We start from the raw sequence: 144,179 nt of genomic DNA on the forward strand, positions 1-144,179 counted from the left end.
ACATTTGGTATTTTCTGTTTGATGCAACTACATTTCTTTGTGACATAGTCCTCAACTTCTTGTTGCATAAATGGCCAATATAATCGCTCTCTCACCAAGTGAGTGACCTTATCTGCACCCACATCCCCCATGTCATTATGTAGGTGTTTCAACCCAGTGAATGTTTCAGGGATGACTAACTGCTTCCTGTCACCAACCTTTCTGTAAAGGATTCCATCCTCAGTCTGTAGTTTTGTCCACTCATGCATCAAGTGCTTGGCTCTCACACACAGTTGCCTTCTCTCTGTGTCTGTTTGTTGTTGCCCCTTTAACTTGAAGGTCATCACTTCCTTGATGCCCTGATCATCCTCTAGGGCAGCTTGGATGTCCTCAACGGTTAACTATGAACTATGCCTATGTAACATGTCTCTAACCAGTATATAAGCGATCTAACGGGACGGCCCCGGAAGAGCTCCCAACAGACGTGTACTATGGTGCATCAAGTTTGTTGGAAACTCTCCAGTTAACTGTTAATAAACAATGATTCATTTAAGATTGACTTCGAGTGTTCCTGTGTAGAATTTGGCGTCAACGAACAGGGTGATTGATTCTGCCAGCGGTCCAGTGGGGGTCTGTGAGGAAAACCGGTTGCGCATTTTATGAAGCGTGAGGGAAATTCCCGTCTGACCAAAAGAGGACGAGACCCGCCCACACCAGACCCTGACTGTGAGCTGCCCAGGAGGAGACCCATCATCTGCAAACAATTGAGGGACGACAACTGATTTCAGTAAGTCAATTTAAATGAATTTTAAAACCAATAAAATTAAGGTGAGTAACGCATAAAAAGGTACCCATAGTCTTATAGAGAAGACTATTCACTAGTCTTATGAGAAGACTAGAGTGAGGGTGTAATGGTACCATGGAAAGCCCCGCTGACAACTGTCTGTAGGCATTTATAAGAGAAATGTCTACGTGGTCTGCAGCCACTACTAATAGCACGTGGTTTTATTATATATGTATGTGAAAGATACATATGGTGCATAGATGCACATGGGTAATAAGTGAGATTACCGAGTGTGTTTGGGAATAGTACAAAGTGAATGTGGATGTGAAAGTTGTGTGAGTGTGGAAAGGACGTGTTAAGCTGATTGAAATATGGATTGTACGCTGATTGATTGAAATTTGGATATTAAGCTGATTGAAATTTGGATAACAAGAGGATTGAAATTTGGATGACATGCTGATTTGAAATTTGGATAATAAGATTGAAATGTAGCTATTAAGTACAGAGTGAATGAGAGCTGTCAGGGGACTAGCTCACGTGTGAAAGAGGTGAATGAATACCCCAACCAGGTCTGTGTGAGCTGAGTTTTCCAGTTCTGTGTGAGCTGAGTTTTTCAATCTATAATGTTATCTAGGGGTTCCGTCGACCACCTCCCATTGTAGTCTGGGACTACTAGCACAAGTGTTATTGAGCACGGGGTGTTTTATATGTATAGGAAGTAGCGGCAAGAGAACCATTGAAGATACATATGGTGCATAGGATGTAACGATAGAAAAGTCTACGTGGTCTGAACCACTGATAATAGCACAAGTGTTATTGTTATTGTAGGCCTTTAGAATCGTTGAAGATGCACATGGGGTGTGTGGATGTAAATACATAAATCCACCACCGCCCGTTGGATCTACAGGTAGAATATAACATGTCTCAGGATCTCAATCGTGGATAACATGTCTCATTAGTAACGAAGATAACATGTCTAATTAGAGGATAACATAACACGTCTCTTTAGTAACGAGGATAACATGTATCAGAGGGTAACATGACTCATTAGAGATAACGAGGATAAGATGTTTCATCAGTGGAGTTTGATGGTATGAAGTTATTATGTATGTGGAGATATGAAAGGAGGAAGTGCTATTCCTGAATATGCTGTTACTAGAGAACACTAGTGTAAAGGAAGTATAATACAGTGAGGGAAAAAAGTATTTGAACCCCTGCTGATTTTGTACGTTTGCCCACTGACAAAGAAATGATCAGTCTATAATTTTTATGGTAGGTTTATTTGAACAGTGAGAGACAGAATAACAACAAAAAAATCCAGAAAAACGCATGTCAAAAATGTTATAAATTGATTTGCATTTTAATGAGGGAAATAAGTATTTGACCCCTCTGCAAAACATGACTTAGTACTTGGTGGCAAAACCCTTGTTGGCAATCACAGAGTTCAGATGTTTCTTGTAGTTGGCCACCAGGTTTGCACACATCTCAGGAGGGATTTTGTCCCACTCCTCTTTGCAGATCTTCTCCAATTCATTAAGGTTTTGAGGTTGACGTTTGGCAACTCGAACCTTCAGCTCCCTCCACAGATTGTCTATGGGATTAAGGTCTGGAGACTGGCTAGGCCACTCCAGGACCTTAATGTGCTTCTTCTTGAGCCACTCTTTTGTTGCCTTGGCCGTGTGTTTTGGGTCATTGTCATGCTGGAATACCCATCCACGCAAGATTTGATGGTACATGGCCCCGTCCATCGTCCCTTTGATGCGGTGAAGTTGTCCTGTCCCCTTAGCAGAAAAACACCCCCAAAGCATAATGTTTCCACCGCCATGTTTGACGGTGGGGATGGTGTTCTTGGGGTCATAGGCAGCATTCCTCCTCCTCCAAACACGGCGAGTTGAGTTGATGCCAAAGAGCTCGATTTTGGTCTTATCTGACCACAACACTTTCACCCAGTTCTCCTCTGAATCATTCAGATGTTCATTGGCAAACTTCAGACTGGCATGTATATGTGCTTTCTTGAGCATGGGGACCTTGCGGGCGCTGCAGGATTTCAGTCCTTCACGGCGTAATGTGTTACCAATTGTTTTCTTGGTGACTATGGTCCCAGCTGCCTTGAGATCATTGACAAGATCCTCCCGTTTAGTTCTGGGCTGATTCCTCACCGTTCTCATGATCATTGCAACTCCACGAGGTGAGATCTTTCATGGAGCCCTAGGCCGAGGGAGATTGACAGTTCTTTTGTGTTTCTTCCATTTGCGAATAATCGCACCAACTGTTGTCACCTTCTCACCAAGCTGCTTGGCGATGGTCTTGTAGCCCATTCCAGCCTTGTGTAGGTCTACAATCTTGTCCCTGACATCCTTGGACAGCTCTTTGGTCTTGGCCATGGTGGAGAGTTTGGAATCTGATTGATTGATTGCTTCTGTGGACAGGTGTCTTTTATACAGGTAACAAGCTGAGATTAGGAGCACTCCCTTTAAGAGTGTGCTCCTAATCTCAGCTCGGTACCTGTATAAAAGACACCTGGGAGCCAGAAATCTTTCTGATTGAGAGGGGGTCAAATACTTATTTTCCTCATTAAAATGCAAATCAATTTAAAACATTTTTGACATGCGTTTTTCTGGATTTTTTTGTTGTTATTCTGTCTCTCACGGTTCAAATAAACCTACCATTAAAATTATAGACTGATCATTTCTTTGTCAGTGGGCAAACGTACAAAATCAGCAGGGGATCAAATACTTCATTCCCTCACTGTAGGTTACTAGGGATAAAGTAACATACAGTACAAAAAAGTATTTAGTCAGCCACCAATTGTGCAAGTTCTCCCACTTAAAAATATGAGAGAGGCCTGTAATTTCCATCATAGGTACACGTCACCTATGACAGACAAAATGAGAGGGAAAAAATCCAGAAAATCACATTGTAGGATTTTTTATGAATTTATTTGCAAATTATGGTGGAAAGTAAGTATTTGGTGAATAACAAAAGTTTCTCAATACGTTGTTATATACCCTTTGTTGGCAATGACACAGGTCAAACGTTTTCTGTAAGTCTTCACAAGGTTTTCACACACTGTTGCTGGTATTTTGGCCTATTCCTCCATGCAGAGTTCCTCTAGAGCAGTGATGTTTTGGGGCTGTCGCTGGGCAACACAGACTTTCAACTCCCTCCAAAGATTTTCTATGGGGTTGAGATCTGGAGACTGGCTAGGCCACTCCAGGACCTTGAAATGCTTCTTACGAAGCCACTCCTTTGTTGCCCGGGCGGTGTGTTTGGGATCGTTGTCATGCTGAAAGACCCAGCCACGTTTCATCTTCAATGCCCTTGCTGATGGAAGGAGGTTTTCACTCAAAATCTCACGATACATGGCCCCATTCATTCTTTCCTTTACACGGATCAGTCGTCCTGGTCCCTTTGCAGAAAAACAGCCCCAAAGCATGATGTTTCCACCCCCATGCGTCACAGTAGGTATGGTGTTCTTTGGATGCAACTCAGCATTCTTTGTCCTCCAAACACGACGAGTTGAGTTTTTACCAAAAAGTTCTATTTTGGTTTCATCTGACCATATGACATTCTCCCAATCCTCTTCTGGATCATCCAAATGCACTCTAGCAAACTTCAGACGGGCCTGGACATCTACTGGCTTAAGCAGGGGGACACGTCTGGCACTGCAGGATTTGAGTCCCTGGCGGCGTAGTGTGTTACTGATGGTAGGCTTTGTTACTTTGGTCCCAGCTCTCTGCAGGTCATTCACTAGGTCCCCCCGTGTGGTTCTGGGATTTCTGCTCACCGTTCTTGTGATCATTTTGACCCCACGGGGTGAGATCTTATCTCGAGGGAGATTATCAGTGGTCTTGTATGTCTTCCATTTCCTAATAATTGCTCCCACAGTTGATTTCTTCAAACCAAGCTGCTTACCTATTGCAGATTCAGTCTTCCCAGCCTGGTGCAGGTCTACAATTTTGTTTCTGGTGTCCTTTGACAGCTCTTTGGTCTTGGCCATAGTGGAGTTTGGAGTGTGACTGTTTGAGGTTGTGGACAGGTGTCTTTTATACTGATAACAAGTTCAAACAGGTGCCATTAATACAGGTAACGAGTGGAGGACAGAGGAGCCTCTTAAAGAAGTTACAGGTCTGTGAGAGCCAGAAATCTTGCTTGTTTGTAGGTGACCAAATACTTATTTTCCACCATAATTTGCAAATAAATTCATTACAAATCCTACAATGTGATTTTCTGGATTTTTTTTCCTCAATTTGTCTGTCATAGTTGACATGTACCTATGATGAAAATTACAGGCCTCTCTCATCTTTTTAAGTGGGAGAACTTGCACAATTGGTGGCTGACTAAATACTTTTTTTCCCCACTGTATCTGGGGAAGGGTAAAGAAAACATTTTCTAGAGTGTTGAAAGTTTCCAAGAGCACAGTGGTCTTCATCATTGGGAAATTGAAAAAATATGGAACTACCCAGACTGCCTAGAGCTGGCTGACCGACCAAACTGAGCAAACGGGCAAGAAGGCCTTGGTCAGGGAGGTGACCAAGTGTCACGATCGTTGAGAGAGGGGTCAGTCCAAGGTGCAGCGTGGTATGCGAACATGTTTATTAAACTGGATAAACACTTGACAAAACAACAAAAGGCAACGTAACTTGACACTCACTATGGCTAAAACACATACAAGCCAAACAAGAGCATGAACAAGATCCCACATCCCAGGCAGGAAAACTGGCTGCCTAAGTATGATCCCCAATCAGAGACAACGAGCGACAGCTGCCTCTGATTGGGAATCATACCCGGCCAAACATAGACGTATAACAACCTAGAACTAAACATGCACACCCTGACCAAACTAACTAGGGTTCTAGAGGTCAGGGTGTGACACCAAGAACCCATTGACCACTCTGACAGAACTACAGAGTTCCTTGGCTGAGATGGGAGAACCTGCCAGATGGACAACAGTCTCTACAGCACTTCACCAATATGGGCTTTATGGGAGAATGGCCAGACTGAAGCGATTCCTGAGAAATAGACACATGACCGCACACCTGGAGTTTGCCAAAAGGCACATGAAAGACTGAGCATAAGGCAAAAGATTCTGTGGTCTGACGATAAACTTACATGTAAGGACCTCTTATCTTTTTCCAATAAAAGCACATGGATGTGTGTGAAACTGATCAATAAAATGGGAACATGGGATTTTGTCATATGTGAAAACGTGAAAATGTTGTCTAATGTAAGTAGTAGCCTAGTCAAGGATGCATCAGTGCAATATTGGCACACTACATTTTGTTACAAACCAACAGAAGAAGTAAACCTTGAATTTGTACGTTTACAATATCCCTCTAGTGACTCATTTTAAGAAATGCCATTGGTTGGTGGATATAAAGTCTAAGATCTTTCATAGGCTGATAAAGAAGTTGTGCCAGGATATAATTATTATTATTATTATTGGTCATTTAGCAGACGCTCTTATCCAGAGCGACTTACAGGAGCAATTAGGGTTAAGTGCCTTGCTCAAGGGCACATCGACAGATTTTTCACCTAGTCGGCTCGGGGATTAGAACCAGCAACCTTTCGGTTACTGGCACAACGCTCTTAACCACTAAGCTACCTGCCGCCCATAATCAGTACCACCTGTTGAGGTTAGTATAGGGCTAATGTGTGCCATGTGGCCACCCAGAGTATTTACATTGACACCCCCCCCCTTTGTTTTTACACTGCTGCTTTATTATCAATGCATAGTCACTTTACCCCTACCTACATGTACAAATTACCTTGACTAACCTGTACCCCCGCACATTGACTCGGTACCGGTACCCCCTGTATATAGCCTCGGTATTGTTATTTTATTGTGTTACGTTTAATTTTTTCTTTTTTCTTTCAGTTTATTTAGGAAATATTTTCTTAACTCTATTTCTTGAACTGCATTGTTGGTTAAGGGCTTGTATGTAAGCATTTCACGGTAAGGTCTACTACACCTGTTGTATTCGGCACGTGACAAATAACATTTGATTTGATTTGATGTGATAGGACCGGCTACAATTTGGCATTCTGTCACATGCAAGTAAATTGACGCTTTTCATTGGCTGATATGCATTTTGTGCTGGAGAACCCATTTAGATTTAAATGGTTGCTTATGTTCACAGGTATGGCCCCATGGTAGCTAACTAGCTTGTTAATTGTATACAAACAAATTAGTGAATGTGCTACAAAGCTAAACAACTACACATAGCTAGCTTGTTAGGACTCGTTTTGAAAGTTGGATCATCTTATCCTTTGAGGCTTTAAAAGTTCTTACACTATAATTTTAAACATTCAAAGCAACTGGGAAACGTCCATGGCAGGCATTTTTGTCACCTTAGCTTGCTACAGGTCTTCTGAGTGATAGGAGCACGAGTACCATCACCAATCAGCCTAGAACACTGTGCACACACCTGTCGTTACTACGACAACTAGCGTAGTTATGTCTGCAAATGACTGCTGTCTGAACACACACAAATCCGATTTGGTCACTTGTAACTTGCTGTTTTGACAGTCAGTATTCCAAAACAGATTTGAAAAACAAAACAGATTTTAGCATTAAGGCCTGCAGTGTGAACAAGGCTTTAGACCTCAGCAACGATGGTGTTGAAAGCAGAGCTGTAATCGATGAACAGCATTCTAACATAGGTATTATTTTTGTCCAGGTGGGATAGGGCAGTGTGCTGTGCAACGTTGATTGCATCTTCTGTGGATCTGTTGGAGCGGTATACAAATTGAGTGGGTCTAGGGTGTCGGGCAAGATGGAGGTGATATGGTCCTTGACTAGCCTCTCAAAGCACTTCATGATGACAGAGGTGTGCTACGGGGCAATCATTTAGTTCAGTTACCTTAGCTTGGACATCTTGAAGCAAGTGGGGACAACAGACTGGAATAGGGAGAGGTTGAATATGTCTGTAAACACTCCAGCTGGTCTGCAAATGCACTGCAGACGCGATTTGGGATGACGTCCGGGCTGGCACCCTTGTGAGGGTTAGCACGCTTGAAAGTTTTACTAACATCAACTACAGAGATTGGGAGCCCGCAGTCCTCGTGAGCAGCGGGGGCCCCGATGGCGGTTCTGTGTTGTTTTCCTCGAAGTGGGCGAAGAAGGTGTAAAGTTTGTCTGAGAGTGAGGCATCAGTGTCCTTGACGTGGCTGGTTTCCCCTTTATAATCCGTGATTTTCTGAAGTCCCTTTGTTCAGATGGTGACGAAAATAAGCATACAAAACAGAAAACTACAAACAGGCATGCCCAAATGAAAGACTCAAAACCAAGCGAAAGGCCTCATGGCCCTTAATGGTTGGTGCTGCCACCTGGTGATGAGGTGTGGAAGTGCATGGTAGTGTGCTTGTTTATGTCCTAACACTAACTTAACCCCCCACCCATATCATACCAGTTAGCTGATGTGTTGAATACCTATCCAGGCTTTGTAAGATCTGGCATACGTCTGTAATGTAGTGGGGGAGGAATTCGACCATTGTCTATAGTAAAACTTCAAAACTTTAAAGTCCTTTAATAAGGTTAGAGGTCACCCAGGTGGGGGTCTTGCTGGTGTGAAGTCATTGTGACAGAACAGCAGAAGATATTTCACAGGTGCTTCCTGTACATCAACTTACTGCACTTCCTGAAACCATCTGCACTTTAATGGCTATTTGTGGTTGAATACGAAAAGTTATTGAATCAGCACATTAAAAGAAAACGGATGTGTATAAGAACGTTTCTAGGTCAGTCTAATGTAGTCATTCATAAAGCCTTTAAAAATAACATATTACATACCAGTATTTAAAATAATGTAACAATAACGCTAAAATGATACAATTACAAGCTTGTAATCAACGTATGAACATTGTTATAGAACACGATGAAAGATCATAACATTGCTCTATTCAAATATCAGCGTAAGTAAACCTTTCCTGACTGTATTCCATAGGCCTGCCTCTACCCCAGACTATTGACAGGTGAGGGGGTTGGTGTAGAGGTCAGGGTAGCTCTAGTGACAGGTGGGTTTCTCAGGGTACGGGGGTTGGGGGGTGTATGGAGGGGGCAGGGGGTTCTGGTTCAGATATCAGCTGAACTTCTGCCAAAGTCAACTGTTCTCAGAGACAGATGCACATCGCCAGAGAGCCTACCTCGGTGACAGTGTGTGTGAATCAGAATCGCAGGCACAGCTAAAAATGAGAATGAGTAATGTGAACGAGTGGATTCATCCTAATCCTTTAATGAGAAACGGACTCTTGCGTAATAATTTGTATTCTATATTGAACTTCAATTCAAATGCTGTCTCCACTGTGGATGTAGTCAATGTTATGTGGTTGAATACGATCCCTGTTCACCATCTGATTGGGGCTTTCCCTGGCATGCCAGACAGCTTTGGGTTCGGGCTTGGGCATGCAGTGTTACCCAAATGTTACATCAGGATGACTGGTAGGTTGTGGCTGGACTGTACTGGTCAGGCTGTATGCGTGCTGTGGCTATAGAAATATACATTTGATTTATTTTGTGTTACATCAACATTCTGCACCCATACATAGTCTACCTCTTGACCAAAAAGCTTCCAATCCAGAGTAAATAATTGCATTTTTGGTCTTGGAGAAGATGCTACTGCCTCTGTTACATTATGGGATTGGTGGTCTGAGGCTGGACATGGACCATACCAGACCCACCACAGGAACACAGGCCAGGCCAGTCAGACTGAGGAGTGGATTGGCCGCTTGGCTGGTACATTGTTGAGGACAGAGTAATTGTCCATCAAAGGAATTGGTTTAATGGGTGGCACGTGCCATCTCTTAGCATTTGACATTACAAAGGATAGCTGCACCCTCTGTGGAGTACAAGGGACTTCTGGTTGCTTTTATTATGGGCTGTGTTACAGTTTCACACTGTGGTTACAGCCCTGAAGAGCCACTGCCTGGGTAGCATAATTCTAGAAAACTCTTATCCATTCATGAACATGGACCATAATTCAGCCCACTAAATAGAGATTTAACCTGCTGCATTCCGATAGCCTAATGCTGATATTTTCATCAACTGAGTGAGCCAAAGGCATATTTACCCTGTGCATAACATTAGTGATTACTCACGAAACTCAGACAAAAAAAGTATATAATTTTGGGGATTTCCATTAAATGTCATCCATAGAATAGTGCTTTGGAGGAAGGATTGTTGACATATATTTCACATTTGTATCTAAAAGCTGAATTGAGAAATAATGATTAAAAGTTGGCATATTTATGACATTTTGGTCTTGCCCAGGCCTCCTTTAAGACTCCATAATGTTTCATCTGTAGGGAGTAGTCTGTAGGACCGGTAGTGTGTATATATATACACTACAGGTCAAAGGTTTTAGAACAACTACTCATTCAAGGGTTTTTCTTTATTTTCACTATTTTCTACATTCAAAACTGTTGGAAAAGTATTCCAGGTGAAGCTGGTTGAGAGAATGCCAAGAGTGTGCAAAGCTGTCATCAAGGCAAAGGGTGGCTACTTTGAAGAATCTCAAATATAAAATATATTTTGATTTGTTTAACACTTTTTTTGGTTACTACATGATTCCATATGTGTTATTTCATAGTTTTGATGTCTTCATTCTATAATGTAGAAAATAGTAAAAAATTAAGAAAAACCCTGGAATGAGTAGGTGTGTCCAAACCTTTGACTGGTAGTGTATATGTGTGCATTCGGAAAGTATTCAGACCCCTTGACTTTTTCCACATTATGTTACGTTACAGCCTTATTCTAAAATTGATTAAATAAAAATAAAAATGTCATCAATCTGCACACAATATCCCATAATGACAAAGCGAAAACAGGTTTTTAGAAATTGTATTTACATAAATATTCAGATCCTTTGCTATGAGACAAAATTGGGGGAGAAGGACCTTGGTCAGGGAGGTGACCAAGAACCTGACAGAGCTCCAGAGTTCCTCTGTGGAGATGTGAGAACCTTCCAATAGGACAACCATCTCTGCAGCACGCCACCAATCAGGCCTTTATGGTAGAGTGGCCAGATGGAAGCCACTCCACAGTAAAAGGCACATGACAGCCCGCTTGGAGTTTGCCAAAAGGCACCTAAAGGACTCTGACCATGAGAAACAAGATTCTCTGGTCTGATGAAACCAAGATTGAACTCTTTGGCCTGAATGCCAAGCGTCACGTCTGGAGGAAACCTGGCCCCATCCCTACGGTGAAGCATGGTGGTGGCAGCATCATGCTGTGGGGATGTTTTTCAGTGGCAGGGACTGGGAGACCAGTCAGGATCGAGGGAAAGAGGAATGGAGCAAATTACAGAGAGATCCTTGATGAAAACCTGCTCCAGAGTGCTCAGGACCTCAGACTGGGTCCAAGGTTCGCCTTCCAAAAAGACAAATACCCTAAACACACAGCCAAGACAATGCAGGAGTGGCTTCTGAACAAGTCTCTGAACCTACTTGAGTGGCCCAGCCAGAGCCCAAACTTGAACCCGATCGAACATCTCTGGAGAGACCTGAAAATAGCTGTGCAGCGACGCTCCCCATCCAACCTGACAGAGCTTGAGAGGATCTGAAGAGAAGAATGGGAGAAACTCCCCTAATACAGGTGTACGAAGCTTGTAGTGTCATACCCAAGAAGTCTCAAGGTTGTACTCGCTGCCAAAGGTGCTTCAACAAAGTACTGAGTAAAGGCTCTGAATACATATGTAAATGTCATATTTCAGTTTTTGTTCTTAATACATTTGCTAAACAATTTGAAAACCTGTTTTTGCTTTGTCATTATGGGGTATTGTGTCTAGATTGATGAGGGGAAGAAACAATTGAATCCATTTTAGAATAAGGCTATAAAGTAACAAAATGTGGAAAAAGTCAAGGGGTCTGAATACTTTTCGAATGCACTGTATATAGTTGAACATAACATCCTGCAAATCACCAGCAGAGGGCGACGATTTTGAATCCATTTTCACATTCACTGTTGGTAATTCTTACAAATTGGATCATAACTTTAAAAGTAGCAGAGATCCCACTCTGGAACTTTGATATGCTCATAGAGTATATTATGTTAAACAATATATTTAAAAATGTGCCTATTTTTTCCCCCTAAATGTTTATTTTCTATATTCATAAATGAATGTAAAACTGTTTTGTTTTTTAATCAAAATACTACTCGCAGTACAGAGCAAGCGGTAAAGCTTCATATGACACCAATGTTTGCTTTGTAGCACCTATAGTTGAAGCACTATGGAGTCTTAAAGGAGGCCTGGGTAAGGACAAAATGTAATATTATTAAATTATTAAATTAAATTATTTCTCATATATGTTTTTAGATACAAATGTCAAATATATGTCAACAATCCTTCCGCCAAAAGACTATTCTATGGTTTAAATTGAGTGAAATTCCCCAAAATCATGGTCTTTTTTTTTGTCTGGGTTTCGTGAGGAATCACTCATTAGCTGATATTTTAGAATAGAAAAAAACATTGGATAAAATCCACCATGAGTAGTCTACCATATGTTGACATAGTAAAGAAATGATAGCAAGCACAGTGTTTTTGTCATTTTATCTGATGTAGGTCACTGGACACACTATACACAATTGGCCTCTGTGTTGATTAAGTGGGATTGAAAATGCACTATGGAGGAAAAAGTAGGGTAGCCTACATCTGACAGGCATGGGCGCAGCCTATCTTTCATGATGGAATATATGGGCAAATTAATGAGAAACCTACTTCGAACAGAACACTGCATAGTTTGTTTACTTGGGCCAAATTGCAAAGAAAAATGTATTTCAATCAAAACATCTAAGAAGGAGCACCAACCTCACAAGTTTCAAGTTATTATTCAACAGATGGGTAATTTTCCCGGGTGTTGTGTGACAAAATGAGTTACATTCAAAAGGATTTCACTTGTCCAATGGACAGATAGGCTCTGTGGACAGTTTTACACTAATTTGAACTATTCTGAACATTGTTATAGTTCATAGTCTCTAGGCCTATAGAGCAGAACGCAGGACCATCCCCAAATGATCTCCAAATGTAACGGAATGAAGCAGCCGTGATTTATTACAAAAACAAACTCTCAACAACTCTATTCCGCAACTTTGTGGCGTTGAGTTGTAACTATTTCAACATTTGCATAATTGTTACACCCGCCATCAATAGTTTCAGTCATTTGAGAGATTGTTTTGTAATCACGAAACTGTACTAAACCCCTCAAGCGCCGGGGCATATGAATAATTCATGAGCGACTGCTGACACAGGCGTCGTAAAAAAGTTGAGTTTACAAACTTTGGGACGGGAGTGAAGTTCGGACAGCAGCAACAAGATCTATCGAACTGGCCGAGGCAAAGAGAAAGTACATTTCTTATTACTTCTCTAATGTAGGGACAGATTTGTGTTTTTAATCTAACTCTTCCAGAATTGTTTTAAGGCGAGTTTGACGGCAGCAAGGTGATAACTATTTTTGTCCACACAGAGGAGGGTTCATGAAAGTTTCCAGAGAGCTCAACGTTTGATTTCTCTCTTCGCCTCGTAACTTTTTCGTTTTTATATTTGCTGTATTGCGTTGTAATTTTTCCACTAAGCCAAAATGAGCAACCCACTGCAGCCAATGCCAGGACAACAAGTTATCCATGTCGCGCAGGACTCTGATACGGATCTCGAGGCGCTTTTTAATTCGGTTATGAACCCGAAACCCAGTTCATGGAGGAAAAAAATGTTACCCGAGTCTTTTTTCAAGGAGCCAGATTCTGGATCTCACTCCCGACAGTCGAGTACTGATTCGGGCAGCCACCCGCCCAGGCTCACCGTACAACATGTACGGTCACATTCCTCGCCCGCGTCCTTACAGCTTGGATTGGGAGCCAATCCAACTCCAAGCCCAGTACATCACTCGCACATCCGGCACCAGTCTTTCGATGTTGCCGAAGAGTTGCCCCTGCCCCCTGGATGGGAGATGGCCTACACGTCAACTGGACAGAAGTACTTTCTCAAGTAAGGTTTTTTATTCTACAGAAAACACACAAATGTAAATGTCCCCAGTCCTTTCAAAAAAACAAAACACCAGGTTCAGTCAGTGCAAGCCTCACTTCAGATAACATTGGTTCATCTCAAATGATGGGTTTAAATGGGTTGTGGAAAGTCTGTAATTTGAGTGTAAATCCCAACAACAATAGCTTTGGATAACTGTGCTGAACGAGTGGCCCCTTTGAGCGCTGTGCTGCCAGTTTGACTGAGTACACTGTTTTTGTGTCTTTGTTTGGCGCTGACCGCTAGAACCCAATAATGGCACCCCTTATGCCGCGTTCAAAACAACTGGGAACTCGGAAATCTCCCACTTACGATTTCAGTGCGTTCAAAACAACTGGGAACTCCGTCATCCAACTCGGAATTCCAACTCGGGAACTCGGGCTTCTTTCTAGAGGTTCGACTTTCCGATCTGAAAATCACCGACGTCATGATTTGATGTCGTATTTTTCCGAGTTCCCAATTGTTTTGAACGCGGCATTGTTCACACAAGTCGAACCCAATACGTAACGGCGTGTAGCCTCAAGTCATTTGCGTGAGCCCTAGCCTACCTGTATGTGCTTGCAGTGAACACTGTCAACATTTTCACGCAGGCTGCATGCTTTTGTTTTAAGTACATTAATCTCATTCCCAGAATGATTCAGTGTTTTGTGCTAGGCCTATATAATAACATAAAAGAGCACTTGGCTCTAGTACACTCACTGGAAAGTGTATCCATTCATTATTGAAGTATCTCCTTGTGCAATGTGATCACAGACCACCTCTAGTGTGTTGTGCAACAGCAGTGAAGTTGTCTTTGGTTTCGTTCTCTGAGCCTCAGCCGGTTAAACCACAATGGCTCTATCTTGTGTTTCTAATCCTCACCGACGCCCAGGGATAAATCCAATTTTATTTGTCACATGCGCCAAATACAACAAGTGTAGACTTGACCGTAAAATGCTTACTTATCATCTCTTTCCCAACAATGCAAAGTTAAAAAGTAAGAAATTAGCGTAGAAATAAAGGAAATGGTAACACAATAAAATAACAAGAATATATACAGTGGCTTGCGAAAGTATTCACCCCCATTGGCATTTTTCCTATTTTGTTGCCTTACAACCTGGAATTAAAATGGATTTTTTGGGGGGGTTTGTATCGTTTGATTTACACAACATGCCTACCACTTTGAAGATGCAAAATATTTTTTTTTGTGAAACAAACAAGAAATAAGACAAAAAAACAGAACTTGAGCGTGCATAACTATTCACCCCCCCCCCAAAGTCAATACTTTGTAGAGCCACCTTTTGCAGCAATTACAGCTGCAAGTCTCTTGGGGTATGTCTCTATAAGCTTAGCACATCTAGCCACTGGGATTTTTGCCCATTCTTCAAGGCAAAACTGCTCCAGCTCCTTCAAGTTGGATGGGTTCCGCTGGTGTACAGCAATCTTTAAGTCATACCACAGATTCTCAATTGGATTGAGGTCTGGGCTTTGACTAGGCCATTAGAAGACATTTAAATGTTTCCCCTTAAACCACTCGAGTGTTGCTTTAGCAGTATACTTAGGGTCATTGTCCTGCTGGAAGGTGAACCTCCGTCCCAGTCTCAAATCTCTGGAAGACGTAAACAGGTTTCCCTCAAGAATTTCCCTGTATTTAGCACCATCAATCATTCCTTCAATTCTGACCAGTTTCCCAGTACCTGCCGATGGAAAAACATCCCCACAGCATGATGCTGCCACCACCATGCTTCACTGTGGGGATGGTGTTCTCGGGGTGATGAGAGGTATTGGGTTTGCGCCAGACATAGCGTTTTCCTTGATGGCCAAAAAGCTCAATTTTAGTCTCATCTGAAAAGAGCACCCTCTTCCATATGTTTGTGAAGTTTCCCATATGCCTTTTGGCAAACATCAAACGTGTTTGCTTATTTTTTTTCTTTAAGCAATGGCTTTTTTCTGGCCACTCTTCCGTAAAGCCCAGCTCTGTGGCATGTACGGCTTAAAGTGGTCCTATAGACAGATGCTCCAATCTCCGCAGTGGAGCTTTGCAGCTCCTTCAGGGTTATCTTTGGTCTCTTTGTTGTCTCTCGGATTAATGCCCTCCTTTCCTGGGCCTTGAGTTTTGGTGGGTGGCCCTCTCTTGGCAGGTTTGTTGTGGTGCCATATTCTTTCCATTTTTTAAATAATGGATTTAATGGTGCTCCGTGGGATGTTAAAAGTTTTATTTTATTTTTATAACCCAACCTTGATCTGTACTTCTCCACAACTTTGTCCCTGTCCTGTTTGGAGAGCTCCTTGGTCTTCATGGTGCCTCTTGCTTGGTGGTGGCCCTTGCTTAGTGGTGTTGCAGACTCTGGGGCCTTTCAGAACAGGTGTATATATATATATATATATATATATATATATACATACTGAGATCATGTGACACTTAGATTGCACACAGGTGGACTTTATTTAACAAATTATGTGACTTCTGAAGGTAATTGGTTAAACCAGATCTTATTTAGGGGCTTCATAGCAAAGGGGGTGAATACATATGCATGCACCATTTTTCTGTTATTTATTTTGTATACTTTTTTTAAACAAGTTATTTTTTTCATTTCACTTCACCAATTTGAACTATTTTGTTTATATCGATTACATGAAATCCAAATAAAAATCCATTTTAAATTACAGGTTGTAATGCAACAAAATAGGAAAAACGCCAAGGGGGATGAATACTTTTGCAAGGCACTGTACAAGGAGTACCGGTACCGAGTCAATGTGCAGGAGTACGAGTTAGATGATGTAATTGAGGAAATATGTCCATGTAGGTAGGGGTAAAAGTGACTTGGCAATCAGGATAGATAATAAACACAGTAGCAGCACCGTGTGTGAAAGTATGTATGTGTGTGTGTGTGTTTGTGTGTGGCATCAATATGCGTGTGTGTGTGTGTGTGTGTGTGTGTGTGTGTGTGAGCAAGCGTATGTAGCCTATGTGTGTGTTGGAGTGTCAGTGTATATATGTGAGTTTGTGGGTATAGTCCAGTGAGTGTGCTTAGAGCTGGGTTAAGGGGGTCAATGCAAATGGTCAGGGTAGCCATTTGATTAACTGTTCAGTCTCATGGCTTGGGGATAAATGCTGTTCAGGAGCATTTTGGTCCCAGACTTGGCGCTCCGATACCACTTGCCATGCGGTAGCAGAGAGAACAGTCTATGACTTGGGTGTCTGGAGTCTTTGACAATTTTTAGGGCCTTCCTCTGACACCGCCTGGTATAGAGATCCTGGATGGCAGGGAGCTCGGCCATAGTGATGTACTGGGCCCTTTGTAGCACCTTACGTTCCGATGCCAAGAAGTTGCCATACCAAGAGGTGATGCAGCCAGTCAAGATGCTCTCAATGGTGCAGCTGTATAACTTTTTGAGGATCTGAGGGCCCATACCAAATATTTTCAGCCTCCTGAGGGGGAAGAGGCATTTTCGTGCCCTCTTCTCAACTGTGTTGATGTGTTTGGACCATGACTGGTACTTAGTGATGTGGACACAAAGGAACTTGAAGCTCTCGACCCGCCCCGCTACAGCTGTCGATGTGAATGGGGGCGTGCGCGATCCTCCGTTTCCTGTAGTCCATGATCACCTCCTTTGTCTTGCTGACGTTGAGGTTGTTGTCCTGGCACCACACTGCCAGGTCTATGACCTCCTCCCTATAGACTGTCTCATCGTCGTCAGTGATCAGGCCTACCGCCGTCATGTTGTCTGCAAACTTAATGGTGGTGTTGGAGTCGTGCACTTCCACGCAGACGTGGGTGAACAGGGAGTACAGGAAGGGACTAGGCACGCACCACTGAGGGGCCCCCGTGTGTAGTTGCCTACCCTCACCATCTGGGGGCGGCCCATAAGTGTCTGGGATGATGATGTTGATGTGAGCCATGACAAGCATTTCATGGCTACAGTTGTGTTCCTAGCTCCAACAGTGCAGTAGTATCTAACAATTCACAACAATACACACATCTCAAAGTAAAATAATGGAATTAAGAAATATGTAAATATTAGGACAGGTTGGCGTTCTTGGGCACAGGGATTATGGTGGTCTGCTTGAAACATGAAGGCATTACAGACTGGGTCAGGGTGAGGTTGAAAATGTCAGTGAAGACACTTGCCAGCTGGTCAGCGCATGCTCTGAGTATGTGTCCTGGTAATCCGTCTGTGCCTGCGGCCTTGTGAATGTTAACCTGTTTAAAGGTCTTACTCAAATCCGCTATGGAGAGTGTGATCACGCAGTCGTCCGGAACAGCTGGTGCTCTCATCATGGTTCAGTTTAGCTAGCCTCGAAATGAGTATAGAAGGCATTTAGCTCATCTGGTAGGCTCGCGTCACTGGGCAACTTGCGGCTGGGTTTCCCTTTGTAATCCGTGATAGTATGCAAGGCCTATCACATCCTACGAGCATCAGAGCCGGTGTAGTAGGATTCAATCTTAGTCCTGTATTGACACTTTGCCTGTTTGATGGTTCGTCTGAGGGCGTAGCCGGATTTCTTATAAATGTCCGGATTAGTGTCCCGCTCCTTGAAAGCAGCAGCTATAGCCTTTAGCTCAGTGTGGATGTTGCCTGTAATTCATGGCTTCTGGTTGGGATATGTACATACGGTCACTGTGGGGATGACATCGTAGATGCACCAATTAATGACTGATGTGGTAAATTCCTCAATGCCATCAGATGAATCCCGGAACATATTCCAGTCTGTGCTAACGAACCAGTCCTGTAGCTTAGCATATGCTTCATCGGACCACTTCAGTATTGAGCACGCAACTGCTACTTCCTGTTTGAGTTTATGCTTGTAAGCAGGAATCAGAAGGATATAGTTATGGTCAGATTTGCCAAATGGAGGGCGAGGGAGAGCTTTGTTTGCGTCTCTGTGTGTGGAATAAAGGTGATGTAGATTTTTTTCGCCTCTAGTTGTACAGGTGACATGCTGGTAGAAATGAGGTAAGACTGATTTGGGCCTGGTCTGGGATGAGCAGTATGTCATTCGCTTCCAACTCATTGAAGTAGAAATCCTCATCCAAATTGAGGTTAGTGATAGCTGTTCTGATGTCCAGAAGCTCTTTTCGGTCATAGGAAATGATGGCAGAAACATTATGTACAAAAAGAGATCAGCTAAAAAAAACATCACAATTGGTCAGGGGCCCGTAAAACAGCTGCTATTCCCTCCAGCGCCATCTTTTCAGAATAAGTGACCTTTCACCTCTCACTTTAGCACATGCCCAAGGTGTACTGAAAGGAAATGTGTGTGTGTGTGTTTGACAATATCAATGTGTCAATCAATGAAGAGGCTCCATTTTGTCACCTGTTTCAAACACACACACACACCTGTGATCCCAGTTCACTTTGATAAGAAAGGGATTACCTCTGAAAAAGAAAAATGACAAACTAAATAAAAAGTGATTACCTTATCAGTGCAGTGCCTTCCTCTGCTGGCTCATATCTCTCCTGCTGGAGACAGTCAGTCTCAATGCAAATGAGTGTTGTGACTCTTGACTCTGTGGAACAAGACGACCAGGCAGACCCATTCTTCCCTGCCCCAGGGGTCACCGTGGCTAACTGAATCTAGGCAGAGGTTAGGGCTTGTGTGTGTGGTAGGGGTCAGCTCAGCAGGGTGTCCTCTATAGGGGCAGTAATTTATAGAAGGTGTGAGAACACACCCTGGTCTCCACAAAGCCTCAGGGCAGCAGAGGCCTCTCTGCTAAAACATACACTCAATTCATACACCTCTTTTTTTTACACACTTACCTAGATCTGTTCCCTGATTACTCCATTTAACACAGTACCAACAGCCCATCAAGACATTAGCCCGATGCTCATTGTCTCCAAGAGTAATCCGTATCAGTTTAACATTAGCTTAAATGCCAGTTGACCAGGTGAAACAATGAATAACAATGCAGAGGGGGTGTTTTTCCCCAGGAAACAGGCAGGCTGAAATGTAAACACATAGTGTGAGATAATGAGAGAAGCAGAGGGACATGGCTGGTCTGTACTGCCTGGCTCTATGGCTGGCTGGCTGCATGCTGACCCTCAGGAGAACTAGCCACGTCAGGAGAACAACCACAGAACAGAAAGAACACTGATCAGTAGGTCTGGCTGTTCATTAGCTAGATAACTTTCCACAGAAAAAGGAGAGGAGATGGGAGGGGGTTTGCTGTACTTGCATGTGACGATTTTGTAATGGGAGAAAAACAGAGAGGGGAGGAGAGATTGAGAGAGATGGGAAAGAGCGAGAGGGGGTGGACAAGTAGGAAGGAGAGAACAAGAGAGAAATAGAAGGGTGTGAGAATGGAGAGAGGAAGGAGAACAAGTGGGAGTGAGAGGCAGGGAAAGAGTTTGAGGGGAGGGATGGAAAGACGGAGCGGCTGAGGCTGTTTTTTGGGAGCTCTCTTGTTGGCCCCTGTAGAGAGGAGGAAAGGAGAGGGAGGGAACGACTGCACTCTAACCCCAGGCTCCAGGAGGTGTCTCCTCTCCCTCTCCTCTCTCTGGTTCCCGGCCAGGGGTGAGAACATGCCTGCTCTTGCAGAGGTTTTCACAGTTGGTTCTGTCACCACCAACAAAGCTGGGAGCCCCGGCCTCACCGCACCATGCAATTAACCAGGCAGGAAAACAAAGTCTGCCTGCCCGGCCCGGAGCTGCTGGATCTTTTAGTTTCACTCTGAGCTCTTTGTTAAGGATTCCACTGCTGCTCCATCATGTCTCCTATCCTGTCTGCCTTTAAAACCCTTTGAGGCATGAGTTTTTTTCAAGACTTTTTTCTTTGTTCTATTGTAGAATTTTACTGTACATTTGAATGTCCCCAAAAAGGAGTCCTGACATTTTTTGGAGTCCTGTTGTAGCACCCGGTCATAGGTCAGACATGTAGAGCTGGGACGAAATTACTGACATCAACATTGCCTTCCTCTCACCGAAGCATTTTGCGTACGTCTGTAATTTTCTGTGATTATGCGACACAACGTTCCTGTAGATTTGACTAAAACCATTACAGTAATAGCTGATGCGTTATGTTGATTCCTGCTAAAAAAAGTATCTGCCTGTCCCTGTTTTGCTGCCAGCTGTTGTGTGAGCGAGCCACTCTCAATCCCTCTCCCCACTGTGCACATGGAGGAGGGAGAGATGCATTCAGAGAAGCACAAGCATATGTGACCCACAGTCTCTTTTTTAGTCTTATGTTCCAAAAAATTGTGTTTTTTTAATTGGATAGAAGTACAGACTTAGAGCTTCAAATTGGCACATCATACAATGTAGTTGGAGAAACACGGGGAAGTAATGCTGCTTTAAAAGTTGATAAATGTATAATCCCATTTACGAGAAAAAGGCATTTAAACATTTTGCTGTGATTTTCTCACTTTCTCATTAATCCTTGGGAAACATATTTAGAAAAGGGCTACTTTCACCAAATTTCCTAAATGGATTCTCTGAACAGTTACCCCATTAGGCAAACCATTTACAATATTACATTGCCTATTGTTGTATAATAAAGAGAACCTTTCACATTGAACAGCTACAGTGCTGTTCTTTGTCTACGGCCATTTAGCTATTTAGCTTCGTTCACACCTTCTAAAGCCTTAGACCCACCCATCTCTTAAATAATCCAAATTGGAACACATGCGAATGTGGCCATGTGCTAAAGCAGTGAGGTAGTGCTTAAAAAAAACAATAAAATACTTTATTGATTTCAAGTGCTAAAGGTAGTAGCCTATAATTAGGAAAAACTTAACACACAAACACAAAGGTTTTAGATAAAAACAATATCTAGGCCTATCTCATAAGATCCTTTACGTAACTTTGCTGCTGGTCATGTTATGATATGAACAAGGGAATCTAGCCTGAGAGCATATTTCTGTCCTACCCTTTAGGCATGTAATGTCCATGGCCTATTCATTGCAAAACTCCTTATCTTCTCAAAAATATATGTTTGCCGTGTCCAGTCTGGGAAACGCTTTCACATCTCTGGGAGGAAGGACGTCAACATTGCACAACAGCTGAAACCTGGTTACATCTGAGTGAAAGGCCACAACAACACCAGGGTCCAGACAATTAAAGCTGTAAAGGAGGAAAGCAGACAAAAATAGACAGGACATTAAAACCTTGCATACCAGCAATAACATTAATTGACCCCCAAGTCCATGCAATAAGCTCAAAGTACAAAGAAAAAATAGCAGAAGTGTTGCTTGTTCACTCTTGCTCATCTCCTTGTACTGGTGGCAGAGAGCAGGTTTATGCTGAAAGACAAATTCCAGAAAAAGTAATTAATGTCCTATAGCTTGCTATTGCCTATTGATTGCTACAGCTGACTGCTACAGCTGTACTAAAATGCCCTGTACACACCTGCTTCCAGCCCAACAATGGCAATGCAAACACAAGATAACGTTAACTAGCTAGATCTAGCAAACATTTAGCTTCATAATTACCAGCTGGCTAGATGTAAATGGTATTAATCTAGCTAGCCATCTAGTAGAGCATGCAAAAAAAAAGACCTTGAAATCTATAATCCAATAGCTAGTTAGCTATTTAGCTATCATTTCATTGTGGATAGCTAGCTAGCCAACTTAGCATGTGTCCCTATAACGTAACATGGGGTTTGTTTAGTTTGCCAATCGATTAGCATTCGCACCACAGTGGCCATCTGTAAACAATGGCTCGTTGCGGGATGAAGCAAGCTATAATGGTACCTGTATGCCACTTTCTAGCTAGCTAGCAATATAGCTAACAATGAAAACTACTTTTTGATACATTTGAGACAATAACGTAAGTCCATGTAGCTATCTTGGCATTTTAACTGTAGACTCTTACCGGTCTATGGATTATAATGATTCATGGCAGACTGAAACACTTTCAAAATAATCCTTCCCACTCGGCTTCAACCAGTCCAGACTGCTTTAGCCACAGAAGACAGAGCTGTGTCGATACCAGCAGCTGTATTCAGGACAACACTGGTATTGAAAGCTGTAGCTACACTTTGCATGTAGTCCATGATTAAAATATTAGTAAATCCAATGGATCTTTCAAATATCCGCGGTAGCAGAGAGCAGAATGTGCCATTTGACAGAGAAGCCTTGAGTGACAGAATGGACTCTCTTTCTCGTGAATGTCCCAACCCCCTCATTATCTCAACCAATCATGGCTGGGCAAGATTCTGTATTTTCTCAGTGTCTGAACAGCTTTGTGTTTTCACATTTTATTTATATTTACAGATTACAGACAAGTTTGTTATTAAAGCACATGAAAGTTCACATGTTCATTCAAGAAGGCATTTCTAAAAAGGAAAATGCGTTTTGTAGAAAAACCCATTTTTTGTTCAAATTCCTCTCCTGTAAAGTAGTGATGTGTGTCATACGCTCAGCTTTCTGTAACGGGTCACATATGACCTCAGCTTTCTGTAACGGGTCACATATGACCGTTGCTCAAAATGCAATTGTGGGAAAAATACAGTTTTCAAAGCATCTACTGTTCTAGTTACAAAGAGGAGAGTGTTTCCACCAAACGGACTTGCTGCGGATAAAAGTAAGTGCATAATGACAGTGCACACACAATGTACTATTTTCGCTCATGTACCGAACATCTAAAGTTCAATGTGTTTCTATTGCATTTTCAATAAAATAGCAAATGCTTCTACTCTGGTCTTTGCACGTGCGCTCTAGCCAACAGCTCGCAGATACAGTGGGCGTAAGCTGTGCGGGTAGGCTAGTCTACATGGATAAGAGCGAGAATATCTTTATTTGTCAAATGGCAGTCAAGCATCAATCATCCTGTCACCAGAATAAGACCCTCAATATTTATTGGAAAGGAGCATCAAGATCACTGTGCACTTTCACCACCCTGTGAAGTTCATCTGTAGCTTAATAAACTGCATTGCTTCCCGAGTCAGAGGACCACACAGCATATCATCGCGTGACTCCAAGTGTACTTTGATATGATGGTTATTAGATCAAGATTTGCGCATAGACGTTTCCACCACCATTTCTCGCTTAATTAATTTTACAGACACAAAAAGATCTCACCATGTCAAACAAACAAATTATCGGTCTATAGGCTATGCATCAAAGTACCCTATTTTGCATTGGTAAATATAATCTCAGCGACTGTTCAAACAACAAACCAAACAACATTGTAGCCTTATTAGAATTTAGAAGTAATAACAACGTGATTCTGGGCTATTTTGTAAGGGTAAACTGCTGCTAGCCGTGTTCTTTTTTTTCCCTCTTCTTTTTCTACTTGACAAAGAATGATGACATTCTATTTGATAGCAATATAATAACTCACTGTAAAGTGTTACTGGTCTATGTGATAGGGAATGAAGGTGAGAGGGATAGAAAGAGTGATAGAGAGAGTGATAATAGAGAGGGGGAGATCTGCGTGTGTGGCTTTGACTTCCCTGGACTGGAGGAGGTAGGTGATTGATGCTGAGGCAGAGGAGCAGAGAGGTCAATTTAGTGTTTAGCTAACCAATGTCTTGCTCTCTGCTGGGTTGAGTTAGTGTTGGGGTTGGGACTGAGATCTGGACAGTCTGCCCTGATACATTGAGGCAGAGGTGAAAGTCATGACACCGGAGAGAGTGGAGGAGACAAGCAAAACGTCATCTTGAATTCTACTGCTTGGAGCCCTTTATGGATCCCAACATGTCTGCTATCTAGTTTACGCCATGGCTCTATGCCTAGTGTAGTGCTTTCATCTGCGCTGCAGACTCAAAGCTGTGTGTGTGTCTCATACACAATGCTGTCTCTCAGACTGCATGCCAGGGTGTCTGCTTTACTTGGAAAGCCCAAGATTCCTCAACGTATGGATGTTCTTTTGTAACAAAAATCTGTCAATAAAGGTAGTCTGTAATTAAGCATGAGTTTGATGTTAGATGGCGGTCACATTGTCTTCAAAGTGCTTCAAACAGACGCACATGAATCAGCCATAAATCTGTAAGTTGAATTCTGTGTAGCTGAAATTCGATGGCAGTTTTTATATGTAATGCATAACGAACGTCAGCCATCTTGGTTGTGATTGTTTTCATTTGTAGAATCTGACCTATCACAGACCAGCCGTATCTATGTCCTGGTCTTCTCAAGGTTCCGACTGAAGTTCTTACCAGACGTGTGGCCCACACAGGCCCAATCGAGCCAACGCTTGAGTTAGACTAACCGTGGCCCGGTTTCCCGATAGCAATGGAACTTAGGCTTACGGGTGTTTTAACGATGCATCTTTTCTATATCGGCCGAAGATATAACATGCGTTTCCCAAAACACCACGCAGAGAGAACGGTCGCGAAGTGCGTCATGGTGGCATGTGTCGATACTGATGGGATCGAAAGAAAGGCAACGCTGCTCTCGGGTCAGCTTTCTCCATTCAAACCTTTCCTTAACATTATAATTATTTCACAATACTGACGACAGATCAGCTCGTAAAGAGATACTACCACCTACGGCTGCAAATATTGAGGCTGCTTATTATAATGCTTACCCAATAAAAATACACTAAATCACAGATTTGGCACATCACTGCACATGTTAGGCTACACATCATTAAATATATTGAGCAAAATACAGACCGTAGCCTACGAGTAGCAAAATGGAACTAAATTGATTGAACATTAAATGTATTTCAATAGGATTGAAATAGGCCTATAGCCTACTATTTATATTTTCATGCAGTCATCTTGGTTTTCATTTGAAGCATCTTTTTAAACATCGCTTGTTTGTATCAATTGCAAAGACATTGGCAACTTTGTAATTTTAGTAAAAATTGTCCTGAAGTTATCGGCGGTCACATATATATGTGATTTTATGTGTAGTGGAGATCTTCTGTTTACAAAGTGATGCGGGAGGGCAAAAAATAATCTAACGACGCACTTAGCTGTTGTACAAGTGGTCTGAGGCGGGCGTTAGATTATGAGCGTTTTCAAGTGCGAAAAATTATAACGATGGTTTTGGGAAACAGCTCAGAGATTTAACGATGCTCCTATGAAGGTTCTAACGATGAACTTAGCCTTAAGATGCTTTTTGGGAAAGCGGGACCAGCACATTGAAAGTTTTACTTTTATCATCTGATCAGTATTTGATAAATGTTATAGTAGCTACTTTAAGATTAAGATGTTTGGGAAATGTTTTTGAACAGCTTGTTTGATCCACGGGGTCTTTGAAAAGGCCAGCTATTTGCCCATTGAGTACCAGGTGCAAACCACAAACATGCCTGGATGGCCCTTGAACAGTGTATTGCCAACTTGAAAGCATCCAGTGCTTTAATCATTTCATGTTAGTGGCTCAGTTGGGACAAAAGGCTGATTTAATCTCTGGGTCCTCACAGCACAGAGGGATGTGATTACCACTTACTACAGTGCTACCATGGCAGGCTTGGATAAAACAATCTGTTTGAAGCCCTCTTTGATATCAAACCAGTAGGGGAATGTGGGGGGAGGGGGGTGATCTGATAGCGTCACTTGAGCCTGAACCTTGCTTTCTGTTATAGCGGCCCTAGATCCCAGGGGGTGGGGGTGTAATCATGGCCGGCCTGTCCCCTGGGTGTTTATGCTGAGAGTAGGGTAGGCCTAACGGTCGGTCTGCTGAGAGCAGAGTTTGTATGCTTGCACACCACTCCGGCTCTCCAAGTCCTTTCCAATTGCTCCGCTGAAAATACGCTCCTTGCGGCCTCCCGAGTGGATCGCATCGCAGTGCTAGAGGCGTCACTACAGACCCGGGTTCGTTCCCGGGCTGTGTCGCAGCCGGCCGCGACCGGGAGACCCATGAGGCGGTGCACAATTGGCCCAGCATCGTCCAGGTTAGGGGAGGGTTTGGCTGGCCAGGATGTCCTTGTCCCATCGTGCTCTAGCGACTCCTTGTGGGGGCCGGGCACATGCACGCTGACTTCGGTCGCCAGTTGTATGGCGTTTCCTCCGAGACATTGGTGCGGCTGGCTTCCGGGTTAAGTGAGCAATGTGTCAAGAAGCAGTGCGGCTTGGCTTGTTTCGGAGGATGCATGGCTCTCGACCTTCGCCTCTCCCGAGTCCATACGGGAGTTGCAGCAAAGGGACAAGACTGTAACTACCAATTGGGGAGAAAAAGGGGTAAAAAGTACAAAAAACGTAATAATACGTATACATTTTTTCTGCTCCTCGCTCACAGGAAAAAAAACTCCAGCTCAAAATTCACTCCATTAAAATCACCATTTAACCAACACCCATCTATTTTTGTGTGTACCTGGACATACCATTTGGCTTTGAAGTATTGAAACCAAACCATATGATTTGATGAAAAGTATTTTAATAAACAACATGAAAAGGTGACTGTAAGAATCGCTCATCATCTCAAATAGGCTACATGTCGTATTACACAGCATATAAACACTCTAAATAGGTCAGGAGACAGACAGGTGGCCTAAGAAGGAAGGAACGAAAATGAATTTTTTAGGCTATTTATTATTCTTAATATTCTTTTTTATTTTTTTCAATTATTTCAAGGTTATAGCCTACAAATAAATAAATTGTGAAGCATTTGCGAGTGCGACACTAGGCAGGTAGGAACATTAAGCGCCCAGCATTTAAACTACATTTCGTTGTATTAAATCATTATAGTCTATAAATTGCGCTTATAGGCTGTGACTTACTTAGAATTAAATAAAAATGAAATGAAAAATGCCTTCTTAAGCTCTGTCTACAGTGCCTTTTGAATTCACTTTTAGAAACACTGGTTTGGCCAGAGTCTGTGGCCTCAGGCTCATGCGATGGTGTCTGGAGAGCAGGCCAGCAGCAGAGAATATCCTCTCCGTGCTTGAAGAGCCACTAGGGACGCCTTTTGGGCCACTTTTTGCCAGGCTGGGCAGGGATGCAGAGTTTTTTGTTGTTGTTTTTCTATAGGTAGGCCTAAAGGTTTTTAGGCAAAATAACCCTATCAAAAAGGGAAAGCTCCTTGAACGAGGTGTATATAATATAACGAAAATGAACAAAACTTTGAAGAGATCAGATAGTTTGTTTTATAAATACTTTACCACAATGTGAGTCGTTTATTTTCGTTCTATTATCTATGGGCCGGGCAGTGAGCGCTACTGGAGCGAAATTGGAGCGGGCGAGAAGGCCGACGCTCCAGCCTTTGGGGAAACTCGCTCCGCGCTCCAGTCAAATTGGGCACACTCCGCTCCAGCTCCGCTCCGGTCCGCTCACATACTCTGGCTAAGAGTAGGGTAGGCCTAACAGTCGGTCGGTCAAGCTGGGTTAGGGCTCTCCCAGGACTGTCCTGGGAGGATTTATAGGTCTATATGGGAAGGTGGTATTTCTGTTCTATTCTGCACCTGTAAGATGGACTGGTGGCTAAGCGCCAGGTGGATTGTGGTGGTGGTGGGGCTCTACCAGGAAGGTAGGGTGGGGGAGTGGAAGTGGCTGAAAATAGCACCATACCACCAATCAAATGTTGGTAAAAAGTCTGTGACTGGTTATTGTTTTGATCAAGGGCACAGCTACATCTTAAGGGCACGACCGAGGTCAGAGCAGAGTCACAGATATTCTCAGAAAACTGTCCTCCATGTTGGCACAACGTGTTCCATGACAATAACATTCTAATTTGGATTCTTCCTAGAGAGTGTCATTATTCTGGAACGTTTGGTGCCAGCCGTTCTATGGCTTAGGCCAAAGCACTCTTGACCAATGGCAGAAGAAGAATGACCAATAGTGTGGCAACAGTTGACACTAGTAGGACCCAAACTTAGGCAGCCAGGTAGAGTTCAGTTGATTTGAGTGTCTTTGATTTTCTGCCGCCTGTTCCATCCCAACCACCAGTGTTTTTGTTTACCACCCTGGAGGTCAGAGTTTCACTGGGTCACCTAGCTGTTACATGTGCCGGGCACAGGCAGCCAATCGGTTGTCTCTCTGGTCACTGCTTGAACAGTTGTAGGGCCCTATAGAATTACGGAATCCAGACATTGAAATGGAATTCAACAACATATATTTTTTAATTGAATTTATTAGAAAATGCATTAATTTGCTCAATTTAATCATAAGACATGAACAAAATGCACCAGTGATTTGTATTTTCCAGCAACTTTCTGAAAAGGCACAGGAATGCCCCTGCGTGCGTGCGTGCCCTTTGTGTAGCCGTTAATGATGATGGCTTTTCCAAAAACCTTCTCAATTAAATGTTAACTACAAAGTAGGCAGAAAATCATGAGTGGTCTCTTGATGTGGTTTAAGCATTTTTCATTTTTTTATTTTTTATTAAAGTGTGATTTTGTTTTTTAGAGCGAACCTGACAGAACGGGGAAAAACTAAACAGAATTTCGGGAAAAACAAAATGGAATCAGGCAAAAAATAAAACAGATTTTATTGGGCCATACTGTTTTTGGGGGAAAATGGAAAAGCCTCCATCCTCCTCCTCCTTCCTCTTGGTCCGCCTCTTCCTCTCATAGACTCGGCTAGAAGTAAAGGCCCAAAATCAGGGGACACGAGTCTCCCTCTCCCACCCATTCTTTCTCTATCTGCTGCCTCAGACACTGCTCTAGGCCAAAGGAAAGAGGGGGAATGGTTAGGGAGTCATACACAGGGAAAGTGAGGGAGTAGAAATTCTAAACCCACAAGGGGCATGATAAAAAAAACTGTACTGCTGCAAAGAAACAGCCCTGTCTGCAACACAGACCCAGAGGCTTCAGATGTGTCTATCTGGAACAGCTAATCAGTCAGTCAGCCAATCAGTCCGCCAGGCAGTGAAGCAGCTAGCCAATCAAGCAGGCAGACAGGCTGAATACCTCTGCCTCTCCTTTCTAGACAGGCAGACTCTGAGATCAGCTCTGTATGGGCCTGGGCAGTGCGGCCATGCTGGATCCACTTTCTGTCCTAATATGTTAGTTGGAAGAGCATGAAGACATGCTTGTTTGGCCGGCTGGGCATCCGGGCCACTCTCCTCTCCTGCTGATGGGGGCTAAAACAGGACAAGAGGGGCTTTGTAGAGCAAGAGAGCTGCACAGCTCCAGGGCCTTGCGTGCCTCGCAGATTTAAATGGTATGAAAGCAATTAAAGTTGAAGGAAATGTCATGTGGGCTGAATTTAAAACCAATGGAGTTTGTGGCCCGAGTCTGTTTCTCTCTCTGGCCTTGAATAGGAGCAGGGCTGGCAGAGGTTAGTGAGTTGGAGTGGTCTGAGCTTGGGGCTAGATGAAAATCCTCCACAGCTCCATGGCTCTCGGTTTTAAAGGGACAGGAGCGGCTTGGGTTAGCTCAGCTGGATAACAAAATGGCCGCTTTGAAGTAGCCCAATAACACAGAGCAGAGCGGAGAGTAAGGCAGTTGTTTAGCTTGTCCTCGATATTGAGTCCTAACAAGAGGAGGCATACAGACTAAGTGAACATATGTTTCGTTGCTGCAGTTTAACTGGTGGTTTGAAGTGTTAGCCAAGAGTAAGGCGCTCAAGATGTTAGCTAAAACTATTCACGAGAAGATTACTTTCACATGTACTTTTTTTACCCACTGGATTGTAATACTTCTATTAGAATGTGTGCGTTTGTGTGTCAGTGGAGAGGAGGAGCGCCACAGAGACAAAGTGGTCTTTGGACGATAGTAATGAAGTTAGCCACAACAGAGAGAAAGAAGGAGAAATTAGAAAGCGAGGTGTTGAGGCGAATGGGGTCTGCCAGCACTCAGTTGTGTGTCTGTGTATATATGAATGTACTATAATCTATAGTCTACTGTCTCGTTGTAGCTCCATTTCGGTCTCCTCCACACAACAGCTGAGGGCACAGCTCTCTCTCCTGTGCCGCCCCCGTCCAGCCCTCACCCGGCCCCCAGCCCCGTTCCCCAACACACAGTATGAAAAATGAATGAAAATGTATGCACTCGCTACTTTAAGTCGCTACTTTAGCGTCTGCTAAATGACTAAAATGTAATATTCAATCCATAGAAACAGCCCTGTTGTTTATGGGCCAAGAGCCGGAGACCGAGCCTGCCAGGACGTGTGCGTGTGTGCGAGATACCTGACCTTCCCTGGCCTCCCTAAAGGACACATCCTCTGGAGGCCAGGCGTCATGCTGTATGTGGGGCGACGGAGGGGCAGACTCCCTCCTTGTTTACCCTGGTTGTGTTGCCACTTTCTTTAGTCACATCAGTTTACTGCCCTAAACAATGCTCCTTTTGAGTTGTGGCGTTGAGTTGATCATAACTTAAAATAGATCTATTTTTGCACATCACAAGATGTATTTATATGTACTGAGATTCAGCGGTGATTAAATTACTGTACACTGAGAAAATAAAAACACATCTGTGTTTGTTGGCAAACTAAAATACACAAATAATATTTGTGATGCTGAGAGAGTTCCGGAAAGTTCTACACTAGTGTTCTGTGTGTGATATGTATGTTGTGCTGTCCTGGCAGTGAGTTCTGAGCACAGCAGCAGTGTATGTGTTTTTTATGGTGTTTAAATAAAGAAGCAGGTCCCTGTCACTGTCAGGGCATACGCGCGTGTGTGTGACCTTGACCAGGAGGCCTCTTATGGGAAGTCAGCTGTAACCCTCACCAGACACACACTCCTGCTCTGCATCCACCGTGTGGTCTTCAAAGACACCATGTCCTCTGCATTTCATCCATGTAGTTGTTCATTGTTTTTTAAAACTTTTTCCCCTCTCTCGTTCGCTCTCGTTCTGTCTCTCTCGCTCCCTTTCCATTCCAACACGTACAGTATGTTGTCTTTGGCCTGTCTTTGTTGCATAACAAGCCTTTATTTGTTCTTGTTGGTGTATTTCTCCCTTTTACAGTGATGGAAGGAAATCAAGAGCTAGTGCCAGGGTTTTCCACATGACGATGGAGATGGGCTGTTTTTGATGGCAAAGTGGTATTTTCCATAGACTACCTCACACCCCTTCCAATAAGCAGTTGAAAGAGATGGTGCGGTCCACAGGATATGGAGCTGGTCATTTCCTATTGTTTTGGAGGGAGAGAGAATGGCTGCAGGGGACTCATAAGGCTCTCTCTCTGGGCTCTGACAGATGAAGTAAAAACAATAAACATGACTCACTCACTTCAAAGGCACGCACAGCAGGAGAAGAAATGGACAAAAACTCCCTGACACACTTACTTCACAAAAACAACGAAATGATTGCCTCTTTCCACGTGACTTCCTGTCTGACTGGACAGATGGCTGTCGAGGCCGAATGGCAGCCGTAGTGTCTTACAACTGAACAACCATTTTCCTAGCCTGACTATCCATCCACATCGCTCTGGTCTAACGCCACGCCCACTAGCATTTCTTCTCCGCGATGAAGGTATAGAGCAATCAATACAGCAGCGGAATTAAATTCACGATGAGACGTCAGGCAACCATTTTCTCCCAAAATGATGACAATGTTTTAGTTAAGATAGGTGGTTAAATGGGTTAAATTGATTCAACTTCATTTGTCTGTTTATAACTTGTTTAACTTGGTATACACGGTTTGTGAGCCGACGATTTACATTGTATACTCTGTGCCTGTCTTCTTTTGCAATCCAAAGAGAGAGAGGGCGGTAGATCGAGTGAGAGGAGTAGTTAGAGAGAAAGAAAGAGTATACCTCTGAGTGCGAAGAGCCAGAGAATAGCTAGTTATGGGAAGGAGCCTTGACGGCTCTGAGATGTATATTAAATCAGCCTAATTATCCTGAAAAAAAAATATGCATTCCTCAGGACTTCAAAATGGCTGACTATGACATTGACAAAAACAACCCGATAGCACAGTGTTTGTTGTCAAAATGTCTGCCGTAGAAATGTCCCCCTCTAAGGCTACTTAAGGATAGTGATGTATGTTCTTTCACTAAAGAAACAAACTGTGTTTTCTGTGTAAGACAGAGTGAGAGAGCTGTAGGGTCACTGACCGCAGTCTCTCAGAACGAGAGTGTCTGTATCTGGGTTGAGCTTGGACAAGTTATTCTACACATGCACTCACTTTCTCACTCTCTCACTAACTTCTCTCTCTCTCACTCCTCTCGCTCTCTCTCGCTCCCTCTCTCGCTCTTTCTCTCACTCCTCTCTCTCTCTCTCTCTCCTCTCTCTCTCTCCTCTCTCTCTCTCTCACTTCTCTCTCACTCCTCTCTCTCTCTCTCACTCCTCTCTCACTACTCTCTCTCTCTCACTCCTTTCTCACTCCTCTCACTCTCTCTCTTCTCTCACTCCTCTCTCTCTTCTCTCTCTCGCTCCCTCTCCCTCTTCTCTCTCTCGCTCCCTCTCACTCTCTCTCACTCCTCTCACTCTCTCTCTCACTCCCCTCCCTCTCTCTCTCTCTCTCTCACTCTCTCTCTTACTCCACTCTCTCTCTCTCTCTCTCTCTCTCTCACTCCTCTCTCTCTCTCACTCCTCTCTCTCTCTCACTTTCTCCTCACTCACTCTCTCTCTCTCTCTCTCTCTCTCTCTCTCTCACTCTCTCTCTTACTCCCTCTCTCTCTCTCTCTCTCTCTTCTCCTCTCTCTCTCTCTCTCTCTCTCTCTCTCTCTCTGTCTCTCTCTGTCTCTCTCTCTCTGTCTCTCTCTCTCTGTGTCTCTCTCTCTCTCTCTGTCTCTGTCTCTCTCTCTCTCTCTCTCTCTCTCTCTCTCTCTCTCTCTCTCTCTCTCTCTCTCTCTCTCTCTCTCTCTCTCTCTCTCTCTCTCTCTCTCTCTCTCTCTCTAACCCAACTCACTCAGTCCCCTAGGACCCCCTCCCCCCTCTCTAGCCAATTTTTCCCCACTTTCTCTCACTCCCTCTCTCTCGCCCTCTCTCCACTGCAGCCTGTTTATGGCCCCAGGAATGTGAGCAGTAGCTATGCTGGTGTATTGTTCCCCAGGCAGAGCATAGGCTTTAACAGCCCTCTCTGCGCCTCTATTCCATACCACTGGCATTTCATTCACCAGTTACCAGGCCCAGACTACTACACTGCTACTACATACCACAGCATTGTACTGGCAGCTCATTGGACTGGTGCGGTGGTGAGGATGGGGAGTTTGTATTGGCACGAGGTAGTCGCCCTAATTCACTGGGGTGTCATGTGTTTCAAGTTTTATTTGCCACGTGCGCATGATACAACAGGTGTAAAACAGTACAGTTACATTCTTACCTTGATAGCTCATTCCCAACAATGCAGTGATGATGATGATAGAAATTAAAAATAGAAACCGCATTAGAACTACGATGTGAATTAGAAACACAAGTATATACAGGTCATAGTTCATGCAAGTATATACAGGTCAGTGCCAGTACATTATTCAATGTGCAGGGGTACTGGAGTGGTTGAGGTGGGTTTATACATAAAAAATGACTGGTAGTAGGATATACATGTAAATAGGGCTGGAAAGTGACTGGTAGCAGGAATATATAAATACTTATGGTAATATACTAATGATAATATGTGACCGACCGGCTCGATTCGGTCTTATGTAGAAACATTTGAAATTGTGTTTTTTACATTGGATAAAAGTAGAGACTCAGAGCTAGAAAATGGTATATCATACACTACACTACAGTTGAGGAACAATGGGAAAGTAATTCTGCTTTGAAAGTTGATAAACTTGTAACCTCACTTTTGAGATAAAGGCTAGTTTATACTACGGTTGTGTTCGTACATTTAATTTGGAGTGCCAGAGTGTGCTCTGGGCAGTCGTAAACTCAGAGCGTTGTCAGATTGTCCGTTTGTAAATTCAGAGCATTTTGCTCTTGGAGCGTTCAGTCATATGGACACCGAGGAACTTGAGGCGTCGGGGGCAACCGTGAGAGTTATTGAAAATACTTTTAAAAGAGGGTCGTTTTCAGAAGATTGTCAGGGACTTCGCTGTCTTGACTTTAGGGGGAAGTTTGTTCCACCGTTGGGGTGCCAGCACAGAGAAGAGCTTTGACTGGGCTGAGCGGGAGCTGCCCTCCCGTAGGGGTGGGAAGGCCAAGAGACCAGAGGTGGCGGAACGGAGTGCTTGGGTTGGGATGTACAGTTTGAGCATAGCCTGAAGGTAAGCAGGGGCAGTTCCCCTTGCTGCTCCGTAGGCAATCACCAGGGTGTTGAATATGATGCGAGCTTCGACTGGAAGCCAGTGGAGTGTGCGGAGGGGCGGGGTGACATGGGAGAACTTAGGAAGGTTGAACACCAGGCGCACTGTGGCATTCTGGATAAGTTGCAGGGATTTGATGGCAGAAGCGGGGAGCCCAGCCAACAGAGTTGCAGTAGTCTAGACGGGAGATGACAAATGCCTGGATTAGGACCTGCGCCGCTTCCTGTGTAAGGAAAGGTCATACTCTATGGATGTTGTAGAGCATGAATCTGCAGGAGCGAGTCACTGCTTTGATGTTTGCAGAGAACGACAGTGTTGTCTAGGGTCATGCCATGGTTCTTTGCACTCTGGCAGGGGTGCAAATAACCTCCTGGGATGGCGGGGGGCCTCGTGCAAGGCTCTGTGTTGTTTTTGTCGAAACATGCATAAAATGCATTGAGTTAATCTGGTAGAGAGGCATCGTTGGAGACATCATGGCTATACCTTTGTAATCTGTAATGGACTATAGCCCCTGCCACATGCGTCAAGTGGCGGAGCCGGTGCAATAGGATTCCACATTGTTCCTATATTTTCATTTTTACCTGTTTGATGGCTCTGCGGAGGTCGTAGCGGGACTTCTTATATGCGTTTGTGTCCTCAGATCCTCGGGGTTGGCTGCGATTAGCTCTGTCCTTTAGTTTAGTGCATACCTCTGTGTTAATCCGGGGCTTTTGGTTGGGAAAGCAGCGAACCTTCACTGTGGGGACAATGTCGGCGATGCATTTCCTGATGAAGCCAGAGACTGAGGTGATTAGCTCATCGACGCTATCGACGGAGTTCCGAAACAACATATTCCAGTCAGTGCTCGCAAAGCAGTCCTGCAACATGGCCTCCGATTCGGAGGACCATTTCTCTATGGAGCACATCACGGGTACTTCTTGTTTGAGCAGGAAGCAGGAGTATAGAGACATTATCTGATTTGCAGAGGGGGGGATGAGGGAGGGCCTTGTATGCTTGCTTGTGGGTTGATTAACAGTGGTCTAGGACTTTATTGCCCCTAGTGGTGAAGGAGATGTGTTAATAGAAGTTGGGCATCATGTGTCTTAGTGACGCGGAATTGAAATTGCAGGCAACAAGAAAAGCAGGTTCATGGTGCATGGTTTCCTGCTTGTTTATAACCTCGTACAGTTCATTAAGTGCCAGCTTGTTGTTGTCCTGAGGTGAAATATATACAGCAGTCACGATAACAGATGAAAACTCTCTTGGGAGCTAGAAGGGTCATAATTTGACCATCGGGTATTCCAAGAAGGGTGAACAATAGGTTGAGACTTCCACTGCACTAGAGTCTGCACACTAGAGTCTGTTGTTGATGAAGAGACATCCCCCTCCCCCTCTGGATTTCCCTGAATCCAATCAACGTGTCTGCTTGGAGAATGGAGTATCCACCGAGTTGGATAGTCATGGATTTCAGATACCCACCATGTTTCAGAAAAACAGATAATATTGCAGTTACGAGAGTCCCGTTGATAGCAAATCGGAGGTCATCAATCTTATTATCAAGTGACTGTACATTGGCCAATAGAATGGAGGGGAGTGGTGGCCGGTTTTCCCTTCGCCTTAGTCTCAACAGGACGCCCGGTCTCTTGCCTCTTTTTTGCCAGTGTTTCCTCTTGGATAGCCCGAAGATTGGATTAGAGGTAAATAAAGAGCCCAGGGCGGATGAGTCAGTCGAAGTTAAAGCCGTAATTGAGGTTAGTCACTGCCGATCTGATGTTCAAAAGTTTTTGTTGATTATAAGAAATGAGAGCGGATACACTTTGTAAAGTTAAACGCCAAAATAATCACAAAATAGCAAAGTTGGGTAGGACCTTTCAAAACAGCAGCCATACAGTACGGCATCATCTTGATGCGTTGTGCAATCATTGGCCCGTTTGGGCCACTTGATGGGGGCCAAGCAAAGCATGAGCTAATGCCCATTGTCCCTTGGAACGACTTGATGGAATCACAGAGACACAGCGGCTTCTGGAGAGCAATTTGCTGCATGTCTGATCTCAGTCAAGCAGAATGAATTCCGCTGCATTCTACTCTGTGACAGACTGGAGTTGTGAATGGCGCTGCTCACTCACTCAGGGGGGCGGTGGTGGTGGCGGCCCAAATAGAGGGTGGCTGACACCCCCACCCCGCTATCTGACCACTGCCCCAGAGAGAGGGAATGAGGGAGGGAAGACTAATGGAATTTCATAAACATCTGAAATTATGCCAGCTAAGGATAAGCCTTGTGTTGGACCTTGTGGATTTTCACACCACATATAGTATTTCATATATCCGAACCAAGGCTGTCCATTCTGATGCCAATACTACCAGACAGTTGGATGTTCTATTCCGGTCCAGTGCTGCTGCTTTATCAATATTGTTTGTGAGAGGTAACCTCCCTACAGTGAATAAATGCATTAAATCAATCTATAGACATTGATGAATTATATTTGTTTTGCTGTACCTCATGATGTAATGCTGGCAGTACCAGTAGCCTTCTGATGCTATCAGTGTCCTTCACACCCATAATGACGGAGGCCTACTGTTACCTGCCTGGCTGTGAAGTAAGAACAGGTATGACCACATACCACCCACCCTTCCTTCCTACCGCACTGATCCCAGACACTGATTACACCCATAGACTTACCACTTTAACTCTTCTTTCTCATTAAACCAAATTGTATTAGTCACATGCTTTGTAAACAACTAACTGTAAAATGCTTACTTATTGTCCCTTCCCAACAATGTAGAGAGAGAAATAATAGAAAAGTAATAACACATAATAATAAAATGAATAATAAATACACAATGATATACACGGGGTACCAGTACCGAGTCGATGTGCAGGGGTACGAGGTAATTGAGGTAGATATGTACATATAACTAGGAATAAAGTGACTAGGCAACAGGATAGATAATAAACAGTAGCAGCAGCATACAGTGCCTTCGGAAAGTATTCAGACCTCTTGACTTTTTCCACATTTTGTTAGGTTATAGCCTAATTGATTAAATTGTTTTTTCCCTCTCATCAATCTACACACAATACCCCATAATGACAAAGCAAAAACAGATTTTGATTTGCTTTTTGCTAATGTATAAACAAAAAAGAAACTGATCACATTTACATAAGTATTCAGACCCTTTACTCAGTACTTTGTTGAAGCACCTTTGGCAGCCTCAAGTCTTCTTGGGTATGACACTACAAGCTTGGCACACCTGTATTTGGGGAGTTTCTCCCATTCTTCTCTGAAGATCCTCTCAAGCTCTGTCAGGTTGGATGGGGAGCGTCGCTGCACAGCTATTTTCTGGTCTATCCAGAGATGTTCGATCAGGTTTAAGTCCGGGCTCTGGCTGGGCCACTCAAGGACATTCAGAGACTTGTCCCGAAGCCACTCCTGCATTGTCTTGACTGTGTGCTTAGGGTCGTTGTCCTGTTGGAAGGTGAACTTTCGCCCCAGTCTGAGGTCCTGAGCGCTCTAGAGCAGGTTTTCATCAAGGACCTCTCTGTATTTTGCTCCATTCATCTTTCCCTCAATCCTGACTGGTCTCCCTGCCGCTGAAAAACATCCCCACAGCATGATGCTGCCACCACCATGCTTCACCGTAGGGATGGTGCCAGGTTTCCTACATTTAATTTTTTTTACATTTTAGTCATTTAGCAGACGCTCTTATCCAGAGCGACTTACAGTTAGTGAGTGCATACATTTTTCATACTGGCCCCCCGTGGGAATCGAACCCACAACCCTGGCGTTGCAAACACCATGCTCTACCAACTGAGCTACACGTTCCTACAGACGTGTCGCTTGGCATTCAGGCAAAATAGTTCAATCTTGGTTTCATCAGACAAAAGAATCTTGTTTCTCATGGTCTGAGAGTCTTTAGGTGCCTTTTGGCAAACTCCAAGCGGGCTGTCATGTGCCTTGTACTGAGGAGTAGCTTCTGTCTGGCCACTCTACCAATAAGGCCTGATTGGTGGAGTGCTGCAGAGATGGTTGTCCTTCTGGAAGGTTCTCCCATCTCCACAGAGGAACTCTAGAGCTCCGTCAGAGTGACCATCGGGTTCTTGGTCACCTCCCTGACCAAGGCCCTTCTCCCCCGATTGCTCAGTTTGGCCGGGCGGCCAGCTATAGGAAGAGTCTTGGTGGTTCCAAACTTCTTCCATTTAAAAATGATGGAGGCCACTGTGTTTTTGGGGACCTTCAATGCTGCACGTTTTTTGGTACCCTTCCCCAGATCTGTGCCTTGACACAATCATGTCTCTGTGCTTTACGGACAATTCCTTTGACCTCATGGCTTGGTTTTTGCTCTGACATGCACTGTCAATTGTGGGACCTTATATAGACAGGTGTGTGCCTTTCCAAATCATGTCCAATCAATTGAATTTATCACAGGTGGACTCCAATGAAGTTGTAGAAACATCTCAAGGATGATCAATGGAAACAGGATGCACCTGAGCTCAATTTCGAGTCTCATAGCAAAGGGTCTGAATACTTATATAAATAAGGTATTTCTATTTTTTATTTTTTATAAATGTGCAAACATTTCTAAAAACCTGTTTTCGCTTTGTCGTTATGGGGTATTGTGTGTGTGTATATTGCTGAGGATGTTTTGTTATTTAAGGCTGTAATGTAACAATGTTGAAAAAGTCAAGGAGTCTGAATACTTTCCGAAGGCACTGTATGTGATGTGTCAAAACATTTTAGTGCAAAAAGGGTCAATGCAGATAGTCCGGGTTAGCAGTCCTATGGCTTGGGAGTAGCTGTTCAGGGTCCTGTTGGTTCCAGACTTGGTGTGGTGGTTTCGCTTGCCGTGCGGTAGCAGAGAGAACAGTCTCTGACCTGGGTGTCTGGTAGGGGTGGGCCTTATCCAGATTTTCATGTCGTCATACCGTCCTTCTCTCATCCCGGGATTTATGGTATTACCGTCTTCTTACACAAGGGGGCGATAAAAACACAAAAAAAAGCCCATTGGGCGTCTATTACCAAAATTAGCACAAACTAATCAGGAATTTCAATAGAGGTTGCTAGGTAAATATTCTAACGAGCGCAAATGAAAATAAATAAACAAATTACAAAGACAGGCAATTCAGCTCATAAAGCTACCGGATGTCATTTTTGATGAGTTTGGACATCTACAAGTGAATGGGAACGAGAGACATTGTGCAAATGAACAAAGTTTTGACGTGTGCTCGTCTGAAGGAAGAACAGTACTGGGTCTGGAGCAGTATGTGTACACGCTGTGTCTGTGGAGTCGCTAGGGCAATGGGCCTTCCTGCTCTGCTTGGAGAATAGGAGGGGCCAGAGCGGAGAGGAGACAAAATGTAACGCAAGGAAATCAAGATGGCAGCTGTACAGATACTTCATCCAAAGCACTGTGACTTCTCAAACACTGCAGAAAGCTAACACTATATGATGCTCCGTCTCCTTGTTAATAATTCAGCCACTTACTGAGAACTAGCAAGTTAAACCAAATACACAGCTGGACTCACCAGCTCCCGCTTTCTCCCATTGTGATATTTACAAACAAACACGTGAATGGCTCAACTGTTCTGGGGAACTATGGTAAGCTTCAACATTTTTAATAATGTGAAATGTAGAACTATATCAGTTTTTATCTCCTAACGTATTGCACAAGTTGACTGCAGGTATTAACTTATAGAAGCTACAAATATTCAAATGTATTGAAAAACTTCTAATAAAATAGTTTTGATGGTATTGACGGTATTTAAAAACCATCCTGTGGCTTTTTCCAAATAGCCCAGCATACGGTATACCGCCAAAGCCTAGTGGCTGGAGTCTTTGACCATTTTTAGGGCCCATCTTTGGTATAGAGGTCCTGGATGGCAGGGAGCTCGGCCCCAGTGATTTACTGGGCCATCCGCACTACCCTCTATAGCACCTTGCGGTCGGATACCAAGCAGTTGCCATACCAAGCGGTGATACAGCCAGTCAAGATGCTCTCAATGGTGCATCTGTACAACTTTTTGAGGAACAGAGGGCCCAAGCCAAATGTTTTCAGTCTCCTGAGGGGGAAGAGGTGTTGTCGTGCCCCTCTTCACGATTGTGTTGGTGTGTGTGGACCATGATAGATCCTTAGTGATGTGGACACTGAGGAACCTGAAGCTCTCAACCTGCTCCACTACAGCCCTGTCGATGTGAATGAGGGCGTGCATGGTCCTCCATTTCCTGTAGTCCACGACCAGCTCCTTTGTCTTGCTGACGTTGAGGTTGTTGTCCTGGCACCACACTGCCAGGTCTCTGACCTTCTCCTTATAAGCTGTCTCATCATCGTCGGTGATCAGGCCTACCACCGTCGTGTTGTCAGCAAACTTAATGATGGTGTTGGCCACGCAGTCGTGGGTGAACAGGGAGTACAGGAGGGAACTAAGCACTCACCCCTGAGGGGCCCCCGTGTTGAGGGTCAGCGTGGCGGATGTGTTGTTGCCTACCCTAAGCACCTGAGGGCGGCCCGTCAGGAAGTCCAGGATCCAGTTGCAGAGGGAGGTGGTCAGTCCCAGGGTCCTTAGCTTGGTGATGAGCTTGGAGGGCACTATAGCGCTCACCAGCTTGTAGTCCTAAAAAAATGAAATGAGTTACCTCTGGTTCGTTCAGCCATTCCTATGGGGAAAATGAATGGGGAAAGAATAGAGTTTACCTTATCTGTACCCCACACATACAATTATCTGTAAGGTCCCTCAGTCGAGCAGTGAATGTCTTTATTTTATTGTACTTTCTACCCCTTTTTCTCCCCAATTTCGTGATATTCAATTGGTAGTTACAGTCTTGTCCCTTCGCTGCAACTTCCGTACGGACTCGGGAGAGGCGAAGGTTGAGAGCCATGCGTCTTCCGAAACACGACCCTGCCAAGCCGCACTGCTTCTTGACACACTGCTCGCTTAACCCGGAAGCCAGCCGCACCAATGTGTCAGAGGAAACAATGTACAACTGGCGACGGTGTCAGCGTGCATTCGCCCGGCCCCCCACAAGGAGTCACTAGAGCGCGATGGGACAAGGACATCCCGGCCGGCCAAACCCTCCCCTAACCCGGATGATGCTGGGACAATTGTGCACAGCCCTGTGGGACTCCCGGTCACGGACGGTTGTGACACAGCCCGGGATCGAACCCGGGTCAGTAGTGACGCCTCAAGCACTGCAATGCAGTGCCTTAGACCGCTGCACCACTCGGGATGCCCCCACTCTCCATGTTTTCAAGCATAGTGGTGGCTGCATCCTGATAACTGATATCGTTAAGGACTGGGGAGTTTTTCAGGATAAAAAAGAAACGGAATGGAGCTAAGCACAGGCAAAATTCTAGAGGAAAACCTGGTTCAGTCTGCTTTCCACCAGACACTGGGAGATGATTTCACCTTTCAGCAGGACAATAACCTAAAATATAAGGCCAAATCGACACTGGAGTTGCTTACCAAGAAGACGCTGAATGTTCCTGAGTGGCAGAGTTACAGTTTTGACTTCAATCTACTTGAAAATCTATGGCAAGACCTGAAAATGGTTGTCTAGCAATGACCAACAACCAATTTGGAAAGAATAATGGGCAAATGTTGCACAATCAGGTGTGGAAAGCTCTTAGAGACTTACCCAGAAAGACACAGCTGTAATCGCTGCCAAAGGTGCTTCTCAAACTATTCACTCAGGGGTGTGAAAACGTATGTAAATGTATTTAATTTTCAATACATTTGCTAAAACATGTTTCACTTTCATCATTATGGGGTTTTGTGTGTAAATGGGTGAAAAAACGACAATTAATCCATTTTGCATTCGGACTGTAACACCACAAAATGTGGAATAAGTCTTTCTGTAGGTGTTCCTCTTGTCATGGTGGGAGATGGCAGTGTGCCGTGCAATAGAGATTGCGTCATCTGTGGATCTGTTGGGGAGGTATACGAATTGGAGTGGGTCCAGGGTATCTGTGATGATGGTATTGATGTGAGCCATGACCAGCCTTTCAAAGCATTTCATGGCTACAGATGTGAATGCTACGGGGCGATAGTCATTTAGAGAGGTTACCTTGGGGTTCTTGGGCACAGGGACTATGGTGGTCTGCTTGAAATATGCAGGTATTGGGTCACAGAGAGATTGAAAATGTCAGTGAAGACACTTGCGCTTGCTCTGAGTATGTGTCCTGGTAATCCGTCTGGCCCTGTGGCCTTGTGAATCTTAACCTGTTTAAAGATCTTACTCACATCGGCTACGGACAGCGTGATCACACAGTGGTCCTTGCATGGTTCAGTGTTAATTACCTCGAAGCGAGCATAGAAGACATTTAGCCCGTCTGTTAGGCTAACATCACTGGGTTGTTCGCGGCTGGGTTTCACTTTGCAATCCGTAATAGTTTGCAAGCCCTGCCACATCCGACGAGCGTCAGAGCCAGCTTAGTAGGATTCGATCTTAGTCCTGTATTGACGGCAGCTCTAGCCTTTAGCTCAGAGCGGATTTTGCCTGTAATCAATGGCTTCTGGTTGGTATATGTATATATGGTCACTGTGGGGACGACGTTGTCGATGCACTTATTAATGAAGTGGTGACCGATGTGGAAAATTCCTCAATGCCATCGAATGAATTCTGGAACATATTCCAGTCTGTGCTAGCGAACCAGTCCTGTAGCTTAACATCCGCTTCATCGGACCACTTCCGTATTGAGCGCGTCACTGGTACTTCCTGTTTTGAGTTTTTCCTTGTAAGCATGAATCAGGAGGAAAGCGTTATGTTCAGATTTGCCAAATGGAGGGCGAGGAAGAGCTTTTTATGCGTTTCTGTGTGTGGAGTAAAGGTGATCTAGAGTTTTGTATCTCGCCTCTAGTTGCACAGGTGACATGTTGGTAGACATTTTGTCAAATGGATTTCAGTACCCTGCATTAAAATCAGCGGCCACTAGGAGCGCTGCCTTTGGATGAGCATTTTCTTGTTTGCTTATGCCCCTATACAGCTTGTTGAATGCGGTCTTCGTGTCAGCATTGGTTTGTGGTGGTAAATAGAAAGCTACAAAAAATATAGACAAACTCTCTTGGTAAATAGTATGGTCTACAGCTTATCATGAGGTATTCTAACTCAGGGGGCAGAACTTCGAGACTTCCTTAATATTAGAGATCGCGCACCAGCTGTTGTCAACAAAGAGACATACACCTCCCCCCTTGAGCTTACCCGAGGCTGAGGTTCTGTCCTGCCGATGACTATAAAAACCAGCGAGATGTATATTATCCATGTCCTTGTTCAGCCACGACTCCAAGAAACATAGGATATTACAGTTGTTCCAGTCCCGTTGATAGAATAGTCTTGTCCAGTTTGTTCTCCAGTGATTGTACGTTCGCCAATAGAAGGGATGGTAGAGGCGGTTTATTTACCCGCCGATGTAGTTTCATCGGGGTGCCCGCACGTCGGCCTCTTTTACACAGTCTCTTCCTTTTCCAAGTCTCGGGGATTAGGGCCTGGTCCGGAGTGAGCAGTATGTCCTGCGCTGCCGACTCGTTGAAGTAGAAATCTTCATCCAGATCTAGGTGTGCTGTTCTGATGTCTAGAAGCTATTTTTGTTCATAGGAAACAACGGCGGAAACATTGTGTTCGTTTTAGGGTCAGAAGCCTGTAAAACGGCAGCTATCCATTGCAGCGCCATTCTTTCATCCTCTGTTCTTTCCTCCTCTACTTCTTAACCACCACTTCTGCAGTTACAACTTCTCCTCTCTGTTCGTCGGTTCTCCTCACTCTCTCTCGATCCCCAGCAGAGGAATTAAACATTCTTAAACAATCTCTCCTGCCAACACAGTGTTCATTGCCACAATGTTGAAGGAACGTTTTTCCCATTCAGCTGTGACTGCCTCCACCTCTCCAGATTGTTCTTCCTGTGGTGCATTTGGACCGCTCCCTGTCACATGTTGGCTGTGGCTAAGTGCAGCAGAGGTTTGACAGCAACCATTCGTTATTTTTACTGATATTATTATAATGAGTTCCATAACCATCCGAAAGCAGGCTGTTGTCAAGGGGCTGTTGTAGCGAGCAGATGCAAGAGAGAGATGAGGGGAGAGAAAATTGATTTGTTTTCGTTCCTTGTGCGGTAAACACTGACAGGCCAAGCACAGGACAGTCTGTTCCACAGAGGGCTATAAAGATAATTTATAAAGGGATTGGAAGAATGGCGCCGGAGGAGATGGCTTATGTTTTATGGGCTCTTAACCAACCGTGCTATTTTGTTTGTTTTTTCGCATTGTTTGAAGCTTATTTTGTACAGAATGTTGCTGTTACCGTCTCTAATGACTGGAAAGAGCTTCTGGACAGCGATTACTCACCTTGAACTGGACAAATAATTTTTCTTTAATGAGTCGGACGAGAGGGATTTGCTCCAGACACCCGACAGAAGAAAGAGACAGAGATATCACGGAAGGAGATCGGGGTGCCTGTAAGGAGACCACGACGAGTGGCTAATGTGCCTTTGCCATCGGTACTATTGGCCAATGTACAATCGCTTGATAATAAAGTGGACGAACTACAAGCATGTATATCCTAAGAACGGGACATTAAAAACTGTAATATTTCACAGAGTCGTGGCTGAACGATAACATGAATAACATACAGCTGGCAGGTTATACACTGTTTCGGCAAGATAGAACAGCAGCCTCTGGTAAGACAAGGGGTGGCGGTCTATGTATATTTGTAAACAATATCTAAAGAAGTCTCAAAGTTTTGCTCACCTGAGGTAGAGTATCTCATGATAAGCTGTAGACCACGCTATCTACCAAGAGAGTTTTCATCTATATTTTTCGTAGCTGTCTATTTACCACCACAAACCGATGCTGGCACTAAGAACGCACTCAATGAGCTGTATACAGCCATAAGCAAACTGGAAAAAGCTCATCCAGAGGCGGCGCTCCTACTGGTCGGGGACTTTAATGCAGTGAAACTTAAATCCGTTTTACCTCATTTCTACCAGCATGTTAAATGTGCAACCAGAGGGGAAAAAAACTCTAGACCACCTTTACTCCACACACAGAGACGCGTACAAATCTCTCCCTCACCCTCCATTTGGCAAATCTGACCATAATTCTATCCTCCTTATTCCTGCTTACAAGCAAAAACAAAAGCGGGAAGCACCAGTGACTCGGTCAATAAAAAAGTGGTCAGATGAAGCAGATGCTAAGCTACAGGACTGTTTTGCTAGCACAGAATGGAAAATATTCCAGGATTCTTCCAATGGCATTGAGGAGTACACCACATCAGTCACTGGCTTCATCAATAAGTGCATCGATGACGTCGTCCCCACAGTGACTGTACGTACATACCCTAACCAGAAGCCAGTGCAAACATCCGCACTGAGCTAAAGGGTAGAGCTGCCGCTTTCAAGGAGTGGGACTCTAACCCGGAAACTTATAAGAAATCCCGCTATACCCTCCAACGAACCATCAAACAAGCAAAGCGTCAATACAGGACTAAGATCGAATTGTACCACACCGGCTCTGACTCTTGTCGGATGTGGCAGGACTTGCAAACTATTATAGACTACAAAGGGAAGCACAGCCGCAAGCTTCCCAGTGACATGAGCCTACCAGACGAGCTAAATTACTTCTCTGCTCGCTTCGAGGCAAGTAACACTGAAACATGGATGAGAGCATCAGCTGTTCCGGACGACTGTGTGATCACGCTCTCTGTAGCCGATGTGAGTAAGACCTTTTAAGCAGGTCAATATTCACAAGGCCGCAGGGCCAGACGGATTACCAGGATGTGTACTCCGAGAATGTGCTGACCCTGTCTGAGTCTGTAATACCAACATGTTTCAAGCAGACCACCATAGTCCCTGTCCCCAATGACACTAAGGTAACCTGCCTAAATGACTACCGACCCGTAGCACTCACGTCTGTAGCCATGAAGTGCTTTGAAAGGCTGGTCATGGCTCACATCAACATCATTATCCCAGAAACCCTAGACCCACTCCAATTTGCATACCGCCCCAACAGATCCACAGATGATGCTATTTCTATTGCGCTCCACACTGTCCTTTCACACCTGGACAAAAGGAACACCTATGTGAGAATGTTATTCATTGACTACAGCTCAGCGTTCAACACCATAGTGCCCTCAAAGCTCATCACTAAGCTAAGGACCCTGGGACTAAACACCTCCCTCTGCAACTGGATCTTGGATTTCCTTACGGGCAGCCCCCAGTTAGTAAGGGTAGGTAACAACACATCCGCCACACTAATCCTCAACATGGGGGCACCTCAGGGGTGCGTGCTCAGTCCCCTCCTGTACTCCCTGATCACTCATGACTGCATGGCCAGGCACAACTCCAACACCATCATTAAGTTTGCCGATGACACAAGTGGTAGGCCTGATCACCGACAACGACGAGACAGCCTATAGGGAGGAGGTCAGAGACCTGGCCGTGTGGTGCCAGGACAACAACCTCTCCCTCATCGTGATCAAGACAAAGTAGATGATTGTGGACTACAGGAAAAAGAAGAGGACCGAACACGCCCCCCATTCTCATCGACGGGGCTGTGGTGGAGCAGGTCGAGAGCTTCAACCTATTCAACCGAGAGCTTCAACCTAAATATTTGGAATGGGTCCTCAGATCCTCAAAAGGTTCTACAGCTGCACCATCGAGAGCATCCTGACTGGTTACATCACTGCCTGGTATGGCAACTGCTCGGGCCTCCAACCGCAAGGCACTACAGAGGGTAGTGCGTACGGCCCAGGACATCACTGGGGCCAAGCTTCCTGCCATCCAGGACCTCTATACCAGGCAGTGTCAGGGGAAGGCCCTAAAAATGGTCAAAGACTCCAGTCACCCTAGTCATAGACTGTTCTCTCTGCTACCGCACGGCAAGCGGTACCGGAGCACCAAGTCTAGGTCCAAGAGGCTTCTAAACAGCTCATGAACATCTAATCAAATGGCTACCCAGACTCTTTGTATTGCCCCACCCTGCCCCCACCCCCTCTTTTATGCTGCTGCTACTCTCTGTTTATTATCTATGCGTAGTCACTTTAATAACTCTACCTAAATGTACATATTACCTTGACTAACCGGGGCCCCCACACATTGACTCGGTACCCCCTGTATATAGCCTTACTGCTGCTCTTTAATTATTATTATTTTTATTATTTTTATTTTTTTAGGTATTCTTTCTTAAAACTGCATTGTTGGTTAAGTGCTTTTAAGTAAGCATTTCACTGTAAGGTCTACACCTGCTGTATTCTGCTCATGTGACATTTTTTTTGTTGATTTGATTTAGTTGGGTGTACCCCCCCCACATGCACATACCCTACCCTCCTTCCGCATGCCAAAATATAACTTGTAAAACTGCCTGTGGAGGGGGGGGTGGGGAGTGGAGGATAGGCTAGTATGGTGGAATGGTGGAGCCAGAGTTCATTCCGATGTCTGCTGTAGGATTAATAACAATGGCTGCTTTGTACAGTAGGGCATTAGGCTAATATCTGTCCACTAATTTTATTCGGCCTCTCACTGAACAGACACAGAGAAAGAGGTTTGTGTGTCCTACCACCAGTCTGTTGTTGGGCCAGTGTGAGGGGTGACATGTTTCTTTGTGGCACTTCAGTGTTTCTGTGATGTATAGCTTGAAGCACGGTGAGGAGGAGGTCTTAAATGAGTTGGCAACGCACGGAACTCTGTGAAGGCGTGACCATTTGACCTCCGGCTTCAGCCCGTTGGACTGCTACTGAACTGGAGGAGACTTCCTATCAACAGCAAGGTGTTGCAGCTTCACTGGATTACATAACTGTTACAGTATATCTAGCATCATACTGACCATTTTGGACAAAAAGTACTACACTTTTTAAGGTTTTGTATTAAGTCACTCCTCTGGTTTTCTGGTCCCAGTCCTTGTTCTCTGGTCCAGGGTCATCCACCAGACACTGGGCTCTTTATCCAGGCAGAGGAGAACCTGCGTGGGCCACTGTGCCAGCCGTCTCCCTCCCTGCCTGCCATCTCTCTCTCCCTCTACTGCGTCTTCTTTCATTCTCTCTCTCTCCCACTCAAGCCCTGTCTAGCCCCCTTTCTCTCTCTCTCGTTCTCCTGTTTTCCATTGCAGGCATAGTGCTTTTCCAGCCTGTGCTCTCTGTCTGTCTGGGTCTCACTGTATCTCTGTCTCTCGTTCACTAACAACCCCTAGACCTGGACATGTACCCAGCTGTCAGGGAAAGTTAAATCACTGATGTAACAGGGGCCACGTCCGCTATTGTGCTACGTACTTCAGTTAATGTACTGGTAGCAGACAATGGACCCTAACAGATATTTATGTAGTTGGTGCTGTATATTTAGTACAGTGCATTCGGAAAGTATTCAGACCCCTTCCCTTTTTCCAAAATGTGTTATGTTACAGCCTTATTCTAAAATTAATTAAATGATTGGTTTTCCTCATCAATCTACACCCGATACCCCATAATGACAAAGTGAAAACAGGTTTTTAGAAATGTTTGCAAATGTATTACAAATAAAAAACCGAAATACCTTATTTACATAAGTATTCAGACCCTTTGCTATGAGACACGAAATTGAGCTCAGGTGCATCCTGTTTCCATTCATCATCCTTGAGATGTTTCTACAACTTGATTGAAGTCCACCTCTGGTAAATTCAATTGATTGGACATAGGGCTGTGGTGGTCACAAAATTTTGTCAGCCGGTGATTGTCAAGCAAATAACTGTCGGTCTCACGGTAATTGACCGTTAATTAACATAAAGACATTAGCATCTGTGTTCCACACATAGCCTACAAGACATTTTAAAAAGTCTAATAAATCCATGTAATATAGCCTACACCTTCACAATGAATCCATTATTTATTTTCGACAGGTCTAAAGAAGCATGATATGAAGAAGATTTAGTCTTATTTCAGAAAAACATAATTGTATGCTATGAGTTGTCCTGATGTGGCTATGCCAAATGGCTGTGGGCTACACTAGTTCATTTAGCAGACAAGATTTGCTTATAATTCCGTGGCATTATTTTATAGTATTTTATAATATGAAGAATACAATTGAACAAACGATTTGAGGGAGTGCGCACATGCGGCTATTCTGTGTTGAGCGGTTAACAAAGAAATAGGTACTCCTATATGCTTAATTTAGAGTTAAGTTAACTTTAGTTGTTCTACAAACATTGGGCTATATGTTTAGATTTTTAATACATTGTAAGGCTGCATGATGAGACTCTCTAATAATGATTTGAAAAAAGTCGCTTGAAAGGCGCAATCTGAAGCGTCTCTCACTCCACACCGCTCTCCGTCATGTGATCGGGTCTTTCTCACAGGCTATAAGTTAAGACCAACACATCGGGGACACAACTGCTCGCGTCCTTATCCAATTCCGAGGTGCATATTGAAGATATTGGAAGAACTGTCCACATTTACTTTTTGTCAGCCAACAAGATCAGTAGGCCTAACGAACAGCAAAAGCACTAGCCTATGTCAATCTACTATCCCCCACAGTACAAAAGTCAACCTATTCTATTCTGTGCGAGAAATAAATATTCCAAACATAGTCTGGGACAGTTGTGGGATGCGATAGATCCCAAATTAATACAACAAGCATCAAAAAACCTTTGTTATGCAATGTAGCTGACGCAACAGATCAGAACGTTTAGCTTAATTATAAACTATTAGGCTATTTCTTCACATTAAAGCGGATTCATGTGCTTAATTTTAAGTTATTTGGCCACTTTAGTTGTGATACAAACCTTATTAAAACATATAGGCCTATGAGCTAGGCTACATGATGCTTGCGACTATGATTTGAACAAGTCGCAAAAAAAGGCATTGTTTCTTATGCTGGGCATCATTCACAAGCAATAATATATAATTCAATATATATATAAATATATATTCTTGATTTAATCTTGTCTTTACATATACTAAATAATATATGTGTGACATTTGTTTTAATTTGGAATGGACCATTTATCATGCACCTGTATCAAAACGGGCAGTTGGGAATTAATACATATATATGCACTTAAATAGTGGATGGAGGACGCTTTTCCCCGTGGTTTATTTTCATGCCAGCCAGATAGGCTATACTCCTGTTGTAAATATAAGCAATGTGCTTAATATCTGGAAATATTAGCAATACCCTATAGAAAGCTGATGGGATCCTCCTCTTTTTAATAGCGGCCATCACTCTGTTTTCTCCCACAATTGCATAGCCTATAGAAATGTTGCGCAACATGAGCTCATGGGCTCTCATGAAGTGTTTGACATCAATGCAAATGTATTCGAAAATCTAATCAGAGTGATTAGAGGGACAACAGTGTGCTGAGTACCAGGCTGTTAGCAAGTTTGGTAGGCTACTAATGACCATCAACAGCATCATAGCTTGGAGAAGCCTAATTACCGTGACTAAACGGTCATGTGGAATTTTACTGCTTTCATGACTCGTGACCGCCGGTGTGGTGGTAATACGGTCACCGCAACAGCCCTAATTGGACATGAATTGGAAAGGCACAGCTGTCTATATAAGGTCCCACCATTGACAATGCATGTCAGAGCAAAAACCAAGCCAGGAGGTCGAAGGTAATTTGACGAACTGACTTGTTGGAAAGGTAGCATCCTTTCCAACAAGGGGTGTCCACATACTTTTGACCATGTAGTGTGTAGATAGAATATTTGGTCCAATCTGGCAGTCCATGGTTTTGATCAGTGGTGGAAAAAGTACCCAATTGTAATACTTGAGTTAAAGTAAAAATACCGTAATAGAAAATGAATCAAGTAAAAGTGAAAGTCACCCAGTAAAATACTACTTGAGTAAAAGTCTAAAAGTATTTTTTGAAATGTACTTAAGTATCAAAAGTAAAAGTATAAATAATTTCAAATTCCTTATATTAAGCAAACCAGACTGCACCATTTTCTAGTTTTTTTTTATTTACGGATCGCCTGGGGCACACCAATACTCAGACATCATTTATAAATGAAGCATGTTTGTTTAGTGAGTCTGCCAGATCAGAGGCAGTCAGGATAACCAGGGATAAGTGTGTGAATTGGACCATTTTCCTGTCCTGCTAAGCATTCAAAATGTAACAAGTTATTTTAGGTGTCAGGGAAAATGTATGGAGTAATAAGTACAATATTTTCTTTAGGAATGTAGTGAAGTAAAAGTAGTACAAAATATAAAAAGTAAAGGACAGATACTCCAAAAACCTACTTAAGTAATACTTTAAAGTATTTTAACTTAAGTGCTTTACACCACTGGTTTTGATTCCTCTCTCTCTCTCTCTGTGTGTGTGCATGCAAGTAGAAAAAACATGCTGACTCACCCTACTTGTAGAGAAACGCCAATGCCATGTTGACGAAACGGTCTATGACTCTGTCATACAGTACAAGCTTTTCTTTTTTGTTGTCCTAGGCTACCTGGCTAAAATGCTTACTCGCTAGCCTAACTTCCATTCATCGGCAACTTTAGCTAGTTAACATTTAGCCTTCTACATCTAGCTACATATTAAACTTCCATCCTCTCAGGCCAGGGGCACAATGTATGAATTTATGGGTGGATCAGAATCGCCGTTATAATCATTGGCCAGTAGTCCAAATCCATATCTCCATCCATTGTTAATTTAGGAAAGGGACAATTTTAGCTAGCTAGCTAGCCACCGGAGGACAACAACACAATGAGATATAACTATTCAAGTTGTTTCTTTCAATGACATATTGCACCCAGAAAATATACCACCTCTCTGTTGATATCACATACATTATCAAGCATTTAACACATATTATCCAGATACTGACTGTTAGCACTAGGTGGTCTATAGCAGCTTCCCACAAGAATGGGCTTTAGGTGAGGCAGATTAACCTGTAGCCATATTACTTCAACAGTATTTAACATGAGATCCTCTCTAAGCTCTACAGGAAAGTGGTTCTTAATATAGACCACAACACCGCCCCCATTGGCATTTCTGTATTTTCTGTAAATGTTATAACCATGTATTGCTACCACTGTATCAAAGGTATTATCTAAGTGAGTTTCAGAGATAGTCAGAATATGAATGTCATCTGTTACTAGCAAGTTATTGACTTCATGAACCTTTTCTCTTAGGCTAAATATGTTAACGTGGGCCATTTCTAGCACTTTTCTGGGATGCTTGATTGTTTTCATTGCTTTACTGGGAAGCTTAGCAGAAGTAGCTCATGCTATTTATGTTAGTGCAGGGTGAACTGCACACAGTGGACTTCCTACTAGGGCGCACTGCCTCAGTGCTAACAGTATAACTCTGGTTCATAGGCACAATATTACTGCATACAATAGCGGTGGGATCAGCAGAGGCATTCAGGGCAGTTAGAGGGACATAAATTAGGGTACTTACATTATGTCTTCCAACGCCTCTGGGATAATGTACACTTGCTGAAGCATTATGACAACTCAGCAACACAATGGTAGGGATTAACTGAGCTGGGTTTGGGTCATTGATAAGTCATTGTCTTAACGCAGCCTTATAATGCTGTGAAAGGATCCAGGAACCCAAATTATTTGGGTGGATCCCATCCTCCTTATAAAAAAAGCGTTGTTTCCAGAAGGTATCAAAATTGTCAATATATGTTGCACCCACAGAGCTGCAATAGTCTCGTAGCCAGTTATGGAGGGCTAAAAGTCTGCTGAAACGTTCAATGCCATGATTTAGGGAGGGCAGAGGGACAGATATTATGGGGTGTTTGTTGGTGTCAAGCCATGACCCAATCAGTTCTTTAAAATCCATCTTCAGCTGTTCTGAGCTGCCATTCATAATGTCATTGAATCCCACATTAACTATGATAGACTTAATTTCCTGATGCTGGTTTAAAATGTTTGGGAGCAGCTTATTGATGTCCTGTACTCGTGCTCCTGGATAGCACAACATTTTTGCTCCAGGGACTGAGACATTTCTCACCATTGAACTGCCCAATACAACGGCTGGAGAAATCCGCCCATGCCTACCGCTCACACAATTTGTTGAACCTTTCACGGGTCCACGAGAAGCAGGATAGCGACAGGTCCAGACCTCCCACAGCATGAAGTGCTCCGTCATATCCAGAGAGAGGGAAAGGAGCCGAACCCGACGACGAAGCCGCTGCTGGAGTCAGCGTAGTTGGAGTCAGCGTAGTTGGAGTCAGCGTAGTTGGAGTCAGCACCGCTGTCGCAGACACAGGCAATCCCAGTGATGAAGGTGCAGGTATATCAGTAGAGGCTCAATTCGCCTGCTTCATTCTCACAAATTTATACCACTTTTTCCAAAGTTCTTCATTCATCGTGTGACGCTGACCGTGGGGTGTTGTGGGCTTGTTTCCGAAGATTGAGCTGATTTGAAGAAAACCCCAAACCCAACTTTTAGAACAACATTTATAAAATTATAACAATTGATTTAAGAGTTTTTGTTTTCTGGGGTAGGGCTGTTGCAGTGACCGTATTACCGCCAGACAGGCAATGATTCATGACCGCAGTAAAATTCCAAGTGACCGTTGAGTCACGGTAATCTCCTCTTATGCACTGTGGACATGGTAGGAACCAACTCACTAATGACCATCAGGTAGCTAAAGGCCTTGTACACTATTGTCCCTCTAACCACTGTGACATCAATGCAGAATGCAATCGAAAATCACATCAAACGGTATCATGCTTTAAAAACTCACCTCACTGTGATCGATCAATTTGAAGAAAGAAGTTCATCAACAGGTTGAAACTGAGTGAAAAACATGGTCATTGTGGATGTTGTTTCAAAGCCTAACGCAGTTAAATGGACAGTGATTTCTAAGGTGATAATTAATTAAAAACACCCATACTATTAGAGCTTATGCATAAAGATAGGCCTACAGTGCATTTGGAAAGTATTCAGACCCCTTGACTTTTTCCACATTTTGTTATGTTACAGGCTTATTCTAAAATTGATTTAAAAAAAAAATTTGATCATCAATCTACACACAATACCCCATAATGACAAAGCGAAAACAGGTTTTTAGAAATGTTTGCAAATGTATTACAAATTAAAAACAGATACCTTATTCATATAAGTATTCAGACCCTTTGCTATGCGACTCAGAATTCAGCTCAGGTGCATCCTGTTTCCATTGATTATCATTGATTTTTCTACAACTTGATTGGAGTCCACCTGTGGTAAATTCAATTGATTGGAAATGATTTGGAAAGGCACACACCTGTCTATATTACAGTTGACAGTGCATGTCAGAGCAAAAACCAAACCAAACCAAGCTGGGCACCCGGCCAAACTGAGTAATCGGGGGAGAAGGGCCTTGGTCAGGGAGGTGAACAAGAACCCAATGGTCACTGACGGCGAGTTTGTCTGTGGAGATGGGAGAACCTTCCAGAAGGACAACCATCTCTGCAGCACTCCACCAATCAGGCCTTTTATGGTAGAGTGTCCAGACGGAAGCCACTCCTCAGTAAAAGGCACATGACAGCCCACTTGGAGTTTGCCAAACGGCACCTAAAGACTCTGACCATGAATGAAAAACAAGATTCTTTGGTCTGATGAAACCAAGATTGAACTCTTTGGCCTGAATGCTTTCTGAATGCACTGTAAATATGAGACCATGCCCCCCCAAAACAACGGAATTAAAATAATTGCCGTTATACAATACATAGCCTACTTTTTTTTTATTTTATTTTTTTATAAGCTGACATGAACTTTAGCTACAGAATAATTCACCACCATGTGTTTCCATCTCCTCTCGCTCCTTCATTCCTTTCTCGAGCACGCAGAGAGAGGGGATGTCAACAGTTTAATAAAATGTTTTTGGGTGAAAACGTTACTATCAATGTTCCCAAACAGATTTCACTTGGTTTCCCAAATTAAGCGCTGGGTAGCTGCAGGAAGAGAGTTGGAGTGCCCATGGCATACAGAGTTCGGGCGGGATATCACCTGTTGTGCAGCGAGAGGCTGCTTGCTCTTCAAACAGTTGTTGATACGTGGAGTGAAATGTGTTCTTATAAGCCCAGACATTTCTACATGCAATCCCATGTGAAAGGAGAGTTTTGATGGTTGCCACTGAAAAGAGGAGGATCCCAGCTGCTACTATATGTATTTCTCAGCTGTTCATATTAAGCACTTGCTTCCCTATAAAACCAGAGTAGCCTACCCGGCATGATTGAAAAACTAACTGCGGGAAGCGGCCTCCATTCGCTATTCGAGTGCATACGGATGACATGTATTTTTTCCCTTGCCTGTGGTCCTGCCCATAATAGGACATTCTAAATCGAAACTAATTGTGCATATTAGTGAAGACAAGATTCTATTGAGAATAGTCTGATGGGTGAAAATATGATCACTTGAGAGAAGCCTGAGGAAAGGAAGCTTTTTTTCCTACTTTCTCGAATCATCAATAGTTTATAGTTGCATCATGCAGCCCATATTTGTTTAGATTTTTATAATAACTATAAATGTAGCATATAGGACATGTTTCAAATGATCATGTTTACGCTCCACATAACCACTTCATATGTTCACTTGCTCCGGAAAGGGAAAATATCTTTTAAATCTTATTCAGCTTAGTTCAATTAGATTCTTCGTTAAGGCATGGGAATTTATACTCATATCTTGTCTGCTAAATGAACTAGCCTACAGCCTATGGCATGGGGCATAGCCAGCTAATAACAGTAGGCCAACTCCTGTTCTGTTCTTCTGAAATAAATGTTCTTCACATGTTTCTTTACACCTGCCTAAAAGAAATAATGGAGTTATTGTGATGGTATAGGCTATATTAAATTAATTTCTTCTACTTTTTAAAATGTAGATGTTCCAAAGGTCCGCATCAGTGGCTTGTTGGCTATGCGTGGAAGCCGGAGATGCTAAACGTGTTTGTTAACTAACGGTCAATTACCGTGAGACCGGTAGTTATTTGCATGACAATGATCGGCTGACAAAATGTCATGACCGCCACAGCCCTATCTTGGGGTGCTCTAAGTTACTATTATATGCGTTTTTAAGTTACTAGAGTCAGCGTATGACTTTTAAGACATTAACCCAACTGTCTCAGACCAGAGAAGTGTCCTTGTATACAACCTCAGAGAGAGTTTACCTTTAACACCAGTTAACCATTAACTCCTTTTTAGTGTGTTGGTCATAAAAGGACTGTTATTATGTTAATGTCTGATCCACGACTAGTAATGCTATGTTGTCACAGTAACATGGAAAATGCGGCACTGCCCCCCCCCCTCTCGCTCTGTCTTGGTCAGGCTCCTGCCCAGCGTGCCACGACACACCAGCATTCCATCTCCTTGATTGACGTGGAGGTGTGGGAGAATGGGGTTTGGGAGAGACGTCTTTTCAGCACTCTATTTACCACTGACTTCTGTACCGTATCCCAGTGTCCATTGCTGTGCAAATCAAGGGCTGACGTTTAGCGTGGCCATTTTTCTGTGGACTTTTCACCCGCTCCGCTCTGTTTCCCGCTCATTGTCTTTCTCTCCCTCTTACTAATCCACTGCTCATTCATTCTATTACCCCTCTACAAGTCACATCCATCTTTCCATGCATGTTTAGTCTTGCATCACCTGCTTTGATGATCAGCTTAGTTCATTGACGTACAAACTACAATTCATAACCTAAAATAGTCAGTGCCAACATTTCATTGGTAAATAAAACTGTAAAACTGTTGTCCACTCTCCTCCTATGCCTGCATGACAGACATACACACTAGGGATGTGACAAATGGACAATTTTTCTTAACATTTCAACGGTTTTCCATTAACGATAAGAACATGTAATAAAATTCCACTTGAAAGTCCACTAGAAATCCACGACTGGGCATACACCCTTACGAGATCTTCGCTTGGAAAAAAAATGTAAATATTACTGTTTGACCCTCTTGAGATGCTCTAGCAACAACATAGCCAATTCAACTTTCCCTAGCAACTTCCTCAAAATAGCCAGAATTAATGTAAGATAAATCAAGAAATCTGTCATTAAAGGTCCAATGCAGCCATTTTTATCTCAATATCAAATCATTTCTGGGTAACAATTAAGTACCTTACTGTGATTTGTTTTCAATTAAAATGGTCAAAAAGTAACAAAAAGGGCTTCTTAGCAAAGAACAATTTCTCAAGCAAGAATTTTGCTTGTACTGTCTGGGAGTGGTCTGAGTGAGGAAGGGAAAACTGAAAACTAGCTGTTATTGGCAGAGAGGTTTTGAACTCTCTTATTGGTCTATTAACTAATTTACCACCTGGTGATCCCACCAAAACAGTCTTTTCAAACAGCTCTTGCACTAAAAGGGCATTATCATCAATTTCATAGTATTATTCCAACCTCATAGTGTGTAAATATATACACTGAGTATACAAAACATTAAGAACACCTGCTCTTTCCATGACATCAAATCAAGCTTTATTTCTACAGCACATTTCATATATGGAATGCAACGCAATGTGTTTTACAGGAAAAAACAAATGAAAATACAATATTTACTACGCAACAAACATAAAATAAAAAACAAAAGAATGACACGAACTGAACAACTAAAAAGCAAAGCTAAAAATATGTGTTTTAAGATCTCTTAAATATGTTGACAGTTTCAGCCCCCCTCAGGTTCTCTGGAAGGCTATTCCAGAGGCTGGGGGCATAATAACTAAAAGCTGCCTCTAAATGCCTCTTACAGTGCCTTGCAAATGTATTCATCCCACTTGGCATTTTTCTTATTTTGTTGCAGTACAACCTGTAATTTAAATAGATTTCTATTTGGATTTCATGTAATGGACATACACAAAATAGTCCAAATTGGTGAAGTGAAATTAAAAAAAATCGTTAAACTTCTAAAAAATAAATAACGGAAAAGTGGTGCGTGCATCTGTATTCACCCCCTTTGCTATGAAGCCCCTAAATAAGATCTGGTGCAACCAATTACCTTCAGAAGTCACATAATTAGTTAGATTGCACACATGATCTGTCACATGATCTCAGTATATATACACCTGTTCTGAAAGGCCCCAGAGTCTGCAACACCACCAAGCAAGCGGCACCGTGAAGACCAAGGAGCTCCCAAACAGGGACAAAGTTGTGGAGAAGTACAGATCAGAGTCGGGTTTAAAAAAAATATCTGAAACTTTGAACATCCCACGGAGCACCATTAAATCCATTATTAAAAAATTGAAAGAATATGGCACCACAACAAACCATCCAAGAGAGGGCTGCCCACCAAAACTCACGGCCCAGGCAAGGAGGGCATTAATCAGAGGCAACAAAGAGACCAAAGTTAACCCTGAAGGAGCTGCAAAGCTCCACAGCGGAGATTGGAGTATTTGTCCATAGGACCACTTTAAGCCGTACACTCCACAGAGCTGGGCTTTACGGAAGAGTGGCCAGAAAAAAAGCCATTGCTTAAAGAAAAAAATAAGCAAACATGTTTGTTGTTCGCCAAAAGGCATGTGAAAGACTCCCCAAACATATGGAAGAAGGTACTTTGGTCAGATGAGACTCAAATTGAGCTTTTTGGTCATTAAGGAAAACGCTATGTCTGGCGCAAACCCAACACCTCTCATCACCCTAAGAACATCATCCCCACAGTGAAGCATGGTGGTGGCAGCATTACATTTACATTCACGTCATTTAGCAGACGCTCTTATCCAGAGTGACTTACAAATTGGTGCGTTCACCTTATAGCCAGTGGGATAACCACTTTACAATATGTTTTTTTTTTTTTTTTCCCTTTCTTTGGGGTGGGGTAAGGGGGGGTAGAAGGATTACTTTATTCTATCCCAGGTATTCCTTAAAGAGGTGGGGTTTCAAGTGTCTCCGGAAGGTGGTGAGTGACTCCGCTGTCCTGGCGTCGTGAGGGAGATTGTTCCACCATTGGGGTGCCAGAGCAGCGAACAGTTTTGACTGGGCTGAGCGGGAACTGTGCATCCGCAGAGGTAGGGGGGCCAGCAGGCCAGAGGTGGATGAACGCAATGCCCTCATTTGGGTGTAGGGACTGATCATAGCCTGAAGGTACGGAGGTGCCGTTCCCCTCACAGCTCAGTAGGCAAGCACCATGGTCTTGTAGCAGATGCAAGCTTCAACTGGAAGCCAGTGGAGTGTGCAGAGGAGCGGGGTGACGTGAGAGAACTTGGGAAGGTTGAACACCAGACGGGCTGCGGCATTCTGGATGAGTTGTAGGGGTTTAATGGCACAGGCAGGGAGCCCAGCCAACAGCGAGTTGCAGTAATCCAGACGGGAGATGACAAGTGCCTGGATTATGACCTGTGCCGCTTCCTGTGTAAGGCAGGTTCGTACTCTCCGAATATTGTAGAGCATGAACCTACAGGATCGGGTCACCGCCTTGATGTTAGCGGAGAACGACAGGGTGTTGTCCAGGGTCACGCCAAGGCTCTTCGCACTCTGGGAGGAGGACACAACGGAGTTGTCAACCGTGATGGCGAGATCATGGAACGGGCAGTCCATCCCCGGGAGGAAGAGCAGCTCCGTCTTGCCGAGGTTCAGCTTGAGGTGGTGATCCGTCATCCACACTGATATGTCTGCCAGACATGCAGAGATGCGATTCGCCACCTGGTTAAGCAGCATCATGATGTGGGCATGTTTTTCATCGGCAGGGACTGGGAAACTGGTCAGAAATTGAAGCAATTATGGATGGCGCTAAATACAGGGAAATTCTTGAGGGAAACCTGTTTCATTCTTCCAGAGATTTGAGACTGGGACGGAGGTTCACCTTCCAGCTGGACAATGACCCTAAGCATACTGCTAAAGCAACACTCGAGTGGTTTAAGGGGAAACATTTAAATATCTTGGAATCGCCTAGTTAAAGCCCAGACCTCAATCCAATTGAGAATCTATGGTATGACTTAAAGATTGCTGTACAGCAGCGGAAGCCATCCAACTTGAAGGAGCTGGAGCAGTTTTGCCTTGCAGAATGGGCAAAAATCCCAGTGGCTAGATGTGCCAAGCTTATAGAGACATACCCCAAGAGACTAAGTATTGACTTTGGGGGGGGGTGAATAGTTATGCACGCTCAAGTTTTCTGTTTTTTTGTCTTATTTCTTGTTTGTTTCACAAGAACAAATATTTTGCATCTTCAAAGTGGTAGGCATGTTGTGTAAATCAAATGATACAAACCCACAAAAAATCAATTTCAATTCCAGGTTATAAGGCAACAAAATAGGAAAAATGCCAAGGGGGGTGAATACTTTCGCAAGCCACTGTAGGCTTTGGGTTAGTTAAAAGGCTAGTGCCAGAGAACCAGCCAGAGGACCTGAGGGACCTACCGGGTACATAACTTAAAAGCATGTCTGACTTGTATTGGGGTGCACAATCGTGGATTGATTTAAAAAGCAATAGAAGAATCTTAAAATTAATTCTTAAACTCATGGGCAGCCAGTGCAGAGAACTTAAAACCGGTATAATGTGTGCTATCCGTCTGGTCTTGGTCAGTACCCGTGCTGCAGCATTCTGTATGTTTTGCAGTTGACCAATGGCTTTCTTGGGTAGACCAGATGGGAGAGCATTACAGTAGTCAAGCCTGCTTGTAATAAAATCATGGATGAATCTCTGTCAGGCTGAGAGAGAGAGACAGCCGCACCTTGGCAATGTTCCTCAGGTTGTAAAAAGCTATTGTGGTCACATTCCTAATGTGTGATTCAAAATTTAGTTCAGAATCTAAAATAACACACAGGTTTCTTTAGCTAGTGTTTTATCTAACTAGGATCTTTCTCTGTGCTTTGGCTCCAACAGTAAGTACCTCGGTCTTGTCTTGATTTAGCTGGAGGAAGTTGTGAACCATCCAAGTATTTAAATCACTAATACAGTCTAATAATGTATCCGTGGAGCTAAAATCCTCTGGTGAAAATCAATGCTGTGCTTTCTGATAACGCTGCCAAGGGGTAATATATATTAACTGAACAGTACCGTACCCAAAATCGAACCTTGTGTAACACTACATGTGATATGTATTTTCTCAAAGTTGTGTTCACGAAAGGGTGACAAACTCACGACCGATTAAATAGGTCCGAAACCAATTAAAACCTGTACTGGAGAGGCCAACCCACCTCTCCAGTCTGTCCAGAATGTCATCATGTTCAACAGTGTCGAATGCAGCACTTAAATCTAAGAGTACAAGGACAGAGAGCTGTTTGGCATCTGTGTTGGCTCTAAGATAATTTACCACTTTAACTAAGGCTGTCTCTGTGCTCTGGTGGGCACAAAAAACAGATTGAATTTTTTTCAAAAATACAGTTGGCACTTCAAAAATCATTTAGCTGTTTGAACACAGAGTTCTCCAGAATTTTGCTTAAGAATGGAAGGTTGGAGATTGGCAGAACATTTCTAAGAGCTGAAGAATCTAGATTACTTTTCTTCAGAAGGGGTTTCACCATAACATTTTTAGTGCAGTGGGGAAAGTGCCTGTGAACAGGGAGTGATTAACAATAGCTTGCACTTCTTCAGATATGCAATTCAAAACTGGTTTGAAGAAGGTGGTGGGGATAGGATCAATAAGACAGGTAGAAGGCTTAAGTTGTGATATCACTTTCCTGAGCATGTCTGTGTCAATCAGGGAAAATAAATCCATAGTGCCTTTGCGTGGTAGGCTAGGGCACATATCATCAAACTTCTCATCAGGTCTTGCTTGACTGATATCCAGCCTAATGTTTGTTATCTTATCTCTGAAATATGCAGCAAACTCATCACATTTAGATGTGGAGGAAAGTTCACATAGGTTTGAGGGGGTAGGATTTATCAGGCCATCAATGGTCGAGAAGAGCACTCACTATTATTCTGATTTAATAGTGATCAAGTTTTTTTAAATGAGCCTGTCTGACATTTCTAATTGCCTTGTTATATATGCCAAGTTGCTCTCTCAGAATATCATAATGGACCTGCAACTTGGAGTTTCTCCACTTCCGCTCTGCCTTTCTGCAATTTCTCTTTAACTGATTCGTTTCCTCACTCATCCAAGGGGCTCTCCGTTTGGATGTGGCCTTTTCCAACTTCACTGGAGCTTTGGCATCAATGGTTTCCCTTAATTTGCTATTAAAGTCATCAACTAAATCATCACAAGAGGAAGGCAGAATAGGTGGTGGAGTATTGTTCATACACTCAAAATCTGTAGCAACTTCAGAGGTAAGATAGCATTTCTTAATACTGCATTCAGTATTATCTTGTACTATGGGTAACAAGGTAGTAAAAAATCCACAGTGGTGATCAGATAAAGCAACATAAATAACAGAGGAAATGTCAATAGAAAGCCCCTTGGTAATAACCAGGGCTAGAGTATGGCCATGGTTATGGGTGGGCCCAGTAACATGTTGGATAAAGTCCATAGAGCTCAAAGATTCATAAATTCAATGGCCTTGAAGTCAGTCTGTTTGTCAACATTAATATTAAAATCGCCCAACACAAGGATTTTATCATAGTTCTCGAAGACAATAGACAATAGTTCAGATAAAGGTTTTATGTTTAATAAAAGCCTGTCCACCTAGTATAAGCTCACAAATAAAAAACAGGGCTAAAGAAAAAGCGTCAAATGCGGGTATATACTGTTTTTTTGCTTTCCAATGCTGTTAAATGTATGTCTCAACTCACATAATAAAGAAATAACACCCTGTTGAAACGGGAGTAAACGGTAGCGCGAGTCATTGCTCAAATGGCGCTTTCAGTCCTCACAACTAAAGTAGGCCATTTGACAATTATTATTTTATTATTATATTATTATTATATTATTATTATTATTATTATTATTTTATATAATTATTACAATGGCTCCATACCAACTGCAATCATTTCTGTAAACAGCACCTTTTTTTTCTCTCCAACTGTTAATGACAATGATGTGCAGAGCGCTTTTTATCCGTGGCAAATAATTTGAAAGATACACAATTTTTTCCCTTTATGATGATGATCGTTAGTGGTAATTTTGATAACTGCACTGTGATTTAAATTAATGTTAACGACTCAATTTCGTTTAAACATGATAACGTTCACACTAACACGTACAGAGGTAATTGTACAATCCCAGGCCTTCTTCCGAGTGCAGTGTTCTTGATATGCATGAGTTCTCTCCTCTAATGGAGTTCTTTGAGGAAGGTGTGTGTGTGTGTGTGTGTGTGTGCGCTACAGGCGTAGGAGAGCGAGAGAGACTTACATCCAGTATTGCTGCCCTCCATCTCACAGTCTGTTGTTGGACTCCAGTGTGGGTTCTGGTTACTGGTTTAACATACTGGGATGTGGGCCAGGCCCGGCACATTAAGGCCTAATGAAGCCTGACCAAGACCAATCTGAATTATGTGTTTGTCTCCTGCTGTTCAGTACAGGATGAATCAGGATCTCATCAACCACAGCCAGGGAACATAGAGACCCACGCTGCTCTGATCTTTGTTGTGATTGGTCAAGGCAAGAGAGAGAGAGAGTGAGCGGAAGGGTTGATGTATCAGTTTGGGATGCCATGTGATGTCATATCTTTGTTTTGAGGAAATCACTCAAATAATTTTAGCTGAGCTTTATTGCTAGCATTTCTGTCAGATTTTGACCAAGGAGACCATAGCACCAGAAGAACTAGTCATGTCTGGATGTCCACTTCCCTAGTGGAAAACAAACTACTGTAATTCATATTATTAGGTTTGAAAGACCAAAGTGGCCTTCTCTGAGGGCATCCATCTGTCATCCAGCAAAGGCTCGCTCTCGCTCTCTCTCGCTTTCTTTCTCTCTCTGTTTCTCTCCGTCTGTCTGCCTGACTGTGTTGTAAAGCCCTGACTCAACAGCCTTGAAGTCACTACTGTGCCCTCTATGAGACTGAGTGTTTGTACAGGGTAGGGGTGTGTAGGTGGACAGTTAAATACAGTCATTTTCTGGTGAAGGTAGGTCTGGTCCCCACGGCCCTAAAGGCACCAGAGTGACTTCTCTTCCTCCATGGGGTGTGTTGTGTGCGAGAGAGAGAGTGTGTGTTGCGCCCATGCACCACCAAGCCTAGCCAGCTACAGGTCTATAGTTAGACGGCCCATCAACAGCTGCCGTTCTATAGCCCCCCTACCCCTCCACCATCAACCCCTCTTTCCCCTCTCACCTCTCCCAAACCACCAGTTGTCCCCACCAGTAACAAGAGGAGCCACCCATAGTGCTTTGCAACAGCTGAGGTAGATCTGAGGGGAACTGGTTAAACTTTGCACTCAACCAATTATATTTATGGATATAATTTCCAACTAATATCACCTTAATATTAACCTTGATACACAAATGACCGTTGCTGCCCAACAGAATGCTTTTCCTCCCATTAATTTGTTGTTTCAAACTTTGTTTGAGATGTAGAATTCGAATGAGCGCCATGCTGGCACCAAAGCTCCAAGAAGACAACTACCCCATACTACCATTATTTCATCACCTTTGGTGCTAACTAGAGAACGACGGTAATCGGCCGATATATCGGGCCGATATTGGCCTTTTGTAGTCTTGGCTATCGGCCCTTCTCTATCGGCTTTGCTGATAGTCCCTCTATATAGTTAAGATGCTGCTATGCCAGCCGCCTCTCACCGCCTGAGCCACGAGCACTGCACAATGCCGAGGAATGTTTAGCTGGGAAAATCAGCAGCAGTAGCAAGCTAGCTCATTCTCCAACTGAAAGGTGCAGTATTGAGAAATTGATTAATTGACACAGTGGCCAAAATCAAACTATTTTATGTGGTGTTAGCTAGCTTTATTAGCTACTATGCTAGCTAACTGTCTAGATAAACATGGTGCTAAGCTATCAGATAGGATCTAATAGCTAACGTAGCTAGCTAACATTAGCTGGTTATAATTTTGAACATGCACCGTTTTCGGCAACAAAGCCATCTGACTTGCGGTGTAATGCTAGCTATTTACTAGTGTGCTGATCTGACCAGCCGCAATCGTATCCGTAAATTGACAGTTGATAGTCAGATTAGATGATTGTCGTAATAGGGAAAGATGGAAGTGTTTTAAAATGCTTAAATAAAGATTGGCAATAGGGTTAGCTACCTAAATAATCTTCCTGCATGTTTATGGACCAATAAAGCTGTAGATCAGCGCTCAAGTGTGTGTTCTCACTTCTCAAACTATGGGCAGAGTCATTCAGACGGAATGCGCCTCGTCGTTTCATCTTTTTTCCTACCCTCGCTCTCCTTGTTTGATATTGGTAGCAAATGTCAACTAGCCATTGAGCTAGGTCTCATAGTAGCAGGTAACGGCACCAAGTGATATGAGCGATGGAGAAAGATGTGAAAGGGAGCAGAGTTACTGCATCGCTCTATCCAATCGTAGCAGTAGGATCAAGTTACAACTAGGGCTGTTGCGGTGAGCGTATTACTGCCACACCGGCGGTCACGAGTCAGGAAGGCAGTCCAATTCCATGTGATCAATGCAAATATAATCGAAAATCTGTTCAAACACTTCATGAGAGCCCATGAGCTCATGTTGCGCAACATTTCTATAGGCTATGCAATTGTGCAAGAAAACAGAGTGATGGCCTCTACTAAAAAGAGGAGGATCCCTTCAGCTTTCTATAGACTAAGCCTACTATATTTATTTCTGAACTTTCCCAATATTAAGCACATTGGTTATCTTTACAACAGGAGTATAGCCTACCTGGTTGGCATGAAAATGAACCACGGGAAAAGCGTCCTCCATTCGATATTTAAGTGCATAGATGACTTGTATCTTTTCCCATTGCCCATTTCGAGACAGGTGCATGATAATGGTCCATTCTAAATCAAAACAAATTTCACACATATATATTATTTAGTATATGTAAAGACAAGATTAAATCAAGAGTAGTTTGATGGGTGACAATATTAGCCTAGCACTTGTGAATTATATATTATCACTGGTGAATGATGCCCAGCATAAGAAACTGCCTTTTATTTGCAACTTTTTCAAATCAAATGAAATTGTATTTGCCACATGCGCCGAATACAACAGGTGTAGACCTTACAGTGAAATGCTTAATTACAGGCCCTTAACCAACAATGCAGTTTGAAGAAAAATAAGTGTTAAGTAAAAAATAGATAATTAAAGAGCAGCAATAAAATAACAGTAGAGAGGCACTGGTTAGTCGAGGTAATTGAAGTAATATGTACATGTGGGTAGAGTTAAAGTGACTATACATAGATAATAAACAGAATAGCAGCAGCATAAAAGAGGGGGCGGGGGGACAATGCAAATAGTCCGGCTAGCCATGATTAGCTGTTCAGGAGTCTTATGGCTTGGGGGTAGAAGCTGTTAAGAAGCCTTATGGACCTAGACTTGGCCCTCCTGTACCGCTTGCCATGCGGTTGCAGAGAGAACAGTCTATGACTAGGGTGGCTGGAGTCTTTGACAATTTTTAGGGCCTTCCTCTGACACCGGCTGGTATAGAGGACCTGGATGGCAGGAAGCTTGGCCCCAGTGAAGTACTGGGCCGTACGCACTACCCTCTGTAGTGCCTTGCGGTCGGAGGCCGAGCAGTTGCCATACCAGGCGGTGATGCAACCAGTCAGGATGCTCTTGATGGTGAAGCTGTATAACTTTTTGAGGATCTGAGGACCCATGCCAAATATTTTCAGTCTCCTGAGGGGGAATAGGCTTTGTCATGCCCTCTTCACAACTGTCTTGGTGTGTTTGGACCATGATAGTTTGTTGGTGATGTGGACACCAAGGAACTTGAAGCTCTCAACCTGTTCCACTATAGCCCCGTCAATGAGAATGGGGGCGTGCTCAGTCCTCTTTTTTTTCCTGTAGTCCACAATCATCTCCTTTGTCTTCATCACGTTGAGGGAGAGGTTGTTATCCTGGCACCACACGGCCAGGTTTCTGACCTCCTCCCTATAGGCTGTCTCATCGTTGTCGGTGTTCAGGCCTACCACTGTTGTGTCGTCGGCAAACTTAATGATGGTGTTGGAGTCGTGCCTGGCCATGCAGTCATGGGTGAACAGGGAGTACAGGAGGGGACTGAGCACGCACCCCTGAGGGGCCCCTGTGTTGAGGATCAGCGTGGCAGATGTGTTGCAGCCCGTCAGGAAGGTGTTTAGTCCCAGGGTCCTTAGCTTAGTGATGAGCTTTGAGGGCACTATGGTGTTGAACCCTGAGCTGTAGTCAATGAATAGCATTCTCACATAGGTGTTCCAATTGTCCAGGTGGGAAAGGGCAGTGTAGAGTGCAATAGAGATTACATCATCTGTGGATCTGTTGGGGCGGTATGCAAATTGGAGTGGGTCTAGGGTTTCTGGGATAATGGTGTTGATCATAGTCGCACACCTCATGTAGCCTAGCCCATAGGCCTATATGTTTTGATAAGGTTCATATCACAACTAAAGTGGCCAAATAACTTCTTAAAATTGAGAACATTAATCCGCTTTACAAGGGGTTTAGAGCCTAACTGGCATACATAAGCAGCACGTGAGTTTCAAGTTTGGGGAAGATCATTTTCACCATAAAAATCCACCTTTATAATAAAAGCATTACATGCACAAGATTTTTGTTATTTTTTCGATCAAGGAAAATGACTTGTTTCATAAACACCTGTGATCACAAATCATGACGTTACGTTGGACCCATTTGCATTGAATAGATGTTATTTTATATTTTCAAACTAACAGCAGTGCCTATGATCAACAACATTTGCAAAGAAGCATCACTCCAGCATGTCACACATGTATGGAAGGACATCATCATTTGATGCTTCTATTCAAATGTGTTGATCAGTAGGCTAATAATGGAAGTCCCAAATGGAAGGCAAACAGATTGTTTGTCATCTGTAGCACCATAGACTCCACTGATCAGCCAGGAAAGCTCAATAACTCAATGCATGCACACACTCCTATTGAATATGCCTTCACCTGTATTTAGAGTGGGCCTATGCTATTTTAATTTACCCATTTTGTCAAGACATTCAAATAAGATTACCATTATGTTATGTAGTTAGATTGGTACAAAACAAAGTGAAATGTATTGTTTGATTTTCAAATTGATGCATTAATGACATGGCTGTCTCTGGGAAATGTTGTCATCCAAATGTTCAAATTTAATTATATTGAATATCAGCCTAAAATAGCGATCGACCTTGACCCCCCAAAATCGGTTTTGGCATCAGCCCTAAAAAATCCATATTCGTCGTTCTCTAGTGCTTCATATAAGTTTTCGTGCTAACCTACTGTGCATCTCTGACTGTGGTCAGTCGGGGCTAGTCCCTGCTAGCCCTAACATGTCTCAGGGCATATGGCAGTCTGGTATCTTCCTGTGTCAAGCCAGCTAGTGCTATTCTCCCCTACTGGCAGCCAAGCCTGGCGAATGGGAAGGTCTATTATTAGCCAGTCACATACCACTTCCTCCCTTGCCACTCCTCTCCTCTATGTTCTAATTGAATTGAATAGTCCTGATTCCAACGATGTCCAGCTGCTGCCCAGTGCAACATTCCACAACAAACACAGAGAACTCTGAATCAGAGCCCTACTGACATTGTCATGTTTGGGTTGTTGGAATTCAAGAAACCCTCCTCCTGTCCTCCAATTGATGGATTAAGGCGCTCTCTCTGAGGATGGTTTCCTTTAGAAACCCAGAGATCAGCTTTTCCCTAACTTGGTGCTGGGGAACCCTAGCCAGAATGTGACTTTCGTTAATTTCTTCTCTCTAGTCGAAACGGTGCTATGCCAGAATGTGGACAGCTAGAGTCCGGTGCGGTATATGGCTGGGTAAATTGGAATACTGCTGGTTTCAAATTAAACTGCAGTTTTCATCGGCATGCTAGGCTAGCTAATGCTATAGCAGCCCATTGGATTCCATGAAAATGCAACGTCTAGCATTGGGGTGAGTAGCTACTGGAAGTGTTGTCGAATCCAATGGGTTGCTTTAGCATTTGCTAGCCTAGCATGCTGACAAAAAACACAGTTTATTTAAAAACTATCAGTATTTCAATCTTCTCAATGTATCATTTTGGATAATGGGATAATTAGGAGTACAGTGCCCTCTCCCATCCCTGGATTGAGGTATGTTTTCCAAGCCATATCTTACAGTGGCGCCGCAATGTCCTGATCATGGCAGCCTGCCGTTCAGACCTTAAAGGGAATTGCAGCGACCGTAAGATCTGAATCTTTAGGCTAGGGAACCCCAAGGAATGGACATTTTGTTTTTTGGCCTAGCACTACACAGCTGACTCAGATAATCAACTCATCATCAAACTTTGATTATTTGAATCTGCTACAGTGCTAGGGCGAAAACCCAAACGTGCACCTCTTGGGGTCCCCAGGACCGAGTTTGGGAAACGCTGCCATAGATATATAGCTAATACTATTCTTGTTAGAATTCTATGGATTCCTATTAATTTGGGCAAGTTTCCAGCCTCTGAAAGACAGTGTTTAGCCATAGATAGACAGACAGAGAGACTACTAGTCCTAGTACATAGAGCCCCTGTCCTCTACAGTCAGTGTTGGGTTTCCATTGTGTGGATGACATGGGGCATTACCCTTGTAACCAGAGCTCTGGAGCCTGGGCTGAATGGGAAAGCAATCCGCTCCTTTATGCCGGCCTCTGATTTAAGGTTACTGGGAGGGAATGGGAATGCTGCTCATTCCAACAAGGCCCGGTCACTCTCTAGTGTGGTCAGTGGAGAGAGAAGGGTTAGTCCTGAATCCTGATTCAGACGACCTTTAATTACATAGAGGAAATTGTTTTACCATAACGTGTGTGTTATTGTAACCATTCGCCTTCCTAAACTCCAAATCGGAAATGTTTTTAAAGCCTCATCCCGTGTCTGTTCTTGTATAGTAGAGGGAATTGGAGAGGGTGTAGGATGTAGTGCAGTCTCTATGGCAGGGCAGTTATTGCACGATTGTATGTCCATCTCTGTTCTTCTCTTATCACTGGATCTCAGAAAGTAGCACAATCTGTGCATCTGGGTTTATCAGCGTGCAACATCACAATCAGACAAAATCCAGTGTGGTTTCACACAAAACAGCCCTCAGCATTCAGCTATAGGCCTATAATGTAGGCTGCTAAACTATCTCCATATTTACTTCTACTGTAACCATTTCCCCACCATTTCACTTTGCATTTCATAATCATGGTCTTCAACAAGGCACCATAGTGGTCTCTTATCAGAACCCCTGCACTCAGAGTCTGCTATTGTGTTCATGCAGCCATAGAGAAACTTTAGTTTTTTGGCTTAATGAAAGATGAGTGTATACTGAGAGAAAAGCCAGCTTTTAGACTAAACCTGATAAACTAGTGGGCTGGTTCATGTCCATGTAGGAGGCAAAGAATGGATGAACATGTACACATAACATAACACCAGACAAGAGACCTAGATAAGGCCTACACAGGGAACCAATGGTAAACTATGTTTTGGGGTTTTTGGTGCCATGTTGACAGCAAAAGTTCCAAGACGGGTTACATTCTAGTGAGAATGTGAATTAGAATGGTATTGTGCTGATTGATGAAGCATTTGGCACCAGTGTGGAGGATAGTTTGCCTAACTGTGTACATCTAAAGGCTCTCCATATTGGCAAGTGTGTATTTTTTAAAATTTTATTTAACCTTTATTTAACCAGGCAAGCCAGTTGAGAACAAGTTCTCATTTACAACTGCGACCTGGCCAAGATAAAGCATAGCAGTGCGATAAAAACAACAACACAGAGTTACATATGGGGTAAAACAAAACATAAAGTCAAAAATACAACAGAAAATATATATATACAGTGTGTGCGAATGTAGTAAGTTATGGAGTAAGGCAATATATATGCCATAGTGCAAAATAATTACAATTAGCATTAACACTGGAATGATAGATGTGCAAGAGATGATGTGCAAATAGAGATAATGGGGTGCACATGAGCAAAATAAATAACAATATGGGGATGAGGTAGTTGGGTGGGCTAATTTCAGATGGGCTGTGTACAGTGATCGGTAAGGTGCTCTGACAACTGATGCTTAAAGTTAGTGAGGGAGATAAGAGTCTCCAGCTTCAGAGATTTCTGCAGTTCGTTCCAGTCATTGGCAACAGAGAACTGGAAGGAATGGCGGCCAAAGGAGATAGTTACGGTGCTTGTCTGGCTCTGTCTTGGAGGGAACCAAACAACGTCTGGCGTCTCTTGACGTCTCTATCGCTCCCAGTCGGACACATTCCCTGAGTTCAGGTTGAGTTGTTAAGTGTCTGAACTGTGTCTGATGTTGAGCCATGTAGCAGTTAGACCACCTACAGTGTGTACTCCCACCTCCCATAACACTACATGGTGGCAATCGAAGAGCCATCACATTAACCACATAATCACTTACATAACTTGGATCACTGGCCTTGTATGGCTTAATGTGTGTTTACCATGACTGTACAATAAGTGTGTGTGTGTGTGTAAGGGCAGCAGCTGCCTGCTTGCCAGCCTCGTAGGCAGTGTATTTATAGAGACTCTGCTGGCTCTCCAGCATGTGAGGGGCAGCTGGACAGACAGGACAACCCAGCACCTCTCTAACCCCTCATTCCCTCCTCCCTCCCATACCGTAAATATGAAACACGTAAGGACACCAGTCAGCAACAACAACAGCAATACTCCGAAGAGGAGCTAGTACCCCCCCACACCCCCACACACGCACTTTTTCCAAAGTAAATAGTGAGCTCTGCCATTTTTCTGCTGTGATTTATACCTTAAATGGGATAAACTGTCCTGGATTTCCTGGTGTGGGGAGAAGACAACCACTCGTGCTTTCCTCACATTCTCATACATTGTTATGCAGGCAGAGATTTTAATGCACTGCAGGCCTCAATCTCAAATGAATGGGAAAGATGGGTACCATAGTGTGTTGCTGTTATGTCCCAGTGTAGACATAATGTACACACAAGGCCCTGTTGGTCTGTGGAGCGCTGGCGTAAACATGGAGAGTGGGGAGGCTAGGATGGAAGAGGAGGGAGAGAGACTGTTTATGCGGAAGTCCTGTGAGTTATGAGGTGGGCTGGATACCGTGCAGTGAGATAGTTTGTGTGTGTGTGGTGGCGGGCAACAGATGGGGACTGTGTTGTTTCAGCCTGCAAGGCCGTCCCTTTCCAGTGCTCCAGCCATTGTTCCCATTTCCTCTGTAAACAATGTGCTTCTCTTTCCCAAACACTGCCACACGAAGCCCCCCAGGCCTACCCAGCACCTCAGCCCCCCGTAGGCCTATGCAGGCCCCTGCTCATGTGTTTTCCTCTGTCCATGGAAACATACTGTCTGATTCCTGGTGATGGCTTTAACGCCGGGTCTTCAGGTTCAGCTTGGCAAGAGGACAGGATCACCTGCTTTCTGCTTTGAAAGAAACGGGAAAAGAGAGCTGATCCACTGCTGTTCAGAGGTGAGGAGCAGTGGCGGTTGGTGTCGTTTAAGATGAGGGAGGACAATTCTTTTTTTGAATGAGCATGGCCTTATTTCAATTACAGCATATTTGATGACTGTCATTCATATTCGATTCACCCAGCTCAATGTAACATCGATTTAGTTTAGGCTACTACATGATACTCAAATTTTCCCTATACCCATCATGAGGTTGCTACAAACTTTGAATGAACATTTACACACATTGACACATTCAATACCGCCTTGCACCGTCTTGCCTGCATCTAGCTGATCTAGGGTGTAATCATTGGTCCAACAGTTGCAAACGAGAGTTTCTATTGGACAAATTCAGGTATGTTTATCTCCGCTTCGTTTTTTCAACAGAATTGGCAGAATGAATACGACCCTGATCACACACAAACGTAGTTAACTTTCATAGCAGCCACATACAAACATCATGATCCCTTTGATTGAGCTCTCCTCCTTTCACCTTTTCCATTCACTTGTGGACTTCAGTGCACAACACATCAGCTGTCTGTGACCAGGCAAAAAAAAAGTTGTAAACCCGATAGTAAAAAAATAAAGAAGTAGTAAACCCGATACAATCATGCAGTACAGTCAGCAAGCAGTTTAGCAGTTACACCGGCGGGCCCCGGTGGCAATAAATTAAGAAAACCAAAAGCTTACCTTGACTTGGAAGCATTCCAATGTTGGATATCCATAGCCAGCTAGCTAACATAGCATCCCTCTCTGTTTGAGCCAGGTGTTTGAGTAGGCTAAACTAGCTAGCTGCATTTGTAAGTGAAAGTGAAAAAAATATTAAATATAGCTAGCTCTCTCTCGCTTCTCCTTCATTTTTGAATAAATGAATTTGTTCAAAACTGTTCAACTATTGTCTTTCTCTCTCTTTGAGTCAACTATTGACCACATTTTATGCACTCTAGTGCTATCTAGCTGTAGTTTATGCTTTCATGTCTAGATTAATTCTTTGATCCTTTGATTGGGTGGACAATGTCAGTTCATGCTGCAAGAGCTCTGATAGGTTGGGGAGGTCCTCCGGAAGTTGTAATAATAATACTGTGTAAGTCTCTATGGAAGGGGGTGAGAACCACGAGCCTCCTAGGTTTGTATTGAAGTAAATGTACCCAGAGGAGGACGGAAACTAGCTGTCCTCTGGCTACACCATGGTGCTACCCTACAGAGTGCTGTTGAGGCTACTGTAGACCTTCATTGCAAAACAGTGTGTTTTAATCAATTATTTGGTGACCTGAATATAGAATTTAGTATAGTTTTATCTAAAAAGGATAACTAACTTTGTTTTGCTATTTTTATGAAATTCACTGAGGAGGATGGTCCTCCCCTACCTCCTCTGAGGAGCCTCCACTGGTGAGGAGATATTCCCACTAACACCTTGACGAAACCGGCCCTGCGTGTGCGCCATCGTGCGCATGTTGATTTTGTCTGTCCCCAACAGACGCGTTCATGACACGCAGGTTAAAATACCAAAACCAACTCTGAACCAACTATATTAATTTGGGGACAGGTCGAAACACATGAAACATTCATGGACATTTAGCTAGCTTGCTGTTGCTAGCTAATTTGTCTTGAGAGATAAACATTGGGTTCTTATTTGACCTGAAATGCATATGTTCCTTTTTTTTGCTTGATCTTTGTAGAATTTGGACCCATTTTGAGTCGAACAAAATCGTGTGTTCTCTACTCCGACATTTAATCCACAGATAAAATGAGAAACCTAGTTTGTTTTCTTTGATTAATCTCTCCTCGTAGATCTTTCAATCACCCACAAGGAAACCAATGAGTAGATGACGATAACTCCTCCAGAGTGAGGCCTAGTTAAAAGGCTCGGGCATGGGCCTTAATTTAGAGGTCAATCACATCCCCTCCACACAGCTGCAGGACAGCTGCCTCCAACAGCCAGTGCCCTGCGGTGCTCTGACGTCCACCAGGCAACCCCCACCCCAGGCACAGATCTAGGATAAGCTTACCCTCTCCAAGTTCTACCCTTAACTATTAAGGGGAAACACAAACTGACCTTGGATCAGTGTCTAGGGGCAACTTCATCCAACTCTCTCACAGTCCTTTCATAAATCTGCCCTGAGGAGCGACGCTCTGCCGCCCCGCGTCTTAACAACGTTAATCAGCCTTTCCTCTGACGTCTCACACACACACACACGCACTGCAGCGTGTCGTCTTACTGGAGACTTGTGGTTACTTGGAGCTTAGAGCTGCAGGCCACAATAATAACTTAGAGCCTGACCCAGATTAGGGCCTACTACCATGTTTGGTGTTTAGCCTCTGTCTCCTCTGTGTTATGATGGAGCATCTGGAGTGGCTTCAGCTGAGGTTTGATATTGCAATACAACTTCACTTTTTGGTCTGTGGGTGTTCTGTGGGTATTCTCTCTACATTAGCAAACTCTTTTGACCACTGTTTTTTCAGAGTGAACAGTCATACTGACTCAACAATTTTTCTCACTGTTGCAGTAAATCACAATAGCAATGTCCTGTAATCTATATCTCAGCTCTGTGTTGTTTTTGTCTGGGCCCCGTTGCTTCTGGTGACTAACCCAACAGTGGATTCTTCCTGACTGGGTTAGAGTAACAGGAAGTGGCTTTTTACCTTACCAGTGTGCCTCTGTGAGTCAGAACATGGTGTGGGAAGCCCTTTGTGCCCTCACACCCTGACTCACACCTCACCACTCTTGACTATTTAGTGTCCATTGTAAACAGTTTATTAACCCTTGCTTTTTAGTGTTATTCTCTTGATTGTATCTAAGTACACTCCAATTCTGTTTCACATCATGCAAAATGCCAAAGTTCATTTGTGGGGCATGAATGGGTGTATATAAACGTGAAATGAACAAGACTATGAACAAATATATTGTCCCATGCAATGATGGGACAGTGCCTGCTGTGGGATAGGAGATCTGCACCATCAGGCTTCCTCCCTAGGGAAAGGGTGAGGGTGAGAGATACAGGATATCATGTATGGATATCCTGTTTCTCCCCCCCACACACACCTCGCACCACGTCAAGACTCCTTCCTGGCACTTGTATTGTAAACAAACTAGTTTTACATCCCACGCACTGAGCTGGCAGTATAATAGATGGATACATAGATATAACTTTATTGCCCTTCAAGGGAACTGGTTGGTCTTGAACATTTTAAAGGAGACAACGTAACTAGCTACAGGTAATTAGTGTCTTAAAGGTGCAAAATGCCATTTCCTGGTTGCTAAAATTATAATAGTTAGCTTAATTTCAGTTTGTAACAAAATAAGCAATGTATAGTGTAGAGCAGTGGGCAGAACTGAAAAAGCGTGTGCGAGCAAGGAGGCCTACAAACCTGACTCAGTTACACCAGCTCTGTCAGGAGGAATGGCCCAAAATTCACCCAATTTATTGTGGGAAGCTTGTGGAAGGCTACCCGGCACGTTTGACCCAAGTTAAACAATTTAATGGCAATGCTACCAAATACTAATTGAGTGTATGTAAACTTCTGACCCACTGGGAATGTGATGAAATAAATAAAAGCTGAAATAAATCATTCTCTCTACTATTATTCTGACATTTCACATTCTTAAAATAAAGTGGTGATCCTAACTGACCTAAGACAGGGAATTTTTACTAGGATTAAATGTCAGGAATTGTGAAAAACTGAGTTTAAATGTATTTGGCTAAGGTGTATGTAAACTTCCGACTTCAACTGTGTGTGTGTGTGTGTGTGTGTGTGTGTGTGTGTGTGTGTGTATACCGTTCAAAAGTTTGGAGTCACTTAGAAATGTTATTGTTTTCCATGAAAACATAAATGAAATGAGTTTGAATAGGAAATTCAGCAAAATGAATAGGAAATGTAGTCATTGACAAGGTCATAAATAATGATTTTTAATTGAAATAATAATTGTGTCCTTCAAACTTTGCTTTTGTCAAAAAATCCTCCATTTGCAGCAATTACAGCCTTGCAGATCTTTGACATTCTAGTTGTCAATTTGTTAAGGTAATCTGAAGAGATTTCACCCCATGCTTCCTGAAGCACCTCCCACAAGTTGGATTGGCTTGATGGGCACTTCTTACGTACCATACGGTCAAGATGTTCCCACAACAGCTCAATAGGATTGAGATCCGGTGACTGTGCTGGCCACTCCATTATAGACAGAATACCAGCTGACTGCTTCTTCCATAAATAGTTATTGCATCGTTTGGAGCTGTGCTTTGGGTCATTGTCCTGTTGTAGGAGGAAATTGGCTCCAATCAAGCGGCATCCACAGGGTATGGCATGGCGTTGCAAAATGGAGTTATAGCCTTCCTTCTTCAAGATCTCTTTTACCCTGTACAAATCTCCCACTTTACCACCACCAAAGCACCCCCAGACCATCACATTGACTCCACCATGCTTGACAGATGGCATCAAGCACTCCTCCAGCATCTTTTCATTTGGTCTGCGTCTCACAAATGTTCTTCTTTGTGATCCGAACACCTCAAACTTCGATTCGTCTGTCCATAACACTTTTTTACAATCTTCCTCTGTCCAGTGTCTGTGTTCTTTTGCCCATCTTAATATTTTCTTTTTATTGGCCTGTCTGAGATATGGCTTTTTCTTTGCAACTCTGCCTAGAAGGTCAGCATACCGGAGTTGCCTCTTCACTGTTGATGTTGAGACTGGTGTTTTGCGGGTACTATTTAATGAAGCTGCCAGTTGAGGAACTGTGAGGCGTCTGTTTCTCAAACTAGACACACTAATGTATGTCCTCTTGCTCAGTTGTGCACCGGGGCCTCCCACTCCTCTTTCTATTCTGGTTAGAGCCAGTTTGCACTGTTCTGTGAAGGGAGTAGTACACAGCGTTGTACAAGATCTTCAGTTTCTTGCCAATTTCTCGCATGGAATAGCCTTCATTTCTCAGAACAAGAATAGATTTGTTTCTGGCCATTTTGAGCCTGTAATCGAACCCACAATTGCTGATGCTCCAGATACTCAACTAGTCTCAAGAAGGCCAGTTGTATTGCTTCTTTAATCAGCACAACTGTTTTCAGCTGTGCTATCATAATTGCAAAAGCGTTTTCTAATGATCAATTAGCCTTTTAAAATTATAAACTTGGATTAGCAAACACAACGTGCCATTGGAACACAGGACTGATGGTTGCTGATAATGGGCCTCTGTACGCCTATGTAGATATTCCATAAAAAATCAGCCGTTTCCAGCTACAATAGCCATTTACAACATTAACAATGTCTACACTGTATTTCTGATCAATTTGATGTTATTTTAATGGACCAAAAAATTGCTTTTCTTTCGAAAACAAGGACATTTCTAAGTGACTCCAAACTTTTGAACGGTAGTGTATATATATATATATATTATAGTGGGACTATCATTTGTTTTTCAACAGGACAATGACCCAAAACACCCCCAGGCTGTGTAAGGGCAATTTTACCAAGAAGGAGAGTGATGGAGTGCTGCATCAGATGAACTGGCCTCCACAATCCCCCGACCTCAACCCAATTGAGATGGTTTGGGATGAGTCGGACGGCAGAGTGACGGAAAAGCAGCCAACAAGTGCTAAGCATATGTGGGAACTCCTTCCAGGTGAAGCTGGTTGAGAGAATTCCAGCTTTGCACAGTGTGATGCCAGCTTTGCACACTCTTGGCATTCTCTCATCCGTTCACCCACACCGCTTATCACAAAGACAACACGGTTGAAACCAGAAATCTCAAATTTGGACTCCAGACCAAAGGACAAATTTCCACCGGTCTAATGTCCATTGCTCGTGTTTCTTGGCCCAAGCAGGTTTCTTCTTATTATTGGTGTCCTTTAGTAGTGGTTTCTTTGCAGCAATTCGACCATAAAGGCCTGATTTACATAGTCCCCTCTGAACAGTTGATGTTGAGATGTGTCTGTTACTTGAACTCTGTGAAGCATTTATTTGGGCTGCAATGGTAACTCTAATGATCTTATCCTCTGCTGCAGAGGTAACTCTGGGTCTTCCATTCCTGTGGTCCTCATGAGAGCCAGTTTCATCATAGCGCTTGATGGTTTTTGCGACTGAACTTGAAGAAACTTTAAAAGTTCTTGACATTTTCTGTATCGACTGACCTTCATGTCTTAAAGTAATGATGGACTGTCGTTTCTCTTTGCTTATTTGAGCTGTTCTTGCCATAATATGGACTTGGTATTTTACAAAATAGGGCTATCTTCTGTATACCCCACTACCTTGTCACATCACAACTGATTGGCTCAAACGCATTAAGAAGGAAATAAATTCCACAAATTAACTTTTAAGAAGGCACACCTGTTAATTGAAATGCATTCCAGGTGACTACCTCATGAAGCTGGTTGAGAGAATGCCAGGCGTGTGCAAAGCTGTCATCAAAGCAAAGGGTGGCTATTTGAAGAATCTCAAATACAAAATATATTTTGATTTGTTTAAAACTTTTTTGGTTACTTCATGATTCTATATGTGTTATTTCATAGTTTTGATGTCTTCACAATTTTTCTACAATGTAGCAAAACCCTTGAATGAGTAGGTGTGTCCAAACTATTGACTGGTACTTTAGGTGTGTGGAGACCCACATTGTAGGCTACAATATGAGGAGGAAATTATAGTGCTAAAAATGCTTTCCAGTTTCACTGATGCGCAGCTCACTCGCTAGTGATGGCCGATGCGCTCGTGCCAAAAGCCTCTCTCTCTTGTTTTACTTTGTAAAACAATATTTGGAAGTTGCAGACCGATTTAGTCTTCTCTTTTCAGCAGGAGCCATTTGCTTTCCAACCTGTGTTTTCCCGCGAATGTACGCTATTTGAAATATTGCGAAAGGCCAGTTGTGTCTGCATGCTGTTTGTTCACTGACAGATTTGCTGCACGTTCCCGACTGTAGGCTATGCCTTGTTATTGGGCTACACTCCACAGATAAGCTATTTTTTAAAAGAAGCCATTTATCCTCTGTGGCTAAATGTTTGGCTTTCTCGTGGTGTAGTAGGCAATTCTGAATGATTTCATTTTCTTTCTGTACAGACAGCAGTAACTAACTTTGGCAAATTCATTTCAATTAATCAGGAGTGTTGCAGCTCCTCCAGAACCCTTCATGATTCGATAAAAAAATATATGATGAAGCGCAACGCTGGAGAGGGAAAGTGAATCTCATTCTAGTTCTGTAAGAGATACAGGAGAATTAACAAAGAGGCAACTTGAATGAACTTTAATCGCGTTTATTAGAGTTTTAACATTGCAACAAATGGAAATTATTTTTCATGCCACGAGAGGTATCGGATCCTCAACGAAACAGTCCAAAACGGAGAGGTGCCGGATCCTGTTCCTAGAATCGATATGATATCGTCAAATGATATTGCTATATTCTACTGTATCTATTTGTTTCTCTCCAATCACTATGTGGGTATGGGACAGAGAGGAGGAGGAAAGAGAAGAGTAAGGGAATGAAGTGAAGACTGTTACCCTGGAAACAATCTCTGACATGTAGTAACTCTGTTGTTTCTTCCCTCTGTCTAACCTGATGTTCTCTTCTCTTTCTCTCTCTGTCGCTCTGTAGTCACGTGGAGAAGATCACTACGTGGCATGATCCTCGTAAGACCATGACGGCAGCCATGAATCAGATGAGCCTCCACGCCCCCCCACCCACCATCACCCCACAGCAACGCAACATGGCCCTGTCCCAGCCCAACCTCGGTTAGTGTCGCACACACACCCTAGGGTTGAATACTTTCCTGGTATTTTACAAATGTTCCATTCTGAGAATAAATCACTTTTCTCCAGGGTAACCTGGTATTTGCCGCCAAAACCGGAAGTTTCATTCTAAAGCATATAAATATGACTGGATTTGATTAGAGCTTTGATCAGCATGAAAATTCAAGCCTGATGCTACTTGAGCCAGATGAGCCCTACAGAAAATACATTTTATGAGCCCCAAGCCCAATAAAGCCCAAATGATTGTGCCGTTATCCAGTAGGCCTACTTTTGATAGGCTATAAGAACCGCACATTACACACAACGGACTAACATAAAAGCTAATTGATGTACAGTATGTATGCTCTCTTAGGTAAATAAATAAAACAACCTCCAGTAATCTTTTTGAGTGTGGACTGTATTATTGTACTGTATTGTATTAAACTGTAGTACAGTGCATTCGGAAAGTATTCAGACCCCTTTACTTTTTCCACATTTTGTTACGTAACAGCCTTATTCTAAAATGGATTAAATACATATTTTTCCTCCTCAATCTACACACAATACCCCAAAATGACAACGCAAAAACAGGTTTTTAGAAATGTTTGCACATTTATTAAAAATAAAAAACATACCTTAGTTGCGTAAGTATTCAGACCCTTTGCTATGAGACTCGAAATTGAGCTCAGGTACATCCTGTTTCCATTAGTCATCCTTGAGGTGTTTCTACAACTTGATTGGAGTCCACTTGTGGTAAATTAAATTGATTGGACATGATTTGAAAAGGCACACACCTGTCTATATAAGGTCCCACAGTTGACAGTGCATGTCAGATCAAAAACCAAGCCATGAGGTCGAAGGAATTGTCTGTAGAGCTCCGAGACAGGATTGCATCAAGGCACAGATCTGGGGAAGGACACCAAAACATTTCTGCAGCATTGAAGGTCCCCAAGAACACATTGGCCTCCATCATTCTTATATGGAAGAAATGTGGAACCACCAAGACTCTTCCTAGAGCTGGCCGCCCGGCCAAACTGAGCAATCGGGGGAGAAGGGCTTTGGTCAGGGAGGTGACCAAGTTCCTCTGTGGAGATGGGAGAATCTTCCAGAAGGACAACCATCTCTGCAGCACTCCACCAGTCAGGCCTTTATGGTAGAGTGGCCAGACGGAAGCCAGTCCTCAGTAAAAGGCACATGACAGCCCGCTTGGAGTTTGCCAAAAGGCACCTAGAGACTCTCAGATCATGAGAAACAAGATTATCTGGTCTGATGAAACCAAGATTGAACTCTTTTGCCTGAATGTCAAGCGTCACGTCTGGAGGAAACCTTCCGTACGGTGAAGCATGGTGGTGGCAGCATCATGCTGTGGAGATGTTTTTCAGCGGCAGGGACTGGTAGACTAGTCAGGATCGAGGGAAAGATGAACGGAGCAAAGTACAGAGAGATCTTTGATGAAAACCTGCTCCAGAGTGCTCAGGACCTCAGACTGGGGCGAAGGTTCACCTTCCAACAGGACAACGACACTAAGCACACAGCCAAGACAATGCAGGAGTGGCTTCGGGTCAAGTCTCTGAATGTCCTTGAGTGGCCCAGCCAGAGCCCAGACTTGAACCTGATCAAACATCTCTGGAGAGACCTGAAAATAGCTGTGCAGCGACGCTCCCCATCCAACCTGATAGAGATTGAGAGGATCTGCAGAGATTAACTGGAGAAACTCCCCAAATACAGGTGTTCCAAGCTTGTAGTGTCATACCCAAGAAGACTCAAGGTTGTAATCGCTGCCAAAGGTGCTTCAACTAAGTACTGAGTGAAGGGTCTGAATACTTATGGAAATTTCATATTTCAGCTTTTTATATTTATTAACTTTTTATAAAAAAGTTTAAAAAAAGCAAAAATTTATAAAAAACGTTTTTTGCTGTGTCATTATGGGGTGTTGTGTGTAGATTGATGAGGGAAAAAAAGCAATTTAATCAATTTTAGAATAAGGCTGTTACATAACAAAATGTGGAAAAAGTCAAGGGGTCTGAATACGAATGCAGTGTATATGGATGGAATTATGCACCTCATTCAAACCATGAAGCTGGGAGAGAACAGGCAATGCTGGTACAGGACATGCGGCCTACAAAGTTACAATTATAGGCTAGCGAATTAGTTTAATTCTGAAATATAATAGGCCTATTTAAAAACATTATAATTAGTAGGGTGATGCATTAGCCTACCTTTCATAATATTTCCACTAATGTTGTGCGACGTGCGTTCAATGACATGCTTGAATAATATAGGACTAAAATAAGATGCAGACGGCTTTCGCTTTTCTTCACGAAGATTGAATGTTTATGGGTCTGAATAAATAACTGCTATAGCAGCCAAACTTAACTGGCAGACCGCGGTCCGGGTCCGTACCCAGAGAAGGGTCAATCCGGACCGGACAACATAGCATTTTGTTATATAAAAGTCAATACATTATTTCCAGACAGCTTTAAAAAATCTACCCGGCTCAGCGGCCTCTTTAACTCAACAACCTCTCTTTTTCGCTCTCTCTTGAAGCAACGTCCACCTCTACTAGTGCCCCGTCTAATCCAATCACGTGGTTATATGCAAATACAAGAGGCCGCGTCTTACCCAATCACATCAATCCAAATATCCTCTGCGGAACCTTGGGACAAGCAGGCAGAAAGAAACAGAAAGATTTGACCGCGGTTCAACTGTCAATATCACACACAGAAGGAGCTTAGTTACCAGTATCTTTGTTAATATAGCTTGTAAAAAAATAAGAGTTGACTCTGAAAACCGTATATTCAAAGACGAGTGGACGGAACAGTATTTATTAATTCTCCCCGCAACTAGCACAAAACCAATGTGCCTGATATGCAGCAAGTCCGTAGCTCTCGTGAAAAGTGCCAATGTTAAGCGCATTATGACCCCAGACATAGTAAATTCGATCAGACGTATCCCCTGAACACGAGGTGAGAACAAACAAGATTAACCAACTCAAATCCCAATATGAGAGGTCCACCAAAGTCCTTGTCAATTCCCTGATAGCCCAACAATGTGCAATGGAGTGTTCACTGAGGATAGCTTGGGTTTTGGTCAAACACACAAAAGAAAGTCTGACGTTGAGAGGGATGCATGTGTGAAGTTGCTGACACCTTCCTTGAAGGTAAACAAAAAGATGAGCTCAGGGAAAATATCAAACAGATCCCACTGTCATATTCCACAGCAAAGAGGAGAACTTAAATATTAGCTGAAGATTTAACTTCACAACTTGATGAGGCCATTCAGAATGCACCATGCATTTCATTAGCTGTGGATGAATCAACAGATAACACTGATAATGCCCAGCTTCTGTTGTTTGTCAGATTTTATAACGAAACAAAAAAGGAATTGTGAGGAGCTGTTGGGCTTAACAAATCTAGAAGCACACACACTGGGAGAGCATATCCATGAGACCATCAAAGGAATGCTGAAGAAAGGGGGATAGATCTGAAGTCAGTGGTCTCCAGCACCACAGATGGAGTTCCAGCCATGATAGGAAGAGGGAGGGGACTGGTTGTACGTTTGAAAGAGGACCACCCTGACCTGACATCATATCACTGCATCATCCATCAATCTGTCCTGTGTGCTAGTCTGGGAAAATAGTATTCTGAGGTCATGACAACGATGATGAAACTGATCAACTTTTTGAGAGCAACATCATCCCTAGAACACCGCCTGCTACGAGGCATTCTGACAGGGGCCAATGCCAGTTTTGATGACTTACTACTGCACAACAATGTCAGATGGTTCAGCAAAGGCAGGGTTTTGGAATGCTTTCGGGCCATTCAGGAGGAAATCAAAGCTTTCTTATCACAGCAAAAGAGATGAGGAGAAGATGAAAACAGTTGCATTTACATCACACCTTAATCAACTGAATGTTAACCTGCAGGGACAAGACAACACAGTGTGTGATATGATAACAGCAGTCCGGGCTTTCCAGACGAAATTTGAGCTTTTCAAGAATGATCTCCAGGGAGAACTTGTCCACTTCCCCCAATTTTCTGGTGCAAACGCAGGGAGACAAAGATGTTCCCAACCATGTTGATTTCATCCAGAAGCTGATGGAGAACTTCAAGGCTTGTTTTGATGACTTCACTGTTGGAAGAGAACTGCTGCTGCTCAACCAGAACCCCTTCTTTGTCACAAATGTGACCAAGTTGTCAGAAGAAGAAAAACAGATCTTCAGATGGGTTGATGTTGCATCACTGAAATGGAGTTGATTGAGCTGCAAGAAAATGTGGCTTTGAAGGAGCAGGCTGGTGATTGTGACCCTGTCACTTTCTGGGGAAAGATGGTGCCTGCAGCTGATGTCCATGTTTTCAAGAGACTAGCACTAGACATCCTGACCATGTTTGCCTCCACATACAGCTGTGAATCTGCCTACTCCACAGTGAACTTTAATAAAAACAAATACCGCACCAGGCTCACCAATGAACACCTGCACCAGTGTCTCAGAGTTGCTATTTGTGCCAAAGTTCAAAGCATTGGCAGGAGACAAAGTGTAATTTCTCTCATTGATGCAAGGGCAAGGCCCAGAGTGACTTGTGCATAAATATTGCATGGCCCACAGTGACGTTCTGTGCATTCAGATTATTATTTTTGTTCAACTCTCCTTTGTTCTCCAGAAAACATGCACTTTATTTCATAATAATAATAAAAAAAAGTTAATTCAAGGCCCATGTACAATGGTTGAGAGTGCACTTTTTTCATAGACAATTATGCAGCCACTTTTGTTCTTCAGCAAGGTTGATGCAATGTTGCACGTTTACATTCAAAATAAGTTGTAATTCATTCAAATAGTAAGTCTCATTAAATGTATTTAATGTACATTTTATATAACAACATGTCTCCTAAGTCGTAGATGACTATGTTTGTTACTACGCTGTACCACAGCGCCGATAAAGGACGATATCCATCCAGACCTTTGCCACCTAGGAAATTTGTGTCACTGGACCTTCTCAAATAGTAGTTGAGTACCACTGTGCTATAGCCTATCGCCATCATACGTCCTCTCCTTTCCCTGTGGGTTCTTTAGGCTGCTGTATTTAACATTCAGCAAACAAGAGCAAGCTTGCATCCCTCTTTATCAGTATAAGAAATGCATAAAAAGTCCATTAAGCTATTCTAGTCTAGCTTTTCCTGGGACTCCAGTAGAGCAAAGGGAGAGAGGCCAGCGGAGAGCATGTGTGTATTGTTTAAGAGTGAAGACAGAGACTATAAATTCGAAGCTTATGCATCCTTAATCGATTGACACACCTGTGCATCAATCTAATTAAAATAATAATAGAAAATTCCCTACAGAATCTGCCTGTTTTAAGCTAGATATGTTTTTTGGGTCTGGACTGCGTCTCAATCCACCGCATCCGCCTATGTCAGCCTTCCGCATCTGCGGTGGAACGTGGCAGAGCTACGGCACTGTTTGTTAGATCATCCCGAAAACGAATATGATCACTCTATGGAACGATGAGACTCTCACGAACACAATGGTTTTGCTCTACGACCCCCACAAGCTCCAGGGGACTCGTCTGAAGTCGATACCGTCAATGTGCCAACTTCTTTCTGTAATGTCCAAACTGTTTGGGCTATGAACTCTCACGAACACGATCATTTTGCTCTACGACCCCCCCGACAAGTGTCAGGGGCCTCGTCTGAAGGTAACCCGGTACCTGTGTAAAAAAATGATTGGAAATAGTTTTGTGTCCCCAAAAATATATTTCCTGAGCTTTCTTATATCTCATAGATATAGGACAGACACTTCAAAACCTTTATTTCTTATTAGTTATTTTTTATAAGTCTGTTTTGCCATTTATGAATGTGTTATTCAATGTGTTTCTATGGGCTATAGTAGTAAAGGCCAAATTCAATATTTTATCAAATCATAAAAATAAAAAAATGTTATACCTACAGGAGTCCTAAAATATGTTAGCTTAGTAGAACCCACCCCCATAATTAATTAGCTAAACATAAGGGCTAATGCTGCATTTAATTTATTACCTTAAAGAGCTAGGCTAGGATATATATCTATAGTATATCTACATCAATATATATCAATAATTGTATCTTGAACAGGATTATCTATTTTGGATGCAATTTTAATGGAATTGAAGGAGAGAGAAAGACTGAGTGCTTGCGTGCGCGCTGATTTAAAGCAATGATATTCGAGTCCAGCTGCAATATAAAAAATCCTTACAATAAAAAAAAATAAGGTGACTCCCGAATGGAGATGTAAATGAGACGCGCATTCAGATATATTAGTTTTAATATTACTGTAGCATACAGTAGGCTATGCTGCAGCAAATGTACCGGTCACAAGAAAAAAAAAGTTACCAGCTGATGAGATGATACATGCATTGTGAACTGCGCTCCATATGAGATGCGCTGTCTGTTACCACCCTGAGCGTTGGATTGATCATGCAGATAGCAGAACAGAGAAGAAGACAAATGTAACAGTTCCATTTCGCGCAGTTATTTGTCGCGGGAAACGGCAGTGGGTTTGGGCAGGATATCTCGGTAACCCCATTCACGCTATTAAACCCTAACACACGCACCCGAGCCAACCACTGTGAGGTAGTAGCCTACCAAAACACACTAATACCCCACTTCTCCTGACACGCCTATGTGTTGACGTATCCGCCACAGACCCTGACCATTATCACTCACACCAATGACATCTTTCACCCTGGGGACTACCACAATAACACACACACAGTCCCTTCCACAATAACACCAAAGCCTGTGAGAATGTGTGTGAACCAACCAAATGCCAGGATCTGTGTTGCCAGAGAGAGGCATGTTGTGTTGAAGGTGGAGAGATAAAGAAGCTTTCCCCACCCTCTTGTGCTCCACTTAGTCTGACAGAGCCTGACAGCTCCTTCATAACACAGATTAGCATTGACTGGTTAATCTCATTCACGTTAGCATTAGCCTAGCTAGCGCCTATAATAGACCTAGCTAACCCATCTCACAGCCACCGGACTCAGCCTGCAGAACCTCACCACTGCCTCTTTCAGTACAGTGTGTGTGTATGTGCGCGCTTTGTTTTGCCATTTCAGTGATAAACTGAAGAAAGAGTGAGAACCAAACAAGTGGAAAAGTGAAAGAGCGACCTAGGAAATTTAGGACAGACAGAAACGGAGAGGCATCGCGTGTGTGTCTGGCCCAGTGTGTGAGTGTATGAATGGAGTTGCTCATCCTGAATAGTTGTATGTACACCGCCCTGCTCGACTTGTTCAAACATCACTGGGATGTTTTTCTCCTGTCCATACTCTCTACCACTGCTCTATTGGAGTGATGTCACACACACACAAACTCTCTAAAACCTATGACTTACAGCTAACTCTGATGGCTGGTCCTAAAGCACATCAGAACTAATCCTGACTGGAGCCTGTGGGCCTAATTCAAACTTCTGTGCAAATCTTTCATGGTTAAATTGAATAGTTAAATTTGGACACATTTTATCTCAAAACTGGATTTGATCATTGGTCACTGATCCACAGCTGCCCCCCCCACCCCCCACTGGCAGACGGCCCAGTCTTTGTTGAAGGGGAATTCTCTTTTCCTTTGTTGTCCTGATGGATGTTTTCCACCTCTTTGTTTCATTCTTCTCTTCTCCCCTCTCAGATCGACGCGTTAGCACACTCTGCTTTAGGGTTTTAACTAGAAATGAAGACTGTAGCTACCTGTATCTCTCCAGTACCACGTTTGGTGATCATGACGACTGTCCCTGTAGTTCTAGAATAGATTCAGTGGAATTTCCCATCGCTCCCATCCCTTGACCCTGTGCTCTATCTCCCATGGCAACCCAGTGTGTGAACTCAGCGGTTTTCAGATTTAGCTCTAGTCATGACTAGGCTCATCTCCACTGTTAGCTATGTTGACTCATCATGACAGTTGTGAGAAAGCTCTCTGCTCCTCTCCATTCCACTTCAACTCCTTGACTGTATTCTTAGTCAAATCACCTGATGATACAAAAGGTCAATAAAAATGTCAGTGACTAAGGAAGAAACATTGAACATGTGTCAAACAGTAATCAGTTAGACCCGTTTCTGCTCCAAAGAATTCAAATTCCCAAAAGCTCTATTGTCCAAGATGTGAAATTTGGTCACAAGAAACCTGCATCAGTCAGGCATGGTAAAGGTATTGGCTTGGTAAAGGTAAAGTACTCTGGCTGATGTGGTGTTGCTGCTGCTTGTGAACAGGAGAGCTGCCTGATGGCTGGGAGCAGGCTGAAAACCCTAATGGAGAAACCTACTTCATTGACCATAAAACACACAGAACATCCTGGCTCGACCCACGCGTGGATGCTCACCTCAGTAAGTACCCTCTGGACCACAAGTGGACCGCAAATCCCCCAAATCGCTACCTTGTCAACTTGCACAAACCTCCAACCAATCAACCCCCTTCATCCCCAAAATTACTAGCACTAAACTAATCAAACCATGCCCCTTGATCTCTCATACTTGCCCCCTTGCCCCCTGTGCCCTCCTGTGACAGAGCTTTGCCTGTGAGAAGCTAGTAGCTAGCAGCTAGAGGAATGCTTTGCTTGGACAACAGTTGGCTAAATCTTTCCTGAGAACCCAATCACATGCTTGTCTGGATGCCAAGTCTGATTCCAATAGCCAATGACAGTGCCAAGTCTGATTTGATGAAAGCCAATGAAAATGATTGCCTCTCCCTCCCACCAGTGACCAATGATTCTCCTGCTTTCTACATGTGATTGTGTCACTTCCTGTCCTGACAGTGCTCTCCTATCCCTGCATGATGATTTATTTATTTTGTGTGTATTTGACGTATGCATTTGTGTGCTGGTATTTCAACTAAAGTCTGTTTAGTTTGTCAGTGTTTTAGTTAGTGATGTGAGTGAAATAGTGGGAGGTGACGTATCTGAGGTGTGTTTATGCGTGGATGAGGTGTGTGTATAATTTGGTGTGTCGATGAGGTGTGTGTTGGTGTGTGTCTGGGGAGCAACAGAAGGGTACCCAGTAGCTCTGTGCGCTGGACAACCTCCGCACCATCAGGTCCCTAGATAGATGTGGTAAGACCAAAGAGGCAAAACGGCAGCTTTCTTTGGCAGAGGAGAGATAAGTGGTGTCAGATTTTTAAATGGGAATTGTTTTCTGCCTGTAGTATAGACTGGTTTACACTTACAGGAGACTAACATATCAACACTAAATTGCTCTGTTAAAAATTCCTTTGATGAATACGGAAAACATTAACTTATAGTCCGCTATGTCTTCAGTTGGCACTGACCTTAAAATAATGCATTTACTTTTTAGTTTTAGTCTTTCATTCCCCCATCCAGCCAGCCGCCCAAACAGGGGTCCTGTTGCACAAGAGGCTGTCCTCAAAGACTGGCTGTGCGTGAGAAAAGTGTGTGAGCGCTGCCGGCCTACCTGGCCCCCGACCACTGTCCACACACACTCGCGAACATGCACATAACTCTGTCCTCCTTACAAGTGTCACTTTGCATATCCATTTATATGATATTAAATCACTCTGCTGTCTCTTATCAAATGTAACACACCCACGAACGCACGCGCGCACACACACAGGAGATGGTGGAGGTTTTAATGAGTTTCTCCCTTTTTCCACTAGTTCTTTAGCTGACGCTGTTTCCTGGAAGTAAACGAAACAAGAAGGCCTTTGTTGGCAGAGCAGCCCCACTCAGTACTTACTGTCTCCCCCCTTTTCTCAGCCTCCCTCTCTCTTCCTTTCAGTTTTTCTCTCAACACCCTTACCTCCTCCCTTTTACTGCTGCTCCATCTTTGACCCCAACTTCTCTGCTACTCTTTTCTCTCTCTCTCTCTCTCTCTCTCTCTCTCTCTCTCTCTCTCTCTCTCTCTCTCTCTCTCTCTCTCTCTCTCTCTCTCTCTCTCTCTCTCTCTCTCTCTCTCTCTCTCTCTCTCTCTCTCTCTCTCTCTCTGCTGATGTCATGACTGGGAGCTGTGAGGGGGTGTAGTGTGCTGGTTCGTCATCTTGTTGCTCTAGTCTATCTGATCATGTGTTTTCCATCATGGCAATCGGTCAGTGTGACACCCGGTGCTAGCCTGGAACAGGAGGGAGGAGAGAAGGGTGGGGAGACAGAGTGATTCAGTCGAGGAGAAGTTAGAGAGGGGGAGGTGAGGGGAGAGAGGTGGAGGAGAAGCGCAAGGGAGAGCATGGGAGAAGAGGAGGGTAAAACAGGAGAGAGTAGTGGAGTGTTATTTTACTTATGGCTGAGGCTGTGTGGAGCTGTGCACAGCCTGCAGTCTGTTTTCTGCAGCCCCAATATGCACTCTCTGACAGGGTGTGTCCTGCCCTGTAAGCTTGTCCCAGACCCAAACCTAAACATGCTGCTCTGAGTGTTTCTGTGTGCAATTGCATGCATGGCATGTGTGTGTGTCTGTCCTAGGGACTCCACTCAAGCTATTTGGTTCTAACAAAACAAGGGCATAATGAGAATAAATAAATGTTCCCATCATTGTCATGTACTCTAGCCCAGGCCTCTTAATAGTTGTAAGCATAATCTATTTAAAATGTTTGAATGTCTAATGGACGGTTTCCTGTCTGCCCCTTGACCAAACATGAAGACTGTTGCAATGAATAGCTTTGGAACCAAAATGGCCGTGCATTGAGCCTTTGGGTATGACATCATTGAGTGTAATAGGACGATTACGGATGGTTATTTTTCAGAATTGTGAAGTACGTTAAGGGGCTCTGAGGAAAACCTTATGGTCCACAAATGTGTTGCTTTATAGAAAGAAAGATGAAATCATACATTGCATGACAGCTAGGCCAAAACCATTTTTTCTTACATCAGTCGAGAACTTTCCCCTCACACTTGGTTGTGATTAGGGAAAGGAGGTTAGGTAAACTACGTATGTTCCTTCTTTGCTCTTCATCCAGACTTCAAGTAAACTACAGGTCCAGCTGACAGATGGGGGGGGGGAGAGGCACACTGAACTGCCAAGGGTGAAAGGGAAGGAGGGAGGAGGAGGAGATAAAGAGAGAGGAGGCAAAGGAGAGTGAGATGGAGGGAAGAGAGAGAAACAGATGTGCTGAGAGAGATAGAAGGAAAGAGATGGGGTGAAGGAGAGAGAGCAGACGGTGTCTGTCCACAGTGAAACCACCAGACTGTCTGCTTTTTGTGCCATGTGCCTTTTCAGCTCCAAATCGGGCCTGTACTGCTACATTTATGCCATGTGTGATTAGTTTACGTGACACACACACACACACACACACACAATGACTTTGTGCTCTGGAGAATCCATTAAGAGTTTGAGCAAGTTTTTATTCAATACTGTTGAAAAGAACTGTGAATGAACTGACCAAAGATGACCTTGGTCAGACATGATCACGTTTCTGCCTCTCCTGCCCTGTTCAGACCCAAGGCAGGCTCTGTCCTGTACAGTAACTAAATACTGTATGCTTGTTGTGCTTGGATCACACATTCTTCCCCCCTCTCTCTCTCTCTGTCAGTCTGATTGTTCATGTGAGAGTAGGGTGACCGTGTGTCTGTCCTGTCACTGTCCTGGCCTTCATTAAGCTACACTTCTCTCACTCTGTGTCACTGACCTGGCTGGGATCACAGAGTCGGACATAGGGGCTAGCGATCAGCTAATTATTAACGACCACTGGTAACAAAGAAAACCGCTCATCACTGCTTGATAATGATTCTTCTGTCTTCAATAGAATGAGCTGATGATTAACTGGCTAAAGTAGTCAAGTCCCCAAATCAATGCTCCTTGATTTTTGTTTTTCTAAAACCAACCTTACAGGCCCCTTTTGGCTGTTGTCTGGAATAGCCAAGTCTAGATGCTATTGCTGGAGGTCTAGTCTGTCCTGGCCATCTGGTTTCCCTTCGTAAGCACAGGAGCAGTATTCTATCCATATTACTGGTGTGCTTCAAAGTGGCTGAGGCTCTGTTGACAGTGAGAGCTTGGTCAGGTTGTTTCTCACACATGTAGTGTTTATGCCGACTGTTTACATCTGTGTGTGTTGTGCATGTAGCCTATGCGTGGGTGATCAATTTCCAGCCTGACTTACTATCTGGACCGTGTCCCCTTCCCAGAGCAGTGGTGTAAAAAGAGGTGATGTGGAACTAGTGAAGTGAGCTGAGCTCAAAGTGTTCAGAATCAGCTGCTGTTCACCTGATTGACTAGACCTGAGAGAAATGTCTGCAGTAGTACTGTGTACATACTAGCACAGTCATTCTTATCACAGTACTATAAGCCTCGAGATAACTCTCTCTCACCCTTTTTCTCTGTCCTCCACTGTGTTTGTTGTTTCTAGCCTTAATACCAACCCTCTCCCTCCTCCCTGTCTCTCCCTGCACAGTGATGTCCCAACACCATCACCAGCAGCAACTGCAACACACCCAGCAGCAGCAGGCCCAGCAGCCTCAGCAGCCCCAACAGGCCCAGGCCCAAGCCTTGGGCTCACCTGGCTCACTGCCCCAGCAGCAGAGCTCCCAGACTGGGATGATGAGCCTGTCCAGTCCCCTGGGTGTGGGGGTCAGTGCCCAGCACCAGCAGAAGATGAGGCTGCAGCGCATCCAGCTGGAGAGGGAGAGGATCCAGAGACGACAGGAGGAGCTCATGAGACAGGTGAGGCAATCTAGACCTCAACACCAACCCGCAGCTGCTAAAGTATGAGCCCGTATGAGTCCTCTAAGCTCTAATCATGAGAGAAAGGCCATGGTTAAGTAGATGTGGCCTAGTACAGTATAAGCAACAGCCCCCTATTCCTAGTAAGGGGGGGGGGGTCAACAGTAGGGTTTCATCAATAAAGTCTTTGTTGTCATTCAACGAGAGACAACTCATTTTCATGCACGTTATTTCATTGAGAAAGACTGCACCTAAAATTGCGCGACTAAGATCTCCTTTCTTGAGTTATCTTAGATTCATTCTGACTTTTTGAGGAAGTGTATACTGGCTATGGCATCTCAAAATGGACAAACAGCACTATTGTTTTTCAAGTAAAGGTATTTTAAGGGAGTATGCGAGCACATTTGTTCGGTAGGCGCCAGCCGAACTGAAGCATGCTGACGCCTTTAGTGTGTCAGATGAGCACACCAGTCTATTTACAAAATGGCTGTCTTCAACATCCAGCCAGTGACAGCATCCAGGAAGTGTTTATCTTACCCAGATCTCTTTGGTTCTCATTCGGCCCACCCTGAGCGCTGAGCAGCACTGGCTGGCCTGGAGTCTGTGGGGTTGGCCAAGGGTAGGGAGAGGGGAGGTGTGTGTGGTGGGTCAATAAGGCCCATCCTGTGAAGCCCTGGCTATGGTCAGTTGGTTTGGCCAGCGGTGGACACTTGGCCTGAGAGGATGAAAGAGAGGAGTGTGTTTGGGTATGTGTTATAGGAGTGTGTGTGGGTTAAGGTGTGTGTGTGTATATATACACATCTGAGGTAAAAACATCTGTGTTTCTCTTCTCGGATTGCCTAGATGTTATGAGTCAGGAATGTCTTCTTAGCAGTAGAATCTCTATTTTCCACTGTCCTCTTCTAGACTCTGCTTTGGTCTGACTGTCTGCAGATAGATCCCTATAGACTTGTGTATTCCTCCTCTAACCTGTCTGTTCTGTTCACTACCATACAGTGTGATGTTCAGTCCATCCAGCTCCAATGTCATACTCACACTTATAAACTGTTATAAAGCCGCTATTCAGCAGCCTGGAAAGCCCCTTCCCTTTAGATATACAGCTATTTTGTTACACACACAGCCAATCAGATGAATGGGAAGCCATTCAAAGTGAATTGGAACGGCAAGCTGGTGTTTCTCAGGTGACTGTGCACTGGGAGTTAGTAATGCCTGAGGCTTGGAGACTGACACCGATCCAACCCCAGAAACAGTGTCAGGGCAGCGGGACAGGCAAAGGTTAGTCCCCCCTCTCTCCCTTCCTGCTAGTCCCACCAGTGTAGACCTGTCTTTGACACTCAGCCAGTGTGAGTATGCAACTGTGTGTGTGTTTGGGTAGGGTTACATGTGCATCAGAAAGCACACACCTGTTACTTAACCAGTGGCCCAATTCCTTGAAGACTGTTAAGTGTGTGGGTGTGTGTGTGTCTTCACATCAGATAATTGCTGTGAAGTTCACACACTCACTACTACAGTTGAAGTCGGAAGTTTACATACACCTTAGTCAAATACATTTAAACTCAGTTTTTCACAATTCCTGACATTTAATCCTAGTAAAAATTCCCTGTCTTAGGTCAGTTAGGATCACCACTTTATTTTAAGAATGTGAAATGTCAGAATAATAGTAGAGAGAATTATTTATTTCAGCTTTTATTTCTTTCATCACATTCCCAGTGGGTCAGAAGTTTACATACACTCAATTAGTATTTGGTAGCATTGCCTTCAAATTGTTTAACTTGGGTCAAACGTTTTGGGTAGCCTTCCACAAGCTTCCCACAATAAGTTGGGTGAATTTTGGCCCATTCCTCCTGACAGAGCTGGTGTAACTGAGTCAGGTTTGTAGGCCTCCTTGCTCGCACACGCTTTTTCAGTTCTGCCCACAAATATTCTATAGGATTGAGGTCAGGGCTTTGTGATGGCCACTCCAATACCTTGACTTTGTTGTCCTTAAGCCATTTTGCCACAACTTTGGAAGTATGCTTGGGGTCATTGTCCATTTGGAAGACCCATTTGCGACCAAGCTTTAACTTCCTGACTGATGTCTTGAGATGTTGCTTCAATATATCCACATAATTTTCCTTCCTCATAATGCCATCTATTTTGTGAAGTGCACCAGTCCCTCCTGCAGCAAAGCACCCCCACAGCATGATGCTGCCACCCCCGTGCTTCACGGTTGGGATGGTGTTCTTCGGCTTGCAAGCGACCACCTTTTTCCTCCAAATATAATGATGGTAATTTTAGTCAAACAGTTCTAGTTTCATCAGACCAAAGGACATTTCTCCAAAAAGTACGATCTTTGTCCCCATGTGCAGTTGCAAACCGTAGTCTGGCTTTTTTATGGCGGTTTAGGAGCAGTGGCTTCTTCCATGCTGAGCAGCCTTTCAGGTTATGTCGATATAGGACTCGTTTTACTGTGGATATAGCTCCTTTTGTACCTGTTTCCTCCAGCATCTTCACAAGGTCCTTTGCTGTTGTTCTGGGATTGATTTGCACTTTTCGCACCAAAGTACGTTAATCTCTAGGAGACAGAACGCGTCTCCTCCCTGAGCGGTATGACTGCTGCGTGGTCCCATGGTGTTTATACTTGCGTACTATTGTTTGTACAGATGAACGTGGTACCTTCAGGTGTTTGGAAATTGCTCCCAAGGATGAACCAGACTTGTGGAGGTCTACAATTCTTTTTCTGAGGTCTTGGCTGATTTCATTTGATTTTCCCATGATGTCAAGCAAAGAGGCACTGAGTTTGAAGGTAGGCCTTGAAATACATCCACAGGTACACCTCCAATGGACTCAAATGATGTCAATTAGCCTATCTAAAGCTTTTAGCCATGACATCATTTTCTGGAATTTTCCAAGCTGTTTAAAGGCACAGTCAACTTAGTTTATGTAAACTTCTGACCCACTGGAATTGTGATACAGTGAATTATAAGTGAAATAATCTGTCAGTAAACAATTGTTGGAAAAATTACTTGTGTCATGCACAAAGTAGATGTCCTAACCGACTTGCCAAAGCTATAGTTTGTTAACAAGACATTTGTGGAGTAGTTGGAAAACGAGTTTTAATGACTCCAACCTAAGTGTATGTAAACTTCCGACTTCAACTGTATATTATGCTCTACTGATGCCTGGGGCCTGGAAAAACACTGCTTGGTTAATTGTTCTGTAGCAGTTGTAAGAAGCAGATTCGGGCCCGGTTATGGAGTCAGCTAATTTCTCACCTCAAGTGCTGTAGCACATGATGTGTTCTTGATCAATAATGAACATAGTTTCAGTAATCTTGAATCTCTCCTCCCCCTCCCCTCTTCTCTCCCTTCTTCTCTTTCCTCCTCCTCTCCTCCCCATACCCACTGCTGCCTATTGCTTCCCCCTAGGAGGTGGCGCTGTGTAGACAGCTGCCCATGGACTCTGAGAGCATGGCACCAGTGCCCACCCCCGGTGGCAACCCTGCCCAGCCCATGACACATGGCAACATGCCCACCAACGGATCCGACCCCTTCCTCAACAGGCAAGTGCACTCCTGACTCCTTCCATATATTACTGTCCCTCCTCTCTTTTGCTTCTCTGTTTCTTCTCATCTGTATGTCTCTGTCCCCACTCCCTTGCTCTCTCTCCTCTCACTCCCTTCTTTCTCAACACCCCCTCTCCTCTCTGCCTCTCTCCCACTTATCCCCTGGCTATCCTCTTCTCCTCTCAGCCTGTGTTCTTTCTGTCTTCTGCTTTCAGCTTTCAAGCTGTAGTGTGTGATCCAGTTGGTGGACAGAAGGGATCAGTGTATTAATGTGTGTGTAATGTATGTGATCCGCAGTGGTCACTTCCAGCACTCACGGGAGCAGAGCACAGACAGTGGCCTGGGGCTGGGCTGTTACAGCATCCCCACCACCCCAGAGGACTTCCTCAATAACATGGAGGAGATGGACACAGGTAGGACACCCTCTCTCCCCTTTCTCTATCTACCTGGTTATATGTGACCATCTCTCTCGCCTTCTCTCTCTCTCCTTCTCTCTCTCTCTCTCTCTCCTTCTCTCTCTCGTGCCTTCTCTCTCTCTCCTTCTCTCTCTCTCTCGCCTTCTCTCTCTTCTCTCTCTCTCGCCTTCTCTCTCTCTCGCCTTCTCTCTCTCGCGCCTTCTCTCTCGCGCCTTCTCTCTCTCTCGCCTTCTCTCTCTCTCTCGCCTTCTCTCTCTCTCGCCTTCTCTCTCTCTCTCTCTCCTCTTTCTCTCTTGCCTTCTCTCTCTCTCGCCTTCTCTCTCTCTCCTCTCTCTCGCCTTCTCTCTCTCTCGCGCCTTCTCTCTCTCGCGCCTTCTCTCTCGCTCTCGCCTTCTCTCCCGCTCTCTCACCTTCTCTCTCTCTCGCTTTCTTTCAAATTCAAAAAATGTTTTTACATGAAAAGTGTTACCACATACGTTGCCAAAGTAAACAAATAGACACATATCAAATCAGGTAGCAGTGTCTTCTCTCTCTCTCTCTACCTGATTATATGTGACCATCGCTCTCTCTCTCCCCCGACTCACCTTCATCTCCCCTCTCTCCCCATCCAGGTGAGAGCATGGCACAGGCGGGCAGTATGAACGTGCCCCAGCACAGCCGCTTCCCAGACTTCTTGGACTCTCTGCCAGGCACCAACGTGGACCTGGGAACCCTGGAGGGAGCAGACCTCATCCCTATCCTCAACGACGTGGAGTCAGTCCTCAACAAGAGCGAGCCCTTCCTCACTTGGCTGTAAACACACATAAACACACACACAACTTCTACACACATATATACACATCCATACTCAGCCATAAAAAACACCCAACAAACAGGATGAAAGACTCACTCCACATATCTAAAGACTCATCTATGCTACCTTTAGCTACTTATTCAAATCAGCATTATCTCTTCTTCCCACTTCTCCATGTGTACAGTAATATTACGCTCTGTCTGTCTACCCTCTGTCTGCCAGACCACGTAGCGTCAATCTGAGTTCAGTTCTGATCAAAGATATAAAGAGTATTCATCAAAGCCTTGAGAGAACAAAAACAAATCAAAACATGACATGTATTAACGTGTACTTCACTATTGGAGTTATTGTATGATAAACGAACAAAGTTAGTAGTTTTGGTTTTGTATGTTCTGTAAGACTTCCCCTGAGAACCCACTCTGGTTTATTAATCACAATTGATAAAAAAAATTATACAGCATTCCTTTCTCTCTTGGGGTGACTTTCTATGTGGAACAAGTACTTGGTGAAAATAAACAAAATTGGCTTCCTATGGGATTGCTTTGACGTAACTGTCAAACGTATGCAGGGAGGCTTTTTCACCAATAGGTGGAGCTATTGCTTAAGCTACTGTAGTTCTTATGAAATGGATCTTTACTGGCTACAAGGCTGTTCGTCTGTAGGTTCTTGGTATAAAGTGGACCTCTGTCGGCTACAGCACTGTAAACCTTCTTCTCTATCACCAACAGTGTCCTAACTGTCAGTTTGGGTTAGAATAAAAACCCGATTTTCTTTGTTACTGTTGCTTCTGTTCGCAAAAACAACCATCTTGGATTCACTTCAATATCATCAGTAGTGGCCATGAGAGCAAAGTGTGTTGTATACCAAATAATGTTTCCTGTTGTCCGCTTCAATGTCACTACAAAAGCTTTAAATCTTAAAAATTGTACTCAGTTTGATTTTTAAAGAGAACCATGTTTTTTTGTTTTTGTCATTTTACTAATTGTACTCAAGCTGATTCCAATATAGCTATTATAACACTAAAAGCTCATGCCTCAGTTATGCAATGACGTGCATACGTAGAATTGTGTTTTATACCATGTACTTTTTATATCATGCTACAAGTATTATTTTTTCTTTACTGTAAAATAGCCTAGATGGGTTCTTTGCATCTGGTGCCATTGTAGGACTTATAATATAAAGTTTGCATTTTTAGTATTTATCAAGAGCTATGTTTCTTACAAATTTTTGATTTTTAAAAATGGAATTGAGATTTCAAAGCACTGCAAATCAGCAAGGGATTCAAAGATATCTGATCATGAAGTGAATGTTGAAGTTAGATGACCACCAGAAGCTCCCACTAGACGTTTTGGTTCAATGTGCGTTGAGGCTTGATAATCCTTCGTAAGCAAACTCTGTCCTTGGTCCTCAGTTGGTCTTTGGGCTTGCAAAGTCTGTTTGAAAACCCAAAGGACAACTTTTCTAATATCTGTTCTGCGGGGAAATATGCAACAATAGTATTTTACGTGGCCTGAGATTATTGTGCCTATGCGTTTAAAGGATTTTTACTGAATCGTCAGGTTGGATTGACATGGGGTTGGCGTTATGATTTAGTTTTAAAGTGCCAGCCCCTCAACACAATCCGCTCAGATAGTTTTTTTTCTACATTTTGTATTTGCATGTTGAATGACATATTTGTGATTCCTAGCGTTAGGTTCTCTATAGCTCGACCTTATATTGTGACTATACTGAGTCTGGTTACTGTGTAGAACGTTAGGACTGACAAGGCGAGAAAGTGATGGATCCTGGGAAGGGGCAGGTGAATAGATGGCGAGAGAGAGGGAGGGGGGTTGAGTTTAGGGAGGGGGAGGGCAACCAAAACACGCTACTTTTCAGCGCGGCGGCCAACACGGCGCTCATGACGTCCTAACGTCGAGGTGAAGAGGGGCCTAGAGCGGGATGAGAGGAAGCACACGGTTACCCCACCATCACCACTACCACATGTCTCATTGGAGAGGTGTGTATTGGGGGACATGGTGTGGATTAGTGTCGAAGATTGTAGGCGTCTCTATTACCCAAGCATGGCCTAAGAAGGCTAGCTCTGACAGGGCTAGCAACATGCTAACTTATGCCCAGGCCCAGGCCTAGCTGATGAAAAGCGCTCCAGTGAGAGGTGATGAGGTCTTTTGAGAATCAGACAAGCTGATTGGGATGAGGCTTAACACTGTCCAATCACACAGCTTCCTCTCCTGGTGTCTGTGTGCATTAGGGAGGTTTCCTGTCTGTGTTTTCTATTGAATGACATGCTGTTTCAGCTCTAATAACACAAGCCAGAGGAGCACTGAGGGGGGACACTGGGCAGGGCTGTCTGTGCATCATTACTGGGGACACAATTCAAGGGTGTACCAGTTCGTGGGGGCAAGATTCAAGGTTGCACCAGTATGAAGGGCACAAGTTAAAAGTTCAAGAAAATGGATAATAGCATTTATATCAGATTGATTGTCTTTTTGTAAATCTTTACTTTGGGGGTTAGAAATACCTGATAAAGAGATGGATCCTTTGAGACCATAGATAGGGGATGAACACAGTGGTGGTGTTATACAATAAAGAGTTTGAGGAAATGGTTTGGTGCGTGTGGGGCACATGTTTGACTACAGGGTGCATAGAGTGGCATGACATGGATTGGGCAGGATAACGCTGTAGCAGAATATAGCGCAGTATATCGCAGTGGCTAGGCTACAGCTGCAGGGTTGGATGAGACGGGGGTGTGATGTCAGTAGGTACAGTGTTCTTGGAACTTTGAAGGCATGCTCATTGGTTGTGGAAATCACACACCAACAAAATGGCCGTATACTGTATCCTGGCAGTGTGGAGTTCATTTTGACATAATGTAACCTCGGCAAGGAGTCTCTGAAAACGAGAATTGAAAGTCGTGTAACATGTAAAAAAAATAAACTGAATAAAATGGCGTCAGAACCGTGGATCTTTGTTTTTTTATTGATGCCATTTATTACAGAAGTTCACTTTTGATCACTGATATCACAACCCACGGATCACACATAACCGTACACAGATCCAAAGATGACCTGAGAATATAATTACTCTCTAGGTAACATTAGCTAACGTCTTATTTATTTATTTATATAGTATACAAAACATCCACTACCATCATAATATAGCGGAATCAACATCCTCATAAAGTCACTGATAACCCAACATGACAAAGACTCCTTAGTAACCCCATGGCGGTACAGTAAATATTGACACAGAGGAGGGAAGCTAGCCATGTCCCTCCATTAACAAGAACTAGCCAGAATAAAGTTATAAAATGACTTAACCCACAGGCCAACTAAAACAAGGCTGACACAGGTGTGGTCCACTCACCCTGTCAGAAACCTATATGAAGTTATGTTTTGTGTTTTTCAATACCGAAAATGATTTGCAATTAAATAAGATACATTTTTGATAGATTTAATTGATTCCAAGTGTTCTGTTGGACACGTCTTTTACGGTACATAATATGAAAATTATAATATAACGTGAAAAGTGCTATCATGTTTTAAACATATTGAATAATAAGTTTGATTACGTTAAATGTATTATCCTCATTAAAAAAGAAATCATAATATTTGCTATATAGCGAAAGGCCATCAAGATAGATAGGTAGGAAATTGTTCAATAAAAAATATATATTTAACAAAATTAAATATACACCTCATAGAAAGCCAGTTGTTATAAGACGTCTTCTGTCTTCTGAGAGGCTCACTGAGGCTCAAAGATCCTCAGACTGCACCATCAGTACTCTGAAAGACAAACATAGGACAAAACTTTCAAATCAACTCTTACTCAAATACAAACATATTTATACAGTGTATTAGTGTGACAATCATGGATGAGCTAATTGTTGCTAAGCTCACTGGAGTTCATGGTCAGACAACACATGGCCGAGAGGTCAGTGACACCGGTGGGAGAAAATGTCAATAGGGGGCTAGCCTTATTGAGAGTCAGGTGTAGGCAGGTCCAGTCCAGCGCCGGGCTTTAGAATACAATTTATTAAATGTTGTATTCCACTAGAGCAAAAGTATTTGTGACACTAATTTGGCATATGGGCTAGATGTTCATTTAAGATTGGGGTGTATCAAGACGAGGGTTGGTCCTCTTACCCCACAGCAGCCGCAGCAGTCTCCACAGATGGCACCGATGAGTCCGTTGATGACCTGGATGGCACAGAGCACAGCCTGCAGCAGGCCCATCACCAGCAGCATGGAGAACAAGGTCAGGTGCCAGGTCACAATGCCCTCAGGTGCCTTACAGCCCTGCCACAGGTTGTGGTTATTCAGGTAGTCACTGGTGGGGAACAGAGAAGAAGTTCAGCAAAAAGTAAAATAAGATTCAGCACACTGCAATGTATGTGAGTGACTGAGAGGTACATACATTGTCAAAACATAAACAATGTATTAACAACAATGTATTTGAGTGCTAAAACAGTTCTTACCCGTCAACAAAGGGGTTGGTCCATGACTCTGTTGTGCCATTGGTATAGAGACACGTTGGTCCATTATGAATGGCAACAGCAGACACAATGAAGGAGTAGCCAGCCCCCAGAACCCCAACCGCAGCAAAGATGATCGAGGTGAACATCTGAGGAAAAGAAAGATCACAGTTACAGAGGTCCAATTCAATCAATCTGGTTATTGAACCCAGGCCATCCAAGTGACTCAAATAGACTGTGTTAGTCCACTGAGCTGAAAGTGGTAGGAGGAGTGGTAGGAGGGGCTCTTCAGGGCCCATATCCATAAAACGTCTCAGAGTAAGAGTGCTGATCTAGGATCAAAATTTATAAGATTATATGGACAGGTCTGGGGTCCTGTTCCTAGATCAGGATGGACTTCAGGTCTTACTTATACTGTGAGCATATCAGCTTGATATATCACAAAGGCAGGCTTTCCTGTTCAGGTTGGAACTCTGGGTGGTCTGCAGTGGGCCATTTCATTTGGTGTCCGCTGGGGTCTGCTTAGGGTGTGGTTTGATATCCGCATAGCTGTTTTGTACCGAGTTGACCTACTGAAAGGGAACGTACAGTTATGACTATAACTACTGTTCCCTGAAGGAGAGAAACGAGGTACAACAACACCTGTTCAGCCCTGCATCGCCCAGTTCTGGGCTCGGTGAAGAGCAGTACTGAATTGAAATAATTAATCCTCGGGTTTATCACCTGTGGACGACGGGGCTTACGGTGATGCACGGTGTTCATTGGCCTTGTCAGGCATGATTCTAATGCTCTTCAGTAGAGGGCGCTAGTGCGCAAACTCCCCATAGCCTTCTTCAGGGAACAGTAATTATAGTCATAACTGTACACTTCTCTTATCTGCTGGCCACCAGTATAATGGGGGCTCTGTCTGTAGGAGTCATGTGAAATGCCAGTTGAACTCCCTGCCTTGGGGTGATTAAAATCGATGTATTATATCTACTGCATGTGTCTGTGCGTACATGTGTGCATGCGTGTGTGTGACTCTGGTTTCTCCATGTACTCACTGCAAATCTCTTTCCACAACTCTCGTTGCCACAGCAACCGCAGCAGTCATTGTTTTTGAGTCCCAGGAAGACAAGTGCTGGGAGGATCATCTGTTCAGAAAGATATACAGCACACAATTATTAGGATCAGACCGCAACGATATACACACAACCATTAGGATACACAACTATTGGTTAAGATCAGGACAGAAAGACCTCATACTACCCACAACCATTTGGATAAGACCCGGAAGACTGCTCTCCAGTTGTAAATGCTCACTATAGCACAGACAATCATATTGGTTTGAATCAGATTAGTAGGGAGACTACTGTTTCTGTCATCAGCAACAGGAAGGACAACGGCACGTTGGTTTAAGAAGCAAAAACAGAGTGGCACTGTCTATTGAACACTGTGAACATTATTCTAAACGTTTCATTACATTCTAATAATGCTGTAATAACACAAGCGTAATGGACAAGGCCACCTCACAGTCTTTCATTTTGATAATTTAAAATTGCACCTCATATACTATTATGCAGTTATAATACGTTATAAATGACTGTTCACCTGTTTTCTGAAAGGCTTAATCCAATATTTGTACATTTCTATGTTTTTCCACATGTTGAATAGAGATATCCAAATAAAACCATTGAAATTAGAAATGTGTACATTAGAGAGTTATTAGAAGTTATTAAAAGCCCCAAGTCAAAAGCCCTTTTCCATCCCCGCAGTAACAGTTGACTTACCAGAACCCCGGATCCCATGATGCCCCCAAAGTACCACACCTCTTTAGTGATGTGGTCATTGTCTTCAGCGACCAGCCCCCCAGGGAAGAAGAGCAGGATGTTACAGAGCACACATAGGATGGCCAGGGGGATCAGGGTGATGCCCAGACACTTGGCAAAACTACCCGAGCACATGGTACACCTTATCAGCCAAAACAGTCACACAGGGCCAACAGGGGTTCTCTAAAGTCTAAAGGGCTCCCACACAAACTCGTACACACCTAAACTGTACGTCCTCCGTAAAAGGTTCCTATCTAGGACTGTACCTGTCCAGTGCAACCAAACGGTCTCAATCCCTCAGATTGGGGAGGGGTGTATATATAGACAGCTGGTTGGATGATGTCACTGCCTTAAATTGAATTTACAGTGTTTGTGCTATGGCAACCATCTGGTCCGGTTAATGTTCTACTACAGGATTTGCCTGCCTGGCCCCAGCCCTGACAGAGAGATAGAGGGGGGTTATTGAACACACTGCCACTCTATTGGAGTCCATACATGGTTATGAATGGGAGTATGTTTCAGGCTATATTTTTCCTGATACTTTATGGTATTTTATTCGGTCAATGTTGTAGTGAAAAACCCATGAAGCTTCTCATAATTTTACATTACATTATTTAAATAAGGTATCATACAGTGAAAAACATTCCAATACAATGTGATTATCATTCAAGAATAACTTTTTTCCTTTACATAGTTTTATTCACATTTAGGCTTATATTAATGCATCATATTTAGTCTGAAAACAACAATGCCACCAGCATATTGTGCACTATTAGATTTATGACGTATAGGCTACAAGGTAAATGTACACTGAGTGTACAAAACATTAGGAACACCTTCCTAATATTGAGTTGCACCCCCTTTTGCCCTCAGAACAGCCTCAATTAGTTGGGGCATGGACTCTACAAGGTGTCGAAAGCATTCCACAGGGATTCTGGCCCATGTTAACTACAATGCTTTCCACAGTTGTGTCAAGTTGGCAAGATGTCCTTTGGGTGGTGGACCATTCTTGACACATACGGAAACTGTTGAGCGTGAAAAATCCAGCAGCTTTGCAGTTCTTGACACACTCAAACCAGTGTGCCTGGCACCTACTACCATACCTTGTTCAAATGCACTTCAATCTTTTGTCTTGGCCATTCACCCTCTGAATGGCACACACACAATCCATGTCTCAAGGCTTAAAAATCCTTCTTTAACCTGTCCCCCCCTTCATCTACACTGATTGAAGTGGATTTAACACATGACATCAATAAGGGATCATAGCTTTCACCTGGATTCACCTGGTCAGCCTATGTCATGGAAAGAGCAGGTGTTCTTAATGTTTTGTACACTCAGTGTAGAATATAACATAACTAGACAATCAGTACAGGGCTAAAACCCCAAATAGACTTTAAAGCCCTTTGTACAGTGCCTTCGGAAAGTATTCAGACCCCACATTTTGTTACGTTACAGCCTTGTTCTAAAATGGATTAAATAAAAAACAGAAATACCTTACTTATTCAGACCCTTTGCTATGAGACTCGAAATTGAGCTCAGGTGCATCCTGTTTTCATTGATCATCCTTGAGATGAAGGAATTGTCTGTAGAGCTCCGAGACAGGATTGTGTCGAGGCACAGATCTGGGGAAGGGTATCAAAAAATGTCTGCAGCATTGAAGGTCCCCAAGAACACATTGGCCTCCATCATTCTTAAATGGAAGAAGTTTGTAACCACCAAGACTCTTCCTAGAGCTGGCCGCCTGGCCAAACTGAGCAATCGGGGGAGAAGGACCTTGGTCAGGGAGGTGACCAAGAACCTGATGGTCACTCTGACAGAGCTCCAGAGTTCCTCTGTGGAGATGGGAGAACCTTCCAGAAGGACAACCATCTCTGCAACACTCCACTAATCAGGCCTTTATGGTAGAGTAGCCAGACGGAAGCCACTCATCATTAAAAGGCACTTGACAGCCCGCTTGGAGTTTGCCAAATGGCACCTAAAGACTCTCAGACCATGAGAAACAAGATTCTCTGGTCTGATGAAACCAAAATTGAACTCTTTGGCCTGAATGCCAAGCGTCACGTCTGGAGGAAACCTGGCACCATCCTTACGGTGAAGCATGGTGGTGGCAGCATCATGCTGTGCGGATGTCTTTTCAGAGGCAGGGACTGGGAGACTAGTCAGGATCGAGGGAAAGATGAACGGAGAAAAGTACAGAGAGATCCTTGATGAAAACCTGCTCCAGAGCGCTCAGGACCTCAGACTGGGGCGAAGGTTCACCTTCCAACGGGACAACGACCCTAAGCACACAGTCAAGACAACGCAGGAGTGGCTTTGGGACAAGTCTCTGAATGTCCTTGAGTGGCCCAGCCAGAGCCCGGACTTGAACCCGATAGACTTGAAAATAGCTGTGCAGCAACGCTCCCCATCCAACCTGACAGAGCTTGAGAGGATTTGCAGAGAAGAATGGGAGAAACTCCCCAAATACAGGTGTGCCAAGCTTGTAGCATCATGCCCAAGAACACTCAAGGCTGTAATCGCTGCCAAAGGTGCTTCAACAAAGTACTGAGTATAGGGTCTGAATACTTATGTAAATGTTTTATTTCAGTTTTCTTTTTAATACATTTGCAAACATTTCTAAACCTGTTTTTGCTTTGTCATTATGGGGTATTGTGTGTAGATTGATGAGGGGAAAAAACGATGTAATACATTTTAGAATAAGGCTGTAATGTAACAAAATGAGGGAAACGTCAAGGGGTTTGAATACTTTCCGAATGCACTGTATTTACCAGGGTAATATACAATGTTCCCTCTAATTTTTTTAGGCACTGAGCAAACTTCAGGTCTACTGAGCGCAAACTTGAAAGTTGTGAAAATTCTGTGCAACTTCCAGCGCGCGTTTACTGTTAACACTGAGGCTGTACGTGCTTTAAGTTACAGTTTCAGACAGTGGTCAAGTAGGCTACTGTGGCTATTTGATCATAATGTAGACCTACCAGAGTTTCCTACTATAAAAAAACTATAGATAAAATGCATCCCATAACATTTTAACATGGAAATAGCTGTTCTATCATTCAGCCTACAGTAGCAGACAATGTGTGGTGTTCAGTGTAGGCCTACATTCCATGAGACTTTTGAAAAAAACATGCAGGGCTTGACATTAACCTGTTTATCCACTTGTCCTTCAGACAGAGCGGTGACTGAAAATGTTGTTTTGTTGTTTGATGCAAGAAACCACTTCACAAAATAAAATGCATTATTATTCCCATACCATTCATTATTGCAGAGAATCAGACAAATTATGCTACCCTCTGCCTATTGGCTACTTAGCTTATTCAAGCCTGTCTCAAAATACAACACTGCCCCTTTAAGACAAAAAAAAGTATCTTTACCTGACTAGCTTTTCGAAGATGTCTAGAAATGTACACGTTTTGTGCTCTTGTAGGAAGAAATCACTCCCCCATTGCTGACAACAAATGATCTATAACTGGGCTAATAACTCACTAACTAGCAAAGGATAAGAACAAATGTGCACAAATGGCTACATGCAGCTCTCACTTTGATCTCAAAACAAGCGCATCTACTCATGACCGCTAATGCTGTAAACACAGTCTAGTTCAAAGTGATTGGCACAGATCCATAAATGGCAAAGGTCTATTTCCATATAGGCCTACTGCAGCTCTGATTGGTTATGCCACACTGGCCTGTGTAGAGTACGGGCCAGTCTTATTTTGATGCATTCTGCCTTCAACAAAATGTCTTGCATAGTTAGTTTTGCATACTAAAAGGCCCTGCATGGTCAATCCGATGTCTGCAGTGGCCATACAGCATTTACTGAGATATGGCCTCTGCAGAAGTCAGGGCATTTATAATTATTGCGGTTCCCTGAGCAGAGCAGAGCTGTTGTGAAGGAAGTTGTCAAGGAAGTGAGTTTGTGTTTATACTGGACCTCCCGCCCCCACCTAAAGTCAACCAATCATGTCAATGAGGAGCTATATGGAGCCCTCTGCATTGTTAAAAAAATTATTGGGCAGGCACAGCGATGCTGTACAGAGCTCAATTTGGCCTCTGCATGCCTCTGGAGGCTCCGCAATTGTTTTACACCATCCATATGGCACCGCCGAACACATTTTCGGATCAAGCATAAATTGCCTTTAAGTCTTGCGTAGTTCCTTTTGTTTCCATATGTTGAAAGTGGCTAATATTGCGTTGATTCGATCAAAAATTCCTACAGTAAAGGGAAAGGTTGATAGTGTTAACTAATAAGGGGAAAACTGTAGAAAGTTGAGTGAAGTTCAATCTAGTGCTTCTCTGCACAGGCTGATATTTCTTCTGCGCATTCCTGGGGGAGCTGCGTGCAAGAACCTGCACACAGTTTAGAGGGAACATTGGTCATATACTGTATGTTGGTGAGTAGACATTCACTTTGGTCTTCTTTGTTTTGTTGATAACCTAACATTAATCTTGTGTTGTGTAGGCGAAGCCTACTACAACGTACTGCCACTTGACATCACACAATGAAAAGAAAAACTGAATTTTAATGCAATGCATTGCTCATGGATGTGATCTGTAATCCATTCACCATTCCTGGATCAATCGACCCCCGATTAATCGATCAGGAAGCAAAGTGACACAAAGTAGCAAAATAGTGTGGAATAATATCATATTATTCATATGACATTTAGATTACAATAATTGTCGAGTGAATGCCACAGGGAAACGTTATTGAGCAAGTTATTATCGCCGTCCAAATAGAGCGCCTCTCAGCAGAAATGACTGAGTTTTGCACACCGCGTTTCATGTGAGGAAACATTGAAATAAAATGTTTTTTTGTGTGATAAAGGAGAAGTAGACTAGGCTATGCAGCCCAGTCTCTCCTTCACCTCGCACCGGTCAGCTGTTGTTTGTTTACATGGTCTGGGTGAGTGGCTCTGGTCCAAGGCTTTAGCGCCTTCTGACTTCGATGTTTGTAGGCTATATCACTTTTCTTCACTTTATGCTTGAAATTACTCTCCAATCCGAGACCAGACCCTGGCTGGACCTGACATATTCAGATACCATCTTGACTTGCTCCCCTCACAGACATCCTGAAGAGAGGAGGGAATGCTGCTGATGCTGCTGTGGCTGTTGCCCTGGCCGTGACAGAACCCTGCAGCAGTGGGATCGGTGGGGACAGCTTCTGTCTGTTCTATGAAACAAGCACTGGACAGGTGTGCGGCCTGAACGGCAGGTGAGGAAGTGGCACTGCACTGGCACTACTTGGCACATCAACTTCAAGGACTTTCATCACCAGGGCTGGGATGGCGCAAAAGCCTGCAAACCCAGTAGCTCATGTTTTGTCATATTTCATTGTGTAGTTTTTAACCACACACTTTACAGCCAGATAAAAACCTACAGTGAGGGAAAAAAGTATTTGATCCCCTGCTGATTTTGTACGTTTGCCCACTGACAAAGAAATGATCAGTCTATAATTTTAATGCTAGGTTTATTTGAACAGTGAGAGACAGAATAACAACAAAAAAATCCAGAAAAACACATATAAATTGATTTGCATTTTAATGAGGAAAATATGTATTTGACCCCCTCTCAATCAGAAAGATTTCTGTCTCCCAGGTGTCTTTTATACAGGTAATGAGCTGAGATTAGGAGCACACTCTTAAAGGGAGTGCTCCTAATCTCAGCTTGTTACCTGTATAAAAGACACCTGTCCACAGAAGCAATCAATCAATCAGATTCCAAACTCTCCACCATGGCCAAGACCAAAGAGCTCTCCAAGGATGTCAGGGACAAGATTGTAGACCTACACAAGGCTGGAATGGGCTACAAGACCATCGCCAAGCAGCTTGGTGAGAAGGTGACAACAGTTGGTGCGATTATTCGCAAATGGAAGAAACACAAAAGAACTGTCAATCTCCCTCGGCCTGGGGCTCCATGCAAGATCTCACCTCGTTGAGTTGCAATGATCATGAGAACGGTGAGGAATCAGCCCAGAACTACACGGGAGGATCTTGTCAATGATCTCAAGGCAGCTGGGACCATAGTCACCAAGAAAACAATTGGCAACACACTACGGCGTGAAGGACTGAAATCCTGCAGCGCCCGCAAGGTCCCCCTGCTCAAGAAAGCACATATACAGGCCCGTCTGAAGTTTGCCAATGAACATCTGAATGATTCAGAGGAGAACTGGGTGAAAGTGTTGTGGTCAGATGAGACCAAAATGGAGCTCTTTGGCATCAACTCAACTCGCCGTGTTTGGAGGAGGAGGAATGCTGCCTATGACCCCAAGAACACCATCCCCACCGTCAAACATGGAGGTGGAAACATTATGCTTTGGGGGTGTTTTTCTGCTAAGGGGACAGGACAACTTCACCGCATCAAAGGGACGATGGACGGGGCCAAGTACCTCCTTCCCTCAGCTAGGGCATTGAAAATAGGATTGTGGATGGGTATTCCGGCATGACAATGACCCATAACACACAGCCAAGGCAACAAAGGAGTGGCTCAAGAAGAAGCACATTAAGGTCCTGGAGTGGCCTAGCCAGTCTCCAGACCTTAATCCCATAGAAAATCTGTGGAGGGAGCTGAAGGTTCGAGTTGCCAAACGTCAGACTCGAAACCTTAATGACTTGGAGAAGATCTGCAAAGAGTGGGACAAAATCCCTCCTGAGATGTGTGCAAACCTGGTGGCCAACTACAAGAAACGTCTGACCTCTGTGATTGCCAACAAGGGTTTTGCCACCAAGTACTAAGTCATGTTTTGCAGAGGGGTCAAATACTTATTTCCCTCATTAAAATGCAAATCAATTTATAACATTGCGTTTTTCTGGATTTTTTTGTTGTTATTCTGTCTCTCACTGTTCAAATAAACCTACCATTAAAATTATAGACTGATCATTTCTTTGTCAGTGGGCAAACGTACAAAATCAGTAGGTGATCAAATACTTTTTTCCCTCACTGTATGTGGTAGGCTAAGTCATCCTTTTCATCAAAGGGTTATTGTATCATGAAGGGTTAGGCTGGTAATATGATCTAATATATTCTCAATGTTTTTGTTGGAAAATAGCCAGTGATATGTATCGTACAGTGAGACTCATGGATCCTATTTTGACAATGGCAGTTTCATGAAATCAGTATTATGAATACTATGCAGTATAAAAGGAGACCCATTCTGACCTTTAAAAGCGGTAGATAAATTCCTTTGCATGTTTTATGTGTTATGACTAACCTTCCTTGATTTACACGCCCCGTTGGTTTTGTAAACCCACTGTACATCAAACAGAAAAATACTCCAACAATCAATTACTCAGTGAATAATGCCTTTCCCTCTGTTTCTTTATGAGTGTGTATGACACAGTGCCCACACACACTACAACTGAAGACACAATACTTGGTAATAACCAAGTAATGTGTCTTCAGTTGTAGTGTGTATGTGGGCACTGTGTTGACTCAGGAATAACCAGTGTTATTCATCTTGGCGTTGTGTTTTATCGAGCCATTGTTGTGTTAGGCTTCCTATTTAACCCCAATGTGTTGCACTTTACATTTACATTTACATTTACGTCATTTAGCAGACGCTCTTATCCAGAGCGACTTACAAATTGGTGCATTCACCCTATAGCCAGTGGGATAACCACTTTACAATATATATATATATTTTTATTTTTATTTTATTTTATTTTATTATTATTTTTTTTAAATTTTTTTTGGGGGGGGGGGTAGAAGGATTACTTTATCCTATCCCAGGTATTCCTTAAAGAGGTGGGGTTTCAAATGTCTCCGGAAGGTGGTGAGTGACTCCGCTGTCCTGGCGTCGTGAGGGAGCTTGTTCCACCATTGGGGTGCCAGAGCAGCGAACAGTTTTGAGCACTTGACCTGTGAAGGCTGCTGTGAAGAACCACAGAGGAATGTTTGCTTGGCTGACTACACCGGACTGGTTGCTTACTGACTGGCTGGCAGCCTTGAACTTATTTGACCATCCAGTTCTGGATAAGTGAACTTGAGCTAATCACTGGCCTATTTGGGTGTGTTGGTAGCCAGGAATTTTAGGTCTCAGTCATACTAAAGTATGTGTGTGTGTGTTACTAACTAGACCAACACATTTTAGTTCTGTTGACCCCTGTTTGACTGTGTGTGTGTTTGTGTGTGTGTCCTGTTCCAGTGGCCGGGCCCCAAGAGCACAGACAGTGGATCTCCTGGAGAGGCATGGCTACAGTGAGTCTAACCCTATCCCATCCTTCCACGCCCTGAACGCCACCCTGCCAGGGGCCACGGCCTGCTGGTGTGACACTGTCCCCCTGTTTGGCAGTCAGAAGGTAAAGTATGATGTATGGTTATCTTATTATAGCTCCAGATGGACAATAACGTTTTATTCTTTAGTATTTTATAGAATTTCTACTCTGTTCTATTTCTATTCATCAATAAACGTCTCCTTTCTATACACTTGTTTTTTTGTAGCTTATCCATGGCAACAACTGAACGAATCCTAACTCTCGCTTTCTCTTCCTGTGGAGTGATAGCACTCTGAGTGCGTCCGTCCTTCAATAAGCATTAAAAACATGCCCCCCAGTCCCACACACTGTCCTCTTGTTATTTTTAGATATAATTTGTTTCCCTGTATTTGGCCTGGGTCCAGCGGTTCCTTCTCTAGCAGGCAGTTCTACTATGTTTCCATGGCTTCCTCAGGGGAGCTGTTGCTTTGTTGATCTGTATAGTACAGTGTAAAAAATGAAAAAATATTGTGTTAAGATATTGAATCACTATTACATGTTTCAGGGAAAATGTAAAGTTCTTTATTTAAAAGTTATGCAAATGAAGAGTTTATTTCCAAAATGCTATATCCACCAATTCTTCACATTTATTTTTCATCAGAAATGATTGCTTATGGGTACCTTCATGTGTGTGTAAAAATATTACTCTTCTCAGATTTTTAATTCATAGATTTTAGATGTGTATGAATTTCTTTATATTTTTTGGGCAAAACACTATACCCTGAGTATACCACAACCCCTATATGAGTATAGAGTAGTCCTTAGATCATGGAAGAATACTATATCTCAGAGCTTCCATGTCTTCATCCTGGGAGTGGTCAGTGGGGAGGTTGAGAGTGTGAGTTTCTGGTTGACACTAAGTGTGTCCCGTAAGGGGTCGACCAGACCTCCATCCATCCATTTCCTCTGAGGTTATGACTCTGTGTATATGACTCCTGCTGAGGACGGTGGTGTGACTCTCTGTGTTTCCTGTTAACTTCCTGTTACCGCCGTGTCCCGGTCATCGTTAGTTACCACAGCCACAAAGTCATAAATCCCGCCAATTTTTCAATGTATCTTCTTAAATTGTGATTTTAACCCATAAGAGTCTAAGCCATTTCTAAGCCGGGGTAGGGGTACTACTAAGCTATATGGAATTGTTTTAAGAAGGTCATACCAAGGATTTAGAATTTTAAGACCCCTTGAAGTATCGCAAAAATATATAGAAAACAAATATTTGATGAAAAATTATTTTTGGCCTCACTGCTATTAGCCCATACAAACGCATTGAATAACATATTCACTACATGGAACAGATAGTCCCCCCAAAAAATCAAAAGGAAGTTTGTTCTGAAGTGTCTGTCCTATATCTGAGCGATATGAGAAAGATCAGGAAACATTTGTCTTTATTTATTTTATTTTTTTACATGTATTTAACCCCTTATTTGTGTCACTAAAGACTCTCCATATACAGTTGAAGTCGGAAGTTTACACACACCTTAGCCAAATACATTTAAACTCAGTTTTTCACAATTCCTGACATTTAATCCTAGTAAAAATTCCCTGTTTTAGGTCAGTTAGGATCACCAATTTATTTTAAGAATGTGAATTGTCAGAATAATAGTAGAGAGAATGGTTAATTTCAGATTTGATTTATTTCATCACATTCCCAGTGGGTCAGAAGTTTACATACACTCAATTAGTATTTGGCAGCATTGCCTTTACATTGTTTAACTTGGGTCTAACGTTTCGGGAAGCCTTCCACAAGCTTCCCACAATAAGTTGGGTGAATTTTGGCCCATTCCTCCTGACAGAGCTGGTGTAACTGAGTCAGGTTTGTAGGCCTCCTTGCTCGCGCACGCTTTTTCAGTTCTGCCCACAAATGTTCTATAGGATTGACGTCAGGGCTTTGTGATGGCCACTCCAATACCTTGACTTTGTTGCCGTTTTGCCACAACTTTGGAAGAATGCTTGGGGTCATTGTCCATTTGGAAGAACCATTTGTGACCAAACTTCCTGACTGATGTCTTGAGATGTTGCTTCAATGTATCCACATAATTTTCCTTCCTCATGATGCCATCTATTTTGTGAAGTGCACCAGTCCCTCCTGCAGCAAAGCACCCCCACAGCATGATGCTGCCACCCCCGTGCTTCACGGTTGGGATGGTGTTCTTTGGCTTGCAAGCAACCCCCTTTTTCTTCCAAACATAACGATGGTCATTATGGCCAAACAGTTCTATTTTTGTTTCATCGGACCAGAGGACATTTCTTCAAAAAGTACAACTTTTGTCCCCATGTGCAGTTGTCTGGCTTTTTTTATGGTGGTTTTGGAGCAGTGGCTTCTTCCTTGCTGAGCGGCCTTTCAGGTTATGTCAATATAGGACTCTTTTGAGTGTGGATATAGATACATTTGTCCCTGTTTGCTCCAGCATCTTCACAAGGTCCTTTGCTGTTGTTCTGGGATTGATTTGTACTTTTCGCACCAAAGTACGTTCATCTCTAGGAGACAGAACGCGTCTCCTTCCTGAGCGGTATGACGGCTGTGTGGTCCCACAGTGTTTATACTTGCATACTATTGTTTGTACAGATGAACGTGGTACCTTCAGGCATTTGGAAATTGCTCCCAAGGATGAACCAGACTTGTGGAGGTCTACAATTCTTTTTCTGAGGTCTTGGCTGATTTATTTTGATTTTTCCATGATGTCAAGCATAGATGCACTGAGTTTGAAGGTAGGCCTTGAAATACATCCACAGGTACACCTCCAATGGACTCAAATGATGTCAATTAGCCTATCAGAAGCTTCTAATGCCATGACATCATTTTCTGGAATTTTCCAAGCTGTTTAAAGGCACAGTCAACTCAGTGTATGTAAACTTCTGACCCACTGGAATTGTGATACAGTGAATTATAAGTGAAATAATCTGTCTGTAAACAATTGTTGGAAAAATTACTTGTGTCATGCACAAAGTAGATGTCCTAACCGAGTTGCCAAAACTATAGTTTGTTAACAAGAAATGTGTGAAGTGGTTGAAAAACTTAGTGTATGTAAACTTCAGACTTCAACTGTATGCTTCCATTAATATGTTGAACTGGTACCAGGGGACCTTCAGACGAGTCTTGTGAGGCCTGTGGGTGTCCTAGAGCAAAACAACCGACATGTACGTGTATGTGAGAGTCTTACCTTTTCACGAGGAGTCATAGTGTGTAGCCCAAACTGTTTGGACGCTACAGAAAGAAGTTGGCAGATCGGCTGTACCGACTTCAGATGAGTCCAAAGATGCTGGTAGGGATTGTAGAGCAAAACGGAGAACACCATCGTGTTCTTGAGAGTCTCATCTTTCCATAGAGGGGTCATAATAGTTTGTAGGCCAAACCGGACACTGCAGACGATTTAGTGAGAAGACTGATTTTTGGGATATCTCAAGGTCTGACAAACACCCCTCTAGCTCTGTCACCTCTCACCGCAGATGTGGAAGTGTTACATAGGCTGATGCGGAGGTTTGAGATGCATCCAACAGATATCTCTAGCATAAATTGACAGATTTTTATGGGGATGTTTTATTATACTAATTAGATTTCCACGGGGGGTGCAAACATCAACCTTAGGGGTTTTTAAACGTAACCCTAACCTTAACCACAGTGCTAACCTTATGCCTAACCCTAACCTTAAATTATGACCAAAAAGCAACAACAAAAAATCTGGAAATTCTGTGGTAACTAGTGGGAACCCTGACTCCTTAACCATATGTTTCCTGTTCCTGTGTGTCTACAAGCTCTCTCTCCAGGATGTCCTGAGGCCCGCCTCTGACCTCGCCCTGTGGGGGTTCCCCGTCGCCGTGGTGACTGCGCACCACTGGGCCGAGTGGGTCCGTACCATGAGGGCTGCTGGGAGGGAGCTGGGAAGAGACTTCCTGATTAAGAACGAGGCGCCCAAACATGGACAGGTGTTCTCCAACCCTCATCTGGCCCAAACCTTCCAAGTAACCCTGTCCTTGACTGAGAGGAGCATCAGTGATGTCCTACATTACTCAGAGAGGAGTGTCTGTGTGTGCATTTCTCACTACCGGGGCAGGCTCAACTCTACTGTGTACAGTATCGATCTCTGATGTCATGCCTAACAGGCTTGTTCCTTTCACCCGTGAGTCCCCGAGTCACCAGTCTGGTTTTACTTGAGTAAGAGGGTCGACTCCGGCCAAAATCTGTATATGCGAAAATAAGCGTTAAGCAGACCAAGTGAGGAGTTTTTGTATGGGGGGCAATGAAAGCATGTCGAGGCTTATTTGGTCGAATAGAAGTTTCATAATGCTTAGGACTTAAGTTGTTACGAATGTACTGGGATAAGTGTAATGCACGTGACATTCCAGCAACTTGAGAAAAACAATGTTATATCGGAGTTGTGCCTGTTGTTCACAGGTGTATCTGCCCTCTCATTGGCTAGAATGTTCCCACCTGATCTTGCCTTCTCCCGCCTGCCTTTCGCTTTTGCGGGCCTGTATTTCTATTGTTAGAGCGGTCAGTCAACCATCTTTTCAATATAATACATAATATTTGATCAAACCTATAGCTAGTCTACTTATGATGATGTATTGCTTGTTTGTTTTTTCCTTTGAAGCGCTTGAAATGTATTTCTGTTATGAAAAGTGCTATAGAAGTTTAATACATTATTATTAGTATTTATTACTGAGTGATGCCATGGATACCATGGATACCATCAGGCCATCATCCATTCATAATCAAATTCAGTTGATTATTATTTTCAGTTCATTGGTTAGGAAGACATCTCATTGTCCCACTGTAGTTTCCACAGCATCTGACCCACAACTCCTTCCTCAGGAATGGCGTGTGTTCAATGTCAAACTGTTTGTGGTGACACATTCCCTGTTGGCGTGGCAACACATCACCTATTAGTGATGGCGTCTGTCATCAATCCTGTACACAAAGGAGCCCCTGGCCCAAGTGGGCTGACATGTCATGTGTACACAGAAACTCCTCTCTGACTCATATTGCACTCACTGGAATATCAGGTGAATAGTTTTATTATACAGTGTCACTCCCAAATATGCATGGAAATATTTCCCAGTCATTGATTGATTAATGTATTGATTAATTGATTGACTGACTGACTAACTGACCGATCAGGAGCTGGGCCAGCATGGTAAAGCAAGGTTCTATGAAGGCAGAGTGGCGAAGTTGATTGTTGATGTCATCGTTCAGAACAGGGGAGTGATGAGTCTGGAGGATCTACGTAACCATGACAGCGAGGAGATCAAACCCATCCACACTGACTACAGGGTAGGTTCAAAGACACACAACACACCACAACCAACTAAACATGAATTTGATAGGGTGGATCACAGTGACACAATGTTCATGTTACTATCAGTCCCTTACTGTGGTCTCTCTCTCTCTCTCTCGCCCCCTCTCTCTCTCTCTCTCTCTCTCTCTCTCTCTCTCTCTCTCTCTCTCTGTCTCTCTCTCTCTCTCTCTCTCTCTCTCTCTCTCTCTCTCTCTCTCTCTGTGTCTCTCTCTCTCTGTGTCTCTCTCTCTTTCTCTCTCTCTCTCTCTCTGTGTGTCTCTCTCTCTCTCTCTCCGTGTCTCTCTCCGTGTCTCTCTCTCTCTCTCTCTCTCTCTCTCTCTCTCTCTCTCTCTCTCTCTCTCTCTCTCTCTCTCTCTCTCTCTCTCTCTCTCTCTCTCTCTCTGTGTCTCTCTCTCTCTCTCTCTCTCTGTGTCTCTCTCTCTGTGTCTCTCTGTGTCTCTCTCTCTCTCTCTCTCTCTCTCTCTCTCTCTCTCTCTCTCTCTCTCTCTCTCTCTCTCTCTCTCTCATTTCTCTTTCTCTCCCACTGTCTCTCTCAGGGAGTGAGGCTATAGGAAGTTCCTCCTAACGGTCAAGGCATGGCAGCACTCATGGCCCTCAATATACTGGAGAACTTTCCCATCGAAGGTAGCTACATCTTAACCTCAGCTCTGTCTCCCCAACGAAGGACAACCCCAGCTATGTATTGATTGTGGGGAAGAGCATAGATATATAAACTCCATTGAGACAGTGAGTACATTTACATGCACACTAATAATTTGATATTAAACGGATGATGGTAGTAGGCAGAGTATGGCATTAGTCATATAAACACCTTACTCTGCTTATCTTAATCAAAGTAAGCATACGGCAATTAAAACACCTGGTTTTCTGAGCAATCTTTCTCATTATTAGGACATGTAAACACCTTAATCGGAGTTCCAGTGATGTATTTGATCTGCACATGTGCTAGCACCAGCCGAGTGAGCCTCCCTCTTTAGCACGAGTGAAGTGAGTTCAGAACAACAGAAAGTATGCATCTTATAAAGTTTGTATGTGGAAACTACTTCTATGTCCAAACTTTATACGTCCGAATAAAATAGGCTTCCCAAAAATAGCATGGTCGCTGTGGTAAGTTTATTTTGATTGGCTATTTTCTGCATTTATCAAAGTCCTATCAGGTAGCCTGATGTCAGATGTGTCCATGTAAGCAGGATTATTAGGGAAATCGTTCTTCTTGCAAAGCATGCAAATGTTTTAATCAAACTATTATATTAATCTGACTATTCACAATAATCATATTATTGTGTGCATGTAACTGAGTGTGTTAAATTATTACTTATAGCTACATTTTTCCATTGTTGCTTTGATATGAATCAAAAGGAAATGATCATATAAGGCTTAGCCACCTGTTATTCACAGTGAGGATATTTTGTTGACCCGTCTTGACTTTCCACAACAACATTCCACAAAGACCCTCCAACCCTGGGTCTGCAACCCACTGACTCTTTGTGTGTATCTGAGCTCTGCAGAGATGGGTCATAACAGTGCAAGTTACCTCCATGTGTTGGCTAAGGCCCTGAAGCGGAGCCTGGCTGATACAGTCCATTACTGTGCTGACCCACACCATGTTAAAGTCCCTCTGGAGAGTCTACTAAAGACTACAGCCTGCAGCTCTCACACACCATACAAATGGACTGGTAAGACCACAAAGGTGTGTGTGTGTGTGTGGGTGGGTGTGTGTGTGTGTGTGTGTGTGCGCGCGCTTATTATGAGTGAGCAAGTGAGAGAAAAATAAATAGAGAGAGGGAGAGAGAGAGAGAGTTAGTAAGTGCAAGAGAGAGAGAAAATGTCTCGATCCATGACAAGATCAGGGCTTTGAGTGAATGCCACCTTTTTTGTTTTCAAGGACCAGAGAGAAATGTTCTCACGTTGTTGGGTCGTTCTTGAATTGCGGTGGCATTTGGGCATGGAATTTACGAAAAAATTAACTAGATTTGTATTTATTTAAATGTATTTGGGTACATCTTCCCATTCTAAATCAACTAATATGGCAGCTTAATGACTTTAAATACTTTTTACCATTAGGATAACATTGTGCCACCACTAGGAGTAGTAACACCAATGATGGTAACACAAATGAGACATTTTAAATGGAGACAACAGATGCTCAAATCTAAGGTCATTAACCCTTTAAAAAATAATTTACTACAGTGATATGATTACTAGTTTGCTCACAATGTTATTTCCCTTCATTTAAATTGAGTAACACCAAGTGACACTGTGGATTCAGACAACCAATTATTAATGGAATCCTCAAATTTATGACATACTAAAAGGGTGTGATTAGCTAATAATTTTCTTTAATATAGACCCCTCCCCCGATAACAGTTTGCCACTGGTGGGAATGCCAAAGGTCGTTGTATATGTTTTTGTTGTTGTATTTGTTCCTATTTCTAAATGTTTACTTATTTTATTTTTATTTTTAGGGGGTAGATCAGCTTGAATATTGCAGATAGATTGTAGCTTCCATCAATGTAATTGTCTGCATCACTTCCAATCCCCCATATATTTTTTTTGCAAAAATATATATATATATATATATATATATATATATATATATATATATATATATATACAGTACCAGTCAAAAGATTGGACACACCTACTCATTCAAGGGTTTTTCTTTATTTTTACTATTTTCTACATTGTAGAATAATAGTGAAGACACCAAAACTACGAAATAACACATGGAATCATGTAGTAACCAAACAATTGTTAAACAAATCAAAATATATTTTATATTTGAGATTCTTCAAATAGCCACCCTTTGCCTTGATGACAACTTTGCACACTCTTGTCATTCTCTCAACCAGCTTCACCTGGAATGCTTTTCCAAAGTCTTGAAGGAGTTCCCACATATGCTGAGCACTTGTTGGCTGCTTTTCCTTCACTCTGACGTCCGACTCATCCCAAACCATCTCAATTGGGTTGAGGTCGGGGGATTGTGGAGGCCAGGTCATCTGATGCAGCACTCCATCACTCCTTCTTGGTAAAACAGCCCTTACACAGCCTGGAGGTGTGTTGGGTCATTGTCCTGTTGAAAAACAAATGATAGTCCCACTAAGCCCAAACCAGATGGGATGGCGTATCACTGTAGAATGCTGTGGTAGCCATGCTGGTTAAATGTGCCTTGAATTCTAAATAAGTCACAGACAGTGTCACCAGCAAATCACCCCCACACCATAACACCTCCTCCTCCATGCTTTACGGTGGGAAATACACATGCGGAGATCATCCGTTCACCTACACCGCGTCTCACAAAGACACGGCGGTTGGAACCAAAAATCTTCAATTTGGACTCCAGACCAAAGGACACATTTCCACCGTTCTAATGTCCATTGCGCGTGTTTCTTGGCCCTCTTCTTATTATTGGTGTCCTTTAGTAGTGGTTTCTTTGCAGCAATTCGACAATGAAGGCATGATTCACACAGTCCCTTCTGAACAGTTGATGTTGAGATGTGTCTGTTACTTGAACTTGTGAAGCATTTATTTGGGCTGCAATTTCTAAGGCTGGTAACTCTAATGAACATATCCTCTGCAGCAGAGGTAACTCTGGGTCTTCCATTCCTGTGGTGGTCGTCATGAGAGCCAGTTTCATCATAGCTCTTGATGGTTTTTGCGACTGCACTTTCAAAGTTTTTGAAATGTTCCGTATTGACTGACCTTCATGCTTAAAGTAATGATGGACTGTCATTTCTCTTTGCATATTTGAGCTGTTCTTGCCATAATATGGACTTGGTCTTTACCAAATAGGGCTATCTTCTGTATATCCCCCCTACCTTGTCACAACACAACTGATTGGCTCAAACGCAATAAGAAGGAAAGAAATTCCACAAATTAACTTTTAAGAAGGCACACCTGTCAATTTAAATGCATTCCAGGTGACTACCTCATGAAGCTGTGTGCAAAGCTGTCATCAAGGCAAAGGGTGGCTATTTGAAAAATATCAAATACAATTTGATTTATTTAACACTTTTTTGGTTACTACATGATTCGCTGGGCAACACTTGACTTTCAACTCCCTCCAAAGATTTTCTATGGGGTTGAGATCTGGAGACTGGCTTGGCCACTCCAGGACCTTGAAATGCTTCTTACGAAGCCACGCCTTCGTTGCCCAGGCGGTGTGTTGGGATCATTGTCATGCTGAAAGACCCAGCCACGTTTCATCTTCAATGCCCTTGCTGATGGAAGGAGGTTTTCACTCAAAATCTCACGATACATGGCCCCATTCATTCTTTCCGTTACACGGATCAGTCGTCCTGGTCCCTTTGCAGAAAAACAGCCCCAAAGCATGATGTTTCCACCCCCATGCTTCACAGTAGGTATGGTGTTCTTTGGATGCAACTCAGCATTATTTGTCCTCCAAACACGACGAGTTGAGTTTTTACCAAAAAGTTATCTTTTGGTTTCATCTGACCATATGACATTCTCCCAATCCTCTTCTGGATCATCCAAATGCACTCTAGCAAACTTCAGACGGGCCTGGACATGTACTGGCTTAAGCAGGGGGACACGTCTGGCACTGCAGGATTTGAGTCCCTGGCGGTGTAGTGTGTTACTGATGGTAGGCTTTGTTACTTTGGTCCCAGCTCTCTGCAGGTCATTCACTAGGTCCCCCGTGTGGTTCTGGGATTTTTGCTCACCGTTCTTGTGATCATTTTGACCCTTACGAGGTGAGATCTTGCGTGGAGCCCCAGATCGAGGGGAGATTATCAGTGGTCTTGTATGTCTTCCATTTCCTAATAATTGCTCCCACAGTTGATTTCTTCAAACCAAGCTGCTTACCTATTGCAGATTCAGTCTTCCCAGCCTGGTGCAGGTCTACAATTTTGTTTCTGGTGTCCTTTGACAGCTCTTTGGTCTTGGCCATAGTGGAGTTTGGAGTGTGACTGTTTGCGGTTGTGGACAGGTGTCTTTTATACTGATAACAAGTTCAAACAGGTGCCATTAATACAGGTAACGAGTGGAGGACAGAGGAGCCTCTTAAATAAGAAGTTACAGGTCTGTGAGAGCCAGAAATCTTGCTTGTTTGTAGGTGACCAAATACTTATTTTCCACCATAATTTGCAAATAAATTCATAAAAAATCCTACAATGTGATTTTCTGGAGAAGAAAAATCTCAATTTGTCTGTCATAGTTGACGTGTACCTATGATGAAAATTACAGGCCTCTCTCATCTTTTTAAGTGGGAGAACTTGCACAATTGGTGGCTGACTAAATACTTTTTTCCCCCACTGTATATGGCACGGCTGTCAATTTTTTGGTCCTTTATTGAAACTTACTTTTTTATTTATCACAATTTTCTTTAACCAATTATGGTCTATAATGCATGGCCGACAGACATGTTCTTTACTTTTTCCTCCTTCCACTTTCCTCTTCCATTTTTGCGGTAATGCTGCAATTAGTTGGTTGTAATTTTGGGTAGAGCAGATATTTCCATATGTTTTTGTTAGCTGCATGTGCAACAAAACTCCACCTGTGATATCATTTACGAAGATTATTCCTTTTTTAAACATTCTTTCAAAAAATAATGTTTTTTTTAATCAATTAGTATATTTGAGTTTAACCACAATATTTGTTGCATTATTTGTTCTGTCCTTTCTGGTGGATTAAATTGAAATTGCAACCAACTTTCTATGGCTTGCTTTAAAAATAGCGATATTTGGGAGATTATTTCCTTTTCAAATAACTGAAAGTGAGAGGTTGTAATCTGAATAAATGGAAAAAGGCCATTATTGAACATAGGGTGAGACATTCTTACTAATTTGCTAGAGAACCAGTTCGGATTTAAGTATAACTTTTGTCTGACTGAAGCCTTTAGTGAGAGGTCTAATGCTTTAATATTTAATCATTTCTGCCTTCCAAATTCATATTCATTATATAAATAAGCCCGTTTAATTTTGTCTGGCTTTCCGTTCCAAATAAAATGTAATCTTTTTTTCTCATATAATTTAAAAAACGGTTTGCTAGGTATAGGCAAGACCATAAGCAAATAGGTAAACTGGGATATTACTAAAGAGTTCATCAAGGTGGTTTTTCCACAAATAGACAGGTATTTACCCTTCCTGTCATGAACCCTGCATCCTGAGTCGGTTCCTGCCTGTGTTGCCATTTTTCTGCTCGGAATCTCCAGTTTCCTGAGGGTTCGTGAACGCTCCCGGCCTGGTTGCCGGGCGACGTTGCTAGGCGGGAGATCTCCCGATTAACCGCACCTGCATCTCATCAGCGGTCTGCACACCTGGTCCTGATCATCACCCTTCTTAAGCCCTGACCTGACATCCATTCCCTGCCGGATCGTTAGCCATGAACAGTATGTTTGTCAGTGAGCCAACCAGAAGATGGAATCCACGCTACGCTGCCTTGTCTCCTCCAACCCCACCTCCTGGGTCTCTCAGTTGCCTTGGGTTGAGTATGCCCACAATACTCTCCCTACAACTGCCACTGGGATGTCTCCCTTCCAGTGCCTGTATGGCTACCAACCTCCCTTGTTTCCTTCTCAGGAGAGGGATCTCTCAGTGCCCTCTGTTCAGGCCCACATTCGTCGTTGCCACCGGACCTGGCATCGGGCCAGAAAGGCCCTCCTTAGAGTTTCTGACCGGTATCAGCTCCAGGCGAATCGTCGCCGGATTCCCGCCCCCACCTATACCATCGGAGATAGGGTCTGGTTGGCCACACGGGATCTTCCTCTGCGGACTGAGTCTAGGAAACTGTCACCGAAGTTCATTGGTCCGTTTGTGGTGGAGAAGGTGATCAATCCTGTGGCGGTTCGACTCAAGTTACCTAGAACGCTCAGAGTCCATCCCACCTTTCATGTCTCCTGCCTCAAGCCTGTTCTCCTCAGTCCTCTGTTACCCCCTCCGCCTCCTCCTCCTCCCCTCGGATGATCGGAGGTGGTCCTGCCTACACGGTGCGCCGCATTATGGATTCCAGACGGGCGGGGCCGGGGTTTCCAGTATCTCGTGGACTGGGAGGGTATGGTCCTGAAGAGAGGAGTTGGATTCCTCGGCGCCAGATCCTGGATGCTGACCTCCTTCGTGACTTCTACCGCCTCCATCCTGGCGCTCCAGGTAGTCCGCCCGGTGGCGTTCGTCGGAGGGGGGTACTGTCATGAACCCTGCATCCTGAGTCGGTTCCTGCCTGTGTTGCCATTTTTCTGCTCGGAATCTCCAGTTTCCTGAGGGTTCGTGAACGCTCCCGGCCTGGTTGCCGGGCGACGTTGCTAGGCGGGGAGATCTCCCGATTAACCGCACCTGCATCTCATCAGCGGTCTGCACACCTGGTCCTGATCATCACCCTTCTTAAGCCCTGACCTGACATCCATTCCCTGCCGGATCGTTAGCCATGAACAGTATGTTTGTCAGTGTATCAGCCTTGGAGTTTCTAGCGTTAGTTTTGTTGATTTGCACCTTGTTGGCTTGCCGTGTACTTACCTCCGTTTGTTTCTATCTGCAGTCAATCTCCCGGAACCTTCACCCAACCCCTGCCTGGTTGTCGGCGGCTGCCGAGCCATTCTTGGATCTACCACTGCACCTCCACCAACTCATCTCCGCCGTCCGCTCTGTCCCCTGGATTATTCTACATCGTTTTTTGAATCTGTTAAATAAATACTCACCTTCGTTTCAACTCACCTTGTCCTGGTCTGCTTCTGGGTTCTGGCTTAGTAAACCGTGACAGAACGATCCGGCCAGAAATGAACCCAGCGGACCTGGACTCTGTTCGCCATGCCATTACCCATCAGGAGAAGATGTTGGGACAACATAGCACGGCGCTACAGGAGATAGCTTTGTCCGTTCTGAACTTTTCTACCAGTCTGACGAAGATCCAGGCTCAGCTCAGTTTGCCGGTGGAGAATCCACGACCGGTTTCACCCATCTCGCCTGCCGCTTCTGGAGCTGTGCCCTTCCGTGAGCCCAAGGTTCCGACGCCTGATAAATATGAGGGGGAGTTGGGAAGATGCCGTTCTTTCCTTATGCAGTGTGGATTAGTGTTCGATCTACAGCCCCACTCTTATGCCACAGACACGGCTAGGATAGCCTTTGTCATTGAGTTGCTGCGTGGTCGAGCTCTGGAGTGGGCTTCAGCCGTTTGGGAACAACAGGACACCTGCTTGGCCTCATACCAGGAGTTCACGGCCGAGATGAGGAAGCTATTTGACCATCCCGTCCGAGGTATGGACGCAGCTAGGCGCCTGTTTTCGCTTCGCCAAGGAACTCGCAGCGTTGCCGACTTCGTGATCGAGTTCAGGACTTTGGCTGTGGAGAGTGGGTGGAATGAGGAGTCTCTGCAAGCGACCTTTTACCAGGGGCTGTCGGAGCAGCTCAAGGATGAGTTGATCTCCTATCCGGAGCCTAGTGACCTGGACAGCTTGGTAGCCTTGTCTATTCGGGTGGATAACCGAGTTCGAGAGAGAAGGAGGGAGAAGCAATGGGGGCCGTCCACTTGTTCCCGGCGGTCGTCAAACTGCTCGGCTCGCTAAAGTTGGGAGGACTTTTAGCGAGCCAGTTTCAACCTCTCAATACCTCTGTCAGACCCCGTTTCCCAGCTACCCTCATGAACAGGAATCAGAGTCTAGCGATTAACGCTTTCGTCGATTCAGGTGCCGATGGAAGCTTTATTGATGCCGAAGTGGTGGAACAGCTGGGGCTTTCCAAGGAGCGATTACCGGAAGCCATTGAAGCTACCACTCTGAACGGCAGTAGTCTGGCACGTATCACGATGAGGACTGAACCGGTTAAGATGCTGTTGTCAGGGAATCATTCTGAGGTGATCTCATTCTTCATTCTGCCTTCTTCCCATGTTCCTCTGGTCCTTGGATATCCCTGGCTGAAGGAACACAATCCCACGTTCGATTGGGTGACTGGCAAGGTAACTAGTTGGAGCCTTGAGTGTCATGCTAACTGCCTCAAGACTGCCTGTTCCCATTCGGTTCCCAGTCAGGTGATTGAGGCTAGACCCCCAGATTTGTCCCTGGTTCCCGAGACATATCACGATTTGGGGGAAGTGTTCAGTAAGCAGAGGGCTCTGTCACTCCCTCCCCACCGACCATATGACTGTGCCATAAACCTGTTCCCTGGAGCTGTCTATCCCAAGGTACGGTTATACAGCATCTCCCGACCTGAACGTGAGGCTTTGGAGACCTACATCAAGGAGTCCCTAGCGGCTGGTCTCATTCGTCCCTCATCATCACCCCTGGGGGCAGGATTCTTCTTTGTGGGTAAGAAGGATGGCTCTCTTCGACCGTGTATTGATTATCGGGGGTTGAATGATATCACGGTCAAGAACAAGTATCCCCTGCCCTTGATGAGCTCTGCCTTCGACTCCTTACAGGGTGCTACTGTGTTCACCAAGCTAGACCTACGCAATGCGTATCACCTGGTCCGGATCAGAGAGGGGGACGAGTGGTTGACGGGTTTCAATACACCGATGGGTCACTTCGAGTATCAGGTGATGCCGTTTGGACTGACCAATGCTCCAGCAGTGTTCCAGAGTATGGTGAATGATGTCCTGAGAGATATGATCGGTCTCTTTGGGTTTGTTTACCTGGATGACATTCTTATCTTCTCGAAGGAACCTTCCAGCCACGTCCAGTATGTCAGGCAGGTTCTGCAGCGATTGTTGGAGAATCGCCTGTTCGTGAAGGCCGAGAGGTGCGAATTTCACGCCCACACTACATCCTTCCTCGGGTGCATCATCTCCAGGGGAGAGATCAGGATGGACCAGGAGAAGGTTAGGGCGGTTCTGGAATGGGCCCAGCCCGGTACGAGATTGCAGCTCCAGAGGTTTCTGGGGTTTGCGAATTTCTATCGCAGATTCATCCGGGATTACAGCCGTGTGGCCGCTCCTTTAACTGCCCTGACTTCCAGTACCAAGACCTTCAGTTGGAACCCTGAGGCGGACCGAGCGTTCCTGGATTTGAAGAGGCGATTCACCAACGCACCGATTCTCTCTCAACCTGACACGGCCCGTCAGTTCGTTGTGGAAGTGGATGCGTCTGATGTGGGGGTTGGCGCCATCCTGTCCCAGCGACGCTCCACTGACGGGAAACTCCATCCCTGCGCCTACTACTCTCGTCGTCTTTCGTCTGCGGAGAGGAACTACGATGTGGGTAACCGGGAGCTTCTCGCGGTGAAGCTTGCCTTGGAGGAGTGGCGCCACTGGTTGGAGGGGGCGGAGCAACCGTTTATTGTCTGGACCGACCACAAGAATCTTGCTTACGTGCAATCGGCTAGACGTCTCAACTCCCGTCAGGCCAGGTGGGCTTTGTTTTTCGGACGCTTTAATTTTTCCCTGACGTTCCGACCTGGGTCTAAGAACGGAAGGCGGACGCCTTGTCCCGGATGTTCTCCAAGACGGAGGAGAGTGGGGCCAAGACCGAGACGATTCTTCCCCGGAACTGTGTCATGGGAGCAGTTATGTGGAGGATTGAGGAGGAGGTTATGGCGGCCCTTCGGACGCAGCCCGGTCCCGGTAACGGTCCACCCGGTCGTTTGTTTGTGCCTGAGTCGGTTCGTTCTGCTGTCCTCCAATGGTCCCACGCCAGCAAGATGGCTTGTCACCCTGGCGTGGCCCGGACGATGGCGTTACTTCGCAGACGATTTTGGTGGCCGGCCATGGGAGAAGATACTCGGAGGTTTGTTGCTGCCTGTCCAGTGTGTGCGCAGAATAAGAGTGCCAACCGGCCCAGCTCTGGACTACTTCACCCCCTCCCTATTCCCCGGCGACCATGGTCGCATCTGGCCCTGGACTTTGTCACTGGGTTGCCCTCTTCTGAGGCGAACATGGTCATTCTGACTATCGTGGACAGATTCAGCAAGTTCGCCCACTTTGTGCCCATTTCCAAGCTTCCCTCGGCCTCTGAGACGTCCGAGATCCTGGTTAGGGAGGTTTTCAGGGTCCACGGGTTGCCCAGTGACATAGTTTCCGACCGTGGTCCTCAGTTTACCTCTGCTGTCTGGAAGTCCTTCTGTTTGGCCATTGGAGCTACAGTCAGTCTCACATCTGGTTTTCACCCCCAATCTAATGGTCAGGCGGAGAGAGCCAACCAGAAGATGGAATCCACGCTACGCTGCCTTGTCTCCTCCAACCCCACCTCCTGGGTCTCTCAGTTGCCTTGGGTTGAGTATGCCCACAATACTCTCCCTACAACTGCCACTGGGATGTCTCCCTTCCAGTGCCTGTATGGCTACCAACCTCCCTTGTTTCCTTCTCAGGAGAGGGATCTCTCAGTGCCCTCTGTTCAGGCCCACATTCGTCGTTGCCACCGGACCTGGCATCGGGCCAGAAAGGCCCTCCTTAGAGTTTCTGACCGGTATCAGCTCCAGGCGAATCGTCGCCGGATTCCCGCCCCCACCTATACCATCGGAGATAGGGTCTGGTTGGCCACACGGGATCTTCCTCTGCGGACTGAGTCTAGGAAACTGTCACCGAAGTTCATTGGTCCGTTTGTGGTGGAGAAGGTGATCAATCCTGTGGCGGTTCGACTCAAGTTACCTAGAACGCTCAGAGTCCATCCCACCTTTCATGTCTCCTGCCTCAAGCCTGTTCTCCTCAGTCCTCTGTTACCCCCTCCGCCTCCTCCTCCTCCCCCTCGGATGATCGGAGGTGGTCCTGCCTACACGGTGCGCCGCATTATGGATTCCAGACGGCGGGGCCGGGGTTTCCAGTATCTCGTGGACTGGGAGGGGTATGGTCCTGAAGAGAGGAGTTGGATTCCTCGGCGCCAGATCCTGGATGCTGACCTCCTTCGTGACTTCTACCGCCTCCATCCTGGCGCTCCAGGTAGTCCGCCCGGTGGCGTTCGGCCGGAGGGGGGTACTCTCATGAACCCTGCATCCTGAGTCGGTTCCTGCCTGTGTTGCCATTTTTCTGCTCGGAATCTCCAGTTTCCTGAGGGTTCGTGAACGCTCCCGGCCTGGTTGCCGGGCGACGTTGCTAGGCGGGAGATCTCCCGATTAACCGCACCTGCATCTCATCAGTGGTCTGCACACCTGGTCCTGATCATCACCCTTCTTAAGCCCTGACCTGACATCCATTCCCTGCCGGATCGTTAGCCATGAACAGTATGTTTGTCAGTGTATCAGCCTTGGAGTTTCTAGCGTTAGTTTTGTTGATTTGCACCTTGTTGGCTTGCCGTGTACTTACCTCCGTTTTGTTTCTATCTGCAGTCAATCTCCCGGAACCTTCACCCAACCCCTGCCTGGTTGTCGGCGGCTGCCGAGCCATTCTTGGATCTACCACTGCACCTCCACCAACTCATCTCCGCCGTCCGCTCTGTCCCCTGGATTATTCTACATCGTTTTTTGAATCTGTTAAATAAATACTCACCTTCGTTTCAACTCACCTTGTCCTGGTCTGCTTCTGGGTTCTGGCTTAGTAAACCGTGACATTTCCATGGTAGCAAGATCTTATCTATTTTTGCTAACTTTCTATAAAAATTTATTGGAGTGAGATCATTTATTTATTTTGGGATATGTATACTGAGTATATCCACATCACCATCAGACCATTTTATTGGTAAACTACACGGTAATGTAAAAGTTGTATATTTTAGTGATCCAATACGTAATATAGTACATTTATCATAATTTGGTTGTAATCCAGAAAGGTTAGAAAAAGTATCTAGATCCTCTATGAGGCTGTGGAGGGATCCACATTGTGGATTTAAAAGAAAACATGAATCATTAGTGTACAATGACACCTTTGTTTTTAAGCCCTGGATTTCTAATCCCTTGATATTATTGTTGGATCTGAATTCAATAGCTAACATTTCGATGGCCATAATAAATAGATATGCCGATAGTGGACAACCTTATTTTACTCCTCTTGACAGTTTTAAACTTTCTGAGAAGTAGCCATTACTTACTATTTTACACCTAGGGTTACTATACATGATTTTATCCCATTTTAGAAGAGATTCTCCAAAATGGAAATGTTCCAGGCATTTATATATAAACTCCAGTCGTACATTATCAAAAGTCTTTTCAAAGTCAGCTATGAATAGCAGGCCTGGTTTCCCAGATTTTTCATAGTGTTCTATTGTTTCCCGTACTTGCCTTATATTATCTCCAATTCATCTTCCATGTAAAAACACCTGTCTGATTAGAATTAATAATGCCCGACAATACCTTGTTAATTCTATGCACTATACATTTTGGTAGAACTTTTGTATCACAACACTGAAGTGTAAGGGGCCTCCAATTTTTTTATGGACTGGATCTTTATATTTCCCACTTGTATCCTGTTTCAGTAATAATGAAATCAGACCTTCTTGTTGAGTGTCTGATAATCTACCATTTACACAGGAGTGGTTAAAACATGCTAATAACGGTCCTCTGAGTATATCAAAAAAGTTTTGGTACACCTCAACTGGTATGCCATCCAGCCCTGGAGTTTTCCCGGACTTAAAAGCTTTAATTGCATCAAGAAGTTCCTCCTCTGTAATTTCGCCAACACAAGTCTTTCTGTACAGCTGTTAATTTAAAATTATTAATAGAAAAAAATCCATACAATTAGCTTTGATTAGAGGAGATTGAAGAGACTGAAATGAAAACATATGCTTAAAGTACTTTGCTTCCTCTTTCAAAATATCATTTGGTGAATCATGGGTGACTCCATCATTTGTAACCAGTTTCAGTAAATTCTTTTTGGTAGCATTTCTATGTTGAAGATGGCTCAAATCTAAGGTCATTAACCCTTTAAAAATAATTTACTACAGTGATATGATTAATAGTTTGCTCACAATGTTTTTTCCCTTCATTTAAATTGAGTAACACCAAGTGACACTGTGGATTCAGACATCCAATTATTAATGGAATCCTCAAATTTATGACATACTAAAAGGGTGTGATTAGCTAATAATTTTCTTTAATATAGACCCCTCCTCCGATAACAGTTTGCCACTGGTGGGAATGCTCAAGGTCCTCATATATCTTTGTAATGAGTGCTTTTCAAGGCGGTAACAACAATGACATAAAACCAAGGGACAGACATTATACTAGTAAAAACAATAGGTATTTTAATAGATTATTGATCTATACAATATATTGTTATAGTGTTTTAGTTACTCAGCTCCGTGTTCTTGGAATTATCTACAGACCAACTTGAAACTCCAGGATCTTGTTTCCTTGGAGGAGTTTGGTTGACTCACATGTTACTGAGGAATGTGATTGTCATTAGGACTTCATGCGGCGGTAGTACATAAGATAGATTTTTTATCTATGACGCTTGTATGTTTCTGTCATTTTAATGTATGCGTGTCTACGTCTAAATGTTGTTTATGGTGTGTCTATGTCTGTAAGTTGTTATGTCTGATATTTGTCTGAAACATTGTCTCACCTGCTGCTGTCTTGGTTGGACCAGGTCTCTCTTGAAAAATATATTTTATATCAATGAGACTAACCTGGATAAATAATAATGAAATACTTTTGTTCACATTCTAGCATTAAAAATAATAGATACTGTAGATACTGTATCTCTAAATCCCCAAAACATGTCACAACAACTCTACACATCACTACTGGGACAAGCCTTTTTGCTTACCTTAAGTGCTTTAAACAATGCAGAAACATAAAGTGTTGCAGTATAAAGGACTTGCATGATGTTTTATACTGTATTTATTAGTTTTTAGCTTTTTTTTACTTGTATTGTTTTTCCACAGCACCCCACAAATGACACAAAAACAACCAGGCCACTATACAACACATTCCCCAAGGTAATATACAAAATCCAATGGTATGTAGCTACTGTAGATAGTTCAACCCTCCAGTTTGTTATTGAGGGTGAATATGAGGCTTTCCAATTGATGGCACACTTTTTTTTTGCAGCAATTAGACCTACATTACAAACTTTCTCTGATATTGATCACCAATATTTATATTTCCCAACAGACATACAGTACCAGTCAAAGGTTTGGACAAACCTAATCATTCAAGGGTTTGTCTTTATTTTTACAATTTTTTACATTCTAGAATAATAGTGAAGACATCAAAACTATGAAATAATACATATGGAATCATGTAGTAACCAAAAAAGTCTTAAACAAATCAATATATATTTGATATTTGAGATTCTTCAAATAGCCACCCTTTTCCTTGATGACAGCTTTGCACACTCATGGCAGAGCAAGTGTGCATATGAAGTGGCTATGTTGAGTGTAAAAGTGATAATTTGAAACAGGTCCTATAGCCTACCCTAGATTTAGAGTTATTTGGCAACTTTAGTTGTGAATGATACAAACCTTAGAATGTCTTAGAAATCAAAACGTATAAATGGGCTGCATGACGCAACTATAGGCTATTGATGATTTGAGAAAGTTCCTTGCCTCAGGCTGCACATGCAGTTCTCTTATCAAGGGATCATATTTTCACCCATCAGACTATTCTCAATTTATGGTGAGATATTCTGTAGCTAAAGTTAATGCGTCAGCCTAATAATTATGAAAATATAAAAAATATCCCATTACTAGGCTATTCAAATACAAATTCACTATAATTGTAGATTAACTCTGAATTAGTTTAATTTTGGAGTATAGGCAAGACCAATTATGTACTAAAGGCAGCTTAATCAAATGAAAAAAAAATAAAAAATTCTGGCATGTGTAATATGCGGTAGGCTATGTATTGTATAGTTGCACAAACATTATTTTAATACCGTTTTTTTTCTTCGGGTTTGGGTCATATATCAGCCAGGTCACCGGTGATACAAGTCAGTATTCGACATCCATCATGTTTGAAGACATCGGGAGATGATGTGGAAACCGGCCATTAGGGTCATTAGTGAGCGCTGATTCCTTCAAGTACGTTTTGATTCCAAAGGATGCAAGTTCGAATCCAGCGATAGAAAGTTGTTTTTGTTTTATGCCTATCCCAATCCTTAACTCTTACCTTAACCATTCAGAGCTAATGCCTAAATTTAAGAATTTGGAGTTAATGCCTGAACTTAACCTTAAACACTTAGAAATGTAACGTTTGGAACAACTTCCAAATTTGATGTTTGTGAAACATGGATGAACGTCTAATTCTGACGTGAGACTGTGAGAGCTGGTAACATACAGTGCCTTGCAAAAGTATTCATCCCCCTTGGCATTTTTCCTATTTTGTTGCATTACAACCTGTAATTTAAATGGATTATTATTTGGATTTCATGTAATGGACAGAAAATTATAAAAAAATTAATAACGGAAAAGTGCTGCGTGCATATGTATTCACCCCCTTTGCTATGAAGCCCCTAAATAAGATATGCTGCAACCAATTACCTTTAGAAGTCACATAATTAGTTAAATAAAGTCCACCTGTGTGCAATCTAAGTGTCACATGATCTGTCACATGATCTCAATATATATACACCTGTTCTGAAAGGCCCCAGTGTCTGCAACACCACTAAGCAAGGGGCACCACCAAGCAAGCGGCACCATGAAGACCAAGGAGCTCTCCAAACAGGTCAGGGACAAAGTTGTGTAGAAGTACAGATCAGGGTTGGGTTATACAAAAATATCAGAAACTTTGAACATCCCATTAGCATCATTAAATCCATTATTAAAAAATTGAAAGAATATGGCACCACAACAAACCTGCCAAGAGAGGGCTGCCCACCAAAACTCATGGACCAGGCAAGGAGGGCATTAATCAGAGAGGCAACAAAGAGAACAAAGATAACCCTGAAGGAGCTGCAAAGCTCCACAGTGGAGATTGGAGTACCCTTCCCTTTATGAATTTGCCAACATTTCTACAAACCTGTTTTTGCTTTATCATTATGGGGTATTGTGTGTAGATTGATGAGGGAAAAAAACAAGTTAATCCATTTTAGAATAAGGCTGTAACGTAACAAAATGTGGATAAAGTCAATGGGTCTGAATACTTTCCGAATGCACTGTAGGCCTATGCGTATATAAGCTGTAATATGCCTATGGGGTTTTTGAATTAATCACCACCTTAGAAAGTGCTTTCCATTTGGTTGTGTTACGCTTTGAAACAACATCCATAATGACCATGTTTTCCACTCATTGTTAACCTGTCGTTGAACTTCTTTCTTCAAATTGATCAATAACATGAGTTTTAAAAGCATGTTACTGTTTTGATGATAAGTGTTTGATGTGATTTTCGATTGCATTTGCGTTGATGTTAGAGTGGTTAAAGGAACAATAGAGCCCTGAGTACGAGGCCATTAGCGACCTGATGGTCATTAGCGAGTTGGGTAATACCAACGCATGTCCAGAGTGCATAAGAGGAGATTACCGTGACTGAATACTTGGAATTTTACTGCAGTCATGACTCATGACTGCCGGTGTGGCAGTAATATGGTCATCGCAACAGTAAGTCCAATTAATTATCTTAAACTTCAGTAGTTTATGTCTTAGGTTGTAGGAACAGGTATGAACATTTTCACATAACTGTGACCAATGGTTCTCCTCAATTTCTTCAAAATTGTTCCTTATAGGTTCTAAACCATCAGATAGACTTTCAATCATCCCTTGATATAACTTGGCAATCAACTTCTTTGCCGTAGCAGCTTCTTTCAGTATTCTTTCTATGCTAGATGCCTTAGGTTCATCCAGATGCTGTTGAAGCGATTGAATAAGATTTCGGAGTTGTAAGAACTTAAAGAAATAGGCCTTGGAAAATCCAATTATTTATTGTAATTGATTGAATGATAGTAGAGATCCATCATAGTACACATGTTCAAAATTCATCATGCCACTTTGGAACCAGGACTTAAAGGTGTTGTCATTAAACACTGGAGGTAAGGTGGGGTTATTCCATATAGGGGTGCCTGGCAATGATATTGATTCTTTCCGCCTTATGAATTGATGTACATTTTCCCAAATACGAATGGAATTGAGAAACATTGGAATGTCTGTTTTTTTTCTTCAATGCCTTGGACCCGATGTAGTGAATATATTTTAGATCATAAAGTATTAAATGTATGGCTTCAATTCTCCAACATGCACAAGGGTAGTCTGCTGTCCATTGTTTAAGTGAACGCAGTTGTGCAGCCCAGTAATATATCTTCATATGAGGTAGTCCAAGACCTCCAGCTTTATAGGGTAAGTGTAAAACAGTCAATTTTACTTTTTAGTCTTGCCATTCCAAATAAAGTTGGAGAGCAGGCCATTTATTTTATTGAAAAAGTTGGATGGAATTGAAACTGGCAGGGCCTGTAATAAATATATCATTTTTGTTATATATTCATTTTAAATAAACATAGAAATCGGGAGAAATATCTGAACATTGGATTCAATCTTATCTATTAAAGGAAAGTAATTGATTTTATATGCCTCCTCCAGATTCCATGGTATCAGTACACCCAGGTATTTCATACTGTATGTGTCTGTCCATTTTCACTTAAATGTACTTTCTAAGCTTGAGAAGTCATAATTAGAAATGGGCATTATTTCAGTTTTCTCCCAATTCACTTTAAATCCTGATACATCGCCATATGTGACCAACAGTAGTAAAATAAATGACAGAGAATGTTCTGGTTCAGATAAATAAAGTAAAATGTAATCTGCATACAATGATATTACATGTAAGGTGTAATCACCAATCCACCAATCACTATGTCCCGGATTGAGCCATGAGTTCTAATTATGGATGCTAGGAGTTCTGTGGTTAAAGGAAAACAAATAACTAGACAAATGGCATCCCTGTCTTGTCCCTCTTGATAACTTAAATCAGGGATGGGCAACTTTGATAGGGGAGGGGGCCACAAAAAAATCGGAATTCATAAGGGGCAGCAGTGGCTTGCGTGTCTGTTTTAAAGCACGTTTGCTGCAGTTCTACACATTTTGCCAGAGGGTGGAGAGAAATGTTTGAAGTTTTTAATATCTGAGTGAGAGTGATTTAAAAAATATATGGGGGACCCCCGGTCTGTAATTCGACCATGATTAGGCTTACTACAAGTTTAGATAGCTGGCCGCTAGACTAATTTAGCAGTCTAAAAAACATGTAGCTGACATGGGCTAATTGAGTAACTGACATAACAAGAGAAAAACTGCTGATGCACAACCAAATTTCGAAATTGCACGTTGTGTATTCTGCTATTCTAACTTGCAACAGTAAATTGAGACTGGGGGGTGGTAAGGCTTCAAAAGGGGGGACGTGGGCCGTATGCGGCCTGTGGGCCGCCAGTTGCCCATGTTTGACTTAAATTATTCAGAGATCTGTCCATTTGTTCATATAGATGCTTTGGGGGATTTTAACAATAGCTCAATCTAGGAAATCAAACTTTTTTTAAGACAGCCACCAAATATGCCCACAAAATCGAATACTTTTTCAGCATCTATTGATATTGATACTTTTGGAGCGTTCAAGTTCTTGGTATGATGGATTATATTGAAAAAACGGTGGAGATTGTCTGAAGACATCCTGTTCCGTATAAACCCTGTTTGATCTGAGTGAATCAACTTTTGTAATACTGTTTTTAATGCGAAAAGCCAATACTTTAGCAATGATTTTGTAATCCACATTCAAGAGTGGTACTGGGCGTAAGAATCTGCATAACAATGGATCCTTATCTTTCTTTTTAAGTAGGGTGATTGTAGCCAAACATAGTGACTGGGGAAGTACATTTTTCTGTAGAGCTGCTGTGAGCATAAGTAACAGGCTTTAGTAATTTGGGACGAAAGTGTCTATAAAATTCCACTGGGAATCCATCATTACCAGGAGATTTCCCATTTTGTAGATAATTGATGGCCTCCACCAGCTCACCTGGGGTAATGTTTCTATCCATATTCATTTTCTTTGGTTCACTTATTGGTAAAATGCCCTTATTAAGGAAATTGTCTATATTCTCCATAGAACTTTTCTCTTCAGATTGATACAGTTTGTGATAAAATATTTTAAAGACTGAGTTGATTTCAGAAGGATCCATTAGGGGTTTGAATGCTATATTTCCCTGCACTTTCACCTTGCTCAACATATTGTTGCTTGGATTTCATGGCAGCAATCTCTGCAGATCGGGTGTTTACTGTGTTATATTCAAGCTTAAAAGTGTTCAACTGTTGAAGGGTGGATTTTCTGTTGTAATATTTCAAATTCGTTATGGGTCTTGTTTTTCTTATGTGAAGAGTAAGACATGATACAACCTCTCATATATGCTTTAAGAGCTTCCCAGACAACAGTTGGGCATACTTCACTATCTACATTTGTTTCCCAAATCATGTCTATCTGTGTGTTGAGATATGAGGTAAACTCCTTATCTCCAAGTAACATTGTGTTGAATCGCCATGTCTTTGCTATTGGCATAGGAGGTTTGAGCTTAAACGTGAAGGACAATGGGCTATCGTCCGTAATTATTCTAGGAAGGTATTTACATTCAGAAACACAGTCAATTAAAGAAAAGTTTACTATAAAAAAGTCATTTCTTGAATATGAGCTGTGGACGTGAGAGTAATAGCAGTATTCTCTTTCATTTGGATGTTTGTATTGCCACAGTTCAAATAGACCCATCTCTTTCATGTTGTGGTTTAATAGTTTAGTTGTTGTGGTGTAATAGTTTAGTTGATGACTTGTCTAGAGTTGCATCCCGCCCACAATTACCCCCACCCCACCCCCAAATAAGAAAATGCTTTAATTATTTTGGTTGGCTGCACAATTGCATTGACATTCCATGTCACACATATTAATGTATTCATATATTAAGTATTATCCACAACACATGATATTCAGATGGGTCTTTACATATTTTTTGTCTCCTATTGACTCATTTACATTTACATTTACGTCATTTAGCAGACGCTCTTATCCAGAGCGACTTACAAATTGGTGCATTCACCTTATAGCCAGTGGGATAACTACTTTACAAATTATTATTTTTTTTTTTTTTTTTTGGGGGTGGGGTGGGGTAAGGGGGGGGTTAGAAGGATTACTTTATCCTATCCCAGGTGTTCCTTAAAGAGGTGGGGTTTCAAATGTCTCCGGAAGGTGGTGAGTGACTCCGCTGTCCTGGCGTCGTGACGGAGCTTGTTCCACCATTGGGGTGCCAGAGCAGCGAACAGTTTTGACTGGGCTGAGCGGGAACTGTGCTTCAGCAGAGGTAGGGGAGCCAGCAGGCCAGAGGTGGATGAACGCAATGCCCTCGTTTGGGTGTAGGGACTGATCAGAGCCTGAAGTTACGGAGGTGCCGTTCCCCTCACAGCTCCGTAGGCAAGCACCATGGTCTTGTAGCAGATGCAAGCTTCAACTGGAAGCCAGTGTAGTGTGCGGAGGAGCGGGGTGACGTGAGAGAACTTGGGAAGGTTGAACACCAGACGGGCTGCGGCATTCTGGATGAGTTGTAGGGGTTTAATGGCACAGGCAGGGAGCCCAGCCAACAGCGAGTTGCAGTAATCCAGACGGGAGATGACAAGTGCCTGGATTAGGACCTGTGCCGCTTCCTGTGTAAGGCAGGGTCGTACTCTCCGAATGTTGTAGAGCATGAACCAACGGGATCGGGTCACCGCCTTGATGTTAGCGGAGAACGACAGGGTGTTGTCCAGGGTCACGCCAAGGCTCTTCGCACTCTGGGAGGAGGACACAACGGAGTTGTCAACCGTGATGGCGAGATCATGGAACGGGCAGTCCTTCCCCGGGAGGAAGAGCAGCTCCGTCTTGCCAAGGTTCAGCTTGAGGTGGTGATCCGTCATCCATACTGATATGTCTGCCAGACATGCAGAATGCGATTCACCACCTGGTTATCAGAAGGGGGAAAGGAGAAGATTAGTTGTGTGTCGTCTGCGTAGCAATGATAGGAGAGGCCATGTGAGGATATGACAGAGCCAAGTGACTTGGTGTATAGCGAGAATAGGAGAGGGCCTAGAACTGAGCCCTGGGGGACACCAGTGGTGAGAGCACGTGGTGCGGAGACAGCTTCTCGCCACGCCACTTGGTAGGAGTGACCGGAGATGCCCAGCTCGGAGAGGGTGGAGAGGAGGATCTGATGGTTCACAGTATCAAAGGCAGCAGACAGGTCTAGAAGGACAAGAGCAGAGGAGAGAGAGTTAGCTTTAGCAGTGCGGAGAGCCTCCGTGACACAGAGAAGAGCAGTCTCAGTTGAATGACCAGTCTTGAAACCTGACTGGTTTGGATCAAGAAGGTCATTCTGAGAGAGATAGCAAGAGAGTTGGCTAAAGACGGCACGCTCAATAGTTTTGGAGAGAAAAGAAAGAAGGGATACTGGTCTGTAGTTGTTGACATCAGAGGGATCGAGTGTTGGTTTTTTGAGAAGGGGTGCAACTCTCGCTCTCTTGAAGATGGAAGGGACATAGCCAGCGGTCAAGGATGAGTTGATCAGCGAGGTGAGGTAAGGGGAGAAGGTCACCGGAGATGGTCTGGAGAAGAGAGGAGGGGATAGGGTCAAGCGGGCAGGTTGTTGGGCGGCCGGCCGTCACAAGTCGCAAGATTTTATCTGGAGAGAGGGGAGAAAGAAGTCAAAGCATAGGGGTAGGGCAGTGTGAGCAGGACCAGCAGTGTCATTTGACTTAACAAACGAGGATCGGATGTCGTCAACCTTCTTTTCAAAATGGTTGACGAAGTCATCCACAGAGAGGGAGGAGGGGGGAGGGGGAGGAGGATTCAGCAGGGAGGAGAAGGTGGCAAAGAGCTTCCTAGGGTTAGAGGCAGATGCTTGGAATTTAGAGTGGTAGAAAGTGTCCTTAGCAGCAGAAACAGATGAAGAAAATGTAGAGAGGAGGGAGTGAAAAGATGCCAGGTCCGCAGGCAGTCTAGTTTTCCTCAATTTCCGCTCGGCTGCCCGGAGCCCTGTTCTGTGAGTTCGCAATGAGTCATCAAGCCACGGAGCTGGAGGGGAGGACCGAGCCGGCCGGGAGGATAGGGGACATAGAGAGTCAAAGGATGCAGAAAGGGGAGGAGAGGAGGGTTGAGGAGGCAGAATCAGGAGATTGGAGGGAGAAGGATTGAGCAGAGGGAAGAGATGATAGGATGGAAGAGGAGAGAGTAGCGGGAGAGAGAGAGCGAAGGTTGCGACGGCGCATTACCATCTGAGTAGGGGCAGAGTGAGTAGTGTTGGAGGAGAGCGAGAGAGAAAAGGATACAAAGTAGTGGTCGGAGACATGGAGGGGAGTTGCAGTGAGATTAGTAGAAGAACAGCGTCTAGTAAAGATGAGGTCAAGCGTATTGCCTGCCTTGTGAGTAGGGGGGGATGGTGAGAGGGTGAGGTCAAAAGAGGAGATGAGTGGAAAGAAGGAGGCAGAGAGAAATGAGTCAAAGGTAGACGTAGGGAGGTTGAAGTCCCCCAGAACTGTGAGGGGTGAGCCATCATCAGGAAAGGAACTTATCAAGGCGTCAAGCTCATTGATGAACTCTCCAAGGGAACCTGGAGGGCGATAGATGACAAGGATATTAAGCTTAAATGGGCTAGTGACTGTGACAGCATGGAATTCAAATGAGGAGATAGACAGATGGGTCAGGGGAAAAATAGAGAATGTCCATTTGGGAGAGATGAGGATTCCTGTGCCACCACCCCGCTGACCAGATGCTCTCGGGGTATGCGAGAACACATGGTCAGACGAGGAGAGAGCAGTAGGAGTAGCAGTGTTTTCAGTGGTAATCCATGTTTCCGTCAGCGCCAAGAAGTCGAGGGACTGGAGGGTAGCATAGGCTGAGATGAACTCTGCCTTGTTGGCAGCAGAACGGCAGTTCCAGAGGCTGCCTGAGACCTGGAACTCCACGTGGGTGGTGCGTGCAGGGACCACCATGTTAGAGAGGCAGCAGCCACGCGGTGTGATGCGTTTGTATAGCCTGTGCGGAGAGGAGAGAACAGGGATAGACAGAGGCATAGTTGACAGGCTGCAGAAAATGGCTACAATAATGCAAAGGAGATCGAAATGAACTAAACATCTGGGAAAGGAGAGAGCGGGGCCTCCCTCACCACAACACCCATACATTATGTACGGTGTTGGTACATAAACAGCTACAATGATATTAGCGTTGATCAATCCTCAAGCTTCTTAGTGGACATGTATTCACAAGACATAAAAAATGATACAAAACAATAAATCCCTTATCTTCCTCTTTTCCCCCCTCCCCTTTCCCCTTTGATGCTTCCCGCATGAATCTCTCCTGTACTGTTGCACAGGTGAGAGAGTGACCTAATTGGCGCCTCCGTAGTGGCCATTCCCTTTAATGCAGTTTATCGGTCAGTGACTATGTCTCTACAATACACCCCAAAAATTATATACACTACATATACAAAAGTATGTGGACACCCCTTCAAATTAGTGGATTCGGTTGTTTCAGCCACACCCGTTGCTGACAGGTGTATAACTCGAGCACAGAGCCATGCAATCTCCATAGACAAACATTGGCAGTAGAATGGCCTTACTGAAGAGCTCAGTGACTTTCAACGTGGCACCGTCATAGGATGCCACCTTTCCAACAAGTCAGTTCATCAAATATCTGCCTTGCTAGAGCTGCCCCGGTCAACTGTAAGTGCTGTTATTGTGTAGTTGAAATGTCTAGGAGCAACAACGGCTCAGCCGCGAAGTGGTAGGCCACACAAGCTCACAGAACGGGACCGCCGAGTGCTGAAGCGCATAAAAATCATCTGTCCTCGGTTGCAACACTCACTACCGAGTTCCAAACTGCCTCTGGAAGCAACGTCAGCACAATAATTGTTCGTCGGGAGCTTTATGAAATGGGTTTCCATGGCCGAGCACCCTCACACAAGCCTAAGATCACCATGTGCAATGACAAGCGTCGGCTGGAGTGGTGTAAAGCTTGCCGCCATTGGACTCTGGAGCAGTGGAAACGCGTTCTCTAGAGTGATGAATCATGCTTCACCATCTGGCAGTTCGACAGATTAATCTGGGTTTGGCGTATGCCAGGAGAACGCGACCTGCCCCAATGCATAGTGCCATAAACAGTGGCTTTCGAAAGTATTCACCCCCTTGGCATTTTTCCTATTTTGTTGCCTTACAACCTGGAATTCAAATTGATTTTGGGGGGGTTTGTATCATTTGATTTACACAACATGCCTACCACTTTGAAGATGCAAAATATTTTTTCTTGTGAAACAAACAAGAAATAAGACAAAAAAACTGAACTTGAACGTGCATAACTATTCACCCCCCCCCCCAAAGTCAATACTTTGTAGAGCCACCTTTTCAAGCAATTACAGCTGCAAGTCTCTTGGGCTATGTCTCTATAAACTTGGCACATCTAGCCCCTGGACATTTTGCCCATTCTTCAAGGCAAAACTCCTCCAGCTCCTTCAAGTTGGATGGGCTCCGCTGGTGTACAGCAATCTTTAAGTAATACCATAGATTTTCAATTGGATTGAGGTCTGGGCTTTGACTAGGCCATTCCAAGACATTTTAAATGTTTCCCCTTAAACCACTTGAGTGTTGCTTTAGCGGTATGCTTAGGGTCATTGTCCTGCTGGAAGGTGAACCTCTGTCCCAGTCTCAAATCTCTGGAAGACGTAAACAGGTTTCCCTCAAGAATTTCCCTGTATTTAGCACCATTCATCATTCCTTCAATTCTGACCAGTTTCCCAGTCCCTGCCGATGAAAAACATCCCACAGCATGATGCTGCCACCACCATGCTTCACTGTGGGGATGGTGTTCTCGGGGGGATGAGAGGTGTTGGGTTTGTGCCAGACATAGCGTTTTCCTTGATGGCTAAAAAGCTCAATTTTAGTCTCATCTGACCAGAGTATCTTCTTCCATATGTTTGGGGAGTCTCCCACATACCTTTTGGTGAACACCAAACGTGTTTGCTTATTATTTTCTTAAAGCAATGGCTTTTTTCTGGCCACTCTTCCATAAAGCCCAGCTCTGTGTAGTGTACGGCTTAAAGTGGTCCTATGGACAGATACTCCAATCTCCGCTGTGGAGCTTTGCAGCTCATTCAGGGTTATCTTTGGTCTTTTTGTTGCCTCTCTGATTAATGCCCTCCTTGCCTGGTCTGTGAGTTTTGATGGAGGGCCCTTTCTTGGCAGGTTTGTTGTGGTGCCATATTCTTTCAATTTTTTAATAATGGATTTAATGGTGCTCCATGGGATGTTCAAAGTTTCTGATATTTTTGTATAACCCAACCCTGATCTGTACTTCTCCACAACTTTGTCCCTGACCTGTTTGGAGAGCTGCTTGGTCTTCATGGTGCCGCTTGCTTGGTGGTGCCCCTTGCTTAGTGGTGTTGCAGACTCTGGGGCCTTTCAGAACAGGTGTAAATATACTGAGATCATGTGACAGATCATGTGACACTTAGATTCCACACAGGTGGACTTTATTTAACTAATTATGTGACTTCTGAAGGTAATTGGTTGCAGCATATCTTATTTAGGGGCTTCATAGCAAAGGGGTTGAATACATATGCAGGCACCACTTT

At 43.6% G+C, this 144,179-nt stretch overlaps 2 protein-coding genes across 4 annotated transcripts; one reads left to right on the forward strand and one right to left on the reverse strand.

The window, feature by feature from the left end:
- The first annotated feature begins 13,008 nt into the window (after positions 1 to 13,008).
- On the forward strand, positions 13,009 to 100,956 carry LOC121540397 (WW domain-containing transcription regulator protein 1). Of its 3 annotated transcripts, none has more exons than XM_041849241.1 (7): positions 13,009 to 13,740; positions 80,490 to 80,626; positions 88,858 to 88,971; positions 92,975 to 93,243; positions 96,651 to 96,784; positions 97,085 to 97,200; positions 97,815 to 100,956. In XM_041849241.1, exons 1-7 carry the CDS (start codon positions 13,337 to 13,339, stop codon positions 97,997 to 97,999), a joined length of 1,359 nt encoding a protein of 452 aa, XP_041705175.1. In that variant the 5' UTR covers positions 13,009 to 13,336; the 3' UTR covers positions 98,000 to 100,956. The 3 variants fall into 3 exon arrangements, with proteins under 3 accessions (XP_041705175.1, XP_041705176.1, XP_041705177.1); XM_041849242.1 differs by having other exon boundaries at positions 96,654 to 96,784; XM_041849243.1 differs by lacking the exon at positions 88,858 to 88,971.
- On the reverse strand, positions 100,950 to 104,574 carry LOC121540398 (transmembrane 4 L6 family member 4). Its single transcript, XM_041849244.2, has 5 exons — positions 104,237 to 104,574; positions 103,511 to 103,600; positions 102,471 to 102,616; positions 102,139 to 102,322; positions 100,950 to 101,778 (listed from the first exon to the last, which is right to left on the reverse strand). Exons 1-5 carry the CDS (start codon positions 104,408 to 104,410, stop codon positions 101,758 to 101,760), a joined length of 615 nt encoding a protein of 204 aa, XP_041705178.1. The 5' UTR covers positions 104,411 to 104,574; the 3' UTR covers positions 100,950 to 101,757.
- Between the last annotated feature and the right edge of the window lie 39,605 nt (positions 104,575 to 144,179).

This window comes from Coregonus clupeaformis, chromosome 26, assembly GCF_020615455.1.
Source record: "Coregonus clupeaformis isolate EN_2021a chromosome 26, ASM2061545v1, whole genome shotgun sequence".
Taxonomy (NCBI): domain Eukaryota; kingdom Metazoa; phylum Chordata; class Actinopteri; order Salmoniformes; family Salmonidae; genus Coregonus; species Coregonus clupeaformis.

Bases quoted from the DNA above. Each gene is read 5' to 3' on its own strand.
- LOC121540398 (XM_041849244.2), bottom strand. From the start codon at position 104,410: ATGTGCTCGGGTAGTTTTGCCAAGTGTCTGGGCATCACCCTGATCCCC. The intron at 102,323-102,470 runs GTAAGAACTGTT...GTTCCCCACCAG, and splicing joins ACCAACCCCTTTGTTGACGG to TGACTACCTGAATAACCACA. The intron at 101,779-102,138 runs GTAAGAGGACCA...TTTGTCTTTCAG, and splicing joins ACTGCTGCGGCTGCTGTGGG to AGTACTGATGGTGCAGTCTG.
- LOC121540397 (XM_041849241.1), top strand. From the start codon at position 13,337: ATGAGCAACCCACTGCAGCCAATGCCAGGACAACAAGTTATCCATGTC. The intron at 80,627-88,857 runs GTTAGTGTCGCA...GCTTGTGAACAG, and splicing joins CCTGTCCCAGCCCAACCTCG to GAGAGCTGCCTGATGGCTGG. The intron at 88,972-92,974 runs GTAAGTACCCTC...CTCCCTGCACAG, and splicing joins ACGCGTGGATGCTCACCTCA to TGATGTCCCAACACCATCAC.